The 144,179-nt window shown below is 37.1% G+C and overlaps 1 protein-coding gene across 6 annotated transcripts; it reads left to right on the top strand.

Moving 5' to 3' along the window:
• Positions 1–63,738: 63,738 nt before the first annotated feature.
• SCAF11 (SR-related CTD associated factor 11) lies at positions 63,739–137,576 on the top strand. Of its 6 annotated transcripts, none has more exons than XM_044228370.1 (17): positions 63,739–63,954; positions 65,728–65,853; positions 83,426–83,479; positions 90,818–90,899; positions 94,027–94,097; positions 103,258–103,335; positions 107,655–107,752; positions 110,313–110,374; positions 124,278–124,336; positions 124,494–124,600; positions 125,774–125,875; positions 128,230–128,336; positions 128,990–131,695; positions 132,449–132,792; positions 133,807–134,025; positions 134,387–134,506; positions 134,765–137,576. In XM_044228370.1, the coding sequence occupies exons 4-17, from the start codon at positions 90,839–90,841 to the stop codon at positions 134,909–134,911; spliced, it is 4,281 nt and encodes a 1,426-aa protein (XP_044084305.1). In that variant the 5' UTR covers positions 63,739–63,954; positions 65,728–65,853; positions 83,426–83,479; positions 90,818–90,838; the 3' UTR covers positions 134,912–137,576. The 6 variants fall into 6 exon arrangements, with proteins under 6 accessions (XP_044084305.1, XP_044084304.1, XP_044084300.1 ...); XM_044228369.1 differs by having other exon boundaries at positions 93,940–94,097; positions 133,807–133,977; XM_044228365.1 differs by having other exon boundaries at positions 93,940–94,097.
• Positions 137,577–144,179: the final 6,603 nt, after the last annotated feature.

The following is a 144,179-nucleotide window of genomic DNA, read 5'->3' as shown; positions in this document are numbered from 1 at the left end:
GGACCTGCCAGTGAACCAACTTGTTACAGGCTTCCCCTGCTTTCTGAAAGTAGAGCATTTCCCATACTTTTTGTAAGCTGAAATGTCATACAGTGAACAATTACCATGAATTTATATGAAAAATCTTTGAGCATTCTCAGACTCACAAAATAACCTCTCTCAGGCTGATACCTTAGGACACATCTTGCTAACCGATGCACGAAATAAATGGAGATAAAGCATACATGTCCAGACATGAAAGCTAGGGCAGCTTGATGCTGAGCTGTTGAGTGTAGTTCCTGGGGAAGGCGCTTGGGGGCGCCACTCCCACTGCTGTGGAGAGTGCCGCTGCTGTAAGGGCTTGCGTAACAAATGCTTTTCTTCGTAAAAGCAAAAATCCTCAACAGATTTCTCTGAATTAGCAAAGACAGTACTTATATAAGTCATAAGAGCAAAGTGATGTAATGTGAATGTTCAAAACACAGTTTGAAAACTATTAAATAAAGACAGATTCAAACACTTGTCCTGCCTTTTTTATAGAAACTGTACTCCCAACTTACTAAGAAGAGGAAGGGAGAAACCTATTTATAAAAGTATTCTGCAATGAATTAGAATTAGAAAAGCAGCATTTGAACCCATAATGAGTAATAGACTTGGTAGTGACCATCACCAGCTGACAATATCACCAAAGTAGAGATCCCCAAATATTATGTACTCCTAATGAAATAACACAGCACCGTATGAAGCAGTCTGTTAAAAAGCTGAACCTGATTCTGATTAAAACTCTAGATCCAACAACCAATTTACAGGACAAATAAACATGTACAACACTATTTGAAGGACAAATAAATATGTATAACACTATAGGAATACAACAGCAAAATCCACACTGCAGGGAATTACCTGAGAAACAAATTGGTGTCTTCAACAAATTGCAAAGCAGAAAAGAAAGAAAATGGAGGTAGAATCTATATATCTTAAGATAGATCTCTTAAGACTTATCTACCAATTATAATCGGGGAATCCTAATTCAAACAAACATTAAAAAAGAGATAACTAAAAATTTGATCACTGATGGGCAATTTAATATTCAAGAATTACTATTAATGTTATATAGTATGTTATGTTTATGGTTTATGGTTATGTTGATTATGTCTAAATAAGAAGAGTCCTCTTCTTTGAGGGCTGAAATATTTATAAATGAAGTAATATCATGTCTGGAACTTGTTTCAAATGAATATGGGATGGAAAAGTGAAAAGGGTAATGGTCTGCTGGTAAATGTTTGCTTGGGGGTGGGTATCAAGGAGGCCTTATTTGTAGCATTTGTATCATCTCTGATTGTCCTGGTGTAAAATACTCACACCATGACAGATCTGTGAGGCAGAACTTGGTGTTGCAAAAAGTTGTTTACAATCCACTATTGAAGAGGTATGAACTGATCCCAGCACACCACTGGAGAAGGTATATAGGTTAAAGAAGGCTGGCCAAGGGCTGGTAAGTTGCTCACCTTAGGGGTGGGTACAAGCAACTTGGTTACCTTATCCTGCATGTTTGAAATTCTTCATAACATAACACTTTATTTATTTATTTATTTTAAGATTTTATTTATTTATTTGACAGAAAGAGCGAGATCACAAGTAGACAGAGAGGCAGGTAGAGAGAGAGGGGGAAGCAGGCTCCCCAATGAGCAGAGAGCCCGATGCGGGCCTCAATCCCAGGACCCTGAGCTGAAGGCAGAGGCTTAACCCACTGAGCCACCCAGGCGCCCAACAAAACACTTTAAAATGAAATGATTCACTTTCCTTCTCTCAGAAAATGTGCAAAACAGACCACATTAGATACCAAAGGAAATAAGAAAACTCCATAAGAGTTTTTTCGTTGTTGTTGCGAAGTGCTGTTTTGGACTTAAATTGGCTCTTGGCCAATTTATTGATTATCATCTGAATTAAGTAAAAGATTCTTGATTTTTCTTAAATCACAGGGATGAAAGTGAAATAATATGTTGAAATATATATGTATCTATATGTACTAACATGTGTGTGTTTGTGTATGTGTATCTTTAATCCTCCATGAAGCTTCGAAGTCCTTCCCTTAGAACATATACCTGATTGAGGCAATGATGGTTATAGACTGCTTTCACAGGCATTTCAATGTGAACTATGAAGAAAATAAATACAAAGTTTCCCAGCTAAAAATAACTTGGAATATCTTTATGATACTTTCCCAAGGAAAATAATGCAGTAAAACTTATAAAAGTATAATTTCATAATACTAAAGTGTATTTGGGACATACTAAATGACACTTCATTGGAAAGTAAATTGCTCCTTTGTTCACAAATTTTCCAAGAACACTTCCCAAAAAACTCTATGATGTTTTATATTAAACTTAGCAGCATCTAGACTTTTAACCACAAACATAATAATAATGGCATTTATTTGACATTTACCATGTCATGTGCCAGAAAACTATGCTAGGCATTTGACACAAGCTAACTAATTGAATCTTTTCAATAACACCATGAGATGGGTATTATTATGATGCCCATTTTACAGATTAGGAAACAGAGAGAATAAGATCACACTATTAGTAAATGGTAGAGCCAGGATTTGAACCTAAGTAGCAAAAGAGCTGGGCTCCCGGAGTTGAGCTGGAGACCCAATCCTCATCAAGGAGAGAGGTAAGTCATAGCCAGTTACATCATCATTTACTCAGAGGCCAGTTGTGGCAGAGTGGAAAGCATTGGAGCAGAGGGGGTACTCCACCTTAAAATGGCTACGTCACTCTGAGCAAGTTACTAAATCTCTTTGCCTTTCAATTTCTCACTTACAAACTGAAGATCTTTAAGGGTTTTTTTATAGGTCAAAAATTATAATGTAATGAAATCATGATTCTGTTGGGTGATATTGATTATTAGTACACATTTAGTCTATTTTCAATATTCAAGCATATTTCCCCAACTTTGTCTATAAGGAAGTATGTCCAAATTTATAAAACCAGATATCTCACAGAGCTCTTCTGCAATATAGATCCTGCATTTATTAGACTTTATTTTGTCACTATTTTCCCCTAAAATGTTCCAATGCTCAATTCTAATCCAGTATCTCTGATACTTAACTTTTTAAAATTGTTACCCAGACAAATAAACAAGAAAACACTGTGGTAAACTGAGGCGGAATAACAAAAGGAATTCTAGACTGATAATGAGAAGTGGCCAGGAGAAAATGTGGGTGTGTTGGTTACCCTGCCTGAAGGACACAAATGAACTTTGCCATCTGGTATTCATGCCCTGGAAAGTCTCTTCCAACACTGGGTCAGATATGACCCAGGTGATCAATGAAGTGATGCAGAAATTATAGGAAGAAAGAAAGGATGGGAGATAGGAAGGGAGAAAATAAGGAAGAAAGGGAAAAAGCAGAAAGAAAGAAAGCACTGTTTCTTTGGAAAGTTAAACCCAGGTTTATCAATTAACTGACATAGAGCCTTTATTTTATAATGCTATTGCCAGTCAGTTAGTATTTTAATGTCTAGTTCCTAATTTCTCCCATTTTACAAAGTACATGGACATCTGCATTTGGTTGAGAGGGTTAGGGTGCAGAGAAATTGTCATCACGAATTTATTTCAAATTTCCTGCCTGCCATTATCCAATTGCTACTTAGGCAGATATTCTTAATAAACCCTGTGTATCAGAATACTTTCTACCACATTATTTACATTAAACTTTACAACCGAAAGTTGTAAAGTTTCACTTTCTGCTACAATTTTTAATTTTAATTTCTGTGGGTCTCTCTTTCCATTGTTCTTTTTTCTTTATATTCAATCTCCTGAAAAGAACCTAATTCAACATTTTATATTGCTATGCCATCACCCACTCTATTAATCAAGATATTAAACATGCAATGAGCAATCCCACTCAAACCCCACTTGGAGCTTCACATATTATTACCATGACCTCGTTATCTACAGACCCTCAGCCAGTTTTCATTGACTCATTCCATTTGTGATTGCTCATGTTTAAGTCTAATCTGAGTTATTTAAAATTGCATGAGGAATTGGCAAATGATTTGATAATGTTCAAATATAACTGCTGTCCCATAAGGGAATGATTTCATAATTCTATCAAAACTGCAATTGGTTTTGTCAGAAGCAATTTGTTTTATAGAACCCATTGCTTACTCCAAATTACAATTCCCTCAGCTTTTAGATATTTGCATTTTCTTTTAATGTTTCTGACATTATGTGATGGTGCTGGGCTTAGATTAAAAAGATTTATTGCTGTCCTTCATATTTAAATATGATGGGACACAATGTATAAAAAGAGCTAAAAAAAAAACCACAAAAAAACCACAAGGTGATCTGCAAGGCCTAACTGAGTGTTACACACAGAGGATATTTATCAAATATTTTCTTTGTATATTTGGTTTTGCTCTGAAAGCTGCATGGGATTTTTGCTGGACTTGAGCCACCCTAATCTCCAATTATAGTATCTCAACCTAATCTGCCTGCTATTGTCAATTCCTTATAATAATCTACCGGGCTCCATTACCCACAGTGGGCTTTTTCCTGGGCCACCTGCCTTTAGGTGTAACATTTCAGCAGTATCTTGTGAATCACTGCTGCTGTTCTTACCATTTCATTGTCATTACAATCATAGTCATCAGGTAACATATCTTGAACTTCTATATATGCTAGATTGGCACATATCACAGAGAAGTCTTATTCTCTGCTCTTGAAAGAAGATGAAATGGCAATATAGATTTTTCTTATCACTAACCTTGTTTTACTGATAACTGCCATTTATTATTACGTGCCAGGTACCATGTTAAGCCAATCTATAAGCATTATTTTATTTAAACCTTGAGATAGGAACTTCTAGCTGCATTTTGCAGATGATAAATTGAAATTTAGTGAGGGTAGGTAATTTGTTCAAAATCACACATGCATGGATGGAGCCAGCCGTCAATTCTTGGGAGATCTATAGAGATGGAGGGACTTCTGATCACAAGAGGACAGAAGAAGGGAGCTGAAACCTATGTCACATTTATAGATTGTTAAGCATGAGGCAGGTTGGAGGCTCAGGGAAGGGAGGGAAAGCAGAGTCTCCTAAGTGGGTGGGTGGAAAAAGAACAGGAGGGATACAGAAAAGAGTAACCTTGTTACAGAGCTCTCCATTTCATTAATATGAAATACCCTCCTTGGTTTTATTTAATACTTTTCACCTTGAATTCGAATTCATCTTATTTTAATGCAATAGCTGAATGAGCTGAGCTTAATAGGATAGTTATAAAACAAATTTATTCTTTCCCACCACTCCTTTTCACTACACTTGCTCTATCAAACAATCTATTCCTTGTCCTTGGATGAATTCTTGGACAGGTCCCATAGCTCTTTGGATCACTCTTAGATAATATATGAATTATCTTTTTGTTGTGACATGGAGAGGACCAACCCAGTGTGATAATGAGAACTTCAAACTCCATTTTATGCAGTCTCTCCCTTACACAGGTTTGAATTCGCTCCAGTGTGGAAGTCTGCACCAGGGAAGAGGGATGTGGTCAACTTCTGTCTCCCTTGCTTCCTCTTTCCTCCAGGGCTGGGCCCGGAGGAAAGGGACAAGGTATTATCTGTCACTCTTGTGATCTAGATGTTCCAAGCTGACTCTTGGAAACAGTTTTGTGGGTTTCTTAGAGATTGCCCCAGTGAAACATGCCATTGTTGATCCCTTGACACCAGCGGGTTTTTTTCCCCACTTCTTTCTCAGCCCCAGGATTCCAATGGATTACCCTTCAACTAGGGGCCATCATACCTCTCACCAGCCCATTTGGGGAAAAAGTCCTCTTCTAGACTACAGGTCAGCTCCCTCACCCTCTCCCCAATCCATGGATTTGTTTTTCCCAGGAAATACGCACCCTGCACCAGCCATCATATTGCCATTAACAACTGTGGCTTGCTCCCTAAGCAGCCTTGCTTTCTCTCCTTCGCTGCTTCAGGCCACTCTAGCCACAGCTTTTTATACAGTCCCTATGCCCTCCTAACTCCAGGGACTCCAATAAAACTCTCCAAAGGAAGCCCTCTTCTCTTGGCATGGGGTGAAGGGGAATCATACCCCCACTTTGCCCATGACAGTGGAAGAAGCACAGAATTTCCAACAACTCTCTCCAATATACACCTTTTACCCCTGTATTCTTTTGGAGGCTGAAAAAGAAGTCTTACCATTTCTTTCTTTTTTTAAAATTTTATTTATTTATTTGAGAGGGTGTGGGGAGAGAGAGAGAGAGAGAACAAAAGAGCAGGGAGGAGGGGCAGAGAAAGAAGCAGACTCCCCACTGAGCAGGAAGCCCAGCTCAGGTTTGATCCCAGGACCTCAGGATCATGACCTGAGCCAAAGGCAGACACTTAACCAACTGAGACACCCAGGTGTCCCAGTTTTACTATCTCTTAGCATGTCCTATTTGGAGAGTTTTGACACCTCACTTTAGACTGTGGGGTCCCTGGTACCCACTGCATTGTTTTTAGCATCTGGGCCCACAGCCAAAACGGGGACACAGAAGTCATTTCAACATTCTCTTACATTGGTACTGCTATTCATGTCTTCTTTTTGCTAGTATTTGCTCATATACCTTCTCCTATCCTTTATTTTCAACTTCCCCATCTCATTTTGTTTTAGACACTTCTTATAAAGAGTTGATTTTTTTTTTAAGATTTTATTCACCTTTTGACAGAAAGGGCAGGGGAGCCCAAACTGGGGGATTGGCAGGCAGAGGGAGAGGGAGAAGCAAACTCCTCACCAAGGAGAGAGCCTGACATTTGGCTGAATCCCAGGACCCTGGGATCATGACCAGAGCCAAAGGCAGATGTTTAACTGACTGAGCCACCCAGGCACCCCTAAACAGCTGATTTTTTGAACCCAGTATATAAGTCTCTGAATTTTAATTAGGTACATTCAGTTCATTCATAGTGTATTGAATTTATTTCTGCCATCTTATCTTTTTTGTTTCCCATGCTTTCTGGTTGTTTCTTCTCCCTATCTCCTTTTCTTGGCTTTGGATGAACTGATTGAATTTTCTTTGGTTATCTTTTTTTTTTCCCCCCTCAAATCATTTGAAAGTTGTACAGTTTATTTCTCTTTTAATGGTTTCCTTTATTTAAATATTGAAACTTTTTTTCTAATAATATCTGGCATTAATCAGAATCTATATTCCTTAAACAATATAAGAATCATATTGAGATTTTATTGCCCTCTATAGCTGACCAACCCTCCCTCCCATCACCCATGTTGATTTAAATCTTCTTGGATTTTGATTACAGATTGTTATTTTAACAACCTATGCCAGTTTATAGCTATCAGGCCATTTTATGATATCTTTCTCCTAAACAGGCTCTTGAGCAAATTATCATCATCTTTGTCTGGACTCTGCACACTTTCTCTTTGCTTTGAAGAATTTCTAAAGCAAACTGGGGCTGTTCTCATTGGGAGAGGCAGAGAGCAGCGTGGGAAAGCCTCTGTGGTAAGCCTTAGCTCCTGCTTTGCTCTCCATTGCTTACTTGGATGGAGCATTTTTAACCTTCCCTTGTTTCCTTACCTGCTGTCATCTTAACATGATCCTGACCACTCTCTATCCAAGCCCCTAGACCTCAACCCAATTCTTTATTTTACTTTATTCTTTATTTTACTTCTTAGCACTTGAAAGAAAAATACCAAAAATGTACTCAATGATTTCAACTTAGGATCTGCCAAGGCAAGGAGTAAGCTGGTTTCATTGTAGCCATGAACAATTCTCACCCCAGCTCAATTTTATGAGATGCTAGCTTTGGTCATCATCTCCAGACAAAGTTGGAAGTCACTTGGTCTGTTGTCCTTTAAGACTGGATTCTTGGAGATCCTGCTTGTGTTGCTCCCCATGGTCAGGCAGAGCGGCAGCCTGACGGTCAGTTGTCATTGCTTCTTGGCTGACTTAATAATTCTGCAGGGTATGATGAAAGAACTCTTCCGGCTCCCCAGCCTCAGGCTATGGCGCCCTCTAGTGGCCATTGGCAGGCTACACCGTCCCCACTGAGTTCTACCACTCTGACCACTGCCCAGTGCTCTGGCCACATGCAGTGGCATTCCACCTTCTCCTGACATTGTGGTTATTCAAGGGCCTTCTCCTCAGTACGAAGAGACTCAGAGAGATTGGGCAGGTCTGCACCTTATATGACAGGAGACTACACCACTACAGATGAACACTAACCCTGGGTAACAGAGGATGCCATTGTGGGGAGAGGAAGTGCTGCTTTTGCTATCTTAAAACGTTGGCCTTGCTTGACTACAAGTCTGTGATCACTGAGCTTCTAGGAAAGGGTTTGGGAAAGTATGGCTCATGGGTCAAATCCCGCCTACCTGTTTTTGTGCACCCACAGGCAAAGAATGCTTTATATATATATTTTTTTAAAGTTTTTTTTTTTGACAGAGAGAGAGAGGTCACACGTAGTAAGAGATACAGGCAGAGGAAGCAGGCTCCCTGCTGAGCAGAGAGCCTGATACAGGGCTCGATCCCAGGACCCTGAAATCATGACCTGAGCTGAAGGCAGAGGCTTTAACCCACTGAGCCACCCAGGTACCCCTGCTTTTTGTATTTGTAAATGGTTGAGAAAACAAAAATCAAAAGAATAACATTTCATATGAAAATTATATGAAATTAAAATTTTCAGGGGTACCCAGTTAAGCATCTGACTCGATTTTGGCTCAGGTCATGATCTTGGGGTCATGAGATGGGAGCCCTGTGTTCAGTTCTGTGCTCAACTGGGAGTCTGCTTGAGATTCTCTCCCTCTGCCCCTCCCCCAGCTCATGTGCCCTCTCTCTCTCTCTCTCAAATGAATAAATAAATCTTTAAAAACATCTTCCATTCCATAAATAAGGTTTTATCAGAATATGGACATATTCATTAATACATTGCCTACAGCTGCTTCCATGTCACATCAGCAGAGTTGAATAGCTGTGACAGAGACTCTATGGCCCACGAAACAAAAAATATTTACTACCAGCCCTTTACAGAAAACGTTTGCTGACTTCTCTTGTAGAAGATCCGTATGTTCTAGTTCATCACAGACCGCAGGGACCTAACTGAATAGGGTAAGAATGTCTGTGGGACCTTGCAGGGAATGAAGGTGAAGGTCCTAACTGAAGATTTTAGATTTAATCCACTAGGCTATGAGGAGACTTTAAAGTTGGTGCCAGGAGTACCTGGTGGCTCAGTCGGTTAAGCGTCTGCCTTCGGCTCAGGTCATGATCTCAGGGTCCTGGGATCAAGTCCATACTGGGCTCCCACTAGGTGGAAAGTTTTCTTCTCCTTCTCCCTCTTCCCCAACTGTTTTTTTTTTTTTTTTCCTCTCTCTCTCTCTCAAGTAAATAAATAAATAAAATCTTTTTAAAAAAATTTAAAGTTGGTGCCAGGATCAAAGCAAGTACATCCTGAAGGCTCAACAGGGTATGAGTGGTAAGGACTGAATGAGAGGAGATTCTGAGGTAGGGAGGCCAGTGATGAGGAATAAGAGTTGAGGGCCTACAGTAAGGAGTGTTCAGGTGGAGGAAGAAGTGGTTACTGGTGGTGCCTTGGGTACCATTTCAGAGGGCAGCAGACAGGATATCATCAAAGAGGTTGAGACAAAGAGGCCAAGGCCATCAGTAGGATAGAGTCAGGAAACACCAACAACATACATCCACAGGACACAGGAACATTTTTGAGGATGACCTAGTTTTGCCAACGGGTATCATTCTTACCCAAATGACAATGCAGGTAGATTTACTTTTGCTTTCCACTAGCATTTTTTTTTAAGGTTTTATTTATTTGCCAGAGAGAGAGAGTACACACAAGCAGGCAGAGAGGCAGGCAGAGGTAGCGAGAGAAGCAGGCTCCCCCCGAGCAAGGATCATGACCTGAGCTGAAGGCAGTGGTTTAACCAACAGAGCCACCCAGGTGTCCCTCCACTAGCATTTTAAAATACAACTTGGCACATAACAGATTATGGACATGGAAGAAAGAGATGGACACATAAAGTAAGTAGTTTGAGACTGATGGGTATCATTGTATAAATTCATGGGTAGAAATAGCTGGGGAATTCTCCAAGCTAATGTCTTTTCCTAATTCCCGTGAAGTAATAACATTTCTGCCCAGAAACCTCTGGGCTCCTTGCCGTGTGTTTCCATTAGATTGAAATTAATTGGTATGATCAGAGTTATTAAGAAGAAATCAGCATAGCTTGCAAAGCAAAGAAGGCTATGTAATTATTCCTATAAAGTTATATCAGAAAATAAACTATTATTTCAGCCTTGAAAAGCTCTGTAAGCAAATCTGTTTACTGTAAAAAAGGGGAAAGCCATGAAGCTAGTATTTTTTAAAAGGAAGTGTATTGCAAAATGAAGAGAACTTTTTCACATTACATGAACTTGGCATATAGTACTATCCACACCACTCAAAACTGATCTTCAGTTTGTGAATGTATTAGCAATTATAAGGTCAAAATTAAAATTTGAGTTTAAGACTTTGGTGAAGTGAAATGTAGTGGAAAGAACAGTTAATTTTTATCTTTTACATTTCCATTTCAGGGAGGAGAAATTTTTCTACAAGAACAGTTTAATGGCAGCAGAGGTCTTTCAAATAGATATAGGATAGGATTTTTTTAGATGGAAATTCACTGTTGTAAAATAGTTACATAGGACAAATTTGAGAGTAAGCCCCTGAAATTTTGTATGTTTCATTTTTCTCTTATCATCCTCAAATTTCTATGTTACTCTTAGTTCATTGCTTCCTATTACACAACTTAACTCTTTCAAAATAATTTTTAAAACAATGTTATGTTTAAGAGTCTGTAAGATGGGAAGGCTGTCTGAGATTTTTTAAAAAAAGATTTTATTTATTTAATAGGCAGAGATCTCACGTAGACAGAGAGAGAGAGGAGGAAGCAGGCTCCCCGCCGAGCAGAGAGCCCGATATGGGGCTCAATCCCAGGACCCTGAGATCATGACCTGAGCTGAAGGCAGAGGCTTTAACCCACTGAGCCACTCACAGGTGCCCTGGCTGTCTGAGATTTTTAGCCACAAAAAAGTCAGTAATGTTACACTAGAAACCATGATTAGGATCAAATTAAGAATTATAGACCTTATCTACACAAATGTGAAAGAGTCCAAATGACTTAAAAATCATTATTACAGAAGCAATTCTTAACAAAACATATGTACTAAAGAAATGATACATTAAAAGAGGGAAAGAAAGAGCAATTTCAAAAGAATAAAAAAAAAACAAAAATAAAGCAGTGACCTATTCTTGGTGTTCTTTCTGCCCTGCCTCTCCCAGCACTGACTGATTCACATCCATTCTCCTTCCTCACAAAAGGCTGTCAAAACTTCTGGTTTCTGACTCCTGCTGCTTATTGGTCCAGTTTGGTTATTGCTTAAAACACAATATTTTCTTTGGAGAAAAGCAAATAAGTAAATAATAAGTGCCAAGATAATTTATGGGAATTTGAGAGTACTCAGAAGAGAATTTTATTCAGACTACTATTTTAGAACAATATAATACACCTAAATAGAATTAAGTGTTCATACTTTGGGGTCAGAGGTTTTATTCTGAATTCTGTCACTTCCTAGTTCATCTGAGTGAATTAATTTCTCTAAGCCCAAGACTCATAATCTATATAGGAAAATACTATGATGTATTATATATTTGCTTGGCACACATAAATATATAACATATGTTAATGCTTGCTTTTATAGGGTTATTTAGAAGAAGAACTGAAGTAAAGCAATAATGCTTACCATGGTGTTTGCATATAATAAATACAGAATAAATGTAATTTATTATTAGCTTCACTTTTCTGACAACCTCATTTAAAGGGTAATGGTGAGGCAACTTGTTACTTTTGGATAAAAGGGTTTTGTCTCAAATTTTAATAATAGGCACTGCAAGGCCACCTCGGTGTCTCAGATGGTTAAGCATCTGCCTTCAGCTCAGGTCATGATCTCCGGGTCCTGGGATGAAGCCCCATATTGGGCTCTCAGCTAGGCGGGAATTCTGCCCCTCCCCTTGCTGGTGCTCTCTCTGTCTCTTTCTCTCTCATATGAATAAATAAAATCTTTTTTAAAAAAATGGGCTCAGTGGGTTAAGCCGCTGCCTTCGGCTCAGGTCATGATCTCAGGGTCCTGGGATCGAGTCCCACATCAGGCTCTCTCCTCAGCGGGGAGCCTGCTTCTCTCTCTCTCTCTCTGCCTACTTGTGATCTTTCTCTGTCAAATAAATAAATAAAATCTTTAAAAAAAATAGGCACTATAATTTACTAAGTGTCTCCTATATGTCAGGTGCCTTATATACAATGTCTCACTTAATTGTCAAAGGATCTTGCTGAATATGTATTATCATTCTCACTTTATAAGTTCAGAGCATGAACTGGACATGTTAAGTAACTTTCCCAGAGTTTCACAGATATTATTACTGTTAAACCTAAATAAATCCATATATATCTGGTTTCATAGCCCACATTCTCAAGCACAGATGGCAAGTAAATTTTGATTCAAATTTTAAGTTAAGAATACAAAAAAAGGGGGTGCCTGGGTGGCTCAGTGGTTTAAGGCCTCTGCCTTCGGCTCAGGTCATGATCCCGGGGTCCTGGGATCGAGCCCCGCATCGGGCTCTCTGCTTGGCGGGGAGCCTGCTTCCTCCTCTCTCTCTGCTTGCCTTTCTGCCTACTTGTGATCTCTGTCTGTCAAATAAATAAATAAAATCTTTTAAAAAAATATTAAGAATACAAAAAAAGCTATCCAAGACTACTGGGTCATATCAAAAGAACTTGAGATCTCTCTTGGGAGCCCTCTTACTGGCCGGATAGAAGATGACTTTAGCATCAGAAACAATAATGACTGCCTTAAGTTGAAACACACAAGATGTATTAAAAATTATGAGTTTGCTTTAATTCTTTAATTAAAAAAAAAGTTCATTTGACATTTTTGGAGGGTGCTAGAGTACCAGCTCGTTATTCTGGAAATAAAAATGAATAAAAGGAAAGTATCAAGCATTTATCTTGCTTTCCCACCGTAAACCCTCTGGGTAAGATATGTGAATATCTGATGAGTCCCAGGTGAGTGTAAAGGTCCTGAAAAGGCACACACCTGCCATATTCAAGAAACAACGGAGAGGCTGTGTGGATGAATCCTAGTACGAGAGGCCAAGGGTACTGTAAGATGAGATCAGAAGGAAAACTGGGGTTGGAGCTGGTGTGTAAAGTTCTCTAGGTCTTTGTAAAGGTTTTAGTATTTACTTTGAGAAAAACCACAAGATTATGAACAAAGAAGTGACATAATCTGACTTTTGGTTTAAGAGTCACTATGTTGTGTTGAGACTACCTTGAAGGGGGAGCAAGAGTAAAATCAGGGAGACCAGGTATGAAGTTATTATAATCATCTGATGTGAGGGGCTTCTGAGTGGCTCAGTTGGTTAGGCGTCTGTGTCCTGATCCCAGGGTCCTGGGATGAGCTTCATGTCGGGCTCCCTGCTCAGCGGGAAGCCTACTTCTCCCTCCCCCTCTGCTGTTCCCCCTGCTTGTGCTCTCTCTCCATCAATTAAATAAATAAAATCTTTTTAAAAAATAATTCAATGTGAGACGATGGTGGCTTGAACCAAGATGGTAGCAGGGAAGAAAGTGAGGATAGTTGAATTCTAGATCTAACTTGGAGGTAGACCTGGAAGTTGATGATGGATTGAATGTGGAAAATATGAGAAAGAGGAAAGACAAGGATGACTCCGGAGCTTTAGTTCTGAGTAAATGAAGGTATGGATGTGCCTTTGATGGGATGGAGGAAACCACAGGAGGAGTGAGTTTGGGAAGGAGCTGGAGTGGGGAATAACAGGAGCTCAATTTGGATATCTGAAGTTTATGAAGCTTATTATACATCCGAATGAAATGAAAAATAGATATCTGGATTTATGTTCAGGAGAGATGTTCAGGCTAGAGACACAGTCAAGAAATTGTTTTAAAAAGAGAGCATGTCGGGGCACCTGGGTGGCTTGGTAGGTTAAAGCCTCTGCCTTCGGCTCAGGTCATAATCCCAAGGTCCTGGGATCGAGCCTCACATCAGGCTCTCTGCTCAGCAGTGAGCCTGCTCCCCCACCCACCCTGCCCGCCTGCCTCTCTGCCTATTTGTGATCTCTGTTAAATAAATAAATATCTTAAAAAAATTTTAAAATAAAATAAAAAGTGAGCATGTCATTTGTGTCAAATCCTGCAGAAAGGTAAGAAAGATGAGGACTAAAAGCTGACCACTGGATTAAGCAACATGAAGGCCACTGATGACCCTAGTAAGGGTAGCTTCATGGGCACAGCAAGGCAAAAGTCTGATTGGAAAAAGGTCAAGATGAAATGAGAGAATCTGACAAGAGTTAAGGAATTCCTTTTGCAGAGTCTGCTTAAAAAAAGAGGGACAGAAATGGGACACTAACTGAAAGGGGAGATGGGATCCAGAGGGAGTGTGTTTGTTTTAGTTTGTCTTGGGTTTTTTTTTTAATTGGAGAAATAATAGCATGTATTATTATATCCTAATGAAAAAGATATAGTAGAGAGGGGGAAAATTATCAGCATAGGAGAGGAAAATTGCTAAAGTGATGTCATGGAGCAGATGCTCATGGATGGGAAGGGCTGCTTAGCCAGACAGAAGCAGATGGTTTGACCATGATACCAGAAAGAAGGTAAGAAAGTAAGAGACCAGACATGATGATACCAATTTTAAGGGGCCTGGATGCATAAAAGGATGAGATTAAAGCTTCCTTCAAGATGCCTTCCAGAACCTCAAGCAACTACAAATTTCCCAAAAGCAGTATTGCTATTCTAAAAGGCAGCACTGTCCTAGAACCAGAACCCTGCTGTCAGTTTTAGGCTGCTTCTGGACCTGGAACTTACAGGTCAAGGATACATGGATCCCTGGAATCTGTGTCCACTCACCCTCCCACCCAAGAACACCCTCCAGGTGCATGAGACTCTAGAATTCTCCTCACCTAAACAAACATCTTCCAGAATCTGTATATGCCTCTTCCTTTTGTCTGTCCTGCTGAGAACAGAAGTGACTTCTTGGACCTATCCCCTCTTGGGAATGACTTGGGTGACTTCTGGGAAGTGGGGAGGAAAAGAGCTTAGACAAGTGAGCTAGAGGGTCCATACACACACTTTAATTACAGAACAGGGCCACAGGCTCCCTTCAATTGGCACCTTTTGCACAGGGAGTAGGGCCACAGAACTTCCATTGGTATCCTTTGCACAGGGATGGGCCTGTTGAAAGGAATAGCTGGTTATTCTTGATCAGGAAGACAATAAAATCTAGTGGTCTCAGTCATCTCTGAGAACAGAGGGTGCTATCCTATAGAGACCCAATTTTACAATTGACAGTGAATTTTACAAATGACAGTGAAGCAGAAGAGACCATGTTATTTCTAATACCTAAGTCCAAGCCATCTGACTTAAATTCCTCACTAAAATGAGATAGGATAAAGGAAGAAGACCCTAGGAGCCTTTGCTATAAGGCCCATCAATCTCTGGAAAGCCAGAAATAGGTTAAATGGGCCCCTGGGAATAGGTTTGCCAGATAAATTATAGTATGAAATATTCATTATGTTCTTATACTAAGAAATTATTCATTGTTTATCTGGACATCCTGTATTTTAATTTTCTACAACTAGCAATCCTATCTAGGACAGGCAGCAGGTCTGCTCTTGCTCATGCCTCAGCATTTTACCTACTCTGCTCCCATCATCTCTCCTATATTATTCACAAACATAAATAACAGCTCCAAAGGCAGACAGAAGGAAGTGAATAAGGGGGAGACAGAGAGAAAAGAGATGAAGAGAAGGAGGAAAGAAAGGAAGGAAAGCCAAGAAAAGAAAAAAAAGAGACAGAAGAAAAAATTCAGGGAGTACCTGTGTGGCTCAGCTGGTTAAGCCTCCGACTCTTGATTTCAGCTCAGGTCATGTTATCAGAGTCATGGGATCAAGCCCCATCTAGGGGTCCATGCTCTGCAGGGATTCAGCTTGGGATTTTCTCCTTCTCCCTCTGTTCCTCCTACAACTTGCATGCACATGCTCTCTTTCTTCTCTGCCCCAACCAAAATAAATAAATAAATAAATATTAAAAAAGAAAGAAGGAAAAAGGAGAAATACAAGGAAAGACAGAAGGCATGTATCTAAGAAACGAAAACAAAAGCAATTACAGAAAAACAGATTTTTTTTTTTTAAGATTTTATTTATTTTATAAATAGTAGGCAGAGAGGTAGGCAGAGAGAGAGGGAGGAGGAAGCAGGCTCCCCGCCGAGCAGAGAGCCGGATGCGGGGCTCAATCCAAGGACCCTGAGATCATGACCTGAGCTGAAGGCAGGGGCTTTAACCCACTGAGCCACTCAAGTGCCCCAGGAAACAGATTTTTTTTTAAGTTAAAGAAATAGCTTCAAAGAAACTACAAACACAACTTCACATTAAGAAGAGCTGAGGGGCGCCTGGGTGGCTCAGTGGGTTAAAGCCTCTATCTTCGGCTCAGGTCATGATCCCAGGATCCTGGGATCGAGACCCGCATCTGTCTCTTTGCTCAGCAGGGAGTCTGCTTCCCCCTTTTCTCTCTCTGCCTGCCTCTCTGCCTACTTGTGATCTCTGTCAAATAAATAAATAAAATCTTTAAAAAAAAAAAAAGAGCTGAAAAAAAGAGGTAAAATAATTCAAAGAAGAGCTTCTATGACAATAGAAGGAGATAAAAAGTTAGCCAGCAAAGCTTAGGAAAGAAATGAGAGGAAAAATTAAAATGTCACAGAGATAAAAAGTCACATTAGAAATAGAATAAACAAAATTTAAACACTGTTCTGGGGAATGAAACAAATTAAACAGAACAAACTACAGGGATAGTTCTTGTGAACATGTTATGAATGGAAGATACAGCAGATACAAAAGAGCTATCATTTGTATTTCTGAAGCTGAAAGATAAAACAGAAAAAATTTAAAAACCTAATAACATTAATGATAATAATGATTATTATAATAGCTACTAATTATTTGAGCCTTTATGTGCCAGACACTGTTCCAAAACTTCTGACAATTATCTCATTTAATCTTCATAACGATCATACTAGCTACTATTATTCACCCCATTTAATAGATGAAGTAACTGAAATGGAGAGAAGTTAAGTAACTTGCTTAAAGTCACGCAGTTAGTGGTAGAGCCAGGATTTAAAACTGCCATATTTAACAATCTGTACCCTTAAACACTCAAAGTATTTCTAGAATAAGGAAGTCTTAAAACAGCAGATCTATAAAACAAGAAAAATTTGATTGTTGGTATAGTGATTGTTGGTATAGTGACAGGATAAAGATTGATGGGAGCATCCAAGCAGAAAAAGCAGATCCTAGAAAAGGGAAAAAATTGTATTGGCCTCAGACTTCACCATAATAAAAGTCTATGCTGCATGATAGTGTTGTAATGCCTATAATGATTTGAATGACAGGAAGGGGAAGATGAAAGACACAGGAAGCTGGGCTGTCTTGTAAGTATAAAAGTAATAAGAAATATTTTCAACATGTAAAATTTTAGGAAATTCAGTACCAGTTTGCTTATATCATCTTCAGCCTCAGACTATTCAAGACTGTGGGTTGAAGCCCAAACTCTATGCTTAGCCTTTATAAATTCCTTTATAATCTCTCTTCTACCTGCTTTTTCAATCTCCTTTACAGCCACTCATTCCAGAGTTCTTATTCTACTGAACATCATGTTCAGTACTAAATCTTTCTTCATTGTTTTCAGTTCAAGAAATACTTACCAAACACCTCTGATGTTGCAGGCCCTGTGGTAGGTAGGCACTGGGATACATCAGTGCTGTCCTTAGGCTGCTTGCTATCTAGTAGGGAAGTCTGATTCAGCAAGCAATTACAGGAAAGTGCACTTCAACATGGTGGCACAGGGAAACCCTGAACTCACCTCTGCCCAAGGACACAACAAATCCACAGCTACACATAGGACAAGGTTTTTTTTGTTTGTTTGTTTGTTTGTTTTGTTTTGTTTTTAAAGACCTGAAAACTAGCTTAACAGCTACTCCTTAACAAAGGATAAAAAGGCCACAATGAGATAGACAAGAAGAGGCAGGGATGTGGTGGGCCAAAACCCCAACCTCAGCACGATGACCCACAAGTAAAAGAAACCTCACAAACACAGAGTGTATTCCTGAAAAAAGAAGTTTTTGAGAACCACATTAGGTACCCCCAATCCTTGGGACCTGCACCAGAGAAATGAGCCCCCAGACCATCTGGCTTTGAAAATCACCATGGCTTATATCCAGGAGATCCAAAGGGATGGAGCAAACTAAGAGTCCACTCCTAAAGAGCTTGTGCACAGACTCACTCCCCCGGGAACCCAGTGCAAAAGCAACAATTTGAAAAACACTTACACTGGGATGTCTGGGTGGCTCAGTCATTAAGCAGCTGCCTATGGCTCAGGTAATGATCCCAGGGCCCTGGGCTCGAGCCCTGCATTGGGCTCCCTGCTTAGCAGGAAGCCTACTTCTCCCTTTACCACTCTCCCTGCTTGTATTCCCCCTCTCTTGCTATCTCTCTCTGTCAATTAAATAAATAAAAATCTTAAAAAAAAAAAAAAGAGAGAGAGAAACACTTAGACCATATGTAAAGAAGATTCCATGGCTAGTTGTAAAGTATCTGCTGGAGGGCAGAGGTCCATTGAAACTGTCCAGGGACAGAGGCCCTGATAAATGCCATTGTTGTACTCTATCTCTACCTTGCTAGTGCTGCTTGTTCTGACCCAACACCACCACCCCTGCTAGCCGTACTCCACTAAACCTGGCAGATGGGCCTGCCCTAGGCAAGTGCCTCAAGCAACCCCAACCTGCACATATAACGTGGTCTGGTACCCATGCGCCCAACTGTGGTTCTGCCCCACCAAAGCCAGCAGGTGGGTTTTCTCCAACTTAGGATTCCTTCGTAGCCCCACCAAAGCCATCAGGGGCATGTAGCCCAAACAGGGGTCACCGCTTGAATGCTGGTTCTGGTGCCAGGGGCTTTGCATTTCTGGGTCCCACATGACTGAAACAGAGTTATTGGCAGGCTATAGTTCCCAGGGTACTGCAGAGACAACAAACAGAAATGCTTCCCCAGTCTTCCTGTGACCATTCTTTAAATACTGAAAGAGAGAGCTGTTTTACCCAATACATAGAAACAAACACAGAGAATCAAGCAAAATGGGGGAATGGAGGAATAAGTTCCAAATGAAAAAAGATTAAAACCCCAGGAAAAAAATGAGATAATTTACTTGATCAAAAATTCAAACTAATGGTCATAAAGATGCTCATCAATCTCAGGAGAAGAATGGATAAATACTTGTATAAGATAAGAAAGTACCAAACAGAAGTCACAGAGCTGAGGGACACAATAACCAAATTAAAAAATACTCTAATGGGGTTTAACAATAGGCTGGACAAAGCAAATGAAAGGATCAGTGACATGGAAGACAGGGTAATGGAACCCACCCAAGCAGAACAGCAGAAAGAAAAATTAATTTTAAAAGTAAAGATATCCTAAGAGAGCTATGGGAAAACATCCATAGGAAAAATATTCATATTATAGAAGACCCAGAAACACTTATTTGGAGAAATAATGGCTGAAAACTTCCCCACCCTGAGGAAAGAAACAGACATCTAGATCCAGGAAGCCCAGAAATTTCCAAATAAGATGAACCCAAAGAGATCCACATCAGGATACATAATAATTACAATGTTAAAAGTTAAAAATAAAGAGAATCTGAAAAGCAGCAAGAGAAAAATAACATTTTACATACAAGGGAAAACCCCATAAGACTACCAAGTAGATTTTCAGGAGAAACTTTGTTGGCCAAAAGTGGCACAATATATTCTGAGTGCTGAAGGCAAAACCCCCTAACCAGAATACTCTTCCCCTCAAGGTTACCTTACGGAATAGAAGGAACAATGAAGAGTTTTCTGGACAAGGAAAAACTAAAGGAGTTCACTGCCACTAATCTGGCCCTCAAGAAATGTTAAAGGGAAAAAAAAAAAAAGAAAGAAATGTTAAAGGAATACTTTAAGAGACACTAATTAGTAACAAGAAAATACATGAAAGGAAAAATCTCACTGGTAAAGGTAAATATATAATAATGATAGTGGATTAATCACTTATAAAGCTAGCATGAAGGTTAAAAGACAAAAATAGTAAAAATAACTATAATGACAACAATCAGTTAAAGGGTACACAAAATAAAAAGATGTAAAATTTGACATCAAAAATATAAAATGTGGTGGGGGCAAGAGTAAAAATACAGTTTTGGAATGCATTCACATTTAACTTGCTATTGACTTAAAATTGTAAGATTTATATATAGCTGATATATGTAAGCCATATAGTAACCACAAAGCAAAATCCTATAGTTGATACAAAATTTAATGAAAATGGAATCTGAATACAATGGTAAAAAATGACATCAAACCAGAAGGGAAGAGAACAAGAGATAAAAAAAGATATAGAGAGTTACAGCACAACAGCTAGAAAACAAGTAACAAAATGGCAATAAGCACATAACAAAATGGCTATCTATAATTACTTTATATGTAAATGGATAAACATTCCAATCAAAAGAAAGAGTAGCTGAGTAGATAAAAAAGACAAAATCCATCCATATATTGCCTACAAGAGACCTCAGAGGGAAAGTTAAAAGATATTTCATGCAAATGGAAACCAAAAGAAAGCTGGAGTACCTATACAGACAAAACAGACTATAAAATAAAGCCTGTAATAAAAGACAAAGATAGTCATTATGTAATGATAAAGAGTCTATCCAGCAAGAAGATACCATATTTATAAATATTTATGCACCTGACATAGAAGCAGCAAAATATAAAAAGAGTTTTGTGAGGTGGAAAAATGGGAAAAGGGGGTCAAAAGTTACAAACTTTCACTTATTAAAAAAAAGTAATGAGGATATAATGTATATAGCACGGTGACTAGAGTCCTTAAGATTGTGTCGCATATTATGTAAATTTAATGGTAAGGGGGGGATTTAGACATATAGTGATAGTCATTTCATAACATATACAAATATTGAATCATTATTCTCAACAAAGGAATATAAAGGAAATATATAAAGGAAAGGTATAAAGGAAATATACCTCAATAAAATAATGGCCATATATGGCAAGTCCACAACTAACATTATATTCAATGGTGACATACTGAAAGCTTATCCTCTAAGATCAGGAACAAGAGAAGGATGATCATTCTCACAACTTTTATTCAACATAGAATTGGAAGTCCTAGCCAAAGCAATTAGGCAAGAAGAAATAAAATTTACTGACATTGGAAAGAAAAGTAAAATTGTCACTATTTGTGGACAACACATTTTTGTATATCTAGAAAACCCTAAAGACTCCACCAAAAAACTCTTAGAATGAATAAATGAATTCAACAAAGTTGCAGAAGATGAAATCAATACACAAAAATCTGTTGTATTTGTATACACTAACAATGAATTATCAGAAAAGGAAATTAAGAAAAAAATCCTACTCGCAATTACATCAGGAACAAAAAAAAAGCCTGTGAATGAATTTAAACAATAAAGTGAAGAGTTGTGCACTGTAAACAACAGGACATTTATGAAAGAAACTAAAAAAGACATGAATAAATGGGAAGATATTCCATGCTCATGAACTAAAAGAATTCATCTTGTTAAAAACTGTGTATTTCCAAATGCTATATATAGATTTAGTACAATCCCTATAAAATCCCAATGGCGTTTTTCACAGAAATGCAACAAACAATCCTAAGATTTGTATGAAAGCATAGAAGATCCTCAATAGCCAAAGCAATAATGAGAAATAAAAACAAAGCTGGAAGCATCATGTTCCCTGATTTCAAACTATATTACCAAGCTAAAATAATCAAAACAGTATGGAACTTGCATTAAAAATAGACACATACATGAATGGAACAGAACAGAAAGCCCAGGAAAAAACCCACACATACATGGTCAATTAATTTATGACAAAGGAGCCAAGAACATACAATAAATTGTGTTGGAAAAACTTGACAGTCACATGCAAAACAATAAAACTGAGCCATTTTTTTTTTCTTTTTGTTGTCCGATTGCCAAGGCTAGGACTTCTAGCGCTATGTTGAATAACAGTGGTGATAGTGGACATCCCTGCCATGTTCCTAATCTTAGGGGAAAAGCTCTCAGTTTTTCCCCCTGAGAATGATATAAGGTGTGGGCTTTTCATATATGACTTTTATGATATTGAAGTATATCCCTCTATCCTTTCACTGTGAATAGTTTTAATCAAGAAAGGATGCTGTACTTTCTGTCAAAAGCTCTTTCTGCATCTATTGAGAGGACCATAGGGTTTTTGTCCTTTCTTTTATTTATGTAATGTATTACATTGATTAATTTGCAGATACTGAACCACCCTTGCAGCCCAGGAATAAATACCACTTGCACGTGGTGGATAATCCTTTTAATGTACTATTGGATCCTGTTGGCTAGTATTTGAGTGAGAATTTTGGCATCCTTATATTGGTCCATAATTCATAATCCAAATGGATTCCATAATCCAAAATGGACTCCTCTTTTAAGTGGGGTCTTTGGTTTTGGGATCAAGGTAATGCTGGCCTCATAAAATGAGTTTGGGAATTTTCCCTCCATTTCTATTTTTTTGAAACAGCTTCTGAAGAATAGATATTAATTCTTCTTTATATGTTTTATAGAATTTCCCCTAGGAAGCCATCTGGCCCTGGATTTTTGTTCATTGGAGATTTTTTATTTCTGATTCAATTTCCCTGCTGGTTATAGGTCTATTCATGTTTTCTATTTCTTCTTGTTTCAGTTTTGATAGTTTATATATTTCTAGGAATGCATCCTTTTCGTCCAGATTGCATAATTGGCATAGAGTTGCTCATAATATGTTCTTATAATTGTACTTCTTCAATGTTGGTTGTAATCTCTTCTCATTCATTCATGCTTTTATTTGGGTCCTTTCTCTCTTCTTTTTGATAAGTCTGGCCAGGGGTTAATCAATCTTACTAGTTCTTTCAAAGAACCAGCTCTTAGTTTTGTTGATCTAGTCGACTGTTCTTTTGGTTTCTATGTCATTGATTTCCATTCTAATCTTTATAACTTCTCTTCTCCTGTTGGGTTTAGGCTTTCTCTGCTGTTCTTTCTCCAGCTTGTAAGTTGGGTTGCGTTTCTGGGATCCTTCTTATTTCTTGAGAAAGTCTCCTATTGCTATACACTTCCCTCTTGGGAAAAACTTTGCTGCATCCCAAAGGTTTTTAAAAGTTGTGTTTTCATTTTCATTTGGTTCCATGAATTTTTAAAATTCTTCTTTAATTTCCTAGTTGACTGATTCATTCTTTAGTAGGATACTCTTTGGCCTCCATGTATTTGAATTCTTTCCAAATTTCCTCTTGTGATTGAGTTCCAGTTTTAAAGCATTATGGCTCAAAAATATGCAAGGAATGATCCCAATCTTTTGATACCAGTTGAGACCTAGTTTGTGACCCAGTATCTGATCTATTCTGAAGAAGGTTCCATGTGCACTTGAGAAGAATGTGTATTCTGTTGCTTTAGGATGCAATGTTCTGAATAGAACTGTGAAGTCCATCTGATCCAGTGTGTCATTCAAAGCCCCTCTTTCCTTATTGATCTGCTTAGATGATCTGTCCATTGCTGTGAATGTAGTGTTGAAGTCCCCTACTATTATTGTATTATTATTGATGTGTTTCTTTCATTTAATTATTAATTGGCTTATACAAATCACTGTTCCCATGTTAGGGGCATAAATATTTACAATTCTTAGATCTTCTTCTTTTTGGATCGATTCTTTAATTATGATATAGTGTCCTTCCTCTTCTGTTATTACAGTCTTTTGTTTAAAATCTTATTTGTCTGATATAAGGATGGGAGACAATATTTGCAAATGACAGATAAAGGGCTAGTATCCAAAATCTCTGAAGAACTTATTAAACTCAACACCCAAAAACCAAATAATACAGTCAAGAAATGGGCAGAAGACATGAACAGACATTTCACCAAAGAAGACATCCAAATGGCCAAAAGAACATGTAAAAATGCTCAACATCACTCGGCATCAGAGAAATACAAATCAAAACCACAATGAGATACCGCTTCATACCAGTCAGAATGGCGAAAATTAGTAAGTCAGGAAATGACAGATGTTGGCAAGGATGCAGAGAAAGGGGAACCTTCTTACACTGTTGGTGGGAATGCAATCTGGTACAGCCACTCTGGAAAACAGTATGGAGGTTCCTCAAAAAGTTGAAAATGGGGCTATCATATGACTCAGCAACGGCACTATTGGGAATTTACCTTAAAGATACAAATGTAGTGATCCGAAGGGGCACCTGCACCCCAATTTTTATAGAAGCAATGTCCACAATAGCCAAACTATGGAAAGAGCTCAGATGTCCATTGACAGATGCATGGATAAAGAAGATGTGGTATACATATACAATAGAATAATACACAGCCGTCAAAAATGAAATCTTGCCATTTGCATCAACGTGGATGGAACTAGAGAGTATTATGCTAAGCAAAATAAGTCAATAAGAGAAAGACAATTATTATATAATCTCACTGATGTGTTCAATTTAAACAAAACAGAGAATCATAGGGGAAGAGAGGAATAAATGAAACAAGATGAAACTAGAGAGAGAGAGAAACCATAAGAGGCTCTTAATAACAGGAAACAAACTGACAGTTGCTGGAAGGGAGGAAGGTAGGAGGTTGGTGTAACTGGGTGATGGACATTAAGGAGGGTATGTGTTATAATGAGCACTGGGTATTATTTAAGACTGATGAATCACTGACCTTTACCTCAGAAACCAATAATATGTTATATGTTAGTTAATTGAAGGTAAATTTTAAAAATAATATGTATTTCATATTCTGTAAATTTATATGGCAACAGAGGGAACTAGATCTATTGTAGTGATCACTTCTCAGTGTATACAAGTACTGAATCATTATGCTGTACACCTGAAACTATGTTATATATCAATTATACTTCAATTAAAAAAGAAATAAGCCATTACAAATAGGATGCATGCCACAAATGGAGAAGTATAGTGTATTGTCTAGGATGCCAGGAAGAACTTCTTAAAAATATGGCATTTCATTTTTTTATTAAATTTATTTTTTAAAAAAATATGGCATTTCAAATGAAGGATGAGTTGGAATTAACTGGGCAAACAGGGTAAAGGTGGGTTTGGGATTTGGAAAGAACTGCAAGTAGAAGGAAAAGACACAGAGGGGAGGGTGGGTAATAATATCTATGAGAAACTGAAAGAAATCCAGTGTAGCTAGAGTGTAGCAATCAAGAAAAGACTGGTATGAGATGTGGCTGTAGAGGAAGCAAAGGAAAGATGACCAGCTATATCTACAAGTCATGTGAACATCTTTGTGCGTGTCTATGGTCACAGCTTTTCCTGATTGCGTTCAGTAAGTGTTATTAATGATGAAGTCTACTAGTACTATTGAGGGCAAGGTTCTAAGCCCAGAGCCCTCTATCACTGCAGAATCTCTTCTGACTCAGTAAGCACAGTCTCACTAGTGCTACTGATACCTAGGTCTACAAAGGGACAGCTGAAGACCTCAACTTCTTTTATCACCCATAAATGCATTCTTATGTAAATTCTATATATTCTTAAAAAATAGTTTTCATTTTAGAAGAGTTTTATATTACAAAATAGTAGCAAAAATAGAACATGATTTTCCATATGCTTCCTATATCCTTTCCCCTTTTGTTATCATATTAGTATGGTACACTTAATACAACTAATAAACCACTATTGACATATCATTATTAACTGAAGTCCATATCTTATCCTGATTTTCTTCATTTTTATCTAATGTTCTTTCCATGATCCTATCCAGGATATCATACTACATTTATTCATCATCCTTCCTCAGGCTCCTCTACAGAGTGATGGTTTCTCAGACTTTCCTCATTTTTAATGATCTTCAGTTTTGAAAAGTACTAGTCATTATTTTGTAGAGCATCTCTCAATATTGGGGTTTGTCTTTTTTTTTTCTTCTCATGATTGGACTGGTGTTTAATGACTTTTGGAAAGATCACAGATGTAAATAAAGTACTATTCTCATCACATCATATCATGGGTACCTTCTATCAACATGACTTCTTACTGTTGCTATTGACCTTGATTATCTGGCTAAGGTAATATTCACTAGGTGTCTCTACTGTGAAGTTACTCTTTTTCTCCTCCTTTTCATACTGTATTCTTTGGAAAGAAGTTACTAGATATACCCACCTCCATAACAACAAAATATCTATATAAATAATTTGGAATGTTTCTGTATAGAAAATGTATATATTTTCTCATATTTACTTATTTATTCAAACATTCCCTAATATGGACTCATGGATATTTATTTTATACTTTGGTTTGTAATCCAATTCTACATTATTAATTTTGTTGCTAAAATTGTTCCAGCTTTGGCCATTGGTAACTCTTTCAATTGGCTTTTGTGTCCCTTTGACACACATTGTTGTAGTATTTATTTCTTTGAGAATTCCCTTACCTTTTGGAACTACAAAACACTACAGGAGCATCTTGTTTATATGCATTGCCCCAGTTCTACTATCAGCCATTTCTCCAAGAAACCCTGGTTCCTATTGTTGAAGAACAGTATTAGAAACCAAGATCTGGGTGTTGGGTGTGTTTATTGTTACTAAGGTGTCATTGCTTCTTAGCCTTCTTATAGGACAGAGAAAGGACAAAATGTGTGTAGTGGCCCACATTACATACGTACTTAAAAATATTTCTTTATATACCCATATGTATTTATATGAAGTTAAACATGAGGTCATAATGATGTCATATGTTCATGAGATACATCTTTACCAACTAGAGTACAGTGCTTATGTACATTTTTTTTTTTTGCCTTTAGTCTTAGTTCCCACCCTTTACAAGGGGCACCACCCCCTACCCCACTTTTCTTTTCTGAGAGTATGCATTCCATTCTGAGACTGCCCAACCTCCTAAATGCTATTTTAAAATTTACTACATTGAGTTTTACTCTGTGCTGTAGTTCTATGGGGTTTAACGAATACATAATGTCACCATTACAGTTGCATACATACATTTTCCACCATAAAAAAATCCCTTGGGGGCACCTGGGTGGCTCAGTGGGTTAAAGCCTCTGCCTTTGGCTCAGGTCATGATCCCAGGGTTCTGGGATCGAGCCCCGCATCGGGCTCTCTGCTCAGCGGGGAGCCTGCTTCCTCCTCTCTCTCTCTGCCTGCCTCTCTGCCTACTTGTGATTTCTGTCTGTCAAATAAATGAATAAAATCTTTAAACAAAAAATCCCTTTTACTTCACCTGTTCAACCCTCCCTCCTCCAAAAACCTTTGGCAACAACTGATCTGTTTACCATCTCTATAGGTTTGCCTTTTCCAAAATGTCAAATATATGGAATTATACAACATATAACCTTTTCAGACATTTCTTTTTCTTAACAATAAACTTATAATTCACTCACATTTTGCATGGTTGAGAGCATACTCCTTTTTATGTCTGAATATACCATAGTTTCTTTATGTATTCACTTATTGAAGAATATATTGAATGCTCCCAGTTTTTAGCAATTATGAATAAACTTGCTTTAAACACTTGCATGCAAGCTTTTGTGCAGACATAATTTTTCAAATCACTTTGGTAAATACTTAGGGAGCATTATTTCTGGATCATAAGATAAAACTATGTTTAGCTTTATATACTCTAGCCTTTATTATTTTCTTCTGCTTGCTCTGGGTTTAATTTATTCTTCTTATTCTAGTTCATTAAGGTTGAAGTCTAGGTTGTTGATTTGAGATCTTCCTTCTTTTTTTAATATATTCTTTAGAATTACTGAAATATACATCTGAAACTAATGATGTTCTATATGTTGGCTAATTGAATTTAAATTAAAAAATAATTATATAACTGTTTAAAACTAGAAATTTCCCTCTTAGCACTGTTTCTACTCTATTCCACAAATTTGGTTATGTTAATTTTTCTCCCCATCCCCAGTTTTATTGAGATATAATTGATGTATAATGTGGTATAAGTTTAAAGTGCACAATGTATTGATTTGATACATTATATACTGCAGATTATATAATCTGGCATCTCTATCAGATTACCCCTCATATGACCTTAATTATCCTCTCACTAAAAGTGAGCTTTTCTATTTTATTAAAGGTTGCTCTATTTGTTGCAAGCTTTTGTTTAGATTCCAGAATCCTCCAAAAAGGTTTATGGTTACAGGGTTTTTTTTTTCCTACTTAATCACTGCTTTTGCAAAGAGATGTACTTTTTGAGTTCCCTACTATGCCATGTTGCCGATCTCTCTCTCTTTTGCCTATTTTTAAATTGTTTTGTTTCCTTATTACTGCCTTTTAAGAGTTCTTTATATATTATGGGTATCATCCTTTATCTGCTATGTGATTTGCAAATCTTTTACCAGACAGTGATTTGTGTTTTCATCCTTCTAATAGGATCTTCTGCATCGCAAAAAAATTTTTTTAAAGATTTTTTTATTTATTTGACACAGAGAAAGAGATCACAAGTAGGCAGAGAGGCAGGCAGAGAAAGAGGGGGAAGCAGGCTCCCTGCTGAGAGAGCCCAATGCAGGGCTCGATCCCAGGACCCTTAGACCATGACCTGAACTGAAGGCAGAGGCTTTAAACCATTGAGTCACCCAGGCACCCCTCCATAGCAAAATTTTTGAACTTTAATAGAGTCCAATATCCACGTGTTCTTTCATGGATCATGCTCTTGGTGTTGTACATAAAACCACATCACTGAGACAGCTGGGTGGCTCAGTCAGTCCAACTATTTTAGCTCAGGTCATGATCCCAGCGTCGTGAGAGCAAGCCCCAAGTCCGACTCTGTGCTGGGCAAGGCATCTGCTTGAGATTCTCTCTCTTTCTCTTTGCCCTTCCCCCACCACTCACATTCTCTCTCTCTTAAAAAAATAATAAATAAATAAAATCTCATCACCAAACTCTGTCATGATTTTTCTCATGTTTTCTTCTATAAGCTTTACAGTTTTGTATTTCATATTTAGATCTATAATCTGCTTTGAATTAATTATTGTGAAGTGTATAAAGTTGGTATCTATGTTAATTTTTTGCATCTGGATGTCCAATTTTATAAGCAATATTTATTGAAGAGACTATTATTTCTCCATTGAATTGCTTTTGTACCTTTGTCAATAATCAGCTGACTATATTTGTGATATTCTATTTCTGGGTTCTCTATTCTGTTTCACTGAGTTATGTGTCTATTTTTGCCAATGCCATCCTGCTTGATTACTGTGGCTTTTTAGTAAGTATTAAAATATGGCAGCATGAGTTCTCCAATTTTATTCTTCTTTTTGAGTTTTGTGTTGATTATTATATTTCAGATCTGTATCTTTGACCTTAATTATCTTTTTAAAACACACCATAATAGAATAGCTGCCAGGCATGGTGACCTTTAAAGTATGTAATATTAAGTAAATGTGTTTGAGAGAAAAGAATAGACATGTTCCAAGGATTCCTTGCTATACAATCATGAAAAAAAAAGAACAGTGTGTTGAAAAGACATAAGAAAAGGCAGAAAATTTATGAGGATTACTACTCCACACCACTGGAAAATGTAGTTATTAACACTACGATCCTAGATCCCCAAGTTGTACACAATTATCAGTTAAAATATTTATTAGTTCATTGTCTGAATCTGTGAATCTACTCACTATCACCAAAACCATTTGTAACACTTCGGTCATGACACCTTGATCTAATTTTACTAGAATTAACATAAAAAATCTTCCAACTAATCCTATCCTTTAAAAAGAGAATAACTAAGAGTGTTCAGATTTTTATTTAAAAGTAATGTCTGTGACAAAAAGCACATAAGAGATGGACTGTCATATTCCATACTAATTTTTCCAGTGAAGAAATTTTAAAGTGAATTTGTTGCTAAGATGAACGAATGCCCTACACATATTCCTGATGTCTCTGGAAAACTTGAGTAAATCTGAGAAAAAGAGTCAACATGACAGAAGATTCTTTTAAAGGACTATAAAAAGTTCTTAAGTTTAAGCGGCAATTCAGGGTTGCCACAGAATTAATGTTCCTGATTCCAAATTAGACCAAGTACTCAGAATGATGGATTTTCAAACAAGCAAGAAAGCTCAGGAAATTTTATTTTTATAACCATTTAAAAAGAAACATAATGCTCATTTCTTCCCTTGAGTAATATAAATTTTAGTGTCTTCTCTTTAGTACTAAGTGTTTCAGAATCTTCAGGAAATGTTAAATGTTAGAACTAAAACAATATGATATTAAAATAATCAGTGGGGATTCTACTTGAAATAGCTTGGTCTCTACTTAAGGAAAACCATCTATCCAATATCATCCTCAGGAGACAATATGGCAAAATAGCATTATATGCTCAATTATCGAACATCTCATTTCGTTGTTCCTCCAAAACCCTGGAACTCTTTGTTATAGGTTCTGTAATGAGATAACTTTTTTCTGTTGGATGCTATTAAAATTTCCTTTGTGTTTTTTAACTTGAAGGGACCAGTGTCAATGTTGGTGGTCTCTAAATTAAGACTGCATTTATTTTTAAATGTATTTGCAAATGGAATGGGTCATTCTTCAATTTTGTTTAACAAAGTTAGAATATATCATTTCTTTAATAGGTATTAATATAAAACTCATTTTGAAAATGGCATATTGTGACTTATGGATAATAAATATTGGCTTGTCTTACCCCTTTGACACTATGTGTAAGCCAACATGAGTTTTACTTTATCCTCTTAGCAGTTGAGTGATGACGTTTGAGCAGAGGTTCTTTTATTTATTCGCTTTATACATTCACTGATAACTTTAAGGCTACAAAAAAAAAAAAAAACAAAACAAAACCCTGCTGCTTCTCACTAATGGTAACAAGGGTAAAAAGAGCCTATGTGTTAAGATATTGAATGGATATTAATATAATACAGCCAAACTTCACTGGGCACCACAAATTATGTCACAGTTTTTTTTTTTTAAAGATTTTATTTATTTATTTGACAGAGAGAGATCACAAGCAGGCAGAGAGGCAGGCAGAGAGAGAGAGGAGGAAGCAGGCTCCCTGCCGAGCAGAGAGCCCGATGTGGGACTCGATCCCAGGACCCCGAGATCACGACCCGAGCCGAAGGCAGCGGCCCAACCCACTGAGCCACCCAAGCCCAAAGTTTAGTTCCTAGTTGCTTCCTACTGGTGATACAGCATCTCAGATTCCTTACAAAGTATCTCCTCAGTATTCCTATGGTGTCTTGCTTGCCCTAAACTTTCACCATATTTGTTCTACTGGGCTACAAAAAAACCCTCTCTTACAGTTCCATCTAGCAAAGCAATTCTTTGCTGATGACTACTGTTGCTCTGTTGAGAACTGGTGGGAACTTAACACCATCACATGTTGTTCCTTTGCATGTCACAGTCCCTCCTGCTGCCTTGCCAGGCACAGCAGTTCTCCAAAGACAACTACACTTAGCTCTCAAGGTACCCAAACTACACTGTTGTCCTTAGCAGGGGAGGGCAGATGGCTCCCTCAGATTTCTAACTTCAAGTGCAGTACCAAAGATATTTGGGACACAGTGGGTAAAGATTTTAATGAAACAATCCTTTTGGATTCTACTTAAAGCTGTTTAGTTTTTTTCCCCTGGGACTCAGAAACATGTTCAGGGGGCTAGACCCAAAACAGATTGAGTAATAATCACTGAACTGTACTCAGAATCCTTATTCTACCAGCAGAAAATATGGCCAAATCTAAAGCTGAGAATCTACCAAGTTTAATTAGAAAGAAGCATTAACAAATTATTTTTTCTTACTAAATATACAGGGTATAATATTTGAAGTGAATATTGATGATATTTGAATTCAAATGTACAGAGAGATAATATTTGAATTTTAAATTACTTTATTTTTCACTCAACAATTCTTTGTTATTCCTTCAGTTTTTTTCATCATTAAAATGACATCATAGTACTTCTAGTTTTCAGTTCAACATATGAACAGCGTAGAAGTCACCACTCAATGCTGATGAGTAAAAGCTGAACAAATTGAAAAAACAAAAACTCCTCTTATGACTGTCAGAGAAGTGAGGTCAAGAGGCAAATCACTGTTCCCCCAAATTGGAGAGACACACAAATGAATATAAAGAATTATAACTTACCAGAGCAGAAACCTCAAGGGGAGCCAGGGCCAAGGTAGGAAAGCCTAAACTTCATTGGTGAATTTCTGGAAGCTCAGTGTGGACAATTCTGATAGCTAAAAACTCCAGGAAGACCCACTCAAAAGAGTTCCCATACTTTTGGTGTTTCAGCTCCTAGAGCTGTAGTAGTTCTCACACTGAATGTCAGAGAAAAATACATTCATGCTTCCATCAGGGAGAGTGGAAAAAAACCCATTTTTTAATATGTCAGAGCATTCTGTTCTTAGTAAGGCCTATCCTCAAGCGAAACTACTTTAGCAGAGCATGAACTACTGGAATTTCATCACAGACTAACTGACCAGGAGGAAAGGAAATACCCAACTCCAGCTCACTCATCCCACCTAAAGAGGAAATGGGAGAACTGAGAAGCACGTGTGAAGCCCACAGTCCAGAGGTATAATCTTTGCTGAAAGATTAGATATAATTGGGGTGCCTGGCTGGCTCAGTCAGTACAGCATGTGGCTCTTGTGCTTAGAGTTGCAATTCCAGTCCCATGTTGGGTGTAGAGATTACTTAAAAGTAAAATCTCAAAAAAAAAAAAAAAAAAAAGAGGGATTGAGACCTAATCATAGGACTATAGAACATTTCCTACCCACCCCTCCCCCATAACTTACTATCATATTCCTAAAGACCTACTTTAAACCAGTTACTTTCACCTAGTATGTCTCAGTCCATTGAGGCTACTATATATACCTATCTATATGTAGATATATATATAGACAGATAGGTAGATATGTGTATATGTACATATATATATTATTGTAGTAGTAGTTTATAAACTGGGTAGGTTATAAACCACTCACAAAAAGTATTTTTCACAGTTCTGGAGGCTGGATAGTTCAAGATCAAGATCTTGTAGGTGCCTACTTCCTGGTTCATAGATAGCCATCTTCTAGGTATGTTTTCAAATGGCAGAAAAGGCAAGGGAGTTCTCTGGGGTCTCTTTTATAAGCTTTCTAGTCCCATTTTTAAGGGTTCCCCCCTCATGAACTAATCACCTTCCAAAAGCCCTCCTGAGAAATATCATCCCATTGGGAATTAGGTTTGAACATTTTGGGGGGAATTTTGAATTTGGGGAGGATACAAAATTCCATCTATAGCAGAGCACATCATGAATGGCTAACAAGAAAAAAACCACAAGGCATATTAAAAGCCAAAAAGCACAGTTTGAAAAGACAAAGAAAACATCAGAATCAGACTCCAATGTGGCAAGGATAATGGAATAATTTGACAAGGAATTTAAAACAATTAATATGCTACAGGCTCTACATAAAGTAGACACATGCAAGAACAAATGGGCGATGTTAGCAAAGAGATGAAAGTTCTAAGAAAGAATCAAAAGAAATGCTAGAGGTCAAAATCACTGTAACAGAAATGAAGACACAGCTGAGCAACAGATAGCCAAGCTTGAAGAGATCACAATAGAAATTTCCAAAAATGAAAGGAAAACAGAAAAACAATACTGAAAAAACCAGAAGAGTCAATCCAAGACCTGTGGGACAATTATTGAGACATAATAGAAAATATACGTATGTTGGTCTCTGCCCTTACTTCCTGGTACAGAGATTTAAAAAACAACAAAAAAAAAGAATATTAGGAGCTTATTTTTTTCTAATACTTGTTCTTTGACCCTAGTCAATAACAGAAAGCTCCTAAATTCCCTAGAATTCCTGGGTGACAGGAATGTCTTTTGTTCTAATGAGGTGACTCTTGGTGGGCTCCTGGATGGCTTTAGGATGAGAGTTGTTCAGCAGAAATAAATAAGGAAATTCCATCCTGCCTCCCATCCTCCAGGAAGAAGTGAGGTACTAGAGACCGAGTTACTGACCAATCATATTATATAATGAAGCCTCCATAAAACCCCCCAAAGTACAGGGGTAAGAGAGCTTCCAGATTGGTGAATACATCCATGTGCCAGGAAGGTAGTACATCCAACTTCATGGGGACAAAAGTTCCTGCACTCAGGACTCTTCAGGACCTCACCCAATGTATGTCTTCATGTGGCTATTCATCTGTACTTTTTTATATCCTTTATTACATAACAGATATATAGGTAACATATAAGTGAAAGTGAGTTCAGTGAGCTGTTCGACCAAAGATTGAACCCAAAGGGTGGGGCATAGAAACCTCCAATTTATAGTTGGTTGGTGAGAGGAAAAAATGACAAGCTGGGACTTGCAAATGACACCGAGGTAGGAAGGGCAGTCTTCTGAGACCAAGCCCTTAACCTGTGGGGTCTACACCAACACCAGATACTGTCAAAATTGAATTGAACTGGGGTGCCTGGGTGGCTCAGTGGGTTAAAGCCTCTGCCTTCAGCTCCGGTCATGATCCCAGGGGTCCTGGGATCGGGCCCTGTATTGGGCTCTCTGCTCAGCAGGGAGGCTGCTTCCTCCTCTCTCTCTCTCTGCCTGCTTCTCTGCCTACTTGTGATCTTTTTTGTGATTTTTCAGATAAATAAATAAATATAATCTTTTTTAAAAAATTGAATTGAACTGTAGGACACCAGCTGGTGTTGCTGAAAATTGCTCAGTTGTGTAGGGGGGAGGGGGAGGGTAGTCCACATATCTGTTGTCAGAAGTGAAGTGCGGTAGTGTGAGAGTAAAGAAAAACCAAGGATTGTTTTGTCCTAGACAACTACCGAAGGTGTAACATACATGTAATGGGAATATTGGAAGGAAGGAAGGGAAGGAGGGAGAAAGGGAGAGTGGGAGAAGAAAAAAAAAAGGGAAAAGGAAGGAAAAGAAAAAAATACGTGAAGTAATAATGACAGAATTTTCCTCACATTAATACTAGACACCAAACTCTTCATCCAGGAAGCTCAGAGAACACTAGGCAGGAAATGTGAGAAAAAAAAAAACAACAACCTACAAAAACAAACTATAATGAGGCATAGAAAAAAACTGTAGAAAATAAAAGATAAAGACAAGATCTTAAAAGAAGCCAGCGTTTAAAAACAACAACAATAACAAAAAACCTTATCTATAAAGGAGCAAAGATAAGAATCACACCCAAATTCTTAGAAACCATGCAAGCAAGAACGCAGTGTGGAATGACATTAGCAAAATGGCCAAATAAGATGTGGCTCTCCTGTAAGCCCCCAGCAACAATTTGGTATCCATTAATAGGAAAAAAAGTTCCATTGTCAGAGCTGTGGGATACATCACCATACACCAAAGGACCTGCAAGGAGCATTACCTACCCCATTTCTTCAGAAGCAGACATACTGACCTAAGTCTTGACTGTGGCCCTTCTGCTGGTCCATAAAGCAGTTCCAGTCCCTCTTGACTGTGGTCTGGAAGCCGGTCAAGAACACTGTCTTAGACAATCCCTGCAGAGCCTTTGTGAAAGTCCAGGAGTCTAGCAGAGAAGTTCTAGCACATTGCTGGAACAACAACAACAAAAAAATACAAGTTTGGATACCCTGGAGAGAGTAAGAAAAAGTGACTTTACTCGTACCACCCTTCATCTGAGGTGGCACAGCCCAGGGTCAAGAGAGAAGTAATCAGCTTGTGATTTCTCCTGCAGGGGAAAGTAAGTGTGTGTGACGGTGTGGGAGCCCCCAGAGAGGTTCATATCTCTCTCACCCCACCCAAAGCAGTATTGAGTCTTGAGCTGCACAGCTGGAAGGGGGAAGGATCCTAGAAGGGCAACAGATAGAACTCTCTAATGGCATTAAAGGGACATGGATCCCACTAACAGCGTCATGAACTCCATCAAGAAGCCTGCCCACAAGCTCTTGGGGACACTGCCTAGAAATCACTCCAATGGCACACAGGTATCCCTAGCACTCAATCTGTCTCACCCACGTACCCCACTCTGTGGCTGGTTCCCTACATGCGCTCTCAGAGTCAGTGAATATATACAGTGAATATATACAGAATATATACAGAAAGCCAGACTGAATCCATGAGTCAAAGAGAGACCACAAATTTGAGCTTTAGCACTGTCCTTAGAAAGCAAAGGTAGGCTATTGGCATAAAGGTATGTTGCAGGACTGAGAGAAAGCAAAGAAGCTTAAGAATTCTGCCACAAGATGAAGTAAGAAATGTTCAGCAGACATATCTGTAAAAGATCTGAGAAAGCCTCAGAATCTGTAGCAACGCTGATGGAAGATATTTCTCTCCCAAAGTCACCCAGCAAAGACAAGAGAACAATGCAAGACATCAAAGAACATGAAAAATCAAGAAAACATGACACAATCAAAGGATCATAAAAATCATTGTCACCAACACCAAAGACATGGAGATCTACCCAATAAAGATTTACCCAATAAAGAATTCAAAATGGCTGTTTTAAGAAATCTCAATTAGCTACAAGAAAACAAAGAAAGAGAATTCAATGAAATTGGGAAAAGAATACATGAATAAAATGAAAAATTTAGCAAAGATATAAATAAAATGAGCAAAACAGAAATTCTGGATCTGATTAATATAATGAATGAAATGAAAAAATGCAATAGATTATATCAACATCAGAATGAATGAAATAGAAGAAAAAAATCTGATTCAGAAGACGGGACCTTTATATTATCCAGAGGAGAATAAAGAAAAAAAAAATGAAGAAAGAAAGAAAGAAATCATATGCGATTGATGGGATAACATCAAAAGTCCTAATCTGTGAATTACTAAGGTCCGAGAAAGAGATGTGGGCAGAAAACATATTTAAAGGCATAATGGCTGAGAACTTTCCAAATCAGGGGAGAGATTTGGGCATCCAAGTTTGTGAAGCTCATAAACATGAAGAAGTTTATAACCACTAGAACTGCCTTACAAGAAATGCTGAAAGGAGTTTTTCAAGGTGAAATGAAAGGACATTAATTAGTACCATAAAAACACGTGAAAATATACAACACATGGGTAAAGATAAAGATTTAATCAAATTCAGAATACTTTATTACAGTGGTGTGTTAACCATTTAACTCTAATAAAACGGATTGAGCCCCACATTGGGCTCCCTGCTCAGTGGGGAATCTGCTTCTTCCTCTGTTTCTGCTGTTCCCTCTGTTTGTGCTCTCTCTCTGTCAAATAAATAAATAAACAAAATCTTTTTAAAAAAGAGGTAAAAGCGAAGAACATTAAACTAATAAAAAATTAAAATACATATAACTACAATACATTCTTAATAAATACACAATACAAAAGAGATATATTGTGACATCAGAAACATAAAAAGAGAAGGAATGAAAGTGTTGAGTTTTTGATGCAATCACAATTGCGTTTCAGCCACTGTGGAGAACAGTATTGAAATTCCTCAAAAAATTAAAAATAGAACTATCTTATGATTCATCAATTTTTCTACTGGTTATATATCTGAAGGAAATGAATTTACCATTTTGGAGAGATATCTGCACCTCTACATTCATTGCAGCATTATTTACAATAGTCAAAACACATATTTGTATTTGGAATATAATACCCAGAATGAATGCTCTGGCATTGTGTTTAAACAAACTGATACACAGAGATCTTTCAGGAAAAAAATTTCATATCTCTGGAAAAGAGCTAAAACTTTATATGATCAAAAGAAAAAATAAGCTAAATGTATTATAGAGATCTCAAATGATGTTAGATTTAGTAAAATTTATTCCTTGAGTTCTTCATGTGATGCCATGATTAGATAGGCATCAGATAAGATAAACTTATAATTGTCAGCTAAGGAGTCCATAAATGGCTATAAAATCACCTGACTTAAAAAAAATCCAGTCCTATTATTCTTATTTTCCTTTTTTTACCATGGAACTACTCTTCGTTGACTCTAATGACCCCACCATCCAAGGAAAAGAGATCAGTTACATAAAGCTTTAGAGTGTTATCATAGAAAGTGCTTCGTCCATTGTTTCAATAATGTAAAATTCTCTTCTGGTTTTGCTCTGATTATTTATATAATAGTCTCAGTAAATTCTCTTTGCATGAGGAAGACACTATACAATTTCCATCTGTAGTGATTCTAATCCTCTAAGGAAACCCCAGTCGTCTTCTTAAACTCAAGTTATTTACTTACTTACTTATTTATTTATTTACTTATTTATTTATTTGCCAGAGAGAGAAAGAGAGAGAGTACGCATGAGGGGAGGAGGGGCAGGGGGAGAAGCATGTTCCATGATGAGCAAAGACCCCTATGTGGGACTCAATCCCAGGACCCTAGGATCATGACCTGAGCTGAAGGCAGACACTTAACCGACTGAGCCACCCAGGTGTCCCAAACCTCAGTCTTCTTTAACCTAGAAGGATTCTAGAATCAGTATTGAGATTGTTGTTTCTTCTTCTCTACTAATCCAGACAAGGGCTGGGATCTGAGCTCACAAGAACTGATGAGAAATGTTACTTTTACCTTCAAGACATTATTTGCTAATATTCTGTATGGATAGTCACAAATCTACACTTTTGAAGTTTTTGAAAATGTGTTAGATGTGTATATGTTAACCCAAAAATCTGTTCAAGACACACTAAGAGGGGCACCTGTGTGGCTCAGTGGGTTAAGCCTCTGCCTTCGGCTCGGGTCATGGCCTAAGGGTCCTGGGATCAAGCCCTGCATCAGGCTCTCTGCTCAGCAGGGAGCCTGCTTCTCTCTCTCTCTCTCTCTCTGCCTGCCTCTCTACCTACTTGTGATCTCTCTCTGTCAAATAAAAAAATAAATAATCTTAAAAAAAAAAGACACACTAAGAAATTTACATAGTAATAAGTACAGTTTGATTCCTTTTTTAAAAGGAAAAATCCTGGGACGCCTGGGTGGCTCAGTGGGTTAAGACCCTGCCTTTGGCTCAGGTCATGATCTCGGGGTCGTGGGATCGAGTCCTGCATTGGGCCCTCTGCTCGGCAGGGAGCCTGCTTCCTCCTCTCTCTCTCTCTGCCTACTTGTGATTTCTCCCTGTCAAATAAATAAATAAATTTAAAAAAAGGAAAAATCCTTTATATTTTAATATAACTGTGTGTGTGAGTTTAGAGATTGGTAAGAAGGGAGATAGACTATCTTTTTTTTTTTTTTAAAAAAGATTTTATTTCTTTATTTGACAGAGAGAAATCACAAGTAGGCAGAGAGGCAGGCAGAGAGAGAGAGAGGGAAGCAGGCTCCCTGCTGAGCAGAGAGCCCGATGCGGGACTCGATCCCAGGACTCTGAGATCATGACCTGAGCCGAAGGCAGCGGCTTAACCCACTGAGCCACCCAGGTGCCCCGACTATCTTTTTAATAATAGATATTTCAAGTGGGTGGGAGTTGACTAGTAAAGAAAAAGGGGAGTAACTTTTCTTTTGCAGTTTGCCGAGGTCACTTAAGAGAATTTTTAAAACATCTTTTCAAAAGAAAAAAAATTAAATGGAGAATTAGATGACTGAGTTAGCTCCTAAAACACTAATTCTTCTACAGATAACAGATAAACTTTGGAAAATATACAAAAATTACTTGAAGATTCTGGAGAGAAAGTAAAAAACAACAGGTAGTTTTGGGAGGAAAATTGAAAAACTGGGAGACGAGAGTGACACAAGGCATTTCACATTTTTGTGTGGAAGACAGTTTATCCTGAGGTCAGGCCAAAGTTGTGGCACTATGCAGAGCTCCAATAATCTGTAGTCTTTCTGGCCTGAAGACCAAAAATACAGAGTTCAGGGCAACCTGCATCATTATAAGGTGAGAGTGGAACCTTAGAAAAGAAAGAACCAAAGAGAGATCCCTAAATTCTGTTTCCAAAATATAACCAAGTTTCCAGCTGACCCTTGAACTACAAAAACACAGCAAATAGCTCAGGTATAAAAGAACTACACTGGGGGCGCCTGGGTGGCTCAGTGGGTTAAGCCGCTGCTTTCGGCTCAGGTCATGATCTCAGGGTCCTGGGATCGAGTCCCGCATCGGGCTCTCTGCTCGGCAGGGAGCCTGCTTCCCTCTCTCTCTCTCTCTGCCTGCCTCTCCATCTACTTGTGATTTCTCTCTGTCAAATAAATAAATAAAATCTTTAAAAAAAAAAAAAAAAAAAAAAAGAACTACACTGAAATTTGAGCTGTCACCAAAAAGATTTTGCTGTAAACTGCATGCTCAAACAAAAGATGAGCATTCTTTGTAGGACTAAAATGGAAAACAAAATCTCCACATTAAATTCAAAATATTCAAGATACGATCCAAAATTATATGACATATAAAGGATCAGGAAACTGTGATTATCTTTCAAAGAAAAGATAATGAATGGAGGCTAATCTAAAGATGACTCAGATGTTAGTATTAGCAGACTGAAGCCAGCAGACAAGCACTTAATCAAGCTATTATAACTATGCTTAATGAGGTAAAGAAAAATACACTGTAATAAATTAAAAATAGAAAGGCTCAGAAGAGAAAAATTATGAAAAGAACCAAACAAAAACTACCCCCCCACACAAAAAAAACAATAACTAAACCAAAAAATTTACTGGATGATCTTAACAGCAGAATGGTGATAACAAGAGAAAGAATCAGTTAACTTGAAAATAAGCCAATAGAACTGCCCCAATCTGAAAAATAGAGAAAGAATGACAGAAAGAAAATAAACAGATATTCATGAACCTGTGTAACAATACCAAAGGTCCAAAATTTAAGAAACTAAAGTTACAGAAGGAAAATTAGGAGAGGATGAAGCAGAAAAAAAATTTGAAAAAATGTCTGAAAATGTACTTGATTTGTCAGTATAATAAAAAATACAGATACAAGAAATTTGGCAAATCCCTAGGATAATAAATATGAGGAAAATAATAACTAGGCATATCCTAGTCAAACTGATGAAAACAAAAGATAAAGAGAAATCTTGAAAGCAATAAGAGAAAAATGATAAGTAACATACAGAAGATATGGTTAATGGCTAACATTTTAGAATTTATTTATTTTAGAGACAGAGAGAGTGAGGGAATGGGCAGAAGGAAAAGAAGAGAGAGAATCATAAGCAGACCTCCCGCCAAGCATGGAGCCTGATGCAGGGCTCAATCTCATGACCTTGAGCTGATGACCTGAGCCAAAATCAAGAGACAGATGCTTAATTGACTCAACTACCCAGGTACCCCAAATGGCTGACTTCTCATCAGAAACAATGGAAGCCAAAGGTACTGGAACAACACAGTCAAAGTGCTAACAATAAAAAACTCAACAAACCTGAAATCTTTATCCAGTGAAAATACCCTTCAAGAATGAATGCAAAATAAGAACACAGATAAAAGATAGCTTGGAAAATTTATCTCCATCAGATTTTCAATATAAGAAACTCTGAAGGAAGTTTTTTACACTGAAGAAAAATGGCATGAGATAATCTTAGATCTTCAGGAAAGAATAAAGATCATTAGAAATGTTAAATATCTGGATAAATAGAAAGGGCTATTTTCCTCTTAATTTCTTTAAAACACATAGGACAAATAAAAGCCAAAACTATAACATTTTCTTATGAAATTTTTAATAGAAGTAAATATAACACATGACAATTATAGCCAAAAGGACAGTAGGGGCAGGAAAATGGACCAATACAATTGAAAAGTTTTTACATTTTATGTGGAGTGATATACTATTAATTCAAGGTGAACTGTGAAAAACTAAAGGTATATATTGTAATCCCTAAAGCAACTACTAAAAAATGCAAAAAGGTAACTAAAAAAACTAGACAAAGTCTAGTCTAGATAAAATTTTTTTAAAACACTAGATAAAATAAAGTGAAGTTTAAAAAAAATAACTAAATAATCCAAAATAAATCAAGAAAAGAGAAAGAGGAACCAAAAATGAGGAGGATAAACAGTAAAGAAAATAATAAAATAGTAGACCTAAATCCAATCACATCAGTAATTGTATTATATGTTAATTGATTAAACAATCCAATTCAAGACAAAGATTATCAGATAAAATTTTATATAAAGGAAGACCCAATCATACAGTCTGTATAAGACGCTTTATTTTCTTTTCCAATTTATTTATTTTCAGAAAAACAGTATTCATTATTTTTTCACCACACCCAGTGCTCCATGCAAGCCATGCCCTCTATAATACCCACCACCTGGTACCCCAACCTCCCACCCCCCCCCCCGCCACTTCAAACCCCTCAGACTGTTTTTCAGAGTCCATAGTCTCTCATGGTTCACCTCCCCTTCCAATTTACCCAAATTCCCTACTCCTCTCTAACGCCCCTTGTCCTCCATGCTATTGGTTATGCTCCACAAATAAGTGAAACCATATGATAATTGACTCTCTCTGCTTGACTTATTTCACTCAGCATAATCTCTTCCAGTCCCGGCCATGTTGCTACAAAAGTTGGATATTCATCCTTTCTGATGGAGGCATAATACTCCATAGTGTATATGGACCACATCTTCCTTATCCATTCATCCGTTGAAGGGCATCTTGGTTCTTTCCATAGTTTGGCGACTGTGGCCATTGCTGCTATAAACATTGGGGTACAGATGGCCCTTCTTTTCACGACATCTGTATCTTTGGGGTAAATACCCAGGAGTGCAATTGCAGGGTCGTAGGGAAGCTCTATTTTTAATTTCTTGAGGAATCTCCACACTGTTCTCCAAAGAGGCTGCACCAACTTGCATTCCCACCAACAGTGGAAGAGGGTTCCCCTTTCTCCACATCCTCTCCAACACATGTTGTTTCCTGTTTTGTTAATTTTGGCCATTCTAACTGGTGTAAGGTGATATCTCAATGTGGTTTTAATTTGAATCTCCCTGAGGGCTAATGATGATGAGCATTTTTTCATGTGTCTGATAGCCATTTGTATGTCTTGATTGGAGAAGTGTCTGTTCATATCTTCTGCCCATTTTTTGATGTGTTTGTCTGTTTCGTGTGGGTTGAGTTTGAGGAGTTCATTATAGATCCTGGATATCAACCTTTTGTCTGTACTGTCATTTGCAAATATCTTCTCCCATTCCGTGGGTTGCCTCTTTGTTTTTTTGACTGTTTCCTTTGCTGTGCAGAAGCTTTTGATTTTGATGAAGTCCCAGAAGTTTATTTTAGCTTTTGTTTCCTTTGCCTTTAGAAAGGGAAATTAGAGAATCGATTCCATTTACTATAGCACCAAGAACCATAAGATACCTGGGAATAAACCTAACTAAAGAGGTAAAGGATCTATACTTGAGGAACTATAGAACACTCATGAAAGAAATTGAAGAAGACACAAAAAGATGGAAGACCATTCCATGCTCTTGGATCGGAAGAATAAACATTGTTAAAATGTCTATACTGCCTAGAGCAATCTATACTTTTAATGCCATTCTGATCAAAATTCCACCGGCATTCTTCAAAGAGCTGGAGCAAATAATCCTAAAATTTGTATGGAATCAGAAGAGACCCCGAATCGCTAAGGAAATGTTGAAAAACAAAAATAAAGCTGGCGGCATCACCTTACCTGATTTCAAGCTTTATTACAAAGCTGTGATCACCAAGACAGCATGGTACTGGCATAAAAACAGACACATAGACCAGTGGAACAGAGTAGAGAGCCCTGATATGGACCCTCAACTCTATGGTCAATTAATCTTCGACAAAACAGGAAAAAATATACAGTGGAAAAAAGACAGTCTCTTCAATAAATGGTGCTGGGAAAACTGGACAGCTATATGTAGAAGAATGAATCTCGACCATTCTCTTACACCGTACACAAAGATCAACTCAAAATGGATAAAAGACCTCAACGTGAGACAGGAATCTATCAGAATCTTAGAGGAGAACATAGGCGTAATCTCTTTGATATCAGCCACAGCAACTTCTTTCAAGATACGTCTCTAAGACGCTTTAAATATAAATATACAGATGAGTTGAAAGTAAATGGGAAAAAAAGTGCATGAAAATTTTAAGTCTAAGAAAGATGAAATTAGTGTGTTGAATAGCTTCAAACAGTATTTCCAGAAACAAAGGGGACATTTCATACTCATGGAAAAGGGCCAATTCACAGGAAGACATAATAATCTTAATTGCATACCCATTCAGTAATCAAGCTTCAAATTCATGAAGCAAAAATGACAAAATTAAAGAAAGAGAAACACATTACCATAAATACATTTGGAGGTATTAATATCTCTCTCTTACCAATTTATGAATAAACAGGTAAAATATCAGTAATAACATGGATGACCTGAACAACATGATCAATTATCTGACCTAATACAGAACATTACACCCAGCAACTGCAGAACAGATGTTCTTTTCAAGTGCACCTGGTACTTTTTATCAAGACAGACAAATATACTTGGCTATAAAAAATGTCTCAATAAATGTTGTATGATTGACATCACATGAGTTATACTCTTGGAAAATAGTGAAATTAAACTGGGAATCAATAATAGTAAGATATGTATTTTTTTTTAAAGATTTTATTTATTTATTTGACAGACAGAGATCACAAGTAGGCAGAGAGGCAGGCAGAGAGAGGGGGAAGTATGCTCCCTACAGGGAACCTGATACAGGGCTCGATCCCAAAACCTTGAGATCATGACCTACACTGAAGGCAGAGGCTTAACCTTAACACTGAGCCACCCAGGTGCCCCAAGATATGTATGTTTTTAAAGAAAATTTTCAAATATTTTGAAATAAAATAACACTCTTATAATTACATGGGTCAAAGGGAAATGACAAAAGAAATCAGAAAATATTTAGAACTGAATAAAAATCAAAACACAATATATCAAAATTTGTGGTGTGCAGCTAAAGCTGTGCTCAGGATGAAGTTTATAGCTTTAAAATGTTTATATTAGAAGAGAAGTTCAGGGGTGCCTAAATGGCTCAGTCGGTTGAGCACCCAACTCTTGATTTCAGCTCAGGTCATGATCTCAGCGCTGTGAGATAGAGCCCTGCATCAGGCTCCACACTTAGGAGGGAATCTGCTTGAAAGTCTCTCCCTCCCTCTTTCTTGGTCCCTCCCCCTGCTCATGCACTTGCGCTCTCTCTCTCAATAAGTAAATAAAATCTTTGAAAAGAGAGAGAGAAATTAAAATCAATGACCTGAGGATCTCTCTTTAAAAGTTTTTTTTTTCATTGAAGATTTTATTTAATTGTCAGAGAGAAAGAGCACAAGCAGCAGGAGCAGCAGGGCAGAGGGAGAAGCAGACTTCCTGCTGAGCAAGGAACCCAACGTGGGATCCCAGGACCCCAGGAACATGACCTCAGCTGAAGGCAGATGCTTAGCCAAATGAGCCATGCAGGCATCCTTAAAAGTGTTTTTGTTTGTTTTTTTGTTTTGTTTTTTAAGAGCAAATGAAACCTAAAGTAGAAATAAGGAAAAAAACAATAAGCAAAAATCAATAAAATAGAAAAGAGAGAAAATTCATAGAGGCAAATGCTGTTCTTTGAAAAGATCAACTAAATCACTAAAGTCCTAGCTATCCTGATCAAGATAGAAAGGCGACACAAACTATTAATATCAGGCATGAAAGAGGGGGGTCTTTGTTACAAATTCTACAGATAACAGAAGGAAAGTAAGAGAATACTTTGAGTAATAATATGCCAACAATTTCAACAACTTAGTCAAAACGGACAGATTCCTTAAGAAATCCAACTTACCAAATTTGACACCAAAGAAAAAGAAATATCTATTATTTATAATCTTCATTCAAAGAAATGCTAGGCTAATATGGATTCACTGGCGAATTTTATGAAATGCTTAAGGAAGAAACAATACTAATATTATACAAAACTTTCAAAAATTAATTAGAGAATAAGGGAACGCTTCTCAATTCATTTTACAAGGATAGGATTACCAAAATGAAAAAATATGATTGAGACAGTACTAAACAAAATGAAGAAGTTCATCTTTTAAAGCAGCTGGAAGTGAATATTTCTGTAAAAAAATTCACTCCCAAATGTTTGTATATTCACACTTATGTACCTGTAGGCTCATACTCTTCTACCTAGGTTGACTTATTTTATTTGTCATAGAGAGAGAAGCGAGAGCAAGCACAGACAGACAGAGTGGCAGGCAGAGGCAGAGGGAGAAGCAGGCTCCCCGCCAAGCAAGGAGCCCAATATGGGACTCGATCCCAGGACGCCAGGATCATGACCTGAGCCGAAGGCAGCTGCTTAACCAACTGAGCCACCCAGGCGTCCGGTTGACTTATTTTAACAGCTGTTTGAAAGTATACTCTGGAATGAAACTTAGAGCTACTTCATTAAATAATATAGATTTTTAGCATATTTATTTATTAAACACTTGATTAATCTTTCTCTTTTCTTAAGATTTTATTTATTTATGTTAAAGAGAGAAAGCGCATGCAAGTTGGGGGAGGGGCAAAGGGAGAAGGAGAGAGACTCTCAAGAAGACTCCATGCTGAGCGCAGAGCCCAATGTGGGGCTTGATATCACAACCCCAAGACCAGAGCAGAAATCAAGAGTGAGAAGCCCAACCCAACTCAGCCACCCAGATACCCCTACAAAGATTTCCTTATTTCTGTTTCAATTATCTATGTTTTGCTTCTATACAGCCTCAAATCCTTTTTAAAGTACATGTAATATAAACAACAGAGACATAATTGAAATATTCTAGTAGCTGGAAAGAAAAACAATAATTAAATTGGGAAACATCCTCATAGGAATATTGTGGTAATTTAATTCCTGTCAATCAAATGGTAATAATACAAGTTTTATGACACAATGGTAACAAGAAAATAAAACTATGAACACTTGATTTGTAAGTATGTGCTATGTGTACCATGAAGATATATTGAAAGAAAACATGCATAAACGAAAAAAATATTCTGTTAGTTAGATGGTGATTGTTGCCCATTCCTGCTCTGTATTCCAGATTGCTTCACTGTTGTTGACTGTTCGTCATAATTGTTAGAAGGAACATTCCAGTGAGGCAGGTTTTGAAGAAGTTTCTTGGATCTTAAAGCTTAATCAAAGTGAAGACTGTCTTTAAAACTTTTTATTGTTGGGCACCTGAATGGCTCAGTTCGTTAAGTGTCTGTCTCTGGCCCAGGTCATGATGGCAGGGTCTTGAAATTGAGCCATGCATAGGGCTCCCCACTCAGTGGGGAGTCTGCCCCTCCCCCAGCTTGTGCGCTCGCTCGCTCTCTCTCTCAAATAAATAAATAAAATAAAATAAAAAGTTTTGGGGTGCCTGGGTGGCTCAGTGGGTTAAGCCTCTGACTTCGGCTCAGGTCATGGTCTCAGGGTCCTGGGATCGAGCCCTGCATCAGGCTCTCTGCTCAGCGGGGAGCCTGCTTCCCCTCTCTCTCTGCCTGCCTCTCTGCCTATGTGTGATCTCTGTCTGTCAAATAAATAAATAAAATCTTTTTTAAAAAATAAAAGTTTTTATTGGTATAGAAAGCATAAAGACTAAATTACTTTGAAACTAAATTCACCTAAGAAAAGGTTTATTTTGGAAAATAGCCAATTATTGTTTATCTACATATTATTAGATCCTTCTGAGAATGGCTTTATCTCATGGATTTGTTCTATTATTTTAAAGATAAATCTAGAAGAGAAAGTAAAAATCAGTGGAACTCATATAGCAAATTCAGAAGACATGTATCTATTGCATGTTAACATTCTGTTGGCTTGAGAGCTGTGCAAATACCCTTATTAAAAATAAGAATATAAGATATAAGATTCTGATAAATAGTAAAATAGTAATTTATGAAGCTGACAAAAGTACTGCTGAAAATTAGTGTGTAAATTATTTTTATATGTCAAACATCATTTTAAGAAAGAATATAGTCATTTTTTGTTTCGTTTTTTTAATAGTCTATATTCTGTTGGCTCTAACTATTATAGGATAGCTTTAGGAAAATAAGACTTAAGTGGCTGGTTTATTAAACCAATGCAAATTTTCCTATATGTTATTTCCCCATATGTTTTAATAAAGGAATTTCTCAAGGGTGAGTATATATTTGTCTATTAAATCCCACTGTGTCTTTTGGATTATCAGTGTTTAAAAGAGTATTTTCTTTTTATTTCCTAAAAGAGCTTCTGGAAAATTGCCAGAATTTTTAAAGGGTGAAAATCTCAACATTAAAAAAAGTTTTTAAATTAAACAAAGTACTACTCTTTAGGACTGTTTGAGAAGTACTGCCATCTTTTCTGCAGACTATTCCTAACTTTAATTAGTTGTATGACCATGGGCAAGTCATTTTATAAATCTGACCATTGATTTCTTAATTTTTAATGAATTATGGATGGAGGTAAAAAGGTAAATGTTTCTATGATGTCGGAGCCAGAGGCAGTGATTAGGAGAAGCTTTTCTAAGCATGACAAAATTTAGAAGCCACAAAAGAAAAGCCTGAAAGATTTTAATTCCTAAAAAGTAAAACCAAAATTTCTACTTGGTGAAACAAACAGGGTTTCATCGTGAACAATGATGATGACAAATAACAACAATGGGAAAGTATTTGCAACAAATATGATCATATACTAATATTCCCTGTATATAAAGAGCTTAAAAGAATTTACAAAACAAGAAAAAGACAAATATTTCAATAGGGAAAAAAGAGTAAAATTACAGGCAATTCCAAAAGAAATCCTGGTCTCCAATTATTATTATTATTTTTAAGATTTTATTCATTTATTTGACAGACAGAGATCACAAGTAGGCAGAGAGGCAGGCAGAGGGGTGGGGGGAGGAGGCTGCCTGCTGAGCAGAGAGCCCGATGCGAGGCTCCATCCCAGGACCCTGGGACCATGACCTGAGCCGAAGGCAGAGTCTTAATCCACTGAGCCACCCAGGTACCCCTCCAATTATTTTTTTAAAAAACAGAATAATCCAGGGGCACCTGGATGGCTCAGTTGGTTAAACTTCAGGCTCTTGATTTCAGCCTAGGTCATGATTTCAGGGGTTGAGATCGAGCCCCATGCCAGGTTCCCCACTGAGTGTGGAGCCTGCTTAAGATTCTCTCTCTCCCTCTCCTTCTACTCCTCCACCACCACTGGACCACTGGCGCACACCCACAAGCTCTCATTCCTTAAAAAAAAAAAAAAAAAAAGGAATAATCTGATGAATGCAAGTTTTTACAAGTGTGATATCCTTTGTTAGTTGTCGGATTGGTTATGACAAAACAACACGGAATATCAAATGTGGTGGAATGGAAAAAATTATGTGACTAGTTTGCTTTAGGGAAAGAGCTATCTTTACCTACAAAAAGATCTTGATAACTTATTTGGGATTGGCAAGAGAAAGCAGAATTGGGTAAGTCTCTTTACTTAAAAAATGAACAGGAATTTTGGATGGGGTGGAGAGAAGAAAAAAGAAAGAGTATGAAATAAAGCACCTGTGGAAAGCTAGAGCTTGTGTTAGGAGAAATGGCCAAGGCTCCTTTTTATTTATTTTTATTATTTTTAAAAAGATTTATTTAGTTTTTTTAGAGAGGGAGCATGCATGAGCGGGGGAGGGAGAGAGGGGGAGGGAAAGAATCTCAAGCAGACTCCCTGCTGAGATGGAATCCATGTGGGGTTCTATCTCACAACCCTGAGATCATGATCTGAGCCAAAACCAAGAGTTGGACACTCAAGTGACTAAGCCATCCAGCCACCTCAGTCAAGGTTCTTTTTTAAAAAGGAGAAGTCAGAGGCACCTGGGGGGCTCAGTAGGTTAAGCATCTACCTTTGGCTTAGGTCATGATCCTGGGGTCGTGAGATCACATATCAGGCTTCCTGCTCAGCAGGGAGTCTCCCCTCTGCCCTTCCCCCTGCTTGTGCTTACTCTCTCTCTTGCTCACTCAGATAAATAAATATTTTAAAAAAATAAAAAAGAGAAGCCAAATATTTGATTTTGAATTATTTCCTGTATGGTTCTTTGATGCAATATCTAACATTATCTCCTAAATTAGTAGTTCAAGTCAAGTATCAGTAAAGCCTTGCCTATATCTGGAAAGGATACTAGTTGCTGTTTATAAAAGTAAACTCTGGTTGAATTAATCATAAAGGGATTCAATAGAAGATGCTGGGCAGCTCACCCAAGGACTCGGAGAGCTAGGGAACTAGGCTTGGGACTAAGCAACTGGTAAAAACAACGAAATCATGTCCAAACCTGGTTCTGGCACGGAAACATTTAACAGTGTGCAGAAAAAGAGAGGAAGAGTGAGAGAATTTAACCATACTATTAGTGTCATTAGATCCTAAATTAAATATAAAGTGTTTCTGACTGATCATATGCCTCTGCATAGTACCAAGAGAGGCTGAAAAAGTGACTTGTGTAATTCCTATAGTGAGAAATGGACTTTGACTCTTACCAAGACTCATAGAGTTCAGATTCTAGGTACCAGAAAAAATGAGATATGATCACTACAATGGTTTTGGGGAAAAAAAATCAAGGAGAAGCAGCCATGCCCCATATTTGGGTTAATACCCGGACATTAATAAAGAATAAACTGCAAAATATAGATATGAATTAGTAAACTGAATAAAGCAACATATAAAAAGGATTGTACACCATGACCACATGGAATTTATTCAGAAATGTAAGGTGTAACCAAAAAATCAATTCATATACCTTATCACTAGAATAAAGGGGAAATCTCAAACAGATTCAGAAAAAGTATTTGACAAAGTCCAATGTACGATAAAATCACTCAACAAACTTACTTCATAGATAGAAAGGAACTTCATTAATGTAAAGGACTTCTATGAAAACTCATAGTTAACATCGTACTTAATGATGAAAGACTGAATGGTTTCCCCCCTAAGATCCAGGACAAGACAAGGATGTCAGCTCTTACCACTTTTTTTTTTTTTTTTTTTTTTTTTTGACAGAAAGAGATCACAAGTAGGCAGAGAGGCAGGCAAAGAGAGAGAGAGGAGGAAGCAGGCTCCCCGCTGAGCAGAGAGCCCGATGCGAAATTTGGGGCTCCATCCCAGGATCCTGGGATCATGACCCGAGCTGAAGGCAGAGGCTTTAACCCACTCAGCCACCCAGTGCCCCAGCTCTTACCACTTTTATTCAACACTGTCCTTGAGATTCTATTCTAGCAAGGACAATGAGGCAAGAAAAGGAAATCCAAGCCCATATTTGAAAGGAAGAAGTAAAACTACTTCTATTCACAGATGACATGATATTGTATGCAGAAAATCCTAAGGAATCCACCAAAAAACTATTAGAACTAAAATTTTAGCAAAATGTCAGGAAACATGATCAATACACAAAAATCAATTTTATTTCTACACACCTGTAGTGAACAAACTGAAAAATGAAAGAAAACAATTTCATTTGCAAAAGCATCAAAAAGAATAAAACAGGTAAATTTAACCAAAAGGAGAAAAAAAAAAAAAGGAAGGAAAACCTATACTCTGGAAACTACAAAAACACTGTTGAAAAAATTAAAGAAGTAAATAAATGGAAAGACATGTCATGCACTGGACTGGAAAACTTAATATTGTTAAGAGGGCAATAATCCCCAAACTGATCTACAGATTCAGTCTGATCACTATCAAAATCCCAGTAGCATTTTTTTTTTGTAGAAATTGACAAGTTGATCCTAAAATTCACAAGAAAATCCAAGGGACTCAGAATAACCAAAACAATGTTGAAAAAGAACAAAGACCCATATTTTCCAATTTCAAAACTTACCACTAAGCTACTTGTAATCAAGACTAAAGATCAACTGGGATAGGACAGACATAAAGATCAACGTAATACAATTGAGGAGTCTAGAAATAAACCTTCATATTTGTGGTCAATAGGTTTTCAACAAGGATGCCATGACATTTTAATGAAGAAAGGAAGTCTTTTCAGCAAATGATGTTGGGACAACTGGATATCCATATGCAAAAGACTGAAGTTGTATATACACAAAATTTATGCATATACAGATAAAAAATTAATGGATCAAAGGCCTAAATGTATGAGCTAAAACTACTAAACTCTTACAGGAAAATATAGGCATATATCTTGGTGTTGTTGGAATGGGCAACTAGTTTATTAGATATGTAACCAAATCACAAGTAACAACAATAAAAATAGATAAATTGAACATCATCAAAATTTAAAAATTCATTCTTCAAAGAATACCAAAGTGAAGATAATTCATAGAGTGGGAAAAATATTTACAAAGCAAATATATGATAAAGGACTTGTATCTAGAGTATATAAAGAATTTACGGCTCAATAATAAAAAGAAAAATAGCCCAATTAAAAATGAGCAAATGAGGAGTACCTGAGTGGCTCAGTCAGTTAAGTGTCTAACTCCTGATCTCAGCTCAGGTCTTGATCTCAGGGTCCTGAGTTCAAGCCCTGCACTGGGTTCCATGCTGGGTGTGGAGCCTACTTAAAAAAAAATGGGTGAATGATTTGAATGGACACTTCTCCAAAGATATATAGACAAATTAACACATGAAAAGATGTCCAACCTCATTAGCTACCAGGGAAAGACAAATTAAAATCACAATGAGATACAAATTCATATTCAATAGGATGGCTATAATAAAAAACACAGAGTTCCACGTGTTATTGAGTGTGCAGAGAAATTGGAATCCTCATACATTACTGATGGGAATATAAAATGGTGCAGCTTCTTTGGAAAAGAGTTTGGCAGTTCTTCAAATGGTTAAACAGAGTTACCATATGGACCTAGCAATTCCACTTATAAGTATATACTTAAGAGAAATAAAAACATATGTTCACATAAAAATTTGTACATGAATATTTATAACACCATCATTCATAATAGCCAAAAAGTGGATACAACCAAAATGCCCATCAATTGATGAATAGATAAATAAAATGTGGTATATCCATATGACAGACTATTACTCAACAAAATAAGTTAAAGAAGAATAAAAAAGAAGTACTGTTACATGCTAGAACATGAAGGAACCTTGAAAACATTATGCTAAGTGAAAGCCAGTCAGAAAAGCCTGCATATATATTATTCCATTTATATAAACTATCCAGAATTGGCAAGTCCATAGAGACATAAAGTAGATTAGTAGTTGCCTAGGGCTGGGGGAAAAGGAGTGACTGCTCATGGGTATAGGATTTGGGGAGCGGGTGATGAGAATAATGCTCTTAAAACACTGATTCTGAAAGAAGGACCTAGGTGGCTCAGTCAGTTGAGTGATCAGCTCTTGATTTTGGCTTGGGTCATGATCTCAGGGTCCTGGGATTGAGCCTCATGTGAGGCTCCATGCTCAGCTTGGAGTCTGCTTGGGTTTCTCTCTCCATCTCCCCCTCCCAACCCTTCCATCTCCTTCCACCTCCCTCCCTGGCGCATGTGCTTTCTCTCTAAAATCTTCAAAAGCAAAAAAAAATTTATGGCAAGGATTCTTGCATAACTCTGAATATATCAAAAACCATTGTACTGTGCACTTTAAATGGGCAAATTGTATGGTGTGATTAGTGTATCTCAAAATAGTTGTTAACTAAAAAAAAAAAAAACATAGAAGAGAAAGAGAAATTAGTTAAGTCAGAAATTAGAACCAGATGTAACTGGGAATAGAGTAAATTCCTGGAACTTTCAGAATCATGAAGAAGACTCTAGACTTATCCTAGAGCATAACATGAGTTTCAAGAAAATTTTATCTAGCCTTTATGTGAAGAGCAATGGGATAGACATCCGGATTACATTCCTGTTGGTAAGTAGTGTATGAGGGAACTGGCACTCTCATGCCCTGTTGGTGTATGTGTAAATTGGTGCAATATGTCAAATTTTAAAAAAATTTTAAACATGCGTACCTTTAATGTGGCAAACCTACTCCAAAGGATGAATGCTTTGTAATATTGAAAATTGGAAAAAAAGAAAATACTGTGTGTCTATCTATAAGCAATTCTTCTCAATCCTAGCCAACTCAGTTCCCTTCTTATAATAAATATATTAACACTTCCTCTACAGTTCTAAAATGGAAGTCATAGATAAACAAAATATACCTAATTGTAATACCAAAGAGAAATAAAAGGAAAGCAATTTGTAACAAAAATAGTATGTATTTCAAAACGTGAATACTTTAGACACAAAGTATACTCTAGACACAAAACATACTCTAGAGGGCGGTACCATCCAGTTAAGAACTCATTGTTTACAGCAAGCTGGTTAAATTACGATGTATCCAAATGATGTCTGTATATCTAAATATGCATGAAATGATGTATATCTAGGATGATGTATATCTAGATTCACTGATGTATTACTGAATCAAAGAGCAGGTTGTAAAACAGCAATCACATGGATAGTTTTATTTATGTAAATATATGGGAAGTGGTACAAAGAGATACTCACTAGGATGCTGATGACAAGATTGTCTCTAATGATGAGATTCATGACGATTATTGATTTCTCCTTGTATATTTGAACTTTCTTATCTCTATATAAATTTAAAAGTTTATGGCAAGTCCCAGTGGGACAATCACAACACAAATCCCTTAGGTTCTGGAATGAGGTCATGTCATCTGCAATGGAGTCTTAAATATCTTTTATTGAATAGTTACTGGTCTTTTCCAGGCAGATACCAAAGATGGTGTTGGGGCTCGTCACAGTACATGGATAGCCAAGGCCATCTCCTGTGTTGTCAGGTGAGCATCATGGCTAAGTACTATTGCCAGGCAGAAGTTGTGAGGGCATTCACATTTCTGGCAATTTCTACTGAAACAAGTTGCTGTACCTGGTCTTCTTCCACAAATGCATGAACTCATCCTGTGAGCTCTACCACTTCTAGTCCCCTGTTATTTCTGGGTCCCTACCTATATCTTTTTGCAGAATGGTACAAGGCATTTTGCTGCTCAAGACCAAGTAAGACCCAGCCGCCTTGGACAGCCTCATGGTATCTGATGGGATCTCACTCCTGCTCCTGTCCCCCACCCTCATAAGAAGAAAAAGTGAATGGTGGTTTTTACTGCCCCCCAAGGTAGTGCATCTGAAGCCCACTTGGGAGTTTGCATACCTGGGCACCTGGCTTGCAATGTTTCCTGGAAGTACAGGCCATGATGGCCACCCTACAGGAAAAGAGAAAGGAGAAGGCCAAGTTCCATTATGGGAAGAAGTAGTAGCTCATGAGATAACAGAAACAGGCCAAGAAGAAAAGACAACTGATAAATACAATGAGTTCCTCAAGACCCAAGGACTCCTTGTTTGGGTCCAATAAAGATTTTATTTCTCATACTTCGCCTGGCCTTCCCATCTTCCATTGGTACCCTAGGATGTGGGGTACCTAAAAGTGGCAGTCCCAATGTCCAAGTGCCACAGGCAGCTACTTAAGAGTGGCCCTGAAAGAGGGGAATACCTCTAAGTGAGCAGAGATTTGACTTGCAGAGATCTCCCCATCCAGAACCAAAGTCATTCCACAGCTGCTAGAAGTGTTGGAGGCTGATAGCTTTCAAATGACTCCTACTCCAGAACTTACTTTTGGCTTAAGAAGGCTTCCTTACGTTTCTGGGTTCTGCCAAAATTACTGGTAACTGAGGTAGCATAAAGTCTTCAGAGCTCTCTGCAGGAAAGGTTGATACCTTTGCTGGACTGCATCATAGTTTAACTTCTTCCTCTGTCCAATCTTACTTCCTTTACTCATTCCAGAGTTGGATCCCAAGAGCAATCCCCAAGGAAATTTTTGCACCTGAATCTCCGTGTCAAAGTATAGTTGTGGGGAATTCAATCTCTGACAGATTCCCTTCCCTGTGTACCTTATAACTGTTAAGACCTTTTGTATTGTGAGTTTTTTAAAAACTAAAAGTTACTTAAATAAGAAAGGGGCAGGCTCACATAACTGGGCAGGTATCAGGATTTGATTAGTGGCTTAATGATGTCAAGGACCCAGTTTTGCTCCTTCTCTGCTCTGCCTTAGAGAGAATCAGCATTAATCTAAAGCCAGCTTTGTTCACAATGACAGTAACTGCAGTAATTCCAGGGTTTATATTCACAACCCTCACCATCCAAATGGAAAGAGCAGGCTTTTAGCAGCTTTATTTAAAGAATAAGGAAAAATCTTTCTCAGAGTCACTAGCAATTCAAGGTTCACAGATACAAATTGGTCAAAGTCTGGGTTTCCTAAACCACTTGCTGTGACAAGAGATATGGGATTACCTTGAGTGCTTTAAAATAATCAGAGCTCATTCCTGGAATTGTTGGTATGTTTTAATCTTTGCCCTCTATAACTACATGGATGCTATACAAGGGGGAGGTATGGAAGGGATATTATAGAGACAACCCATATTCATTTGCTAGGACTGCCATAACACAGTACCACAGACTGTGTGCTTAAACAAGAGAAATCTAGGGCTCCTGGGTGGCTCAGTGGGTTAAAGCCTCTGCCTTTGGCTCAGGTCATGTCATGAACCCAGGGTCCTGGGATCGAGGCCCGCATTGGGCTCTCTGCTCGGCTGGGAGCCTGCTTCCTCCTCTCTCTCTGCCTGCTTCTCTGCCTACTTGTGATCTCTGTCTATCAAATAAATAAATTAAATTAAAAAAAAAAAAACAAGAGAAATCTATTTCCTCACAGTTCTGGAGGCTAGAATTCTGAGATTAAGAGGTTGGCAGTATTGTTTCTTCTGAGGCCTTTTTCCTAGACTTGTAGATGGCCATATTCTCCTGTGTTTGCCTGGTTTACCCTCTGTGTACACACATGTCTATGTGCTAATCTCCCCTTGTTAGAAGGATACCAGTCATATTGGATTAGGGCCTACCCTAAAGAACTTATTTTAAATTAATTCCCTCTTTCAAGACCTTGTTTAAAATACAATTACACTCTGAGGTGTTGGGGATTAGGACTTAAAACACAGGAATTCTGGGGGGGGGGAACGACACAATTCAGCCTAAAACACAAACTCAACATCAGCATCAATTACGTACTGAAATATGTTCATTTGGTTGACTGTTGCAATAAATAAATAAAACTCTTTAAGGGCAAGAACAATATCTTATTTATACCACCAGTACCCAGCACAAAGTCTGGTACACAGTAGGCAGTCAATAGAAGACAACAACTGCTTGCTGAGGACTATAAAGAGTTCATCACACTTGGTCAGTATGAGGTCACTGGTGATTTTTTCCAGGAGGAGTTTCAGAGGCGTGGTGATGAAATAAGCCTAATTGTTGTGGGTTTAAGAGTGAATGGATAGGTTCGGCAATATAAAAATTAAAACCTTCTTATGACAAAAGCCACTATGAGCAAAGTCAAAAGATGATTATGAAAAAAATAGTATCTACATATATGGGACACCAAGAGTTAAGAGCTCTAACATAAAAAAGATCCTATAAAAAGTTCAGAAAAAGATGAAGACAAACAATAAAACAACATAATAAGGCTATGCACAGCCTCAGAATATATGAAAACAAGTTCAGCCCTATTAGTAGTCAGGGAAACACTAATTAAAATACTAGTGAGATAGCATTTAATGCACATTACACCAACAAAGATGTAAGATTCATGCTTCAGTCCTGGTAAGAGACAGAGAAATAGACATTCTACCTTTTGATTGGAATGTGAACTGCAATAATTCTGGAGGTAATCCGGCAGTGTCTTACTCAAGACATCTTTGATCACAAGTAATAGAAAACCCAACTCACCTCCCCAATGTCCCCAAAAGTTATTTATAGAGTCACATAACTGAAAATCTAGACATAGCTAGATGGAATCTACTAAAATGTTACCATTAGAATCTAATTTCTTCCCATGTTTTACTTCTGTTTTCCTCTGAGTGGAAGTCATTTTCTGTAACAGACTCTCTTCATGAAGAGAGCTTACATCCTTACAGCAACAAGTTTAGCATAGAAGAAAAGTCCTTGATCTAATTCTTATTGCCCTGAATTGAGTCATGTGCCCATTCCTGAACTATAGAATATTATACCTCTGTGATATTTTACTCTCATTGACCAAATGTAGAAGCCAATGGAGGAGTCAATACCATTTGTAACCCCATAGTTTAATAGAGGACTAATTCATCTAAAGAAAATGAGGTGCTGTTACCAGAAAAAGAGGAGATGGATGCTGGGTATCAAAACAAACAAGACAAAAAAAAAAAAAAAATCCATATATATCCTCTCCAGGCAGTATCTATCAAAATGTGCACATATCTTTTGTCTCAATAATCTCATGTTAAGGACTTGAGTCTATAGAAAGAAACTGCACAAAGGACACTCATTCTAGCAATGTCTATAATGGCATAAAATCTGGACAAATTTATATTATCTACCAATAAAGGAATGGCTTAAAAATTATGATACATTAACAGTATATTGTGCAGCTAGTTAAAAGAAGGAGCAAGAAAAGAGTATCCATTATAAACTTTAATAAGAAAAAGTTGCAGAAAAATATATATGGTGTAATTTACTATTTGTAAAAAATCAAAATTTCTATTAATATGTATTTCTGTAACCATTGGAAAAAATATGGAGAGAAACATTAACCTTTTAACTTTGATTTTATCTAGGATTGGGATGGGGAGAGGAAAACTATCTTTTTCTTTATTTTCTTCTGAAATATACTGTTATACTTCTGTGTTGTCTGAATTGTTAAAATGAATGTTTATTACCTTTTAAACAAGTGAGTAGAAAGTGAAATGAGGAAGTAGTCTTAGATATAAACTATTTTTAGATTTGGAGAGAAGAAAGATAAATTAATCTCCAGTAAAGCAGAGATTGAAAAGATTGAAGACAGAGTAATCCATCAGGTGGGCCCTGAGGGGATGGAGAGGATCCATTTCAGAGCAGTGTCCCCAAAGTGCCAGGGCTGTGATGGCTTCACTGTTTACAGGAAATACAAATAAACAGTGTAGATCCTAAAAATTTAGTTCTTTAGTGTTGAAAGTGCATTTTCTTTAGAGGAATTGAGGGTGATAAGAGATGGGAGGACTTTAAAAATTTATATCATTATTTGTCAAGATTAAAAGTTAATAGCCCTATCTATGCCAGTTCCTGAACTGGTAGAAATACTAATGGTCTGTAAATCCCAAAGTCTGGAAAACAGGTCTACAGCACAAGTAGAAAGCTAAGTAAGCATTAAGCAAGACAAGAGCTAGTGCTTCCTTTGTGGTAGAGGAAAAGAAGTGTGTATGGATATAGATAGTTATAGACAGAATTGGCAGGTATAGGGAAAGAAGGTAAGAAAGTTAAAAGACTATGGTGAGATCTTTTTTCTGGGTTAGGGTTGAGGGGCTCTGCAGGAGTAATTGTAAAGTTGAGACTTGATGGGAGTGGTAAGAAATGGTAAGAGGTGCTGTGGGGGTTGGGAAACCAACCTGAGAGAAACTGGAGCTTTTAATATGGAATAATACCTGACTCTATTTTGTTCAGATTTATTCCTTTATGAACTTGTCCTTGGTCCTTTTTGTATTCTCTCTCATTTGACACCCCCTTTCCCAACCAGCACTTTTGTTTTTATTCCTTTTATGACACTTATATTCTTCCTTTGTTTTTGTAATTATCAGTACCCATTAAACTGTCTCTGAGACACTATTCATTTATCTATAACAACCTCATAGCACGTCCCAGAGAGTAGACACCCAACTGATTGGTGCTGAAGTAAATTTAATTCTACATAGAAAATGGCTGTGTAATAATCCACATCATCTTGATTAAAATTTTTCACAGTTGTGAAAACAGAGATAAAACATTGGCTTTTTTTTTTTTTAATTCCTATAAACTAACTTTTCCCTATGCCATGTATTTTTCATTCCTTAAAAAGATAAATTATTTGGTCATAATTTGCTTGTAAGAGTCTTAAACTGTAAGCCCTTGGAATTCATACACTTCTGTTATAAAACTGCTACAGAAATCATTAAAATAAAATTTCCACTGTAATAGATATGAAAACTGAGGACCTGAAAAGTCGGGCAATTTGTTAAAAACTGCAAGGGTATCATGTGAGAATCCATATGAGAGTCTTATTTCCAACTTAATTCAGTTACACAGTAATTCCACCTCTTAATTTCAATATTATTTTGTATTCAACTTATAGCAGTTAAATTAATAATAGTTATCTCTGGTAAAGCTCTCAAAATCAATACACTGATTACCCTTCATTTTTTTTTTTTTTTAAGATGCCAGTATGGGTTGTTGTTGCTATGTGACATGTTTGATTTTTTTTTTATAAAGATTTTATTTATTTATTTGACAGACACAGATCACAAGTAGGCGAGGCAGGCAGAGAGAGAGAAAGGAGGAAGCAGGCTCCCTGCTGAGCAGAGAGCCCAATGTGGGGCTGGATCCCAGGACCCTGGGATCATGACCCAAGCCGAAAGCAGAGGCTTTAACCCACTGAGCCACCCAGGCACCCCAACATGTTTGATATTTTAAGTACCATATTATTTGGATATTTTAATTCAATAAGCCAAAATGGGCATTCAGTTGAAGGTTGTTTTACGAAGGGTATTATTTGTGTTATTTATGGTTATAATCAAATCTTAAATATTGACAGTGATGGTTGGTATATCAATCTTTACTCCTGCATTTTATAGTTCATCATTTATTTAAAACTCTGTATCTCTTTATTATATTATAAATAAAGAATTGAAACAACAGAGACAGTAACAAATCCTCACATGCAAATGTAACTAGGAGGATGCTGCACATATAGAAATACAGTCTTTTCCCTGGAAAGATAAGAGATGGCCTATTAAAAGCCACCACCCTCTTTTCTACTAGCACATGAAAGTAGAAACTGCTAGTACATTAGCATTAAAAACATTTTTCTCTTAAAATATTTTCACATAATACCTACAGAGTCCAACTGTAAAAAAGTGGAAAATGACTTATCTGCCAGAGAATAAATATATCCAAAAATTCCTATTGTTCAGTACAGAGTTTCCTCAAAAAATTAAAAATAGTATTATCTTATGATCCAGTAATCACACTACTGGGTATTCACCCAAAAAATATAAAAACACTAATTCAAAGGGATACATGAACCTCTATGTTTATTGCAGGATCTTACTTACATTAGCCAAACTATGGAAAAAACCCAAGTGTTCATCAACACATGAGTAGATAAAGAAAATGTGGTCTATATATACGATGGAATATTATTTAGCCATAAAAAAGAATTTTGTCATTTGCTACATGAATAGATCTAGAGAGTATAAAACTAAGTGAAATAAGAAAGATAAATAACATATGATCTCACTTATACGTATCATTTAAGAAAACAAAAGAGCAAAGAGAAAATAAGACACAAGAAACAGACTCTTAACTATAGAAAACCGATTGTTACCAAAGGGGAGGTGGGTAGGGATCAAAGAGTATATTTATCATGATGAAAACAAAATAAAATAAAATGATAAAACAAGGGCGAAATGGCCTCAGTGGGGGAAAATGATTTATATTGTTCAGTTTTGCTGAAATGGTATATACTGTTATTGCTTTTTAAATTTTTTATTACTTTTTAAAATATTTTATTTATTTACTTGACAGAGACATTGAGAGAGGGAACACGAGCAGGCGAGCAGGTAGAGAAGAAAGAGAGGGAGAAGCAAGCTCCTGGCTGAGCAGGGAACCCCATACCGGCTGGATCCCAGGATCCTGGGATCATGATGTGCGCTGAAAGCAGACGCTTAATTACTGAGCCACCCAGGCGTCCATGCCCTTTTTTAAATTATAGTTTTCTTTTTTTTTTTCAAAAAAAAATTATAGTTTTCTATTGGCAGATATTATCATTTGACCTCTCATTAAATTTTAAGAAGGAATCCTTTTTAAACAAATAAATAGATTTTCATGTAAAATGCCCACAGAAGAATATTGGCCCATTAGTCTCCATCTGAAGTTATGCTCCCGGAAGTCGCACTCTCTAGGGCTAAGACGTGCCTGTATATACATGACAAAGCTAAACCCTGCTTCGGTTGGATGGCTCATCATCGTGCTTGTTGAGCTGGTTATTTTATGGAATTCTGTTTGCTCTGAGAGTGACAGGAAAAGGCCGTTCATAAACATTTTGTTCTTCCATCAGGGAAAAAAAAAAAAAAAACAAAAACCCAACATTTTAACTCCTTTAGATCATCATTCCCTCAAACTTTCCGAACACAGCAAAGCCCACCTAAATCCCCAGACCTCGAATCAAAAACTATACATCGTTAAAACTCCAAAGACTTTGAAGTCGGGCCAAGGCTGCCATTCGTATACTCCCCCCGCAATTACTGACCAAGTTCTCATTGAACGACAGCTCACTGTGCCAGGTGCTGTTGTCAGGAACGCGGGGAGACCCTGCCCCAGAGCTCGCACTGCCAGGCGCACTCGGAGCAGACCGAGCAGGATGCGCGCACAGTACCGGGAGCAGGGGACATGGCAACCAGCCTAGTCTGGGCGACAGCGGGAGAGGTGGCCTGCCGGCGGGGTGTCGACCACGTGGGGAGGAAAGTCATCCTGGGCAAGGCTTAGCGTGGTTAAGGGGGGGCCCCGCGTGCACAGCAAGGGGATGGGGCGGACCGCAGGGAAAGGGGCGTGCGGCGCGGCTGGCGGAGACGGAGACCCGGGGGAAGCCGCGTCGGCCGGTGGTCCGGGGCCAGAGCGTCCTCCCGCGGGAGCCATTAGCAGGACCCCGGGGTGCGCGGGGGACAGGAAGGACCGGCTGGAAGAAGAGGGGATGGCCGCCGGCGCGGGAGGAGCAGTCAGGAGCGTGCGGAAATTGTCCGGAAGAGAAACTAGGAGGTGGAGGAGTCAGTGACTTTGAAAAAACAGCCTGTGAAGGTCTTTCCGAAGGAAAACGAAAGCTCTGACGACCGGACGGGGAATGAACCAGGCGCACGGGTTCCACATCGGAGGTCCGGACCAAGTATCGCAGCATCACGCCGCTGCCTGACCACCGAGTGGAAGTCCTCTCAGACCATCCTAACCAAGTTTGATTTTTCTGCTGTGGTAATTAAGACACGGGGAAAAGCGTAGGCTCGACGTACCGCATGGAAAACCTCTCCCTTAGGCGTTTTTTTCTTTTAAAAGCCGCCAGGCGGGAAGAAAGAGGTGGGCTTCCAAGTTAAGGACACTTCAACCTCCCCATAAGGTGTGCTTCAGGTGGACAACGGTGCTGGGTGAAAACTCAATCCACCGCCACACAGCTAAGAACACTCTACAGTGTCGGATTACCATAAAGATAGGGTTGCAAATGCCACGCAAACCACCTCACGTCCAGGTCCACGAGGGACTCCTTCATTGTCCACCGCAGCTAAGCCCGCTCAGCAGCCAGAGGAGCGCCAACTCCAGCGCCTCACACACGGCGCCTGCGCACAATCTGCAGGGTGGGAGGATGACAGCGCGCGGAAGACGTTTCCCAGAAGCCCGCGCCACTCGCCGCGGTTCTCCCTCCCACTCCCAGGCCGCGTGACGTCACTCCGCCCGCCACGTTCTTAGGTCGCTACGTGTGGTTTGCCAGCGCCCCCCAGTGGTCTGGTTGAACGTTGCAGCAGTGCGCGCGGGGGGCACATCAAGCAAGTAGGGAGAGCCGCCGCCGCCGCCGCCGCCGCAGTCGTCACCGTAGCGCGCCGACATGTGGCGGCGCGGCTGAGCCGAGCGGAGGGGAAGAAAGGGGAGGGCACGCGCGGGGAGGGCAGGGGAGGGAGGAGGCCAGACAAGGCGGGGGGAGGGGGAGCAGCGGTGGCGCAAGTCGCGCGTAGCAGCGCAGCCCGGGTCCGCTCTCTGCTCCGTCGGCACCTCCCGACCCGGCGGGTAGAGCCGGCGCCCCAGCGACCCCCGGAACAACTCCAAGCGGACTAAGGAGTCCATGTTGGGGAACTTGGCGTCGTGACGGGGACCTAGGGACCTGCAGTGGAGCCGCCGCCGCTGGAGCAAGCGCCTCGACCTCGGCCTGAGGTAAACACGGGCCGACCCCGGGGGCGGATGGGCTCCGGCAGCTGTCGGGGCGAAGTGGGGGCTGTTACAGGCTGGCGCGGAGCGGAGGAGCGGGTCCGGGGCGACGGGAGAGCGGACAAAGTTTCGGAATCGCGCGCGGCCCAGGCGGCGTCCTGCGCTTGGAGGAAAGTTGGAGCTGCCTCCTGAGGCGGGGGAAGCTGCGGCGGGGAGGGCCCCTCTTCCTTCTCACTCCCCGGCAAGGGAGGCCCCGCTCCGGCCGCCGCCGCCTCACTGGCGACACCCCGTCCCATTTCCTCCTTGTGGCCTACCCGGCTCCCGCCGCTTCTGCCGGCGGAGCCTGTCCCCGTCTGGGTGCGGGGTCCAGTTGTGGGGGGTGGGGTGAGGCAAGGGGCTCCACGACCGAGTGGGCACACACACACCCGCTCCCTGCAGTGGAAACGTGTCTTGCTGGGTTTCCGGGTGCTCCCCGACCCCCGAGTTCGCTTACTTAGAAGACTTTGCTTTTGTCACTGGTGTCCAAGCCCGCTTGTGAAACCAAACTTTACTGCGCCGTGACCTCTCAGTGTGCGAATAGGGAAGAGCCGGCGCTGCTAGGCATCAGCGTTTACCCCGGTCCTGAATTTCAAACGGCTCTCCCACCCCCAGTTTTAAACCGGTTTCCTGGGTTGACAACAAAAGGGCCGATCTAAACTTAGCCTAATGAGTCGCCCCTCCTCACACCTAGGAATTTTGAACCATTAAAGATGTTTTTTAGAGATTGCTGGCCGTGTTGCTACCCACATCTTTTGAAAAATTGTTTTGAAAGTAAATGCCTGATTTAAGCAGTTGGTTAAAATACAGATTCAAATGTTGAATTGTAAAATACCCCTAGCATATTTCTCTAGAGGATTTCTTCCAGTGTCTGCCCAGTTGAGCGATTATTAGTTATTTTGGATTGCTTCTAACATCTTTATTCATACCACCAGTGAAGTAAGATATTTAAGCAAAACTAATCAAAAAGTTTTTAGTGTTTGGCTAGTGGGCGCTGATCTTAAATTTTCCCAGTTTCGGAATTTTCACTGAATTTCGGAAAAAGCATATTAATAGATGCATGTTTCATTTTAAAAGTTAATTCGAGCATGTGACTGCTTACCTCAGGAGAATATTGAAGGCAAAACATTCTTAAATAACTGGCAGTTTTTTTATTTTATTGGTAATTGTATTAAAATTTTGATAAGAATCAAATCTCTAGGCCATTGCTTTCTCTGGTTTCTTTTGCATTTGGCTTAATCATCTCACTTTTTTGCTGTTGGTTAAGAGCTGCAGTAAAGAAGTTTGTGAGATTTTAATTTTTGTTGCTTTAAATTATTGGGCAGATGAAATTTTGAAATTGTCTTTGGATTTCTTTCGTTTTATACTCAAAGATAATCTGAATTTATAATTTTTTAAAAATTAGTTATTCTTTCTGTGGCTGCAGTTTTGCATTATAATATTTTTCAGTGCCTGCAAGTATATTAATAAAAATTCAGTTTTACGTTCAGATGGTGACCTTTTTGCCTGAGAATTTGAGTACATCAAAATAAAAAAGATTTTGAGTACATTTTAAGATTTTGGTAGAATAAGATTTGGATGTTTGCTTACGCCTAGTATACTCACACTCTAAATTTAAACATTCTTCAGTATGTCAAGGGGGAATACAACTGTAGAGGAAAATAGAAAATTGTTCATAAATATACTGCCTGCCTCAAATGTGTAATGAAAAAATTTTAAGTGATTTTTTTGGTATGTCTTCAGGTGGTGGTAGTGGGGTCCATGAGTGAAGATTGAAACTCTTCAGGAGTCACCCAGCTTCCCCATTATTTTTTGGGCCCTAGCCTGTGCTTAGGCAATTTTCCTGAAAAGCTGTGCTGTTGTTTAGAGGTAAGAGGAAACACTTCAGTTGCTTGGTGTTGATTCACCATCAGTAGCATGTTTTAATGGTAGAAGTATTTACTACTCATCGACTTAATACTGAACTTTTTAGGTACACCTGTGAAAGACAGTTGTGAAACCTAATCAGAGAGTGGCAGATGTAGACGTAATAAAGAGTCAGCCTTAGAATAATTTTCATTGTAGTTTCCCTTTAACAAGGTCTGCCATCATCTACCCTTGCCTTTTAGTGATGAGCACTGGATCCTGACTTACTTTGCCCAGTGAAATAAAGAAGGTTAAAACCTAAATTCTTAGTTATACCCTTTGTCCAAAGAATAAATTAGTAGCTTTGCACCTTATCTTGTATTTGAATTTTACTAACTGGTAATAGTACTGAGTAGAGCTCAGAGTTAAAATACCTGGTATTCTCTTAATATTCCCAAGACTCATCTTTGCATTTTCATTATTGTCTTTTTTTTTAAAATCTGTGGCTTTGTTAATTCTGGTGCTTAGGCATATACAGTTTTACTATAAAATGTAAAAACAATACCATCGTCTCTTACTTACAAAATAGTTTCCTAAAAAGTCTCACAATGACCTTTGCTTAGTACATGGTCTTTAACACTCAGCTGGCAGTGTGATCTTGATGAAGTTTGTCAAACCATGTCACTTGTCTTCTCAAATGGCTTCCTTTCTCAGTCATAGTAAAATCCAAGTCTGTGGTTTACCAGGCTCTGTGTGTTTTGAGTCTCTTCTTCCTCTCTGACTTGATTACCTCACTCTGTTCCACCAACTTCTACTCTGCAACTAAAGTTTTCTCTGACTACTCTGTATAAAATAGCAGACCTTGCTCCCATATTTCCTATCACTTTGTAAGCCAGATTTTTCCCATAGCGTTAATCACTTTCTAACATAGTGTATAAATTTCTATATTAAGTTTATTGTTTTTCTCTTTCACTTTAGTGCATTTCTGTGAGAACAGGGTTTGTCAGTTTGGGTCATTGTTTTGTCCCCAAATACCTGAACAATACCTGATATGTAGTCGATGCTTATGTTTAATATTTAATAGGTCAACCTGCTTTCAGCTGGAAATATTAAAAATAGTAATTGTGGTTCAAAACTTTAAACTATGGAAGTCTGTCTTTTGCATGAACTCTGAATTACTTGTATCCATGGTTTATATTCAGTTCAGGGGAAATTTTCAAAGGAGAGTATGATCGAATGTGATCTTAAAACTGATCTGTCAGGATATAAATGGAACTAAGGATACGAAGCTAAGGGTAAAGTGGTATGACTGTCTTACTGTCTAAAATGTTGTTGTTTAGAAGCCAAATTGGACTTATTTTTGGTAGTTCCAGGAAGTAGAATTATGATTGTGGTAGTGGGTATCAAAAGGGAGGAGAAGCAGCAAGAGTGGGTATAGGGAGATTAGGACTCCTTCAGTAGTAGTACAGAAGAGATGGAGGATAGCTTGAATTAGGATGAGAATTGTGGAGGTGGGCAAAAGTGAATTTAAGTGGATTTAAGATCATCAGGCCTCTGTTGATGGACGGAAAGTACGGAACATAGAAATTTCAACCATCGACTCAGGGAAACAGCTTGGTTGATGGTGATACAACATAAGGTCCAAGGTGCTTTTGATTCTGGCATATTGCCTTTAAGGTATCTCTGGAACTTTCAGATGGAAATTACATAATATGGTTCTAAATTTCAGAGAAGAGGTGTGAGCTGAAAATAGAATACTGGAGTCACTGATAAAGATAGTTGAAACTACAGGTGGAATTGCCTAAGGGAGGGAATATAACTTGAATGGAATCACAGTGGCCTTTAACATTAAAAAAAAAAAAAAAAAAAAGTACGCTGGAGGAATGTAGGCTCCCAAAGAATACTGTGAAGGTCAGAGAAGTATGCGTTGAGTGTGGTATTAACAGAAACCAAAGGAATAGAGTATTTTAGGGGAATAGTAATCAGTAGGGTCAGGTGTTGATGAGAGTTGAGTAATATAAAAGTTTAAGATTTTTTTCTTAAGTTTTATTTATTTATTTGAGGGAGAGAGAGAGAGCGAGCGGCAGCACAAGTGGGGAGGAGAGGGAGAAGCAGGCTCCCCGCTGAGCTGGGAGCCCAGCTCAGGACTCCATCCTAAGACCCTCGGATCATGACCTGAGCCAAAGGCAGATGCTTGACCGACTGAGCCACCCAGGCCTCCCAAGATTTTTCTTTTTTAGAGACACAGAAAGAGGGGGAGAGGAAGAGAGAGTCTTAAGCAGGCTCCATGCCCAGCACAGAGCCCAACAAGGGGCTCGATCTCCGCCCTGAGATCACCACCTGAGCCAAAATCAAGAGTCAGGATGCTTAACTGACTGAGCCACCTAGATGCCCCAAGAGCTGAAAGATTTTTTAGTTGAATTTAACAGCAAGGAGTTCATTGGCATTTTGAATAAGCAAGATAGTAAGCTGCTGATTTTCAAGTTGATGTTCCTGTAATTACTTAACTAGTAAAAAAACCGAGATCAAAGATTAAGAAATTATCTGTTCACATTACAGAAAAGATGTAATGTTTGTCAGACATTTGTTATTTGCCAACCACTCTTGTTTTAGACATTTTACATAAATTTTCATTTGACCTTTTCAGCAGCCTTGCAATGTTGGGCATATTAATCCATTTTACAGAAAGGAGTCTGAGGCTCTAGAGAAGTTAAATGACTTGCTAAGTGTCAGGGAACTTGTTAAGAAATACATACTCAAGTCCATCTGACTCTTGGGCCTTTAGTTATTCGTTGTTTCAGTTGGTCTCTCAAACTCTGCGTCAGTCCTATCTAGTAGTAGACTTTTCTGTGTTGATTGAAATGTGTATCTTTGCTGCCAGTACAGTAGCTAATGTGGCTGTTGAGCTTTTGAAATATGGCCAATGCATCTGAGGGAAGGAATAGCCTTCAGTGCAGATATAGATCAAAAGTCATTAAGAATCCCATAAATAATAAAGTAGAGTCTTTTCTTATAAGAAGAGGTGGAAACACATATTCTTCATTTGGAAGGAGTAATATTCTGCTTATATGTTCATTTTAGGTGCTATAAATGAATCTTGTAGACAGTCTTTTTTTTTTTTTAAACAATTTTAAGCTTTCAGAAAATTCTAAGTACAATACAAAGGACTTTTTTCTCTGAACTACTTGAGCGTGAGTTGCCGACACAATCCTGCTTAAATCCCAGATACAAGTACAGAGAAGTTTTTTCAAACCCTGAGCCATTTGGGAGTAAGTTGCAGATGCCTTCTCATCACCCCAAACAAGGATAAGGACTTTCTTTTATATATATATATATATATATATATATATAAATCAGGAAATTAACATTGGTGTGTTACTACACTTTAACTCTCAGACCTCATTCAGGTTTTCCAGTTTCCACAGTAATTTCATTTGTTAACAAGAGGATCCAGTTCGGATTTGTGTTGCATTTAACTGTAATGTCTTTTTACACTTCTACCTAGAACAATCTCTCAGTCTTTTCTTGATTGTATAACCTAGGCACTTTAAAAGATTGCAGGTTAGTTTTGTTAAATGTCTCTCAATTTAGATTTGCCTGGTATTTCCTCATGGTTGGGTTCAAATTGTGCATTTTTTTTCCCTTAGGAGTGTCTCAGTTAATGCTGTTGTGTTCTCATTGCATCCTATTGGATGGCATACCATTTCTGTCTGTGCTGTTATTGATGATGTATGCTTTGATCACTTGATTAAGGTGAAGTCTCTCAAGCTTCTTCACTAAAGTTTTTTTTTCTTTTTAGTAACTAACAAGCATTTTGTGGGGAAGTATTTTGATACTTTATAAATAGCCCATTCTTTATCAGATTTGCTATTTATTCTCAAATTGTCCCAGCTTTGACCAATGAAAGCCCCTTCAAGCTGGTTTTTGTATCTTTTGACTTGCTTTGAGTGCTTCCTCACTGTTTGACATGAGAAGATGTTCTGGGGTCACCTTGCACATACTTTCCCTGCTGTGACCCTGGAATCAGCCATTTCTCAAGGAGGGATTTCTTTTAGTGGAGAAAGGTATTTCGAGAACCAAGATTTGGGTGCTATTTTTATTTCTGTATATATAAAAAACCATGAGCTGGTACTAATTTTTCCAGTTTCAGTGTTTGTTTTCCAATGTTGTTTTCATTTTCTCCCTTTCCAAATTTATAACTCCCTTCTCTCAGAAGGAGAAACCTGACCCCAAATCCTTAGTGTGTTCACTTATGATCAATCACCAGGATGTAGCCAAATTCCTCCCTCATGTTGCATAAGATTTTCACTCTTCCTAAGGCTCTGTTGATTTGTGCCAGGAGGCATTCCTCATCCTAGGTCCCTCGGATACCTCACATTGAGGATCTCAATGTTCTGCTTGAGTTCCAGTACCTCACTCTGGGCTACCTCATATCCTTCATATGGACACCTGGCGTTAACTTGGGTTCCAACACCTCCAGGCTGAATACCAACAAACAGACATGTTTTCTTAAAGATTGTATTCATTTGTTTTTATAAAAGATTATCACACCAAAACTTGTAGTGAAAATTACGATCAAATAGGTTCTCAACTTTTTTTTTTTTTTTTTTAAGATTTTATTTATTTATTTGAGAGACTGACAGTGAGAGAGAGCATGAATGAGGAGAAGGTCAGAGAGAGAAGCAGGCTCCCCGTGGAGCTGGGAGCCCGATGCGGGACTCGATCCTGGGACTCCAGGATCATGACCTGAGCCGAAGGCAGTCGTCCAACCAACTGAGCCACCCAGGCGTCCCGGTTCTCAACTTTTAAAATTTAAATCTTCTTGAGACCCTGACTCCTCTGTTATTGATAATACTAATCTTCCTCCTTATTTTCTCATTTACCCAAAAGTTCTCAGATGTACTTTCAGTTGAGTCTTTTTAATAAAATTTTGACAGTAAAGTAAAAATTGGTTCTTTGGAGTCAGTCAGACCTAGCCTTGCGTTCTAGTTGTCCCAGATAGTGATTGTCACCTTTTATTGGTGACTTAATCAGTGTCCTCACCTATTTTAATTTTTAAGGAACACTTAACCTGAGTCCAGTGGTAATAGCAGCTAACGCCAATCCCTTTTGTTTCATACCTTTAAGTTAACTCTGTTTAGAAATTTTGAAACCTTTTTAATGCAGTATTACTAGTATACAATATTAGTGGTGTTTTAATTTTTAAAATGTTCTGTAGTATGAGATCTTGAGGATTAAATGTGCAAAGGCATGTCAGTTTATGGCCTTATATAAAGGAGGCATTTCCCTTACATAATCTTCTGCTATAAGTTCGTTAATATCTGTGTCTAGTAGATCTGGGATGAAATATGGCCTTTGCCCTTAAGGGGCTTAGACCTAATCAGGCCTTCTTAATTTGCTCCCCAGTGTTCCTCCATTTTTTCCTAATTAGTTTCCCATACTTTCCTCTCTTTCTCCACTTTCTGCTGCTACATTATTTCAAAACACCCAGTTTAAACATGTCAAATTAGTTAAATGGGATCAAGGTGTTCTTTTCCTTAGTGATTTCCTACTTTTTACAAAACACAATTTAAGGTCCTACCTTGGACTTAAACTTTAAGTCCCTTTACATTCTGGCCCATAATTACATCTTTACCCTTATCTCCTATTGCTGTACTAAATGAATTCTTTCTGACTAAATTAGTTCTGAAAAATGCTTGTAGTTCACATTTGGCACTTAGCATATGCTATCTTGTTCATCTTTTGTATGCTACTTCTCTAGCTCTTGTTTTTGCAGCAGGGAGGGTTATAGTATCCTAATCTGTCTTTATATTCCAAGCCAGGCTCAATACCCTGGCCATTTTAGTAGTTCAGCTGCTTAAAGTAAACGAAAACAGAAACAAATATTCAAGAGAGCAGCCACAGCATCACTGCTTTGAAAATACTCTGGGATCAGTGAAATAGCTTACAAATGATAAATGATCTGTTAACATAAATGTACTTGTAAAACTATTTTGTATGCCTAGATGGCCTGTCAAGAAAATTGTTTCTTTAAATTATTGTTCTAATAGGGAATAAATATTAATAACTTAAAAAATTTGTAAGCTAATCCTTCACCTGAAAACCTTATCATAGAAGAGCCTTCAGATAGGACAGCTTTAATGCACTAAAGCCATATTTCTTTAGGAACTGTTGTACGTGTTCAGTTTCTTAGACATCAGTATGAGTAATAGGAGGGAGATGTGTGAAATGGAAAGTAGCTTTATTGTTTCAAAACTGCTACAGGAGTAGTTAAAACTAAATGAAGGAGACACTAATCCAATCAAGCTTCTAAAAGAAGTTAAAAATATATTTTATATTACTATAGCCACTCCAGCTTCTTTGATTACTGTTTGCATGGTGTATCTTTTTCTGTACTTTCATTTTAACCTGTGTCTTTATATTTAAAGTGAATTTCTTAAAAAACAAAACCAGATCTATAAATACAGAGGACAAACTGATAGTTGCCAGAGGGAAGGGGAGGGTGGGAGGCTGGGCAAAATGGATAAAGGGGAGCAGGAAATACAGGCTTCTAGTTATGTAATGAATAAATCACAGGAAAAAAAGCACAGCATCTAGACTATAGTCTTAATATTGTAATAGCATTGTATGGGGACAGATGGTAGCTACACTTGTGGGGAGCATAGCACAACATATAGAGAAGTTGAATCATTTTGTTGTATACCTGAAACTAATGTGACATTGTGTGTCAACTATACTCAAATAAAAAAAATTTTTTTAATTGAGTTTCTTATAGACAGTATGTAATTTGTTTATGTAAAATCTAATCTGACAGTATCTCCGTATGTTTGTTATTTATATGTAATTATTGATATGATATACTAATTTCCCATTTCCTGCTCTTTTTTCAATTAAGTGAATATATTGGATATTCTACTTTAAATTTATCTGTTGACTTTTTGACTATATCTCTTTGATTTATGTCTTTGTGGTTGCCTTAGGTTTACTCTTGACAACTAGAAATGTGTCTAGCTTGATTTGAGATATGCTGTAAATGGAAAATACACACAGATCTCAAAGACTAGTTTACTACCACAAAAAGAATATAAAATGTTTCATTTAGTAAGTTTTTTACTGGTTAATATTTGGACATTTTGGGTTAAGAAAATATTCTAGATTGGATTTTATCTTAAATATGATTACTAAAAATATAAAATTGTATGTGGCTCATATTATATTTTTATTGGATAGTGCTGCTCTGGGAATTATATATATATACTGAAATATTAACAATCTATTTAGAGTTAATATTTACAGTTGGAGAAGCCAAACAACTCCTTCAGTGACCTTTATGTTAAAGTTGTTGCATGTATTACATGTATATGGAATGAAAACCCCACTAGGCAATAATGTAACTTTTGCTTGCAGTAATCATGCTTTTTAAAGAATTTGAGGAGAAAAATAGTCTCTTATCTGTATGTGGCTATTGACTATTTTTCTTCTTTGTTAATGGAATTTCAAGTTTCTTGTTACCATTTCTCCTCAGCTTGGAGAACTTCCTTTAGCATATCTTTTAAGGTAGCTGATGAATTCTCTTAGTTTTTCTTTTTTTACTATTATTAATTTTATTAACATATAATGTATTATTAGCCCCAAGGGTACAGGTCTATGAATCATCAGGCTTACACATTTCACAGCACTCACCGTAGCCCATATCTCTTTGTTTTTCTTAATTGAAAATGCCTTTTCCACTTTCATTTCTTTCTTTCTTTTTTTTTTTTTTTTTTAAAGATTTTATTTATTTATTTGACAGACAGAGATCACAAGTAGGCAGAGAGGCAGGCAGAGAGGAGGAAGCAGGTTACCTGTCAAGCAGAGAGCCCAATGCAGGGCTCGATCCCAGGACCCCGGGATCATGACCTGAGCCGAAGGCAGAGGCTTCAACCCACTGAGCCACCCAGGTGCCCCATCCACTTTCATTTCTGATGGATTTCTTTACCAGACACAAAATTCTGGGTTAAGAGTTATTTTCTTTAGCACTGAAGGTGTCCTGCCTTCGTAGATGCCATTGTTTCTGATGAGAAGTTTGCAGTAATTTGAATCATTAATTTCATCTGTATGTTGTGTTTCTCTATTTTAAAGATTTTTTTCCTTCCCTTTACTTTTTCGTGGTTGATTATGATTTTTCTAGGCATGTTTATCCTTTGAGTTAGTCCTATTTGTTATCTCCCAAAATTTGTGAATTTTTAAATTTGGGAAGGTTTTGGGAATTATTTCTTCAACATTTCTTTTTGTTTGCTTTTTTTTTTTTTAAATGTACTAATCTCTTTCTCTTATTTTTCTGAAACTCAGATGACATAAATAGAACTTTGGATATTGTCCATAGACCCAGAGACTCTTCATTTTCTTTCAGTCTTTCACTTCTTTGTTCTACAAATTAGATCAATTCTATTGATACAGCCTCATATTTACTGACTCATTCCTTTGTGTTTTCAATCTGATGAGATCTTACTTCAGATTTCAGTTCTAAAATTTCCATTTGTTTCTCAATTTTTTTATAGCCATTATTTCTCTCTTGAGAATCTCTGGCTTTCCATTAATTTCCTTTAATATATAGTTACCCAGATTAATACCTGTTTTCTTTTAAGCCCTTTTAACAAAGGGCTAGTTGAATTCCAATCCTGATACTTAGAACTGGCTTTGTGACCTTAGACAATTTACTTAATTTCATTGTACATAGGATGGAGAAGTTTTCACAAAATACTATAAAAGTTAAATGAGATCATTTAGGAAATGTCAGAAAAAGTAATATCTAGAAATAGTGTGGAATGCATACCTGAAAGTCCAGCTCTTGGGGCATTTGGAACATTTATAATAAGATTACAGTTAGGAAAGAATCCCAGTTATCTGCCCATGCCCGATGTTAATTTAGAAGAATGTTCTTTCTTTTTCATTTTTTTAAGTGAGTTTTCATAGTAAGTGATAACATATTTCCAGATTAGAATAGTAATGTTTTTTAGAAGTAAGATGAAATGTCTCTTTAAGTTATGTATGAGATATTCATTTGAGAATACATTGATTATACTGTACTTATCTGAGACAACTGCCTAGGTGAGTGTAAGAAATTCAGATTATAGGCAGAACTGGAGTGGAGAGTGTGTGAATGTCCTGCTCGCTATGCAAAACAATTGCTTTTTTTCTTTTCAGTACTAGTTTCACTATAGCAATTTGTACCAATTTACAAAGGATTAGAGAATGACATTTCTTGAGGAACCAAAGAATGACCTTTCACATCTTTGCAGAAAAGAGACTAATTTCTGAAGTTGAAACTCTATAATTAAGGTTTTTAAAATCTTGTTTAAATAAAGTATTTCAGAAAGTGTTTTGAACATTGTCCTTTTTTACTCTGTTACATGTGAAATCCATTTCCATTCCACTGTAACAAGCATTTGTATGTGGTCATTTATTGTCATTAACTCCTCTTTGATTCTTAGGATTTGTTTATTTATTTGCAAGTGTTTTCTGTGCTCTTTATGTTTTGGGGAGGTGGGTAGGCAAGGATTGCCATTTCAGGTTGGGCATCTTTCTAAGGTAGAACAAAGGTTAAGTTAAAGATATAATTGATTAAAAAAAAAAAGATATAATTGATAGTTTTTCTGTTTTGGATTAGAAAAAGATGAAAAGATAACAGTTCCTTTACTTCCCATACTTCCATCCAGGACGACTTTCTTCTTCTTGCCAGATAAGAGGGTATGGTGCTGTTGATCCCAAGGGCTCCCCTATAGCTAGTCCTCCTGGGAAGTTTGGTTGTGAGATGAGTCTCTACCACCGCACTGTTCTTTTGTTCTTTGTTCGTAGTAGGCATAACATTTAATCTTCTCAATGTAAATTTTGCTTTTCCACATTTATAACTCTCCCCTTCAAGAGACCTATAATAGGCATTGAGGAATTGCTGATGGAAAGAAACCAAAAAAGTCAGAGTGTTAGGTTTGCCTTTAACCATTTGATTACTTATGTCATCTTGTTTTAGTAAATAGAGGTGAGAAAATGGAGATGAGAATCTTGAAGACAGGTGAAGATTGCACAATCAGTTCCTCCTTTCTCTTCCGTCCGCCATACCTTAAGCAGGGGTGGTGGGGTTATTAGAGAAAAATTGCATAAATATGTATTGAAATTATTGGAGGACATATAACATGATACTGCTTTATAATATTTTTCATTTGGAGAAATAGTGGAAGCTTTTCCTATGATTTTCTTATCAACTACTTTTCATGATGAAAAGTAGCCAGGCACATAGAAGACACTCATTTTTCTTTTTTAAAAGAAAGTATTGCTTCATAGATACATTCTTTTCATAGAGTGAACACCTGTCACATTAGAGTGTAACCCATGGGCGCCTCCGTGGCTCAGTCAGTTGAGTGTCTGACTCTTAGTATCAGCTTAGGTCATGATCTCTCAGAGTTGTGGAATTGAGCCCTGGGTTAGGCTCTGTGCTCTATGCGGAGTCTGCTTGAGATCTTCCCGCCTTCCTCTCCCTCCCTCTCTGCTCCTCCCCCTGTTTGCTCGAGTGCACACACTCGAAATTAATAAATAAAGTCTTTAAAAAAAAAAAAAAAAGTGGATCACCCAGTTAGAAGTCATCTGTAAGGCTGGTTTTCCCCCAAGTAGTGAAAAACTTGTCAGCTCCATACCATTGGTAGGGTCTTGGAACTGATTTGTAACACTGCCTTAGAATTTGAAGGAATTGTGAGGTTGTGCCTGTTGCTTTTAATCTCTCTTTCTCCACAGCCTGTAGAATACATGACCTTTGACAGAAATACAGGAACCAGAAATAGAAAAATTAGATACCTCTTCTCAAGCTCATCAGTGACAATGATAGTCTTTACTTATAAAACATTTTCAATTTAACTCATATTAGTAAAATTGACCTTATTTGGTTTTGTTGTTCTTTGAATTTTAATACACATGTAGGTTTTTATTACCATCACCAATCAGGACAGAATGGTTCCATTACCTCCTAAAAGTTCCTTCACACTATCTTTGTAGTTAAACCCTACTCAAACCCAAGTGACAACTAATCAAAGAATTCTTTGTCATTACAGTTTTGACCTTTTTGAGAATGTCCTATAAATGCAGTTGTGTAGTATGTAGTATGTAGTAGTTGTGTAGTTATGTAGTATGCAAAAGGTAGTATGTACCTTTTGACAGTGGCTTCTTTGAGTATATTGCCTTTAGAGTCATTCAAGTTGGTGAGTGAAGTGCTAGTCCATTCCTTTTGTTTTAGACTGAGTGGTATTTCATTGCATGGCTGAGGGTACCATAGTTTTTTTTTGTTAAATCTAGTATGTCAGTTTGTTTAGAGAATGACAGTTTGTTTAGAGAATTAGTAAATTTCTTTTACCATCTTTGTCTGGTTTTACTATCAGGATAATGCTGGACTCATAAAATGAATTGGGAAGTACTTACCTTCCATTTTCTGGAGGAGATTGTGTTGAACTGTTGTTATTTCTTAAAATTCACCAGGGAAATTATCTGGGCCTGGAGATTTCTTTTTCTTTTTCTTTTTCTTTTTTTTTTTTTTGGAAGACTGCAGATTTATTTCTTTAAACAGTACAGGTCTATTTAATGCTGTTTGCTAGAGGATTTTTATTGATTTTTCTTTTCAAAGAATAGGCTTTTGGTTTTATTGATTTTTTTTTTTTCTGTTTTTCTGTTTTCGATTTCATTGATTTCTGCTCTCTAATTCTTTCCTTCTGCCTGCTTTGTATATCTTTTTCTTTTTTAAGTTTTTTAACATAGAAGTTTATTTGAGACCTTTTCTGATGTAAATACTTTGCAGTTATGCTTACCCCGCATCTCACATTTATAACTATGGATATATTTGGATTTAGTTCTACTATTTTATTTTTTTATTTTTTATAGTGAGAGCACTTGCATGTGCAAGGGGGTAGGGAGCAGAGGGAGAAGGAGAGAATCTTAAGCAGCCTCCATGCTCTTGGTGAGGGGCTTGATCTTACCACCCTGAGATCATGACTGTGCTGAAATCAAGAGTCAGATGCCCAACTGACTGAGCCACCCAAGCGCTCTCATTTTATTTTTTTGGTTCCCTCTTTGTTCTTATGTAATCTCTTTCTTTGGGATATATGAATGTTTTTTAGTATTCCATTTTAGTCTATTGTGTTTTCACCTATATATTATTTTTTTAGTGATTGCTCTTAAGGATTATAATACATACATTTATATTTTCACAGTTTCCTTAGAATCAGTATTTTATCACTTCAAATGAAATACAGAAACTTTATTATGTCATTCCCTTTCCCCTTTATGTTGCAGTTGTAGTTGTGTACATCTACATCAACAGGAAATCTTACTAGAAAGTGTTATAAAAATAAAAATAAAAAAAAGAAAGTGTTGTAATATTTGCTTTTCATTGTCAGATATGTTTTAAAGAATTCAAGAGGAGGGTAGTTAATTATATTTATCCAGGTATTTATTATTTCTGTTGCTCTTCCATCTTCCTAAACCCAACTATGGTGTGTCTAGGCATGGATTTCATTATCCTGTTTGGGGTTTGTGAGCCTCTTGAATTTGGAGGTTTATATCTTCCATCAAATTTGGGAGTTTCTGGCCATTATTTCTCTTCATCTTCCTTTTTTTCTGCATTGAACTAATTTTTTTCTCCTTGGGCTCTTGACATGAATGTTAGGGTTTTGGTGTTGTCCCAGGTCCCTGAGGCACTAATATTTTTTTCAATGTTTTTTCTGTTGCTCAGATTGGGTAATTTCTGTTGATCTGTCTTTAAGTTCACTGGCTTTCCATTCTGCTGTTAAGTCTGTCCTGTGTATTTTTCTATTTCAGTTATTGCATTTTTCGTTCTAAAATTTTCATTTGATGGTTCTTTATATTTTGTGGGTTTTTTTTTGTTTTTGCTGTGACTTTCTAGTTTTCCATTTGTTTCAAGAGTATTTGATCTTGTGGAGCATTTTTTTTTAACCTGCTTTAAAGTCTTTGTCAGATAATTCACCCAGTGCTCTAAGATCTGTGTTATCTCAGTGTTGTTCTCTGTAGGTTCTCTTTTTCCCACAGGAGTTTGAGATTTTTTTGTTCTCTCTGCCAAGTAATTTCGGGTTGTGTTTTGGAGATTTTGAACATTGTGCTATGAATCTTAGTGTGTTGCTTGAATGCTGCAGAGACTTGATGTTTTTGTTTGGGTAGGCAATTGATTCAGTTAGGTTTTAGGCCACAATTCTAACCAGCTTTCTTTAGGTTGTAGTTTTATTTTCTATTTTTATTTTTTTAAAGAGTTTGTCAGAGAGAGAGAGCCACAAGCAGGCAGAGTGGCACGCAGAGGCAGAGAGAGAAGCAGGCTCCCTACTGAGCAAGGAGCCTGATGTGGGACTTGATCCCAGGACCCCAGGATCATGACTTGAGCCAAAGGCAGAGGCTTAACCTACTGAGCCACCAGGGCGTCCCCAGATTGTAGTTTTAATCTCAGTTCTGTTTTCAAAACCTTCGTAGTATGTTTGGGTTTTTCCCATAATGTGTATTACCCACTAGCCAATCTGTGATTTGGTTGGGGGTTTATCCTATATTTTATTTTAATCTTCATAGTCTATGATATGCTGCTTAAGGTTAAATCTGTAGATGAATAGCTCAGGGGTGAGCTAGTATTTCACAAACAACTTATAAGTTACTTAAACTCTTTCCCATCTTTTATGCTCATGGTGTTTTCTGGATCCCTTGGAGACCACCCCCCCCCCCATCCTCTGGCTGGAAATCCCAGTCTCATTTCATTAATTGCACTGTGGTATTTATTTTCTACAATTGCATCTGGAGGCAAGTGACAGGAAGACAGGAGGAAAATTGAGATTAGTCCAGTTTCTTCAGTCAGTGAGGATGGTACCTTTCCCTCAGAGTTTTCTGCTGGCTCCAATGCCTGCCGCTGTTGCAGCTGTCACCACAGGATTGCTTGGGAATTGGGTCATGGGGAATGAGAAACAGAAAAAAAGAGATTTCCCTTACTCTTTCTAAGCAGTTAGGAGACCCCTTTTCCACTCTTTGGTTGGAGACAGAGGGCCTTTCCTGGAGCTTTCTCTTTTGCTACTCTTTCTCTCTTCTCCTGTTCAGAACAGCTTTTTGGGTTTTAGGTTGCATTAAGCCCAGGCTGGGGGCAAAACTAGATGGGAAAGTCATGAGCTTACTACCAGCCTGAATATCAGATTCTGGCCTCTTTCTCAATCCACCTGCTGTTACTTACTTTCAAAATTTCAATTAGCTGCTCCATTTATTCTGTCTGGGTTTTATAGTTTCAGTCAGTGAGATTAACAAGGTGGAATGTGCTTACTCCCATTTTACCCAGAACCAGAACTCCAGTTTACTTACTGCCACTTACAGAATGCAGTGGCAACTTTGAATCTCCTTATTTCATTTATATATGGTTTATCAGTAACATTTTTTTAACATGTAAGAATGCGAGCCCTATTTTTTTTTTTTTTAATAAGATTTTATTTATTTATTTGACAGACAGAGATCACAAGTAGGCAGAGAGGCAGGCAGAGGCGGGGGTGGGGAGTGAGGCTCCCGGCTGAGCCGAGAGCCTGATGTGGAGCTCGATCCCAGGACCCTGAGACCGTGACCCGAGCCGAAGGCAGAGGCTTGAACCTACTGAGCCACCCAGGCGCCCCCAGTGCAAGCCCTGTTGAGATGATACGGCATTAAATGTAAAGGGAAATAGGAAAATTAATTTCTCTTTTAGAGCATAGTCTTCATGAAATCTAATCTTCCATAATTATATTACATTTGAAAAAACTGTTTTCCTATTTTCAGTTTAGTCTGTGTTTTTCTGCCTGAGGATTTGCAGTTCCTTTCACTTTGGAAACTTTTTTCTTTAGTCATTCTAACCTTTTAAAAATGATTTGCTTAGGGGTGCCTGGGTGCTCAGTTGGTTAAGTGTCTGCCTTTGGCTCAAATCACAATCTTAGGGTCCTGGGATTGAGCCCTGCGTTGGGCTCCCTACTCAGTGGGGAGTCTGCTTCTCTCTCTTCCTCTGCCCCTCCCCCTCTCATGTTTGCATGCATCCTCTTTCTCAAATGGAATTAAAAAAATAATTTTCTTCTAAATAATTAGGTTATTAGGCATTGTAGAACTTAGTATGAGGTGATATACTTCATATTAGTGGGCTCTTGGCTTTCACATGATGTTGCAGACACTCCACAGGAATTTTAGAGATATTCTGAAGCATATCTTCACTTCCTAGATTGATATGGGAAGCTGATTTTATTTTAAGACTGATAAGTGTAGATGACTTCATCTTTTCTATTTTCAGTTTCTTTGGTAAACAACAAGATATAAGATTATTTGGTCATCAGTGAATGGTGCTTGGAAAACAAGCTTTTTTTCTGGGTGTAGGCCCAGAATGAAGGGCCTGATTCAATCAATAGAATATGAAAGATTTCCAGAAATTCCTGTTGTTGATCAGCTGCTGACAAGCAACCAAATCACTGAAAATCTTATCAAAAACTAAATTAGAAAGTAGTTCCAGGGACTGATTGTGCAGTAGTAACGGAAAGAAGAGCACGTGTCTTATCTGTTCAGGCTGCTGTAACAAAACACGTGGCTTATAAGCAGTGAAATTTATTTCTCAGAGTTCTGGTGGCACAATGGTTGGGTGAGGGCTCTTTTCCAGGTCACAGACTTTCCTTTGCATCCTCATGTGGTAGAAGGGGCTGGGGATCTCTCTCTAACCTCTTTTATAAGGTACTAATCCCATTCATGAGGGTTCCACTTTTATGATTTAAGCACTTCCCAAAGGCCCCACTTAACACCATCGCATATTCAGCATTTTAACATGTGAATTTGGGCGGATGCAAACATTCAGACCATAACAGCATGTAAATGAGTTCACTAAAACTAAAATTGGTTGAAAGTCTTAGGTTTCATATCCATTTCAGTTTTATTCTTGGTAGTTATAAAGGTAGGGTAGAATTGAAACTATTGGCAGAAATGAAAATTTTGTTGCTGTTTTTATAAATACATACCATAATTTGCTCGTTCTTCATTGTACTTTTTAAAAAAGATTTTATTTATGTATTTGATAGAGCGCAGGTGGGCAAGGTGGCAGGTAGAGGGTCAGGCGGAGGGTCAGGCGAAGGAAGAAGAGAAGCAGGCTCACCAGTGAACAGAGAGCCTGATGTGGGGCTCAATCTCAGGACCCTGGGATCATGACTTGAGCCGAAGGCAGACATGCTTAACCAACTGAGACACCCAGGTGCCCTGCCCCGATTATTGTTTTAAATGTATGGTGTTCATTTAGACAATTAATATACTCAGATAATTGTGTGAAATATACTATTTCATAAAATTTGTAGAAAGGGAAAAGATCCTTCTCTTTTACCAGTGTGTATGTGTAGCCATTGTCTGAAAACCTTTTTTGGAGATTAAGCCTTTACGGTGTGGGGTTGGGCCCAGTGTTATCTTTTATGTTTGCCCAATGGTCATTTCCATATAGGAAGTCTAACATAGCAAGCACATCAGCTTATCTATGTGCTGTGATTCACATGTGTCCTTTCTTTTGAAAATTAAAATTGGGGCACCTGGGTGGCTCAGATGGTTAAGTGTCTGTCTTTGGCTCAGGTCATGATCGTTGGGATCTTGGAATCAAGCTCCCAACTTAGTTGGGGGTCTGCTTCTCCCTCTCCTTATGCTCTATCTCACTCTGTCTCAAATGAATTAAAAAAAAATTAAAATTCTCACTATCATTTTTAAATTGACAATTCCAGTTCCAAGTCCTTTAAAGATGGAAATGCTCCAGTGGTACAGAATGGTCAGGGGGTTAGAAAAATATGTTTTTAATCTATTTGCTCTCAATTGGGAAGCCTTTTTTACAAATGTAGATATGTTACAAGGATTTGGTGGTGATTATGTGCTCCTGTTATGTCTTGCACTTACCCCAATTACAGCACCTGCTTACTGTATTGTATTATAATTGTTGATTTTTGTTCTTGTTTTTGTTTGGTATGTCCGTGCTTAAGGCCTAATGGTACCTAGAAAACAGGGGCACTGGCTAAGTATTTATTGAATGAGTAAATACAGACTGTAGCAAGGAGCGGAGTCTGCTATAGCGCCTAACTGAAAGAAAGAGAGGGGGAACAAAAGAGGAAAGTGACTATTGGTTAAGTATACTTAAGGTCTGGAGTTCAGGAAGTAATTTAAATTCTAGTAGTTGTTGAATTTCTGTATCTTTTCCTAAATTGTCTTTTTAGGTGATGTGGCCAGTCTATTTGTTGGGGTAGATCTTTTCTAATTCTCCGTTACTTTGTTTTCAGTTGTTTTTTTCCTATATGCTGAAATGTAACTTGTGCTTCTCTCACTAAACAAAATGTTTTTTTTCATTGTTTGCCTCCATTACCTATGAGTATCTTCATATTTGAAGGCATATACTTAACTGTGTCAGATTGTCTTCCATTCTAAATAAAATGTATTCACTACTCAAGGCCTTCTGGAATAAATAATTTTTTATATTTAATTGTTCTCTTTTATCCTGAACCCAAGATAAATAGGGTCACAGCTGGGTGAAAGTGAAGTAAAATAGGACTAATTTTCATAATTCCCTCCCCAGAATAATTTGATAGAAAACTGATTACATGACTGTTCCACCTGAAGAATCTTAAAGGTAAGAGGGCTTGTGAATATTTACATACTTACGAAAAACTTAAAATGGCACTCGTAGGTACTACCTTGGGAATTGTGGTTATAGCTTCACTTAACTATGTATAACTTCTTTTTTCCTGGAGTTGCCATGTTAAAGCATAGTGTTTTATCTCCTATACATATATAAAGTAGGAAATAGGATGTTATAATAATCCTAGAACTATTTTCTTTTGAGTCCTAGATTTTGTCTTGCTGTGACATTTTTGTTTCCAGATAAATAGAATAAAGAACATATTTACCATATATAAGATTGTTCAAAAAGCTATTTGGCGATTTAAATTTTGTGAACTCTCTGTATGTGGATATTCTTTGAAATACAGAAATTTTTAAAATATGAAAATCTAATCCTAGTGGGAGTCATACAGATTAACTATCTTATATCCTGTGATACATCTAAGATCCTTTTGGGGTGGGGCCGTGTTTGTGCCTGTGTGTTAGTTGTTGAGTACTTCTTTTGTCCTAGTCTTGGTGCTAAGCACTTTAAAAGGATTATGTGATTATGTAATTTAGGCTTCGTAATGACCGAAGTGGTTACTACATTTATCTCCATTTAATAGATGGGGAAGCAGGCTTAAAGACATTATTAAGTAAGTGGCAGACTAGTTGTGGTTTGAACCTAGACAGTTTTTTCCTAAAACCTGTGCTTAAAGGGACAGTCTGTCTCTTTACGGAAGAGTAGTGGTATTAAAGCTCCAGCAACAAACATGTAGGGGAGGGCTATTTTAAAACAAAAACATGTTAGAATAGCCCACTTGAAGCAAAGAAAACTACTTACAAACTCAAATAAAATTGCGGTACAGGTAGAAAAAAATTGGAGCATTTTGTAAGGGATTTAAAAATCAAAAATTGTAGAGCAGGACTGAGTTGATTAGCAGAGAGGCTGTAAAGGAAATAATTATTAAGCTGAAGGAGTTAATTACTTTAACCTTACTCTGAAGTGAATTAATTGAAGGCGCTAGAGCAAATATCTGTGATAGTTTAAGCCACACTGAGAAAATAAATGTAGATAAATCAACAAAATCACATAGCCTTCAGGGGTGTTTTAAAAGGAACTCAAGGACAACACTGTAGAACCGTTGACTCAAATGTGTAATAAGTAACTGTTGTGCCAGAGTACAGGTTGAATATAGATGTGGAGATGCCTATACTTCAGAAAGCTTGAAGAGCCCTCTGCAGTGAGAGACTGAGCCATATTTGTAAACTTTTTCTGGAAAGGGCCAAGTCGTAGGTACTTTAGGCTTTGCAGAGTGTATAGTTTCTGTTACAGTTATTTATATTTGCCATTGTAGTGCAAAAGTCATAGGCAGTATCTAAAGGGATAAGCATGGCTATTCAACAAAACTTTATTTACAGAAAAACTCGGCTGGTTTTTTGAACATTGGCCTATAATAATGGATACTATCCCTCCCTGGACATCACTAAAAAATAGCCTTGGAGGGTCAAATTTTTAATAGCATTGGGAAGCAGTTAATGGCTTTATTTAAGACTGGCATTGAGATGAAATATCCTGCACTGAATAGTAGTGTAACATTTGCTTGTTTATTACTGCTAGACAACGTCATAAGCACAGGTTGGCTTGACACCAAGTGCCCAAGTCATTAATCACGGAAATATACCACTTAGAGTACCTCATTGAATGCCCCCTCATTTTTAACTGAATTTTTGGCACAGGGGGTTGAATTTGGGGACCAGTTTATCTTGGATTAGGGGATTGGAAATAAAGGAGGAAGAAGGATAAATTATCTTAAGAGTAGTTCTGGGAGTCACTGATTCTCTGAAGACCTTAGCTGTGTGAATCAGTATACTATTTAGCATCTTCATGAAATATGCTTGTCCTTGGCATAAGTATGCCCAGCACAGGGACAGCTCTTACTTTTTCCCAAAATCCCTTTCATTCAGTCTTGGTTCCCATTTATCATATCTGTGCCCTTTATGATAGAGTCTATAATGGCAGAATTGGGTGTGAGAGTGGGGTGGGAAACAGAGTTAAACTTCTCATGGCTTTTCATATGTCTTCTTTTTTTGTACCCAAAAAATCTGACTACTCTTGACAGAATATTAGTAGACTTTATCAATTTAGTTGTTACTCAGAAGTGTTGATTCGTGTTTTTTCAGTCCTCTGTTTGCCTTTGTTTTTCACTTCTGTCTAGGGAAAACACAGAAATTGGGCAGTTAACACTTTTATTACCCTTCCCTATTTTTTTGTTCTTACTAGCACCAATAATAAAAATAGGGGCACCTTGTTGACTCCGTTGTTTGAGCTGCTAGCCCTTAATTTCAGCTCAGGTCATGATCTCAGGGTTCTGGGATCAAGCCCCATGTCAGGTTTTGTGCTCAGCAGGGAGTCTGCTTGAGGATTCTCTCTCCTGCTGCACAACACCCCCCCTGCCCCCACCCCATGCATGCTTAAACACTAGCTCTAAAAATAAATCTTTAGGAAAAAAATAGTAATGATAATAACAGCCACTTAATACATGGCAGTGGAGCTACGATTTGAATGTATGTCTAAGTCTTAACTAGGATGTTCATGTGTTTAGATACCATGTACTTGCTTGAAGGACAGTAGGAGGAAGCAAGGAGGGGGAGGTTTGAAGTGAACTGGATGTAGATGGAAGGAAACAGACTTTGAAAGAGAAAAGGAAGGGGAGAAGGGAAGGATAGAAATTTTAAATGGAGCTGGCCAAGGCTAAAATGTTTAGTTTCTGTTAGCGGGAACCCCTTGTCCCTTCTCCGATTCCTTGAAGCTTGTTGTGCTTCAGCAACTACAAAAGAAAATACATTGCTAGCGTCTTAGGTGTAACTTGAAATAATTTCCTTTTATAGAGAATGGTAGTTATATCCTAGAACTGTGCTGTCTAGCATGGTAACCAGTACCACACTGGATTACTTAAATTTAAATTAATTAAAACCTAAATAATATGAAAAATTTTATTCCTTGGTTATAGTAGCCACATTTCAGGTGCTTGATATAGAACAGTTCTTGTTGGGCAGTCTTGTTCTAGAGAACTAAACTATCCTGTTCTAGAGAACTGAGCTATCTTCTACACTACTATTACTTGAATGCACTATAATTGCTGGCCTGGGATTCTTGCTTCCATGTATTCCAGGGCATGTGTGGGAAAATGAGTTCTGAATTCTGAAAACTGATTGATAATAGTGCTCCTTTTTTAAAATTCCACATCTAAAAGTTGATGCTTTTATGATAAATAAAATTTGTAAATTAGGTCATTCTTCCCAAACTGATTTTATGAACATATTTGGAATAGGATTTCTAATACATAACAGAAACAATATATACTGAAATAAAAAGGGCAACTTGTAAGATATAAGTGCTTTAAGATCATTATGTTAGGAATAAAAGACTTAAAAGATACTTTAGCTTGGAAAGGTGGAGCCTGAGAAGAGATATTAAAGATTGAAATTTGTGAATTAGTCATCTGAAAAGTAAACAGAATTAAAATCAAGAATGAACAATCATTCTTTGAGATTCATTTGTGGTAAACCAAATTTAAAAGAAAATTCTGTTTGGTTTATAGATAATTTACAGAACTCGGTTGAACTATTAAGGAGTCTAGGTGTCTAGGTAGAATATGATATGATTAAGAGTCATTAATAGTTAATATCATGAAATCAAGTTATATCTCTTTGGGTAACCACAAGGAGGGTAGTTCTGCCCACCCATAGCTTATCTCTTAAAGACCACAAATTATTGGCTTAGGACCATGGTGTCTGTATTGTATTCCTGTGCTCCTGTTACTGGAAATTTAAAGCAAAACTGGTATTAAAAACCATGAATCCTTAGATTAAAAATGAATCTAGGCAAATAGAACAAATAAGCATGAATAAGTTATAACTTTATATGCTATTGAACTAAAAGTTGTGACTTTTATCTACTGAAATGCTAAAACCCTATCATTTTGAATGAATAAACTAGTAATGTAGCATAATTGGTGTTAGATACGGCAGCAGTTAATACATGATGTATTCAAGAAGAAGCGCACAACTTCTAAGAATTTGGAGCACTTGGTGTTTTAAGCAGATTTCTAACAAGGAAGGGCAGTCTGTAACTTGATTGAGGGTTTCTCAGTGATAAACTATTACTTATGTACTCCATTGCATGCGTTAAAATAGAGAGGGAGTATTTGCTATAAAATGTTAATTATAGATTACAATTTATATGTTAATACAAGAATATAAGCTTAATATTCTTAAGGAAGGAAATGTGAAAACAGCATAGACTATCCAATAGGGCATAAATTATTTAGCTAAGTAAAGGTATAGTATATTGCATGTTTTGAGAACTTACTAGATTTTTAAAATATGGTATTAATTTTAAAATTGACTTTTTATCATATTTAATTGACTCTCAAATATTTTTTATTCTTAGGATACCGGGGGAGTTGGTATGGTATGAATTTCCCCACATAAAGATTACAGTCAATTATCAATCATACCAGGAGTACAGAATGCCTTCAAAATCAAGTTGGGAAGTTACCTAGAGCAGTGTTTCTCAGGCTTTTACATAATCATATCCAGATCTTGATAAAATGCAGGTTCTAGGTTTAGAGCAGTACCTGAGGTATCCTGCATTTTAACAAGTTCCCAAGTGATACTGTAGAGTAATCTGACTGTCTGAATATTTTAAAGTAATCTTCTGTTTCCGTAATTCCATTATTGTAGTTGCTCAAATCAGAATGCTTTGAAATTATCCTAGAGTCTTGCTCTTTAACACATACCTCACATTCAATCTTTTTGCAAATCCTGATGGATGTATTTTGAAAATAGCTGGAATTTGATCCCTTCTCATCACCATTGCTGCTACTCTGGTATAAGCCGTTGTCCTCTCCTTCCCTAGATGATCAGTCATACTTGCTTTTTCCTTTGCCCCCTCCCCTGCTTAAAATCTTCCACTGGCCCATGTCACTCAGAAAAGCAGCCAGTGTGTCTGTTTACCTTAGCCCTTAAGATGTTGCATGGTCTTACTACCTGTCTGTCCTCTTAATGCTTTTCCTGTCTTTCATTCTGTTCTAGCCACACTTGCCTCCTTGTTTTTCCTTGGACATATCAGACATACTGCTCTTCACTGCCTTTGGACTTTATATTTACTGTTCTTTTCTGCCTAGAATGCAGGTCCTTTAGGTAATCCATAATTCTCTGCCTTGATTGTTTCAGATTGCCATTTCAAATTTCACTTTATCAGAAAGGCTTTCCCTAAATACTTGTATGAAATAACAGCTTCTCCATAATTGTATGTTTATTTTATAATTGTATTTTACTTTTCTCAGCGTCTCAACGTACTAGATATTTTTGTGTGTTTATTTTATTTTCCCTACTAGAATGTAAAGTCAGGAATTTTTGTCTGTCTTGTTCAATGCTATACTTAGATCATTGTGTAATAGTATACTTCCGGCACTCAATAAATCTTTGAATTAAAAAAGAAAATAGCCCATGAGGAAGTCACTGGGCCTCTGGTTAAATGCCTTCATTGATAGTTACTCTACCTCCCTTCAGAAAAGCCATTCCATTTGAAAGTAACTGCTAAACTTCTCCTTAAGCTTTCTGTTATTTCCAGGCTAAACATTCTTGCTACTTTTCCTTTTTGCATGTGATACGGTTTCCAAGGCTGTCACCAGTAGTCCTCTTCCATGGACATTAATCATTTTCTCGTTTGTCCCTAAATAAAATAGCATCAGAACTAAAACAGATGTTGCAAATATAGGCTGAGGGAGAAGTTTTCCTCTTGTTTTTGACAATCTGCTTTTATTAAGACAGACTGGTTAAATTAACTTTTTAAGATTTTATTTATTTGACAGAGAGAGAGAACACAAGTAGGCAGAACAGCAGGCAGAGAGAAATGGGGGGGGGGGGCGGGGTGTGGCGGGGAGGAAGCAGGCTTCCCGCTGAGCAAAGAGTCCAATGCGGGTCTCAATCCCAGGACCCTGAGATCATGACTTGAGCCGAAGGCAGAGGCTTAACCTACTGAGCCACCTAGATGCCCCTAAATTAACTTTTTAAAGTAACTCTAATTCTTAGTGATTTTGCTTTTTAATCTTCTGCTTTACGGTTGGTTTTTTGAACCAAAGTGTGGGTCTTTGCATTTCTCCTTATTTAGCCTAAAAGAATTTTCCTGGGCAGTACATACCTTTAATGTAGAAACTAGTATGTTAAATTATTGAAGAAACTAATAGAAAAATTACTTCATATCAATACGGGAGAATTATAATTGATGAAATTGGGGATTTCTTGCGCTGAGATATTCTAAAATGTTTTAGAACAGATCATTATAACTATGTATCTTGAATCAGTTCAAGAAAGAGTTCATAGTAAACTTAAAAAATAATTTTACCTCATACACTTATTTTCCTTGACTGACAAATTCATTTCCTTTCCTACATTTCTCATTTTGCCTCTCATAATCATTTTCTTAGTCCTCAAGGCCAGAGTAATCTTTGACTCCTTCCCTGTATTTATTTAGTCACCATATCTCAGAAATTCTTATTTGTTAATTCTTTCTTTTTTATTCACTTCATAGCCAGTTACCCTAGCTATGTGGATCTCTCTGCTTCTGTTCTCTCCCTGCTATAATCCATTTCTGTGTTTACTGGCAGATCGTTCTTTTAAAAGAGTCGTAATACTTTTATCATTTCAGTCTTCAGAGGAATCTGTAAGATTGGATCTAAACTTCTCAATCATTAGAGATCCATTTGTAATCTGTCCCTACTTGATTTGCATTGTTTTGCTTACTGCTTTCCTTACTCATTACCGTAGTCTTCCAGATGAATTTTTTGGCATATATCCCTCCTTAGTACACACAGACACACACACACAGACTCTCCTTCTTTCTCTCTCTCTCTTTCCCCCTCTTCTCTCCCTTTCTCTCCTTCTCTTACACTTTTCTTGTTGTTGTCAGATTGGCCTTGTTAAATGCTATTTTACTACTTTATACTGTTGCCTCTTAAATGCAGTAAGCTCAACACATATAACCTATCACATTCAGTGAAAACTCAGTTCAAATTGATCTCTTTTCCCTAAGCTCTAATTATATTTATGCCTGTACCACGAAATCTATCATTTATTCTTTGCTGCTTAATACTTACAGAAAGCTTTTCCTTTCAGTAAGACTGCTTGATGGCAAGGAGTATAAAAGAGCACTGGATTATCCATAAAATTTATTGGCTTGGCTTGTACTGTGTTCTTTTGTGTGTAAAATAATTTCTTACAGTTCTGGATTTTTCATTGTTTTTCATTGATACTGGAAGAATGCAAACATAAAAACTCTCTGTTATAATTCATCCTATAGGAAGCCCATTTTTAAGGAGAAATGAAGAGGAAAATTATATATACCCTAAATGTGGGCGATCAAGAGTATGAAGATACGGAAGGTAAATTTTTATCTTTTATAAAGCTTGTGTGTTGAAAGCAAAAGACTTATAGTGTTTCTAAACTGTTCATTTGTGTACATTTCAAAATTTACAAAGAGTTTTTTTGTTTTCATTTATTTTCATTGGTCTTAAATTCTGAAATAAGCTTCTGAATAAGAAGTGTATACATTTTTTCCCCTCCTCCCATGTCTTATTTTTGATTGATCAAGGTTTTTTGTTTGTTTGAACTCTTTCTTCTTAAATTTTTTTCCCTACTGGTTTATGAATATATTAATCTGTGTTTGTTGTTATAATCTTCTGCTTTGGGTTTTTTAAATAGGTGGCATTGATCTTTTCCTCTACTTCTAAATTTAATAATTTAATATTTACTGTTAACAGTAAAAGAACCTTAGAACACTTTAACTGATCATCCTACTCTTACTTAGAGATTATAATCATCCTTTTTTTTTTTTTTAACACCACAGATTAGTTGATATTTTTAAATGGATAGTATTTGAGGGGATTTCTTCTCCATTTCTTTTTCTTTCTTTCTTTCTTTTTTTTTTTAAGATTTTATTTATTATTTGAGAGAGAGAATGAGCATGGAGGTGAGGGTCAGAGGGAGAAGCAGACTCCCTGCTGAGCAAGGAACCTAGGATGCCGAACTGGATCCTGGGTCTCTGGGATCATGACCTGAGCTGAAGGCAGTCACTTAACCAACTGAGTCACCCAGGCATCCTCCATTTCTTTCTTTTTTCCTGAAAAAACTTTAAGTTCTTTTAGTGAAAGTCTATTAGTGGTGGCGCCTGGGTGGCTCAGTGGGTTAAGCCGCTGCCTATGGCTCAGGTCATGATCCCAGGGTCCTGGGATTAAGCTCCACATTGGGCTTTCTGCTCAGTGGGGAGCCTGCTTGCCCTCCTCTCTCTGCCTGCCTCTCTGCCTACTTGTGATCTCTGTCAAATAAATAAATAAAATCTTAAAAAAAAAAAAAAAAAGAAAGTCTATTAGTGGTAAATTCTTAAGTTTTTGTATTTATTTTAACCTCTTCAGAACTATTCAAAGAGCTACAATCTGTATTGATAGTTTTTGTTGTTGTTTTCCTCTTAGCACTTTGGGGACATTATTTAACCATTTTATGGTTTTGTTTTTACTGTCAGGAAATCTCTTCTCAGCCTAATTGTCAATCCCTTAGAGATGATCTGTCTTTTCCTTCATTTTTCTTTTTAGATCTTATTTTTATCTTTAATGTCTTTGATGTTGTACAGATCTGCTGCATTGTTTCTGGCATGGATTATTTTCATTTCTCTTGGTTACCATACTTTCTATGTCCTTTATCTTTTGGATCATTTTTGTTTGTTTTCTCGTTTCTCAGCCATTACTGCTTTAACTGTTGGATATTCTTTATTCTCTTCTTCTGGGCTTCAATTAGTATGTTAGACTTTGTTTTGACCTCATTTCCCACTCTCCCAGGTTACATCTCCTTGTATGTCTGTTACAGTTTAGGTAGTTTTCTCAGATCTCTCTTACAGTTCACAAATATTCTTTTCTTCTGGGTCTAATATACTGTTTAATCATTCTGTGTTGTATTTGCAAATTCTGATATTTGAAGCCAGTGGACATCTAAATAAATTTATCATTAGTGAGTATAATGTGTAAAATACAAATAATTGTTTCTGTTGATTCTTACTCAAAGTAGCTTATTTCATAGGTTTGGTAATATTTGATTATGAACTCATATTTGAAAATTTAATCTGTAGAATTCTGAGGGCCTACCTAAGGGATGTTTTCCTTCAGAGGATTTGTATTTGTTTTTTCCTGAACCCATGCTCTACTTTAGCATGGTGTCTTGACTTGATACAGAAGTTTCTTAGGATCAGTTCCCCTGCCTGGGTTGGTTGTAAGTTTTTAGATGTGAACCCTAATATGAACATTTGCTTTCAGGACAATCTCCACTTTTCCACTTGCTTGGTGTATATTGTTCACATTTCAGCTGACAATTTCTTTATTGTTGTTTCATTTTATGTAGAATTTTTGAGTTTCTTTTACTTTTGAGCCAACAGTACGCATTCTTTTATGTTGGTTATATTGCTGGTGGGCATTTAAATTAGTACAAACCGTAAGAGATAAAATTTCATAGTATCCAAACTACAACTGTAGTCCATCAGTAAGTTAAAACAAAAAAAAAATGCAGACTAGTGTATATAGTGTTTTAGTATTTGTGTGAAGAAGGAGCCTTAAAAAGATGTTTTAAGAGTTGCTTTCTTCTGGGGCGCCTGGGTGGCTCAGTGGGTTAAAGCCTCTGCCTTCAGCTCAGGTCATGATCCCGGGGTCCTGGGATCGAGCCCTGCATCGGGCTCTCTGCTCAGTGGGAAGCCTGCTTCCTCCTCTCTCTCTGCCTGCCTCTCTGCCTACTTGTGATCTCTCTCTCTCTCTCTCTCTCTCTGTCAAATAAAGAAATTAAAAAAAAAAAAAGAGTTGCTTGCTTCTGCATTAAAAAAATATCTTTGGAAGAACACAGAAGAAATGTAATAGTTGTTACTTATTCCATTTGGTGGGGCTGGATGGATGGCAGGAGATTTGAGTGGGAGATTTGTCATTATAACCTTTTTTTTACTTTAAAATATTCGAACCATCTGATTATTACTTATTTTAAAAATTCATAAAGGGGCGCCTGGGTGGCTCAGTGGGTTAAAGCCTTTGCCTTCAGCTCAGGTCATGATCCTGGTGTCCTGGGATCGAGCCCCGCATCGGGCTTTCTGCAAACCAGGGAGCCTGCTTCCCTTCCTCTCTCTCTGCCTGCTTCTCTGCCTGCTTGTGATCTCTGTCTGTCAAAATAAATTAAAAAAAAAAAAAATTCATAAAAAAATTCTTTTTATTTCTCCATTAAAAATATAAATTAGTAAATGTTGGGGGTATTGTGCTCAAGGAGATGTTTATTACACTAAGATTTAATTACTTTGTCTTTGGGGGGCCCTTTAGAATATCTAGTTCTTGATACTGCCTTGACCATGTCATTTGGTCTGGAAAACTTGAAAGTGTGTATGGCTGCTTTACTTTATAGGTGAAGAAAACAAAGATAATACTGCTACCACTGGTCTGTTGTACAGTGAAGCTGACAGATGTCCAATATGTCTTAATTGCCTGTTAGAGAAAGAAGTTGGTTTTCCAGAAAGCTGTAATCATGTCTTCTGCATGACCTGTATTCTTAAATGGGCAGAGGTGAGTCTGAGAATGAACTAATATTATTGTATTTTAATTTCCTAGCATGGTATCATGCCACCGAAATAGCTGATAATGCTATTTTATAAGTAACACTTTTTCCCCTTACTGTGGACAAATTTCCCTGTATTAATCCAATTCTGTCAGTATATTTTCTTCTAGTTTTTTTTTACACATCTTTTTTGTTATTTTATAATTAAAAAATTTTAAGTGCACATCTTTAAAAAAAACAACCTTATAGGAATAACCGATATATTTTTTTGGGCAAGGGGGTAGAAATGCAGTAATTCGTCTTCAGTGTACTTTATCCTCTTGAGATAATATCTGCTTACTACTAATAACACGTTCTGTCCATTTTGTGTTTTATATTTTTCAGGGAATTTTTGTGTAGCTTATTTGATTTCTTGTATCAGCCTTGTGGAATAACAAGAGCAGATATACTAGGGTTTTTCAGTTTTACGATTTCATAGCTTAGAGAGGCAGGAGTGAATTTAGAACTGCCATTCTCTAATTCCTGTCTTTAATGTAGTGTAAAATAATTTCAGAGCCCAAGTTAATGATATTGCTTGAGATTCTTCTTAGGTAGTAAGTGATTAAGAAAAGGATATTTTGGACTTCTAATGTATTATGTCGACTTAGTTCAGGCCACGTAGATCATGGTACTAGTACATTGAATCACTGAATATGCATTATAAGCCCTGTTGTTACGAATTGTGAAATAAAAATTCATTGTCATATGAATCGTGCTGTATTTTTCTGAATTAGTAGTCCTTCAGGGTGTAAAAATGAGTAAAAAAGATAAATCACGAAAATATTTTTTCAACAGTAGCTGCATTCAAGTTGATGTCCTTAAGCACATTGGATAATTGCTTCTTAATAATTGGGGCTTTCAAAGTTCTGTGTTTCACTTATATTTTCATTAATAGTGTAGAAAGGAGAATATAACTGTATACTGATGCTGTGGCCGAGTTCTGGAAGGAGGAAAAAAGATTTGTTATACCAACTGAATTCATTTATACCAATTGAATTCCGGTATACCTGGAAACAGTTCTCATTAGATTAAAGCCTCAACTGGTCTTGGCAAGAAGGGACTAAGGAGAGGTAAAAATGTATTTTGGGAAAAAATATGTTGAGTTTAATTTAATTATTAATATAATTATGAATCTCCATGTGTTTATAGGAGCATTGACTAATGAATGCATATTTTTCTCTGCCACCCAATTAAAGATTTCATCTGTGTTGAATTTAGTGCACCTTGGTTTGCTTTGTGATTATATATTTTAAAAGTAGAGATTTTGCTTCCAGTAGAGAAGTAACATTATTAGATGGGTAGAAGGTTTCAATTTAGTGCTTTTATAGGATTTTATTTAGCTGAGCTGTCTGAGGTTTGTACTCCAGGTTCATTGAAATAGGAACAGAATGGATATCAAGAACCAAAAAGAAGTACTTATTTACATTTACCGTACTATTTTAGGCATTAAAGAAATTCTCCTCTGTAAGAAACAAGTAAACTTAAGGTATATGTTAGTGTAGTGTATTTGTTTCAGACACCCTCCTGAAATTTGTCATGCTCCTAAAGTTTCTATATCCAAAGTCAGAATTAGTTTTTAATCTTTTCAAGCTCTAAAATTTTGGTTCTGTGTTTATTTAAAACAAAAGCCATGTAAGGCCTTTCAAGTGATCAAGTAACTAAGCTTTAGTCTGTAGGTATTTTATACGGTATGCCTTCCCCAGGGAGGAATGATTCAGGGTAATAGAACCTATAGTGGCCTTCCTGGCCTGTAACCTAAGTTCCTGCGTTTTGGGACATTAGAACAAATTAAGCATGTCCACTATGACTATGTTTAATTTTAAGGAACTCTTGCATGATAGGCCTGTTGGTTTGTGAAATAATGGTGATGATGATGATGTAGAAATAGAATATTAAACAGTAATTAGCACTTAAGGAAAGTTGAAATTTTTATTTAAAGCATTAATATTAGGGCTGAGACTCTAAAACTAAACAAAGTATGACCTTTGAACTGATTTATTACACACAGAGCAATACACTAAACTAAAGTTTATTAGCCACTTAAAAAGTTATTTTACCAGATTTACCTACCTATATTTTACCTACATTACCTATATATTTTACCTTATTATACCTAAATGGTCTAAACATATTGATAGTTTTTACTTTGTCTGTAAGTTTAACCTTGATCCTCTGAGTTTGCACGTTTTAGTTTATTTTATTCATTTCATTTATTCATTTGAGACGGAGAGAGATTATGAGCAGGGAGGAGGGGCAGAGGGAAAGGAAGAAGCAGGCTCCATACCAAGCAGGGAGTCTGACGACTTGGGGCCAGATCCCAGGACCCTGAGATCATGACCTGAGCTGAAGGCAGGTGCTAAGCCAGTTGAGCCACCCAGGCATGCCCTAAGTTTGTATATTTTAAAGTAGATAATTAGAAAGGTGAAAGCTAAGAGAAGTCTGACACACAGGTGTAGTAGTGATAGCTGATCCTTAATTGTGATTCCTATAGACAATAAGATATCACTTCTACACATACACACACAGGTTGAGAAAATAGGATTTATGATTTGGCAGATTGCCAAGAAGTGGTTAAAATTTTGGCCCTAAAAAGGTTAAGTTTAAAGCCTTGGAAGCATTTTATGTTTGAAGTATTTAAGAGATATGTGAAGGGACACACATAGGCGATGAGGAGGTTCTGATATCCACTAGGGTTTTCTATCTTTAATATAAAATATTTCCCTGTCTTTTAAGTATTTTTTAAAATGTGATTATCTTTCCTTCTCTAAGCAAATTATCTTCCAACTTATTTATCTCAGTTTTCCATTTCATACCAAATGCTGATAGCTTCAGTTTGAGAAAGTAAGGTTAAGGAAATCAAATTTGGACAGCTGGCAAAGGTATGTTTTCTCTTCTGAGAGTAGAAATGAAGAGGGTCTTACTATGATGAGTACAGTTCTTGAAGAAGTTAAACGACAGTGTTCAATGCAGCCAGGTGAGGAATTTATTTTTCAATTAATAATACATACCAAAAAATCAGAACCTGACTAGTTGACTTATATTTTGATTACTGATGGGTTTTATATATAGATATTCTTTATGCAGTGAGTAGAAATTTACACACTCTCGTGATTAGAATACTTTCCAAAGCTATATTGCCTGGATTTCTTCATTTTTTTCCTGGAATTTTAGTTTTTATTTATTCCTGAATGAGACTAAACCTCTCTGTTGTGTAGTTCTCTGTGAACAAAAATGTAAACATCTGTGGAGCAGTACTGCTAGTCCTTATCTTTAAAACTTTGTAAAGCATTGTCAAATACATTATTTCATTTACTTATTACAACTTGTGTAGAGGTGATTCAGGACTATCATCATCCTAAAAGTAAGAGAGGTTGCTCATTCTGGGTCCTCCAGAGCTTGAATTTGTGACTCATTATTCCAGATCCCCTGTTGTTTCTCCTCATAGATGAATCCTTTGGTAAAGCAAAGAATATTTTTACATTGTGAACCACTCATTATCTAAAGTGAACACTTGTAATCTAAAGCATAAATGTAATAGATTTTTATTTAATACTGTTTTTACCAGTTTGGTAAATTAGGGTGTATTTCTATATAGCCTACTTTTAAATGTCAGAATTTTAAAATGATTTGTGTAGGTAGTTTATGGAATTTAGTGTTTTTATTTTTCCAGAGAAAGAAAGTATTAACTACTAAATGTAAAAAGAAATTATAATTAAAAGTAATTCTTACCCAACTGTTGAGTTTTCAAGAACCAGAAAGGGTTCCCTTTGAGTAGTTAAATGCTTTCTTGGTATTAATTTTTTCACTGACAGTCATTTGTCCTTTAGGAATAGATTCCTAAACACCTGAAAGCTGTTACAAAGAACCACAGTTTCACTAATGTGGACTGACAAGGACTGTCTTGAAGAAACTGGTTAAGTGTGATAGGGATCATGTAGTCTGTCTGACTACAGGTGAGCACTTTCTTTGGAGGTGTTCAGGCTAGGTATCTTAGAACCATTAACAAGAAAAATAGGTTCTTGTGAATAGGTTTTCAAAATAAGCCTCTAATGGTATGCATTCCTAAATCCTTTTTATTTGCTCTTGAACTGTAGTTTTATGTATTGTGCTCTATTTGTTAGTAGGAAGAATAGATGTTCTAGAGATTCCCATGAACAGACAAACCTACTTATAAGCATAGGTACTGAGATTTAGTCTTAAGCGCTTACCTTTAACACTTGCTTCTCTCTCTCTAGGAGGGGCTATCTGTAGGCAGCCTTTGTGATTGAGGATAGAGCAGCAACAGGAAGCAAGAAATATTAGGAATCAAGAATCCTGAATTCCAAATAAGGAAGGTTTCCTGTTCTTACATTTAAATATGGGTTTGTCTGAGCTGAGAATTTACAACGCTTCAGAATACTAGGGTATGTTTTACTAAAATCATTAGGAAGATTTTTTTTTTCCTATCAAAATTGCCTCCACTGAGAAAACCTTAGTACAGAGCTTCATACATAAAATTATGCTCTGTTTTTCAATACACATTACATTGTAAAGCAGTGATCAAATTCTATTAATTTTGTAGCTCTATCAAGTTGAATGGTGATATTGAACTATGTTGATTATAAAACAAAGTAAGATACTTTACAGATTATTGAAATGAAAGTCATATTGGCTTAAATAGGTGATTGAGTATTTTTGATGTATATAAGAAATCGAAATGGTGAATAATCAAGGGGTATTTATTTTGTATATATAAGGAAAACGAAATTTGGGATAATTTTCTTCAAAACTGAAGTCACATTTTTAAGCACAATAAGCATATTCAGAATTTTCTACGTTAGTTTTACTTGTGCATTTTTTAAAACCATACAACTTAAAAACTAAATCATCTATATTAGTAACAAACTATGAAGACTAAGATTAAAATATCTGACATTTTCTGAATGGCTGTCTGTTGGGTATAAGGGTGAAGTACCCTTGGGAATGCCTTAAAATTAGGCCAGTGCAAACCATTTTTTAAACTCTGTTTGCAAAACTTTCCTAGTAAAGGTATTTGATCATCATGTTATCTGTAATTTTATGCATTAGTACCTGCTAATGATGGTGTTTTTGAACTTTGTCCTGTGTACTTTTCTTACAGTATACATTAACAAAAAAATTAATGATCCACTTGATTTTTTAAAAATCTGTTTTGATTTCTTTTTTATTCTTTAGTCAATCTCTTTTTTTTTTTTAAGATTTTATTTATTGGGGCGCCTGGGTGGCTCAGTGGGTTAAGCCTTTGCTTGCCTCTCTGCCTACTTGTGATCTCTCTCTGTCAAATAAATAAATAAAATCTTAAAAAAAATTATTTTTATATATTTGACAGACAGTGATCACAAGTAGGCAGAGAGGCAGAGAGAGAGAGAGGAGGAAGCAGGCTTCCTGCTGAGCAGGGATCCTGATTCGGGGCTCGATCCCAAGACCCTGGGATCGTGACCTGAGCTGAAGGCAGAGACTTTAACCCACTGAGCCACCCAGGTACCCAGGCGCCCCTTCTTTAGTCAGTCTTAATTTCTTGAATTATGCTATGACAATTTAACTCAGGATAACCAAATTTCTCTTCTGTTTACCCTTTGAAATGTTTCCTTAAACTGTTCTAAGGTCAGAACTGAATATCATCGTTTCTAAGTAGCCATGGCAAAGATACTATAGGTAGCTTGTTTTCTGACCTTTGCTTCCTTAACTGGGGAGGATAACTTGGTTTTCAGCATTTTTTCTGATGGCCGAGCCTGAGCTAAAGAAAACCTATTAATTTATTTTCTAGTACTAACTAGATTTAGAAAATGTAAGCATATACAAATTTTGATAATATATAATAATGGTTTTCTGACTTTTTGCTGTTTTCTTTTTGTTTTTGTAATAGCAGTGAAACCTTTTCTTCAAATGAAACCTTAAACAATCTGTGGCAATTAAGCTTAAGGAGAACAGAACAAAACCAAAATCTTACTCAGAACCCTGTTATTTGAAACATCAAAATGGAATGTCTCAGTTAAAACTGTCAGTTTTAAAGGCAGGAGTGCCATATAGCTGGTGTCAAATGAGGAAATTTGATAAGGAAGAAAATACAGTTATGTAATTTCAAAGTTTTTGAAAGATTCGATGCACCTAATTTAGAGTAAGTTTCTTGAACACAGTGGCTTTCTTTATTTGTTAGATCTTAGTGTTTTGAAATAGTTAGAATAAAATGAAATATTTTAATTTCCATAAAAATCATTGAGAATGGTCTCTCACATGCATGTATAAATCATATTGTGGGTTATCTTTTTGTTAATGAACTAAGCTTTTTTTGTTTGTGCAGTGAAGTTAGTTGATGTTTAGAAGACTTTACACAATGCTTAGTATATGCCATACACTCTTCTAAGATTAATTCCCGTAAGAACCTTAGAAGTTCTATTATCCACATAGTTACAAATGAGGTACCTGAGATGCACGAAGTCTGTTACTTGCTCAAGGTTACTTTCAGAGCAAGATATGAAAGTACATAGTAAATTCACAGCTTCCATACATCTTTGTTAATGGCTTTTTAAAGAACATGGATGGAAACAGTTTTCATCTATCATTGTTTGATCTTTTTTTAAAAAAATATTTATCTAAATTTACCTTTAAAATAGAAGTAAGAATATTCTGAAACTTTAGTTATTTATAAGAACTTGAAAGTTTTTATTTATTATTAATTTTTTCTTTTTTTTAAACCAGAGAGAGAGACAGACAGAGAGAGGGAGGGGCAGAAGAGGGAAAGAGAAAATTTTAAGTAGGCTTTACACCCAGTGTGGAGCCTGACAAAGGGCTTTACCCTACTACAACCCTGAGATCGTGACCTGATTTGGGCGCTTATCCGACTGAGCCATCCAGGCACCTTGAAAATTTTTACTTTTAAATACTATTTTGAGTTATAAATATATTGATACAACCTTAGTTGTATTAAATTGAATTGTTTTAAATTTAGTTGTCTTAATCTCCTTAAATTCTAGTTTAAGAAATTTCATATAGTAAATGTTAATATGGTAAGCAACAATCACATATGATATTTGCAGTGCATCATTTAAAAAGATATGGACAGCTTTGTCACTACTTGTTGCAAAGCTTCTTAAGGGGTCAAGGTTTCTGTAAGGGAAGTAATAGCATCCTAAATCCCTATTACTTGGAAGTAAGCTGAGCTGGCTTCTACCAGTCTGAACTGATTTAATGCAGTAAGGTCACATTTCCTAATTCAGATGTGGTAAAGCATTTTATCAAGGCCTACATAAGAGGAAGAGAAAAACTACTTTTTAGAGTAAGTAGAAAGTAGCTCAATTTGTATTTTGGCTGCTCTCAAAGTGATTCACAGGCTTTGTGAAAATGTATTCTATGATCAAAGGCTACACATAGTCTATCGACCTGTGCTTATATAAGTGTATCTTGGTATGTTCTGTAGTCCAGAAAGGCAAAAATGACAACATATTTTTTTAAAGATTTTATTTATTGTTTATTTGACAGACAGAGATCACAAGTAGACAGAGAGGCAGGCAGAGAGAGAGGGGAAGGGAAGCAGTCTCGCTGCCGAGCAGAGAGCCTGATGCAGGGCTCCATCCCAGGACCTTGGGACCACGACCTGAGCTGAAGGCAGAGGCTTTAACCCACTGAGCCACGCAGGCGCCCCAACAACATTTTTCACTAGAGAATATAAGATAATTTATCAAAATTCCACTACTATGTTGTGGTCTTTTAGGCTTTTGCTGTTACATTGTTAAAATCCTGTTTTACTTTTATAACCATGAGCACTAGTAATACCACCTTTTGGTATTTTTATATGGTATAGAATCTTCCCTTCATCATGCTACCAATGGGCAACATACTGTACCTTTAATAATTTTAATAATATAAACCTATTCTATGCAAATATTTAAATACTGTAATCACAGAAACTCCTATAGTTGATGCACATTTATTTTGAAAGTATAGGAAATAATTTTATCAAAGTTCATTTAGGATCACAGTGATCAAAAGACTATTTTCCTTAATCTATAAGGAGTGCCTACAATTCAATTTTAAAAAGATTAGAAACTTAGTTAGGCAAAGGGCAATGAATAAATAAAGAAAAGGAACTTTGTGAAGCACTTAAAAATACGAAAATGTACCCAATCTTACTATAAAAGGAAATGTAAACTAAAACTTTTTTTTTTTTCTTAAAAAAAAGATTTTATTTATTTATTTGACAGACAGAGATCACAAGTAGGCAGAGAGGCAGGCGGGGTGGTGAGGGGTGAAGAAGCAGGCTCCCCGCTGAGCAGAGAGCCCGATGTGGGACTTGATCCCAGGACCCTGGGATCATGACCTGAGCTGAAGGCAGCGGCTTAACCCACTGAGCCACCCAGGCACCCCGTAAATTAAAACTCTTAAGCATACCATGTTATTAATAGAGAATGGGACCACTCAGAAATAGTAATATAAACCAGTTTAAGATACATAATTAAGAGGAAAAATTTGGTTCAGCATATGTTTAGTTATACTGTATATTAAAAAGATACACCATATATACATGTATGTGTGGGATATACCCTAAAGGATGTATAGGAAACTACTTCTGGAGACATTATTGCTGGTGTAACTGTTCATTCAAAACAATCGATTTGGGGAGAAATGTTAAGTCATAGAATATTAAGATCTGTACAGGACCTGTCCAAGTCATTCCTTTCTACAGCTGATTTAGAGTTGCCCAAGTGCTTTAGGTCAAAGAGCTGTTGATTTCCATTTAGTTCTCCTTTCAGTATACCAGTAGTTCTCAGCTGGGCAAGCAGGTCTTAATGGAATTATCTTGATATTTTGATAATGGAGATTTTACCTCTTGTGGATTGGTGTAGTACACTTATCTAGCCAGCATGTAGTAGGTGCTCAGTAAATGTTTGAATGAATTGAACAAATTTAGGATATTTATTACTCTTTTTTATTTATTAGACTTTGACATGGTATAGGTGGAAAGTACTTTATCTTTATCTTTGAAAGAAGAGAAATTATTTTTCTGTTTCCTTTTCTAGTGGAAAACTTATTATAAATGCATTTGTTATGGTTTAATTTTGATCTGTTCTAAAGAAACATTTGTAAAGTTACAATTTGCTAATCATTTTTCAGATACTGGCTTCATGTCCTGTAGACCGAAAACCATTTCAGGCAGTGTTTAAATTGAGTGCATTGGAGGGTTGTGTTAAGGTAAGGTTTATGTTTTACTTTGTAGTATGAAATGTATAAACCTAGTAGAGATGATTTTCCTTTAATAGATTTCCAGTTTGAGTATATTTATGAATTGTTCAACTTTAGGTTTAATATGTGATTATTATTTCTACTCAGCATGGCAAGCCTAGACTTTTCTACAAGGCTACAAAACTTATGAACCCTTTTTATTCTTTGCCCTCTTAAAGAAGACATATCTATGGTAGTCACCTTACGATTTTCCACAAAATAACGACTTCTGATGCTCTAAATAGTCTTAAATTGTAGGAGGTTTAAATTTTTAGAATGTTTTTAGTGTGAGGATGTTTATATATCAGAAACATTTACTAATTAATTAGATAGTGCTTTGAATATATTTTTCCATTGAAAAGGGGTTTGAAATGGAATATGAGATTCAAAGACTGACCCCACAAAAACTTAACTTTGAAAGACCTGAAAATTGTTTTTTTTTAATTTTTTTTTATTTTTTTATTTATTTTTTTTCCCCCAATTTATTTATTTTCAGAAAAACAGTATTCATTATTTTTTCACCACACCCAGTGCTCCATGCAAGCTGTGCCCTCTATAATACCCACCACCTGGTACCCCAGCCTCCCACCCCCCTGCCACTTCAAACCCCTCAGATTGTTTTTCAGAGTCCATAGTCTCTCATGGTTTATCTCCCCTTCCAATTTACCCAAAAGCACATACCCTCCCCAATGTCCATAACCCTACCCCCCTTCTCCCTGAAAATTGTTTTTCATGAAAAGCATTATTATGTTTGGAAGATTAAGCCAATAAAACTAAATATAAAATGGTATCTTTGTTTTTAAATGCTGGTGCTTGAAGGAAAGTGAGCAATTAGAGAATACGGGGTTTTGTAGAGATCTTGAGAGAGACTGCTCACAGTTTCAGGGTTAGTATAGGCAGATGACTTTTATTCTTTAAGTACAATTTTATTGTAATACTTAATCCTAATCACTTTCATGAGATGCATATTTAAATACATATCCTCATTGATGTTATTTATGGTTATGAACCATGATTATGGTTTGTATTTAGATTAATATTTGGCTTACAAATAAAAGAAGAAAAAAGAAATAGGAACATATTCTTGAGTTAATGAATAAAAGGTGAAATGACAAAAGGAGAGTAAGTAGTTATATAAGATACATGAGAAGATTTCTTGAGATAACATTTGCAAGTCATGAATGATGTATTGGGGTACTTGGCTGGCTCATTTGGTAGAACGTGCAGCTCTTGATCTCAGGGTAATGAGTTCAAGCCCCTGTTTGCAGGTAGAGTTTACAAAAAAAAAAAAGGAATTTGCAGTATATACATACCTGATGCCACTGATGAGGGGTAGAGAGGAAGACTGTTCCCAAATAGCATGATAAGCCCATAACAACTCAGTTGTTGTCTTTATGAATAGAAAGGGGTATGGAAGTGACATACAACTATTTAAGCACAAGGTATTCTCAGTGAAGGTATTTATAATTTGTTTTGATATATTTTTACCAGATGAGTCTCAGTGACATAAGGAACAAATGAGACTATAATTCAAATAACATGACATACGTAAAAAATTATTTTGCTTGTTGTAATTGTGTTAATTGTGCATCTATATAAATTAGTATGTCTTGGAGAAAGATACTATATAAATGTTATGATCAAAATTAAAGCATGGGGGGCGCCTGGGTGGCTCAGTGAGTTAAGCCGCTGCCTTCGGCTCGGGTCATGATCTCAGGGTCCTGGGATCGAGTCCTGCATCGGGCTCTCTGCTCAGCAGGGGGCCTGCTTCCTCCTCTCTCTCTCTGCCTGCCTCTCTGCCTACTTGTGATCTCTCTCTGTCAAATAAATAAAATCTTTAAAAAAAAAAAATTAAAGCATGGCTTCTCTGAAAGATAGATTCTCTGTTTTTCCCAACTATATATATATAATGTTGCTGAAGATGTATTGGCATGAACTAGCTTCCGAAGATATTTTCCTCTAAAACTTTATTTTGTAACTTTATGTGAAATACTGTTTTTGTTGCTTAGATTAACAATTTATGTTTTCTTTAATATTTTACTTAATAAGTTTGTATTTTACTTAAATTAAAATTCTGCAGGGGTGCCTGGTTGGTGCAGTTGGTTGAGTGCCCCACGCTCAGTTTCCGCTTGGTTGTGATCTTGGGGTTGTGAGTTTGGGCCCCAGATTAATTACCACACTGAGCACAATCTGTTTGGGACTTTCTCTCTCTCCCCCTCTGTCCCTTCCTCTCTCAAATAAATTTTTTTTAAAAAGTTTGGAGGAGTGTTAACCTAATTTAGTCAGACTTAACAAGTATTTCTTATTATGTGATATTAACTGTATGTTGTTAATATTTTCCTTTGACCTTTACTTCTGAATCTTCACTTTATTTATCCCTTTCCAACTAAATGAATGAGACATCTGTACTTGCTTACTCCCTTTTTATACTTGCTTTTCAATTCATATTGAACATTTACCTCTGTAAAAGTGTCCTCACTAAGGTTTGGGATAATTTTTTGTTTTCTGCATGTGGTACTTTTGACTGTCCTTTATTTTCTTTGGCTTATAGGGTATCTTTTTATGAATTTTGTATGTTTGTTTTACTTTTCTGACCTTTCACAATCTTTTCATCTCTCTGCCTTCCTTACCTTTTTAAAAATCATTTCTTAAATTTTAAATTCCTTTCAGTGTCCTGGGGATACTTTCTCTCTAAATCTTCTCAAGTACTCCAGTAGTTATAAGCTCTTACAGGTATTTGTATGGCTTCTAAAACTATCACTAGCCCGGATCTCTTTCCTCAGAACTAGATTTATGTTTTCATCTGCTTGTTGGATATCTCCGTGTAGAATACTGAGGAATGTAAACATTAACAGATCCAGAACTCATCTGGGAGTTTTCCTTTTTTTCTTTCTCTGTCATCTTTGCCTAGTCCTTCTGAGCCATGTCTTTTTTTTTTTTTTTTTTTTAGTATTTATTTATTTGACAGACAGAGATCACAAGTAGGTGCAGAGGCAGGCAGAGAGAGAGGAGGAAGCAGGCTCCCCGCTGAGCAGAGAGCCCAATGCGGGGCTCGATCCCAGGACCCTGGGATCATGACCTGAGCCGAAGGCAGAGGCCTTAACCCACTGAGCCACCCAGGCGCCCTGAGTGATGTCTTAAATTTGTTTTCTCTTCATTCTTTTTTTGTCACTTCTTAGTAGACCTTCATGCTGTCATTTAGACTGGTTCTGCCAATAGAAATATAGTACAAGCCACTATAATTTAAAATTTTTACTTTCAGTAGTCACATTGAAAGAGTAAAAAGAAACCGTTAAAATAAATTTTTATAGTATATTTAATCCAACATAACTAATGTATTATGTCAACATACGGTAATTTTAAAGAATTATTGAGAGGTTTTATCTTGTTGTTCTATATCTTTGAAATACAGTGTATATTTTTACACTTAGAGTACATCTCAATTCAGACAAGCCACATTTCAGTGCTCAATAACCACATATAGCTAGTGTCTTATCTCTCTCAGTGTGTAGATCTGCTATACAACTCTAAAAGCTTTCTTCTGGTTTCCCAGACTTCATAGTCTCTCCTTAACTGGTTTGTTCTCTACATTGCTTTAATACCTCCATTTATTCACTGTTTCCCCTGGAATTATTTTCTTTCTTTTTATTTATTTATTTGTCAGAGAGAGAGGGAGAGAGAGTGAGCACAGGCAGGCAGAGAGACAGGCAGAGGGAGAAGCAGGCTCCCTGCCGAGCAAGGAGCCCAATGTGGGACTCGATCCCAGGACACTGGGATCATGACCTGAGCCGAAGGCAGCTGCTTAACCAACTGAGCCACCCAGGCGTCCCTGGAATTATTTTCTTATTTGAATCCCTTTACAATCTGTTCCTAATATGTTACATCAGCTTCATATCCTGCTAATATTTTCTTACCGATCTGCATTGGCTTCTCATTGTTCCTTGTAACTATGTTCATTCTTCTATTCAGAATACTTTTTTCTTAGACAAATTCCTACTCTTTAAGACTGACTCATTAAAGTCTTCTCTTTTATCCTCAAATAGTAAATTTCTCAGTCCTACATGTATACAGAGATCTGTGTTCAAGAGCACTTTCTGTTTACATGCCTCTCACTATTTTGTTTCCCTGGTGCTTAGCACACTTACCAGTCTTGAATAAGCATGTGTTTGGGCTACCCTTTCATTCAGAAAATTTTGCTTCTTTAATTTTTTTACGCTTTCAGAGGAGAATTGATAGGCTATCATTTGTGGTGCTGGATTATCACTTTAAGGATTTTGCTTTTCTTCTAGGTTCAAGTAAAAAGACAGTTGAGAGAAACAAAAGACAAAACTGAAAGCTCTTTTAAGAAGCAGCTCTCCTGTTGTGAAAATTCTAAAAGCTGTATGAGGTTAGTGATGAACTTCATAAGTGGAGTCCAAACGTTTAAAACCAGAAGGTAGCTAATAATAAAAAATAAAGAGTTGTCTTTTTTTTTTCTAACAATGTGGCGTTTAAATGTATTTAATTATTTCTTTTAAAGCACACACTTGATATTAAGAAATGACCCGCTGAAATCTGAGAATTGAATTTGAACTATCTTATTCATGAATTTTTTTGTTTTTTTTTTCTGTAATCTGTTTAGATGAATATTTTTATAAAATAAAAGTGTTATAGCAGTGTAAATTAAAGCTTATTCATTTCTGTTTATGACAAACCAATAATGAGTAAGTATTGGTATACTGACCACATTTTGGTTAGCACCACTCTAGTATTTATGGAGAAAAAGTAGAAAATAACTAATGATGTAGCACAACATTCTTTATGAGACAGTTATAATTGAAACTGCTTATTATTATCTTTATAGTTTTCTTTTTTTGTATAGTAATAGGCACTTGGTACCTACCATAACAACCATTTATGTTTTAACATGTTTCGATTTCTTTCTTTAATTACTGTTGTTAAAATGTAATTGCCTAGAAATACAGTGCTTAGTACTTGAGTTTATTAGGTATTTAACATATTTTTTGAACTAAATTGAGTAGATAGTGTACTGGAAATTAATTCATTATTAATACTTAAATTGTTCCAATACATTTAGAAGTTAAGCCCATTTTGATCTGACATATTCAGAGCTTTCCAAAAATTGTATTCTTAAGACAATATATATTGTCAAATTCATAATTAAACCTATGATTCATTAGTATATTTAATCACAATACTAATTTCTTTTTTTTTTTTCTTTCAAAGATTCATTCACTTATTTTAGTAGAGGGTGTGTGGTAGAGGGAGAGAGAGAGTCTAAGCAGATTCTGTGCTGAGCATGCAGCCTCGCTTAGCTCGATATCCCAACCCTGAGATCATGACCCAAGCTGAAACCAAGAGTTTGGACACATAAAGACTGTACCACCCAGGCATCCCCTGAATACTGATTTCTTAACAGAGTAGATTTATTTAGTTACTAAAACAGTTGACCGGGACGCCTGGGTGGCTCAGTGGGCTAAAGCCTCTGCCTTCGGCTCAGATCATGATCTCAGGGTCCTGGGATCAAGCCCCGCATCAGGCTCTCTGCTCAGTGGGGAGCCTGCTTCCCTTCCTGTCTCTCTGCCTGCCTCTCTGCCTGCTTGTGATCTCTGTCTGTCAGATAAATAAATAAAATCTTTTAAAAATAAATAAATAAATAAAACAGTTGACAATAGTTGTTAAGATTTATGCAGTCATGCCACAGTTTATAACACTGCGGATCTTTAGATCTTTTTGGAAGTTATGGACTTATTTTAGAATCTGAAGAAGACTATAGACAGCTTCTACCAGAAAAACAGGTCATAAAACATACTTACACACGAAACTTTGTATGTGATTTTAAAGGGATTCGTGGGACAGCCATAAACCCAAGTTAGTAAATGCGTTAGAGCAAATTTTATTAACATTTTCTTTTTTTTTTTTTTTTTTCCAGATTTTATTTATTTATTTGACAGAGAGATCACAAGTAGGCAGAGAGGCAGGCAGAGAGAGAGAGGAAGGGAAGCAGGCTCCCCGCCGAGCAGAGAGCCCGATGTGGGGCTTGATCCCAGGACCCTGAGATCATGACCTGAGCCGAAGGTAGCGGCTTAACCCACTGAGCCACCCAGGCGCCCCTAACATTTTCTTTTAACTCGGAGTCAGTTTTGATTCTTGCATTTATGTTTACAGAGAAGATGGTAGCACACTTTTCCTAGGACTCTGAGGAACTTCTGCTAGCTTCATTCTTGATACATCTCCTGTTACTTGCTATGACTGTGTCAAGAATATGCATTTTTATGCTTCCTCTGAATTACCACAGTTCTTTGGCCCTTACTGAGAGTGCAGTGGTCATCACTGTATGTCCTATATAACAGGGTCATACACTGGGTCTAACACAGCTGAGGTAGTTCATATGCTTATCTGCTTTTTCTCAGGGATTTGTGGTAGCGGGATGGTATTATTGCAAAATAATAATTTGCTTTTGCCTACCAAATCAGCCATAATTTCTCCCAAGGCAGAAAACCTGTCAGCTATTGAATATTTATAGTATATTCTTTTTTGGAGTCTTTGGTGTTTTAGCATTCCTTCATTCAATCTTATATTCACTGTAGTCTCTGTAGCACCTCGATATCCATTCAGTGCTGCCTCTCCCTTCTAAAGCAGTACAAAACCCCAGATGCCCCTTCCTTTCTGTTACTTTCTACCAGTTCCAGGGAAGGGGATTGTGGTTTTTTTATTTGGTTTGGTTTTTTTTTTTTTTTTTCTTTTTTTCTTGGTAGTGAACCTCCCTTGTAAGTCATTGGAGTGGAGAGTGGCATCTGAATGGGGAGTAGCAACTGGTCATTCTTTCTTTGCTAGAATTTAAAACTCAGTGCATAATCCATTTCATTTTGCTTGGCAGTGAACTGAAAAATGAGCAGAACAACAAAGTTCTCTTAGTTATTTCACCTCTCTATTAATGTTTACAGAAAAAAAGTCATAAAAGAAGATCTGTTAAATGCAAAACTTAAGGATTTGAAGACGACACATAGTAAGTGACTTGTTTAACATGTGTTTTCTACCTTTTTTTGTTTCTTCAGTGCTTGCGTTAAAGTTCTTATTAGATACATTTTGGTTCAGAAAATAGTCATACAGAGAGCTCTACTGAGCTGTGTACATTGTGTTCAGTCCTATATCAACTGTTGCCATGTAATCATTTATGCTTTCCCTTCCCCCCTTTTATGCTCAGCTTGGAAGGAGGGAAGAGATTGAGTGCGAGTGTGTGTGTGTGTACACGTGTGTGTGTGTGTGTGTGTGTGTGTGTGTGTAAAGGAAAAGGAGAAAAGAGTGTTTTCTAATTACTTGGTGGGTAGCAGCCTGCATGTGGTCTTACATTAGTGCAGAAGTGCTTAGGGGAGATAAGATAAAATACCTTGTGGGCCAGAAACTGTAAGCAGTAGCCTTATAGTTACTGAGAGAGGTCTATGGCAGTAGGAAGTTAATTCACAGCTCCCAGAAGAAGTTGTGGTTTGGCCTCTAATCACACTTCTAACTTGAAACTGTTTGGAAGTGGAGCACCTCTTACATATTTATCTGATGAGCAGTCAAATATTCCTGTCTTTTGTTCTTTTCTAGTGCATGGTTCTCTAAGTTAGGAAAGCTTTGCAGCAGGGTGTGAGAAAAATGGCACCACAGTTCTTTGTGACTCCTCCTCAGGGCTCAGGCTGTTGATTCTGTTCCAAAGAAGAACTTACTATAGTTGTTTATAAGCAGGGGGGTGAACATTTATTTTTCAGATTAGGTTCCTATGAAGTTCTGTTTATAGATATAAAGAATTAATGAATTCACTGTTCTTAAAAGTAAATGATAATCAGCTTCATTTTTTTGTAGATTATGAGGTTTGGATGTTGTTACTTTTGCTGATTAGAATTAACATGATCTCTCAGGTTCATGGATGCCCAGATTTACTGCCTTTGAATTCACTGTTTACATGAAATTGCAATATAAGGACTTCTGTGGTCATATAGCATTTTTCTTTTGTTAAAAACTTTAAATATCAAAACTTCTTCTGTCATTGCTATAGATTAGCATCGCTTTTTATGGATAGCCTTTGCTTGGTATAATTCTAGGATCTGACATAAAATTTATGACTGAGGAAGATTAAATGATGTTTTAGATTTTCTTTAAATAATTTGGCATGCTTTCACTGTATTAATCTTAATTTTAAGACTACTGTAATTTCCATTAGTGTTTATCTTCTGCCTGGCTTTATTTTTAGAGAGAGAAAACTATTCCTGCCAGAAGGTTAACACTGTCCAAGCCCTGTTAATGTAGTGCTATGTCTACTTGTTAAGATGCCTGAATTATTTGTTTGGTTTAGGATAGTAAAAAATACTCATTATGCTTTATGAGTGGATACTACAGAAGTACTAACTAATACCTAGATAATTGTGAGCAAATGTGTTTACAAGTCTGGATTCATTTGAGGGTACTTGGTGGTTTTCCTTTTAGTTTTTTTCTGTGATGTTGCTTTTTACTTGGGGAATTTAATATATCCAACATGGCCAGTTTTACTTCCTGCATTGAAATAGATTATGTACCTGATAACATAGTTAGTTTGTATTTAAGTATTGTATTTAATGAAAATTACTCAGGTTTAAGTTCTAAATCCATACATAGTATGTACTCAGTGTGAGATGTTTGTACTAGTAGAGCCAGAGAATTGAGATCAACTCATCCCATTCAACAAACCATGCTAAGCACAGTTGTAGACTCTTAGGAGTATAGCAGTATACGAAAGAGACAAAGTGCTTGCTAACGGAGTATCTTCTGTGAACAATGAAAAGATAAATGTGTGTAATATGACAGGCAGTGATTAAATGCTTTAAAGAAGAATAGAACAGGGTAAAGTGATAAAGGATGATGATACTGTAGATGTGATATCTCATGTAAGTGGTCAGGGAAAGCCTCTTGGTGAGTTTATATTTGAATAGCAACCTAGAAGAATTAAGGGATGAAGTCATAAAGAATATCTCAGGGAAGAGCGTTCTAAGTGAGATAACAGCAAGTGCAAAAGCCCTGTGACAAGAGCAACCTTGATATGTTCAAGGAATATTACAGAGGTCAATATGACTAGAGTGATTGAGTTAGATAGGTAGAGGAGGAAGAATAAGACATTGGTGGGCAGGGCCGTTAGGGCCTGTGTGAGATGGGAAGTACTTTCTGGGGTAACATCGGAGATATTATTAAAGGACAACTCTGCCTATTAAGGAGGAACAGATCATAGGAGGACTGAGAGACTAATAAGGTGGTCATTTTCTAGGCCAAAGATCATGGTAGATTGGGCGGAGAAGGTATTAGTGGAAGTAGTGAGAAGTGGTTCAATTCTGAATATATTGTATTTCAAAGGGGAAATTAACAGGATTTGCTGATGGATTGGATGTTGGGTATAAGGTTGATTTTAAGGTCTTGGCTTGATTGTTAAAATGGAGTTGCTGATTAAAATGGTGAAGACTGGTACAGTCTTTAGGAGGGTATAATCAGGAATTCTCTGTTGAACATGTAAGATGCCTACTCTACAACTAAGTAGAGGTTCTCTGAAGAAATACGGATGTTTGCATGTCATATGCAAATAAACCATTTATCTTTGGGCCATCTTACAGATGGTCCCCAATTTATGATGGTTAGACTTATGATTTCTGACTTTTAGTGGTGTGAAAGTGACACACTTTCAGTAGAAAGTGTACTTTGAATTTTGATCTTTTCCAAGTCTAGCAATACATAGCATAGTACTCTCTTGTGATATTAGGCAGCTCCTGGTCAGCCATGCAATCACAAGGGTAACCAAAATAATATACTTAAAACTACTCTCTACCCGTACGGCCATTCTGTTTTTCACTTTCAGTACAGTATTCAATCAATTACATGAGATATCCAACACTTTATTATAAAATAGGTTTGGTGTTAGGTGATCTTACCCAATTATAGGCTAAGGGAAATGTTCTGAGTGTGTTAAAGGAAGGCCTAAGCTAAGCTGTAAGGTTCAGTAGGTTAGGTGTATTAAATGCATTTTAAGGTATTTTCAACTTACAGTGTGTTTATTGGGATATAACCCCATTGTAAGTTAAGGAAGGTGTGTAATTAGAAAAAGCTTGATTCTACATGTAAGGAGGTTATACAAATACCTCAGCTATTTATTATACCTGTATATTTTTTGTTTATGATTTTATTTTTTAAAAAATTGCCTAGATCTGTATTCATTTCCTAGGGCTGCTGTAACAAACTAACCACAAACTTGGTGGTTTAACCAACAGGAATTTGTTTTTTCACCATTCTGGTGGTTAGAATTCTGAAGTCAAAGTATTGGCAGACCCATAATCCTTTTCAGGGTTCTAGGGAAGAATCCTTCTTTGTCTCTTCCTAACTTCTGATGGCTCTTGGCAATCCTTGGCATTCTTGGGCTTGTAGCTGCATTACTGGATTCTCTGTCTCTGTCTTCACATGTCCTTCCTCTTTGTCTCCCTGTATATCATTTTCTGTCTCTGATAAGGACACTGTCTTTGAATTTAGTTAATGTCCACCCTAATCCAGTATTATATCAATCTTACTTGAATTGCATCTGCCAAGATCCTCTTTCTTTCTCTCTCTCTTTTTTTTTTTTTTTTTTAAGATTTTATTTATTTATCTCAGAGTGAGAGAGAGTGCAAGTGTGGAGGAGGGTCAGAGGGAGAGGGAGAAGCAGACTCCCTGCTGAGCAAGGAGCCCGCTATACTATCGAACAGAGCTCGAACCCAGGATCCTGAGATCATGACCTAAGCTGAAGGCAGAGGCTTTAACTGATCCACCCAGGTGCCCCAAGATCATATTTCTGAATGTCATAATATTCTGAAGTTCCAGGTGGACATGAATTTTGGTGGAATTCTTTACAAAGTCACTGAAGTGTAAAACACGGAATAGTTGTTACAGTATTTATAAAATAAAATTTCTAAGTGATAGGAAAACAGTGTACCCCAACCCTGGTGCCTAGGTTGTGTTCTCCTAGTACCATTTCCCAATGAAAGTACCAGGGCATCTTGAAATAAACGACTGACTGATTCCAGGTTTGAGGTAGTAAATAAGATGTGTCTAGAACATTTTTCTAAAAGCAAGAAGTTTTTAAACACTACTTGCATCATAACAAGTTTTTAGGAATCAATTTGCTTGGGCTCCCTCTTGCCAAAAATGGGATAATTTGAGCATCAAGAAGAGTAATAAAACTACAGTTATTGAGACCTGTCAGGTAAGTTGAAATCCAAGAGTTCATCATGCTACCTTATAAGTAAACACTAATTGATCTGTTTAGGAGGATGCTAGGAGGTTAACTTATATTTTGAAAACCGGTACATGAAGAAAAATATCAAAGCATCTCTCATGCCTTTCCTCGCGGTAAATGGATAGATGAGGATAATTGAACAGTAATAAAGGAAAGTTAATTTTTTAAAGAAATATTTCAGCACATAATTTTAGATGGAATTGCAGATTGTGAATATCAGCATTTTGTAAACTGTAGTGAATTAATGGCTCCTAGGCAGTGATCAGCAGTGGTTGTTAGCATCACAAAAGGAAGGAGCAGCAAACATTAAACACCTCCTTATAGAAGTAAATAACAAATATACAGTAGTAAAAACAAAATGAAAAACCCTGCATCTGATTAAAAATCTGACTACTGATTTATAGGGTATATAGAAACATAGAAACATACTAAGCAACTACAAGGGGATGCAGTCAGCAAAATTTAGACACGGATGAATGACTTGGGTTTCTTCAGTCCGAAAATTCCAAGGAGTTTAAGAGGGATGGAGGGGACTGTGGATTAAAGAGACAAGCATTAAAGCAACCACAATTTATGGACCTTATTTGGATCCTTATTCTAACATGTCATAAAAAGAAAGTAAGCAAATACAACTTGGGATGCCTGGGTGGCACAGTCAGTTAAGTGTCCACCTTCAGCTTAGGTCATCATCCCAGGGTCCTGGGATGGAGCCCCACAGTGGGCTCTCTGCTCAGTGGGGAGCCTGTTTCTCCATCTCCCTCTGCCTGCTGTTCTGCCTGCTTATATGTGCATTCAATCTCTCTGTCAAATAAATAAAATCTTTTTTAAAAAAATACAACTGTGGACAGTTGGGGAAAATCGAGCATTGGGTATTTGATATTAAGGAATTACTGGGTTTTTGTTTGTTTGTGAGAATTGGTATTAAGGATTTTCCCCCCCTTGTCTTTTTGGAGTTACATACTGAAATATTTATGTATTAAATGATACAATGTCCAGAATTCTTTCTAAATGATCCTGAAAGGGTTGTAGATAAATTAACAGTGGGAATGAATTAATAATTTTGGAGACTGGGATTTGGGTATATGGGGATTTCGTTATGCTAGTCTGTCTACTTTTCGATTGTTTGAAATTTTCTGTAATTAAAAGAAAGAGTACTGTGAGAATTTAATTGTCCGTTTCTACCTTCCCCCATAGTGGTACATAAAGTAATTCAAGGCCTTATAGTTAACTTTTAACTTACAGTTAAAATACAGTACATTGTCTTGGGTATCTGGGTTTTTTTCTACATGATTCTATTTCTTGTGGTTATTTTCTTTAAATGGCTTTTTCCAGGGTATCATGCAAAGTGGTAGTGACCATTAAGTGTTTAACAGTTTGATTGTCCTTGGCTGCAACTACCTGATGACAGAAGATAATTGATCTATAGATGTAACAAATAGAAAACTGAGATTCAGGAAGTTTAACTAATAAAAACATGCATGAGAACATTACCTCCAATTTCAGGGAAGTAGTTTCCTTTAATAAAGGAAGGAGATAGATTAATGTTAAATAAAAATGGCTAAATTTAACATTAGTCAAGTCTGCTCTGTAGGTGTCATTTTTTGTACTTTATGTAATGTTCAAAATCATTAATAATTGTAAACTTTAAGACAGTTTTAAAAGGCTCAGTATCTTAGCCAGGATCACACAGCTCACAGTTGAAGCAGCCAGAATTTGATTAGTCTTCTGACTCCGTATCTGGTATCTCTTCCCACCACACAGAAATATTAAAGCATGCTATTAGTAATGTTACCCATCTTAAGCCTTTCACTTTATGGTTGTCTGTAGTTTTTATAACTCCGATTATTATTTTATTTTGATGGGTCTTATTTGGATGTACTTTTGAGCTAAAAAAAATAATAAAAAATTAACTGTCATTGTGATAGCATCATATCTGTTTCCTACTTGATAGATCAATTAACCTTGATTATTTTGCCTTACCTTTCAGAAATGTGTTATCAGTCTTTTTTTTTTTTTTTTTCCCAGACTAGTTTATAAACCATACCTATGGGAATAGGACATTAAAGAGTTTTTAACCTTTAATTTTCACTTTCCTCCCTCTTATACTGTTTGTGGGAATGCAAGCCGGTACAGCCTCTGTGGAAAAACAGTATGGAGCTTCCTCAAAAAGTTAAAAATAGAGCTATGACCCAGCAATTGCACTACTTATCCCAAAGATACAAATGTAGTGATCTGAAGGGGTACCTGCACCCAATGCTTATAGCTGCAATGTCCACAATAGCCAAACTGTGGAAAGAGCCCAGATGTCCATCAGTGGATAAATGGATGAAGAAGATATGGTGTATATATACAATGGAAAATACTCAGCCATCAAAAAAATGAAATCTTGGGACGCCTGGGTGGCTCAGTTGGTTGGACGACTGCCTTCGGCTCAGGGCGTGATCCTGGAGTCCCGGGATCGAGTCCCACATCGGGCTCCCAGCTCCATGGGGAGTCTGCTTCGCTCTCTGACCTTCTCCTCGCTCATGCTCTCTCTCTCAAATAAATAAATAAAATCTTTTTAAAAAAAAAAAAAAATGAAATCTTGCCATTTGCAGTAATGTGGACGGGTATTTGCTTAATGAAATAAGTCAATCCGAGAAAGGCAATTATATGATTTCACTCAATATGTGGAATTTAAGAAACAAAACAGAGGAGCATAAGGGAAGGGGGGAAAAATAAAACAAGATGAAATCAGAGAGAGACAAACCATAAGACACTCTTAATCATAGGAAACAAACTGAGGGTTACTGGGAGGGAGAGGGATGGGGAATGGGACATCTGGGTGATGGGCATTAAGGAGGGTACCTGATTTAAGGAGCACTGGGTGTTATATACAACTGATGTATCACTGACCTCTACAGTAATACACTAATACTAAAAGTACTATCACTGAACTGTACAGTAATACAGTAATACACTGTTAATTAATTGAATTTTAATTTAAAAAAAACAAAGGAAAGTGACTCAGCAGCCCTCCATTCATTCAGTATGAAGCAGTAACAGAGAGAGCCCCTAGCATCTAATAGTGCTCCGGTGTGATCACTGCTCTATGCTGGTAACATTCCTTCTGATGTGTGTTTTCATTGGTTCTACTACATTAAAAGGTTAAATGTTAAAATGTTTCTCCTTTCGAAAAAAAATTTTTTTTTTCATATTCTGCATGAGATTTTTTAGGTTTTTTTTTTTAATTAACAGACTGCCTCCTTAGAAGACACTGAGAGAATCTGTAAATTGTTACTTGTAATTGTCCCAAAGTTTTGGGTAGAAATGAACCTTTATACAGGATAAAAGCAACCTTGGACCCTTAAATTTAACCACTTGATGACTGAGCAAAGAATGAAGAGATTAAATTAAGATGAAAGTAGAGTTAGTGGCAAGTTATGCATATTAAATATATCTTTATTTACTTAACCTGTTACATTGAACAGGAGCCATTGTGTCCTAAGGATGATTTAAATTTCTTTTTATAAAAACCTTTTTGAGAAAACCTTTTTTCTTTACCTAGGACTGCTTAAGTAGATTTTAGAAGCAGCTTAGTGTATATTTCTTTCATTTCTTAAAGTTTTTTGAAGCAGGAAGGGACTGTTCTTTGAACATTTATTTATGGCTTTATGCCTGAAGTTATTTATGTTATACACTACTCAAACTAATGAACAGAGCATATGAAACTGAAATTCTTTTATCTGAATTAGAAATTATACATTAGTTAAAATTGTAGAAGGCCTAATAGATTTTATTGGGAGTTGGGCCACTTAGGTTTTGTACTGGTTTTTCCATTAAATCATCTGTGACTGTCGTAAAATTATGTAAATTGTTTAATTTAGTTTCTTCATATGATGAAGATACTGGTTCCTCACTTGAAGATACTGGGAAAGGTTAGATAGCATACCTTTGGCAAATTTGTTGAGGAAATAATACTTTCTTTACTCACACTAGGTAACTGAGTTGTCATACTTTTTTTCTTTTTTAAAGTCCTTTATGTACTTACTTCTTAGAATAAACATTAATCTTTTGTTTGGACTAATAGTTTATAATTGGTGCAGTTTATAAAAACTGTCCCTTTTTTAGGCATTTCTTAATGGAGTGCTTCTTGAAGTACATGCTAGATCATTTAATTATGGCTTTATTAACTTTGGAATCAATTAATCAAGCTGTAATTGGGTACCTGCCAAATAATGGGCTCTAAGTTAAAAGCCTTTTTCATACTTGTTTGTATTGTAGAAAAGATGTTTTCATGAAACATCTTTTGGAATTAGTATTTCATGATACATGTTTAGGATGTGCTGAATTCGAACAAGGCAACTTTCTAGCTAAGCATAGCAGATTGACAAACATGGCACCTGTTTAATTCCCTAATCCTTCCCAGAACCCTACTAAAATGATAACAAAAGAATGAAAAGAAAAGAAAAATTTTAAGCCACAAGCCCAGAGAACAAGGGAGAAGAGACAGCAGATAAGAGATGTCCACAAAACTTGAAAGTGATTGTGTGAGGTGAATGGTAAAAATTGTCTTAACAGATGGGATGCCTGGCTGGCTCAGGGAGTAGAGCATGTGACTCTTAGGGTCATGAGTTCAAGCCCTGTGTTGCCAATAGAGTTTATTTAAAGAAAAAAAAAATTGCCTAAGCAGATAGCTGAACCTTTCATGGGGACCATGGAGTTAATTAAAAATCAGTTTACATACCATAGAACCTTAGGCAGTCTTGGGTCTGAGGACCTCCATTATCTAGAAGGCAGGGATATGGGTGATGCCAAAAACCAGAACTGGTTAAAGTGTTTTTTTGTTTATTTGTTTTTTTTAAAGATTTTGTTTATTTGACAGAGAGAGACACAGCGAAAGGGGAAACACAAGCAGGGGGAGTGGGAGAGGGACCCTGGGACCACGACTAGAGCTGAAGGCAGACATCAAATAACTGAACCACCCAGGCACCCTTTGGTTAAAGTGTTTTAAAGACTTATTTATTTATTTGACAGAGATCACAAGTGGGGGGGGAAGCAGGCACCCCGCTAAGCAGGGAGAGCCCTATGTGGGGCTTGATCCCAGGACCCTGAGAATATGACCCGAGCGGAAGGCAGAGGCTTAACTCACTGAACCACCCAGGCTGAGGTTGAAGTGTTTTAAAGAACTTTATCCTGCAGAGTTTTAGCGCAACAGGGTAGGGGTGGAGTTCCCCCAGGCAAAGACTGGATGTTTCCTCCATAGAGTGAGTGGTTAAATCAGTTTAAATTCTGGCACAAATGAGGGTAGAGGAAATAACAGTAAAGAGGGAAATTAAATCAAATATTAAAGCCTCTAATTCTCTATCCATGGCACTTGGACTCTTGCTTATTCCTAAATTAGAAATAGGAGGCATCTTCTGAGATGCTAGCTTATCTAAGACAAAAGACTTGAGATTCTAATATTTGGGAGTCTCTGAATGACATAGCCAGATCCCTGCTTAATCAGCTTACAGTGAAACCCATTAGTTGAAACGCTCTGACCACCCATCCTCAAGATTTTCAGTCAGTATTTTAGTGTCTCAAAAATCATGGGTCACTGGGTATTTGTGGGGGAACCTCCAATATAAGAGAGGTCAAAACAGAGACAAAAGGAACTGGATAGAATAAACCAAGTGCTGGGAAAGGAAACTTTAAAAATTAATATTCACAGAGATAAGGGATAGTTCATCATTGACAAAAGAAAGACTGAAAAAAGGCAACTTGAAAACCAAAAATGTTATAGTAGAAATTTAAAAAATTCAACAGAGATAGAGAATAAATTGAGAAAACTGAGAAGGTGAGATGAAAAGTTGACAAGATGGTAGGGTATTAGTCTGTAAGGTTCAGTACAGACTAATAATATTTCAGAAAGAAAACAAGCCAAAAGGCATAAAGTTACCAAGGTACTACAAAGGAAAATTTCCCCAGAGTTGCTGGGTATGAGTATCTAAGTAAAGAAATAACCCAACACCTGGTAAATAAGGAAAAAACTAAAGTGCTTCATAAAATTGTAGAACTGTGCAGATAACAAGATCCTAAGAGGTTCTAGAGAGAGAAAACAAGACTATGTATAAAAGAATGCTATCAACAATGGAGGGAGCACTGGAGCAATGTCTTGAAAATTCTGGGGAAAATAATTGCTAAACCAGGACATTGTAAACCCTGTTAAACTGTCAATCAAGTGTTAGGGTAGAATAGAGATTGTCAAACACGTAAGAGCCCTTGCTTCACTAAATAAGAAAGTAATGAACATTGTTCCAAAAAATGAGTTCTGACCTAGGGATTTAAAAAATGATTTCTGGCCTAGGGAAAAGGTAAATGGGATTATCAGGATGTTGATAGAGGATAGTTCTGAATGACTGTTAAACAACTTTTAGAGGGATACCAGTTCAGACTAGAGTGGGATAGAGGAATACCATTTCCATGAGAGTGGGAAGCTCTCATTTTGGATTTGTGGATTTGTGGAGTTTGTGGATTAGTTGATATGTTTGAGCATAGTAAGAGAAGATTTATACTTTTGTTGAAGAGTTAGCTATAAATTAATCATAGGTAATAAAGAGAAAAAAGGAAAAGAGAAAACAAAGTAGTTAATTAACCTTAGGAAAAGCAAGCAGTTGTGTAAGAAAAATAATCATAATGTAGTATATGGTTCAGCTGTGAATAATGTTTATATAGTTACAGTAATGTAATATTGCTTATATCAAATGTTGATATATCAAGAAGAACATTTGGTGGAAGCAGCAGCTAAGGAGGTAGATAGGGTAGTGGTGTAAGAGAAAAGTCTTCATCTATAGTAAAAAAAAATTAGAAAATATCTGAAACCAGAAAAAGTCAAGGTAGAGTGGTATAAGCTTGTTATTTAGAAATAAAGAAGCAAATATTAGAAGAAACAGTTAAGGGATTTGATGAGTGCTTTCAGGGAACAGGAATTTCTGTAGTTTGCTGTTGTGCTGTTTGACTTCTTGAAGTTTGTACATGCATTACTTTGATAAAAAATGAAATATAAAGGCCTATCATTGCTGTCCAAAGGCAGTTAGATTAGTAGGGTGGATTTGTGAAATGGTCTTTGATCACAATTTAGGCATATCCACCAGTATTGAGTATTTTTGAGATTGTTATTGGAGCTGCTCTATAATTACCTGAGAATTACCCAAAGATAGGTGGAATACCTTTTGAACCAAATTTTCATTTAGCGTCTGGCTAGAAAACAAGCAGTTTTTCGCATAGAGAGCATTCTATCTAATGGTGGCTTCCTGAGATAGGTTTTCAAGTGAGGGAGTGCTGTGTAAACTTTACAATCTTAGAAGTGTTAAGTGAATGAAACTTGAGTGAAAATAACTCAGTACCCTTAGGTACTGGTTGTACTGGTTGTATACTGTCCAACTATTAATACCAGTTCTGTGTCTAGCTGAAAGAAATAGTTAAACTTCTAAGAATGTGACTGGATATCACACATTTTATTCCTGGCTTGATGCACAGTTTAAAAAATCAGTATTAGGGCACCTGGGTGGCTCAGTGGGTTAAAGCCTCTGCCTTCTGCTCAGGTCATGGTCTCAGGGTCCTGGGATCGAGCCCCGCATTGGGCTCTCTGCTCAGTGGGGAGCCTGCTTTCCCCTCTCTCTCTGTCTCTCTGCCTACTTGTGATCTCTCTTTCTGTGTCAAATAAACAGATAAAATCTTAAAAAAAAAAAAATCAGTACTGGGGTGCCTCGGTGGCTCAGTTGGTTAAGTGTCCGACTTTGGCTTAGGTCATGATCTCGGGGGTCCTTGGATTGAGCCCCGCATCAGCCTCCTCACTCAGTGGAGTCTACTTTCCCTCTCCCTCTGCTCATCTCTTTTTCCAATAAATAAATAAAATTTTACTTATCAATAAAATTAATATTCTCTTTTAAATATACGTTGAAGAGTAAGAAAATAAGTTTCTGGAACTCAGCCAGTACCTCTTTCCCCATTGTTGAAATTACATTTGTTAGAACACTTCTGGGTGGGACATGTGTGAAGGATGGATAATAGCAGGAAACAAAACAGCTGTTGTATGGTAGCTTAAAAGGAAATTAGTATGCTCTTAAGCAGAATGTAACCTATTACCAACTGGACTGACTGAAGAAACCCCAAATACATATGGTCTTACAAGTAGCAGGAAACAGGCCTCCTCGTTAGAGTGATTTATTTTAACAAGGTCACTAGGTCCTTTATGAGGCAAGCAAGGCAGAAGATTGAAAGATCTGTTGTCATTTGCACTGTGCACTTTATAGAGTTCTTGAGAGAGCAGTGACAACAGTAGCAGCAGTGGATTATTGCAGGCAACAAATGTACTGATAGGCAAAGAAGACTAATCACACAGGGTCCATGGTAAAGAAGAACTAACAGCAATAATCTGTAAAGATGCTAACACAATTTTTGTGATTAGCAGAAACTGTCCTTTATCTTCCTTAACCTGGAAGTATATATCCATAGAAATAAATGTCCTGATACAACAGGTAAGACCAAAACAAAACAAAACACCCACCATGAGCAGTGCAGCCAGAAACTTTGCTCTAACGGAAAGCTATGTGCTCTTCCTACTTTTAAAGTTTGAGGAGAAAGGAGGGTACTTGACATTGGTACCAGTTGCTAAATGATAATTTATGGGGCTCATGGCCCCAGTTCCTCTGGTCAGTTCTGCTTGAGGTGAGTTAACAGTTGCTGGTTTTTAAGTTACAGCAGGGAAGGTTATATTCAGTGCATTACTGGTATTATATAATTTAACATCTTGTATATATTTTTTGTAACAAAGTAGTGTAAGTTTACATAGGCTGCCAGAAAATGTTGACTAGAATTTTAATACTCATGCTCTGAGCATAGTACTTGCACATGTTTCATACCAATTTTCTGTGTTGTGGCTTTTTAAATTTTCTTTGTATCTTCAGCTTAACAAGATAAAATCAGCATTTGAAAAAATTATAAAATGCAAGTGCTATTATTTTAAATGCAATTTTTCTGCATATTTTAACTTTATCAGTATGCCAGTATATGCCAGTGTTAGTACTGCTTTACAACCTTTTTAAAAATTTTTTTTTTACTATTTATTTATTTAATTAGAGAGAATGGGGTTCAGGGAGGGGCAAAGGGAGAGAGAATCTGAAACAGGCACCACATCCAGCACAGAACCCAACACGGGGTTCAGTCTCACCACTCTTAGTTCATGACCTGAGCAGGAATCAAGAGTCGGATGTTTAACTGACTGAGCCACCCAGGCACTCCTTTGGTTGGTTGGTTGGTTGGTTTTGGTTTTGGGTTTGGTTGGGTTTGGTTTTTATTGGTTTTGTTTGTTTTTCAAGAGAGAGGGAGCAGGGCAGGACGAGTAGTAGGGTACAGCCTTCTGAAATAAAAAGTGAGGGGCACCTGGGTGGCTCAGTAGGTAAGCATCCAACTCTTGGTTTCAGCTCAGGTCATGATCTCAGGGTCGTGAGATTGAGCCCTGTGTAGGGTTCTGCGTTGGGCCTGGAGTCTGCTTGAGATTCTCTCCCTCTTCCTCTGCCCCTACCCCTGCTGTGTGCATGTTGTCTCTAAAATAAATAAATAACATCTTAAAAAAATAAAAATTAAGGCAAGGTAACAGTCATTTTGTGTCTTTGTACAGGAAATTCTACACACAGTGAAATGGAAGGAAAGAAAAATGCAACAATAAAAACAAATAAGGTTTGTTCAAATAAAGAATAACTTTTAGATAATAACATTCTGTGGTGGTTTAGTACCTAACTATAGCTTGGCTATATCAAAACATTTAAATATAACTATTAGTTATCATGGAGGTTTTATTGTTTGCTGTTTCACTAACTTCTTTTTACTTTTCTAGCCTCGAAGATCAAATCAGTGTACCAATCAGTGCTTCAGAAATTTTTTCTCCAATATGTTTTCTTCTAGTAGTCACACTGGAGAATCTTTTACCTGTAGAACTTACTGGTTAGTATTTTCTATTTTAATTTATGTGTTTGTACTTGATGTTTCATTATTATAATTAACTTTTGGTAAAAAAAAAAAGTTCTGGCTCAAATATGAAAGCCCATCTTGTTTCTTGGTTTTGTTTCTTTTGGAAAATAAACTAGTTCTGGTGAAGAGGAAACCTGCTGTTTTATGACCCTCTGTAGCATGCAGTGACTGCCCATGATCTAGTGGGTTTTTTCTTCATTAATAATAAATTGTTCTACACTGGCTTTTTATGTGATGGAGAAGTTAAGCTACTTGTTAAATTGTAATCAAGCAGAACCCTTTTAGAGTAGAACCAGTCATCCTCGAATCTGTAGTGACTGGCATGTAGATACTAAGTAAAATATTTGTGGAATTTGAAGGTTAAGTTGGGGTTTTATTTTTATTAATTTTTTTTTTAAAGATTTTATTTATTTGCTTGACAGAGATCATTAGTAGGCAGAGAGGCAGGCAGAGGGAGAGAGGAGGAAGCAGGCTCCCCGAGAAGCAGAGAGCCCGATGCGGGGCTTGATCCCAGGACCCTGGGATCATGACCTGAGCCAAAGGCAGAGGCTTTAACCCACTGAACCACCCAGGCGCCCCTAAGTTGGGGTTTTAAAATCACCTGCTTTAGTTGAATGAACAAGACAGGTCAGGTTTGCATGATTTAATTTTAGAGCTTGGCAAAGGTTACCAAAGATAACAATTACATCTGAGTAGCTTTTGGATAGCTGAACTCTACCCATTTTTGGTTATAGGAACTGTATCTTTCTTTATTTTTTCCTTTGTCTTACACTTCATTTCAGATGGAAAACTACTGCAAATACAATTTCTGCTGGGACTGCTGGCTGCAGCTTTGGTTCATGGGCTAGAAGACAGTGTTGCTTTTTTCTCTCAGTAATAAGGATTTATTCTGAATTGACTTGTTAAAAATTCTGTCACTTCAAGATACAAATTCAAGCATTATTTTTATGAATCAGATAAACAGAATTTTGATTTGTAGTAAATTTTACAATTAGTAATGAGTTCATATTGAAAGTGTTTAGAAGTCTCTTTTAAATGTGGTTTATAATGCTAGGTACAAAAATTTTTGCTATCATGATTTAACACAAGTATTACGCTGAACTTAATATTTGGAATTCTGATGAGGGTCTAAAATTTATCTTTTAGTACAGAATTTATAGAAATCAATGAAATGAGTGCATTGATTAGACAGAAGAGACAGGAATTGGACTTGTCATGGTTTCCTCATACGTCACCTGGAAGTGGAAGGTAAAAAAATTTTTTTTTTTTTTACCGAAGTGTTTACATGCTAACGTAAGCACTTGTCATTAATACTAAGTAACAGAGGTATCTTAATCAATAGTTGTGTTTCTAAGAAAGTTTTATGCAAATTAAATTTGGTGTCTCAACTGCCTAACGAGGATTGGTATTTAAAGAATCCCTTGAAAAATACCTTTTTAAATCTGTTTAATAAATGTAGATACTTGGGTCATTTAAAAGGGAGACTCTTGAATCCTAGAAACAGAGTTGTGGAAAGGGAGGTGGGTGGGGGAATGGGGTAACTGGGTGATGGGTGTTAAGGAGGGTACGTGATGTGATGAGCACTGGGTATTAACACGCAAATAATGAGTCACTGAACATTATGTCAAAAGCTAATGATGTGGGGGTGCCTGGGTGGCTCAGTTGTTGGGCGTCTGCCTTTGGCTCAGGTCATGATCCCAGGGTCCTGGGATCCAGCCGCGCATCTGGCTCTCTCTGCTCAACGGGCAGCCTGCTTCTCCCTCTCCCACTCCCCCTGCTTGTATTCCTTTTCTCACTGTCTCTGGCTGTCAAATAAATAAAATCCTTATTTTTTATTTTTTTAAAAAAATTTTAAAAGATTTTACTTATTTATTTGATGAATAGAGATCATAAGCAGGCGGAGAGGCAGGCAGAGACAGAGAAGAGGAGAAAGCTGGCTCCTTGGCTGAGCAAGGAGTACGATGTGGGGCTCAATCCCAGGACCCTGGGATCATGATCCAAGCCAAAGTCAGAGGCTTTATACCCCACTGAGCCACCCAGGTGCCCCAAATAACATCTTTTTAAAAAGAAGTAATGATATGTGCTATATGTTGGATAATTAAATTTAAATTTAAAAAATTAAAATTAAAAAATAAATAAGTAAAAGGGAGAGCACCAAGATGATAAGATTCATTGTTAGTAATGGCATTTGGATCTGTCATCTTTCTGTTGTTTCACTCATTTGAATCTTAACCTGTGTGCCGTTAGCTGACACACTACTTCTTTGGTTACGACATTTCCCCTCTCCAAAAGATTTCTCTAAAATTTATTTGACTAAGTCTTTATACTCTGACCTTGCATTCATGATTTTCTATAATGTAGTCCTTTCTTTCTTAGTTTAAGTCCTATAGCTACTGTCATGTTGCTAGGTGTTTTATAAATATATATACTTAAATTAACTTCCTACAAAAAGATTGATTGAGGTCCTTGCCACTGTCATTCCTGTAACATTATAACTTTATCTTATGTAACACTGTCATATAGTTCTGCATATATAACACTGTAATATAGAGGCCTTCCCTCTAGGAATGACCATGGAACAGATATATGAGATCTCAAATTTTTTGTGTATGTGTAGTTGCACATTGTTTTTGAAGCTTTTCTGCTTCTACTACAGATTTCATTGGGATAAAGTAGGTTTTCTTCTTTTTATTAGGCGATCTGAACTGAACAAATATGAATCAGAAAAAAGCAGAGAGTGAATTGGGTTTGGTTGTAGAAACTTAATAGGGACATTGGGAGCTTTGAAGAGCCATTATTCTTAGATTGAGGAATGTCATAATATAATAGAACAACAGAAATCAGTCCTTTTTTTTTCTTTTTAAAAAATGTATTTATTTTGATGTTTTTGCTTTTGATACGTGTTATAAAACAAATGTAGTGAAAACATAGCCCATGTATGTATGACATGCTTCAAATTCAAGTGATACAATTCTGTTTCCAAGTTATGTTAAATTATTTATTCATGGACTGATTACTCTTTAACCTTGCTGATTTCTTAAGACCTTGATTTGATTAACTTGGCTAAATTTTTCTTTGGTTGCCCAGAAAGGGGCGTGCCTAGCGCAAAGGGCATGAAATCACCTTTTGGTTGGGGCTTATGGTGGTTACACAGATATATACATCAGTCAGGTGTCATCAAGCTGTGCACTTAAAATCTGTGCATTTTATTTATCTATACATTTTATTTTCTAAATTGAACTTTTTTTAGAATGAAGAAAAAAAGCAGAAGCTAAAAAAAATTCTTGGCAAAATATTACATTAAATTATTTAGAAGAGAAACACGTATTATATATGAAGTTGCCCTTGGTCTCCTTTTGCCATTAATTTATCAGAAAAATATGCTTTGAAGGGTTTTTTTATATAGCCAGTTGGTAGCCATCTTTGAACATGAGTAACCTGGAGTTTACATTTTCAGTTATTTTGGCAAAAACTAATTTAAGTATACAGTATTTTAAAGTTGCTAACCTGATTTGGGAAAGTAGTAATTTTAAATTGTTGGTGTAACTTTTTTTAAACCATTTAAACAAAATGTCTTTTTTTGTTTTGTTTTAAATTTTCAGAATTGGTTTTATACCCTGGAATATTGAAACACAAGTACTTCCTCTCATCTCTTCTGTGTTGCCAAGAACTATTTTTCCAACAAGTACCATATCTTTAGAAAATTTTGGTAAAGTTTGTGTAATGTTTTTCTAGTCTTTAGAAAATTATTATTAGTTTCTTTCAGTATCCAGTGAGTGTTCATGACTTAGAAAACTATAAAATAAGGTCAAGATAGTAAGTCCTAGATACTTCTGTAAATATTTGGGTAGCGACTTGACTTTTAAATTGTTCTAAGTAGAAAATCTTTTTTACTTAAGAAATTACATCATCAAATCTTTGAGAAACTGGCTAGAAGTCTCCCTTCTGTTTAGGGCTTTAGCATTCAAAATGTAGATCTTTAGAGGTTACATCTACTAATTATGAACAAATAGTGTCAGTCTTTATATTTGTGGATAACTTGTTTTCTCTTGTTTTTTTTGCCTAGGTTTTACCTATTCATAACGCAATGGTATTTATCAAACCAAACATATTTTCTTCTGGTTTTCCTATAGATTGCCCACAAGAATTCAAATCTTGTGATAATTCATTTCAGTAGCATTAAAATAACCTGATAAATACCTGCTGTTACTTAGATGTAGTAGCTATGCATTTATTCATAACTTGATTCATAAGTATATTTTGTTTCACTTTGTTACATTTATGCTAACACAACCTGAAGCCAAAGGCTTCTCATTTATTGAAACATACACTTTTTACTTTTTAAAATGTATATATTATTAGGTACCTCCTGCAAGGGATATGCATTAGCACATACTCAAGAAGGAGAAGAGAAGAAGCAGACTTCTGGTACATCAAACACCAGAGGAACAAGACGAAAACCTGCAGCAACAACTCCTACAAGGAGATCAACACGTAATGCGAGAGCTGAAACAGTCAGTCAGGCTCAGAGATCGCCAGTATCAAATAATTCTGGATGTGATGCCCCAGATAACAACAATCCATCTGTAAGTGTTTCCTCTTCAGGTGCATCAGAAAAGCAAACAAGACAGGCTCCAAAACGGAAGTCTGTAAGAAGAGGAAGAAAACCACCTTTGTTGAAAAAGAAACTTCGGAGCTCTGTATCTGCCCCTGAAAAATCATCTTCCAGTGATTCAGTAGATGAAGAAACAGCAGAATCTGACACACCACCTGTGTTAGAGAAAGAGCACCAATCAGATGCAGAAAGTAGTAACAGTTGTACTGTGCAGGCAGGTGTAGAAAATGAGTCTGTTAATGACTTGAGAAGTTGCAATGAGCACGTAGAAGAAAGTGAGGAACATACTGAGAACCATGATATAGAGGAAGCAGTGGAATCTTCATATTTGGAGTCTCATATCCAAGATCCTCCTGTACTAGTTGGAGAGGAAGAGGACATTCAAAAAGTTGAGAATACAAGTATAGAAGCTAATATTTTATGGTTAGAAAGTGAGACCCCTAAAAATATTTCTGGAAAAGAAGGTGATCAACTAGGAAATCAAGACCAAACATCTGGACTTTCAGAATCAGAGGTAAAGGTGGATAAATGTACAGATCATTGTTCAGATGATCTTCTTACTTGTTCAGGATCTGAAGTTGAAGTAGATGAATCTGTACCAAGCTTAGGTGAGTTACCAGAGAATGCAGAGTCGGTGGTTAATGAAGAAAAAATTATGGAGAGTCCTGTGGCAGAAATTACTGATCATAAAGATTCAACAGTAAAAACAGAACAGCTTGTAGACAGCCCCAAATTAGAATCTTCTGAGGGTAAAATTATGCAAACAGTGGACAGAATATCCATAGAGAGCTCAGAGGGTCAGTTGCTTGGGCATGTTGAAACTGAAGATGTAGAAATAATTGCAGCATGTGATACTTCAGAGAATGAAAATTCCAGTAGTATTCAAGACTCTGAAAATAATTTATTAAAAAATAATCTTAACACCGAATTAGACAAATTAGAAAAGACTGAATCTCCTATTGAACATTCCGGATCTGCAGAATTGCCTAATACACACATTGAACAAATTCAGAAGCCTTTTAGTGAGGACAATAATGAAATGATACCTATGGAATGTGATTCACTTTGCAGTGACCAGAATGAATCTGAAGTTGAACCTTCTGTAAATGCTGATACTAAACAATTGAATGCAGATTCTGTGGAGCACAGTTCTCAGAATAATATGCCATCTTCTGATCCTGCAAATGGAAATGCTGAAACTGTATCTCAACCATCTGAAAGCCCCGTAGATGTGGTAGAGAAAGCCAAAAAGCCTCGTACCCGAAGATCTAGATTTCATTCCCCATCTACAACTTGGTCTCCCAACAAAGATACTGCACGAGAAAAGAAGCGGTCTCAGTCTCCATCTCCCAAAAGAGAAACTGGAAAAGAAAGCAGGAAGTCTCTATCACTGTCTCCCAAGAAAGAATCTGCAAGAGGACGTAGAAAATCTCGTTCTCAGTCCCCAAAACAGGATATCGCAAGAGAAAGGAGACAATCTCAATCTCGATCTCCAAAAAGAGAAAGTACAAGGGAAGGCAAAAGATCTGTATCACTCTCCCCCAAAAGAGACACTTCTAGAGAAAACAGAAGATCTCAGTCAAGAGTGAAAGATTCTTCCCCAAGGGAAAAATCCAGGTCCCGGAGCAGAGAAAGAGAAAGTGATAGAGATGGGCCAAGGAGAGATCGAGATCGAGAAAGGAGAACCAGAAGATGGTCTAGATCCAGATCTCGTTCTAGGTCACCATCAAGATCTAGAACAAAAATTAAGAGTTCATCATTTGGCAGAACTGACAGAGACACTTACTCTCCCCGCTGGAAGGAAAGATGGGCAAATGATGGTTGGAGATGTCCACGAGGAAATGATCGGTACAGAAAGAATGACATAGAGAAACAGAATGAAAATACAAGAAAAGAAAAAAATGACAGTCCAGGTGCTGATGATCCAAATTCTGCTGACAAACATAGAAATGACTGTCCCAGTTGGGTAACAGAAAAAATTAACTCTGGGCCTGATCCAAGGACCAGGAATCCAGACAAGTTAAAAGATTCTCACTGGGAAGAAAACAGAAATGAAAATTCAGGGAATTCTTGGAATAAAAACTTTGGTTCAGGTTGGATGTCTAACCGTGGTAGAGGTAACCGTGGCAGAGGCACTTACAGAGGTGGTTTTGCCTATACAGATCAAAATGAAAATAGGTGGCAAAACCGAAAACCCCTCTCAGGGAATTCAAATAGTTCAGGGAATGAGTCTTTCAAGTTTGTGGAACAGCAACCCTATAAGCGGAAAAATGAGCAACAGGAGTTTTCATTTGATACACCGGCAGATAGATCTGGGTGGACATCTGCATCTAGTTGGGCTGTGAGAAAGACTCTACCAGCAGATGTACAAAACTATTATTCACGACGAGGGAGAAATTCTTCAGGCCCACAGTCTGGATGGATGAGACAAGAGGAGGAAACAACTGAACAAGGTAACATGTTCTGCTTATTTAGTAATACTGTTTTATTTAAAGAAGGAGATTATAAATTTAACATTTATATGAATTGCAATGATCCATGTTTATAGTTTTTAATGTTAAATTGAATCCCCATTTAACAAGTCACTTTGCATTATATATATATACACATCAGCATTTACTGCATTTTTCACCTGTGCGTCACACCCCCCCCCCTTGCCAAAGACTTATGTTCTGTAAGTACAGATTGTTAAAATAGAAGAATTTGAGATGTTCTTGTGCAGGATTTAACTTCTATTTCATTTATCTCAGATGTGAGCATTTGGATTTTTTTGATGATTAGTCATAAATAAGTTACTCTTCTAATAACGATTTACTTTTCCTTGGCTTTTCTTGTGAAGAACATTCTAAGAAAAAAGCTGTTGAAGATTTAAAAAAAAGTGATTAACCTTCTAATTTAGTATTCTAATTAAATTTTATAGGATTATTTCTTCAGCAGATTTCTTGAGGTACTGATTCTTTGCTAATGTTGACAGATGTTGTTATGTGAACTTATTCTTAAAAATAATTCTAAATTGTTTTTAGTTAGAAGATCAGCCCACATAATTTAGAAATGATAGGATTAGACTAAATGATCTGAGATTCGTTTAGGTGTTCTGAGTCTGTTCATTGCTATTTAACCTTACTATAACCAGTGGTTCTTTGCTTCTCTGGCTAAAGAAGTTTGCAACATGATTTTATTTCACAAGTCTTTTTTTCTTTTGATAGATTCTAACCTAAAAGACCAAACAAACCAACATGGAGATGGTTCTCAGCTACCGATAAATATGATGCAACCACAAATGAATGTAATGCAGCCACAGATGAATGCACAACAGCCTGTGAACATCTTCCCGTACCCAGTGGGTGTTCATGCTCCTTTGATGAACATCCAGCGCAATCCATTTAACATTCATCCTCCGCTACCCTTGCATCTGCACACAGGCGTGCCTCTCGTGCAGGTGGCTGCTCCTACCAGTGTATCTCAGGGACTCCCACCGCCACCACCCCCTCCCCCACCATCCCAACAAGTCAGCTACATTGCTTCACAGCCAGATGGAAAGCAACTGCAGGTATGTTTTTAGCATCTAAAGTTTAATCAACATAACCATAATAAGCATTTAGCTGTTAGGGACAGATGGGCAAGAAAGGGCTTTCTGGCATCCAGAACATTTGTTTGATTAGGTTTATGGTAAACCTTCATAGCCTCCTTCACTGTCCTTCCTCAAACCTCCCACCCCTCAAATAAGAAAATGAATTGAATGCATATTGTCAGATCTAAGCTACATATATACTGTGGTTGATGTCCAAACAGATTTGCTTTTTCAAGTTACGACCAAATTACGAGCCAAATTAGAGTCAGCTTGTGGGTGCTTTAAAATAATTTTCCAATTTATTGGACTTTTAAGGGGGTGGGAACTGGTGATGAAACTTAATACTGTCTTTTTGGGACAAATGCCAGATAAAGCTGTTTATTATCTGTTACCATCTGTGTTTCGTTTTCACTGAGTTTACCCTGCTAACGAGAATTGACTCGGAGGCATATAGAAAATTTGGACAATAGTTTGTAAACATAGTGTTTGTTATAGTTCTGTGCCTGCATTTCACAAATTCTAGAATCCTAATAGCAGTGTATAGTTGGAAGGTAAGGGGAATAGGATTCCAGAATTTGGGACTTGTCTTTTTTTTTTTTCCTATCAGCTCTCTGCAAGCCATTTGACTTCACTGTCTCCTTTCCCTCCATCTTTAAAGTGGAGGCAGTACTTTAGTTAATTTTCATAAAGAGCCTCTCAGGAGAGATACTCTTCTTTAAATGCTGTTCGTTTCCTTCTTGTTTTAGTGTTGTCAGAACATGACAATTTGCAGGTGTAATTTAAAAGTCACTTAATGTATTTACATAGATCTCTATTTAAGAATGTTACTCATTTTTCTTCGGAGTCCTTTGGATATACATGGCCTGAAATAAGAATTTTCCCTAAGTACTGAGGTTGACTCACTTTGAATTTTTTTGTTATTTCTAATAAATGACTAAAAGACTTCTATTGAAAACAAATAACTCATTAACTGATGATAACTCTTTAAAACAGGGTATTCCTAGTGCTTCTCATGTAAGTAACAACATGAGTACACCGGTCTTGCCTGCTCCAGCAGCAGCCCCAGGAAATTTGGGAACAGTTCAGGGACCAAGTTCTGGTAATACTTCGTCATCAAGTCACAGCAAATCCTCTAATGCTGCTGTAAAATTGACAGAAAGCAAAGTAAGTGTTACAGTGGAAGCCAGCGCAGATAGCTCGAAGACAGACAAGGCAAGTTCAAGGTTGAGAGCAACCTACATATTCTGTATATGATAAAGATGAAAAAATAACAGTTTTGTTTTGTATAATTGGTAAAGGGAATTTATGTTGATAGTCTTAAATTCCAGTGTTATTTGAAGGGTTCTGTCTAGATAATGTTGGTGTCCAATGAGTTACTGGTAGTTTTTCATGATTAGTTTTAGAAATGTTTGGTATATGTGTTAATAAATAACTTTTATATTTATGGCACCAATATTTGAAGAATTCTTGCAACAATGTAGAAGTGTAGTGTTTTCAGTATTATATTTTTAAAGAAATTTTTTTGAAAGTACGTGATTGGGCAAAGAATAATTATACTTCTTCCTCTTACCAGAAATTACAGATCCAAGAAAAAGCAGCACAGGAGGTAAAATTGGCCATTAAGCCATTTTACCAAAATAAAGATATCACCAAGGAAGAATATAAAGAGATTGTACGGAAAGCAGTAGATAAAGTAAGTTCCAGCATTAGCAGAGTTATGTATGTATTGTTTGAATCACCTCTATTTTAATAAAGGAATGCTTAAGGCTAATCAAAATAATAAGCACTAACTTCTAATTCTTGTCTACTTTTTTACCTTTTGAATAAGTTCACATGAGATATGAAACATAAAAAAAAATATGATTATCTTTTGGGGGGTTTTCAAAAAGCTTTCCATTTTGCTGTAATCCTTTTAAGTATGAGAAAAATATTCCCCCTCCTTTTTTCATAGGTTTGTCATAGTAAGAGTGGAGAAGTAAATTCTACTAAAGTGGCAAATCTGGTTAAAGCCTATGTAGACAAATACAAATATTCACGGAAGGGAAGCCAAAAGAAAACTCTGGAAGAACCTGTGTCTACTGAAAAAAACATAGGTTGAAATGGGGAGCACTATAAAGGACACTATCAAGATATCTGCAAAGTGCAATTTCAACATGTACCTTTAACTGAAAATCATAACTGTGATTGAAATTTGGTTTTGATAAAATTATTTTTTTTAATGTAGAATATAAAGTTTTGTTCTAAATAAATATAGTTCTGCACTGCAACTTCTTTCTCCTTTCCTCCTCCCAAAAATAAAAGCAAATTCAAGGGAAAGTAAAGGGGTTAAAGGAGTGTGCATTTTTACTAAGACTGTGTTATAGTGTGGATACTGGAAGATGTACAGCTTTTTGATTTGAACAGTGGAGTGCATAAATTAGAGTCTTCTAAGTGCACTGGTTTTGGAAAAGATATATATAATACATTTATTCTGTCAGGCTAAAAATAAAGTATGATCTCTATGATTTTTCCCTCTAATTATAGAAAGTTAAATAATGTATTACCATGAAAAATATTTCTAATAACAGAATATACCAATTGCAGGGTTCCTAATGTGTATTTTTAAAGCACACATCTGAATCAATTGCCTAGATAGAAAACAAATTATCACATGAGTAAAATTCAGTGTTCAGAACTTTGGAACACTGCTATTGTATCACCAAATAAAGGTTATGCTGCTTGTTTTTCTTTTGTGCCTTTTTTTCCCCCAACTGAGATGAAGCAGTTTGATTTGCTAGATTTACAACTTTGGAAGTCTAAAACTGTTGAATTTAGAAGACTAGTTTGGAAAAAGTGTTGACTTTGTAAAAATTATGTTATTTCATGATATCTTCTACCTGTCAGAGAAATGATAACTTATTTGTGCCAACTGGGGAGTTGCTGTGGAGTAGTGACCCTCCCTTCCTTGGGAGGAAGGTAGAATTATGAAACTCAAGTCAGTGGCTTTCAGTTGCTCATCTATCTAATCACTAATGAAATTCTTTTCACACTTGAGAAGTCTCCAAATACTTTACAGTGAATAAAGTGTTAATTAGGTGACCATATGGTAGCTATTAACCATGTTGCAAAATTGTAGACATTAAAACCTGTGTTTTGGAAAGAGAGAGGAATTAAATAATGGGGTCTTGGTTAGGTTTTCAGGGACTAGGGATTTGACTATCTTTTTTAAAATATTAGAATATACTAATTTTTACAAAAGGTAAGTTCAAAGCATTAGAGAGCCACTATTTTAATTAGAGAGCCACTATTTTAATTGGCATCTTAGAAGAAAACATGAGTTATATCCATGATAAACTATCTTTCATTCCAGTAACAGTTTTCAGTAGATACCAAATAATGGGAAAGCTATTCAGATAAGATGTTAATGGCTCAGATAGATGTATGCCTCAGAGAGACAGATTGACCCTTAACTAGCTAACCTAGAGAGCAATACTCCGTAGGACTGTGCTTTTCTGAAGTAAAGATGATCTGTTTCTTAAGTTTATGTGCATAATACTTTCTTGGTGCTAGCTTTGATAAGGCAAATATTTTGAATTGTTGGCCCCAATAATGATTGTGCTAGTTCATAATCTTCATTAGATTATGAGTGTAATCCCAAAAAGTGTTAGAAATATTTCCAAGCAGTTCTTGATCTTTATTCTGCATTTCTGGGCATTTGTAATATGATATTCTACTGATTTATATATATATTTTTAATTAAAGTTTGTGTTTAGATACAAAGGGGAACGAAGTTTGGAAGTATATTTCTTCTAATAAAATATTAAGACTGTTTTAAATATCAACACACACCTCCTCATTTGTTTGTTTTGAACTCTAGAAACAGTGGTGTGAACTTTCAATGTATTTTCAGTTAAAGCAGGTTCACACTTTGAAAATTTTGTAGCAGATTGCCTAAGATGATTAATCATACAGGGCATACTTCTACATTTTCTTTCAGTGATGTTTGGGAGTAGGGTTACATTTTCCAGTTTGTTTCTACCATTTAGCTTTACAAACATGTTTAAAAGTTTTGAAGAAAAACTAGGTGGTATGGTCCAGAGTTAAAGTTTCACATCTTTGGTAGCAGTGCCCTGAATTATTTCCACCTTTCTTGAAAATAACAAGGGTGTATTCCATATCTGCTTTGGGGTACTTGGTTACACTGCATTCAAAATCCTAATGAAGAATGTTACTGGATTAGAATTCAGACTTTTAAAATGTATTAGAAAGTGCATGCTTTATGTTCAAAAAACAATGCTTTAACATTCCCCATTCTTGCTTTTTTCAGAAATTTTCATTAGTTTTGCATGTGCACAAACTTAAAAACATTTTGTGGGGTTACAGATTTCTCATTACTTACTAAGATTCAGTATTTACTTAACCTTTGAATCCTTGGTCCCATTAACTTAATAATCACATTGACCAATGATTGAGGCTGTAGTGATGCCTAGAATTTTGAGACTAAAAGTAGTTACTTATTACTTTAACATTCCAAAAGTTTTGTGATTTTTTTTTTTCCTGGTAATTACCACATTTTCTCCATTATCTTCCTTTAAATGGCCACAGTGTGTATTGTTTGAATGTTCCATCCAAAAGATGTAGCATCAGAATCACAGTGGTTGCCCAACCCCCCGTCCACAAGATGTTGTTTGTAGTACGAGGATGGAGTGCTGTCTACTGAAACAATGCTCTTAAACAGATATGTAGTATGTAATATTTTCTAATAAATTCTTTTGATAAACAAAGAAGTGTCTTTAACATTTTATTATTAAGATTCTTGGGAAATGGTGACTTTTACCTCATTATAACTCCTTCCAAACCCATATTGAAGTATTTCTTGGATTTGTACCAAAGTAACTAGCACCATAGTTATATTAATTCCAAGTTGTAAAGCAAGCTTGGAGTCAGCTATAAGCATATATTTTAATAGCATTTTTTTCCTAATTACAAAATTATTGTAGGAAATTAGGAAAACTTTATTTTAGAATAATTTGTAGACGAGGGAAGAAACTGAAAAACAAAAGGAGAAAAACCACCTGTAATCCTACCATTTAAACACAGTGCTGCTCAAATTGCCCATAACTATGTTGTAACTTGTCCTTTTCACTTAAAGGTATATTTAGAAGTTTTCATTTTTCTATAAACATACAATGTATTATTAGCCCCAGGGGTACAGGTCTGTGAATCGCCAGGTTTACACACTTCACAGCATTCATCATAGCACATACCTTCCCCAATGTCCATAACCCAACCACCCTCAGAAGTTTTCATTTTAATAAAAATTCTATAGCATCATTTTTAATGGCTATATAGTATTCTGGTACATACTGTACCATTACTTAAACCAGCCTTCTGCTGTTGGGTATGAAGTTGTTTTTACTAATATAAATAAATTAGTAAAATAAAAATTGTGCTAACATGCATAAGACTGATTTGAATATCTTTGTATATAAAATGATGTATCCTTTCTCAGATTACTCTCTGGGGAGTAATTCCTAGAAGTAGATTATCTGGCCAGTTTTTATTTCCCCATAGAAGAATTTTAAATGTGATTATATATACAATCAATATATAATTTAAAAAATTCAATTATATTTAATGTAAAATTCCATTATTTTCCTAAGCTGATTTCTCTGTCCAGAGAGAACTCTCAAAAAGGTCTGTACATCTTTCCTAAACCTTCAGTGCATTTACAAAAATGCTTACTAAGTTTCTGGGCAAATAGGTTTCACAGATTGTTCCCCACCACATAAAGTATATTCTGTAAACTGTTCTACATCTCCAGTCTACTGAATAAATTGAAGGTATACCTTAATGTCCATTTCTGTTTTATAATGGTTATATCATGTTCCCGTGGTGATGGACATTGAAATTATGTGCAGGTTTTGGCTGTTAGAAACAATTTTATGGAGCACCCTTTGTGACTTAGCTCTCTTTTTTGTGTATGCGATTACACTGAATTTCTGATATGCACGTTTTAAATTTTGGATAATGTTGCCAAATTGCTCTCAGAAAGGGGTATACTACACCACAGTGCTGAATTTTAGTGTAGTTCCACCTTTGATACTGTGACTGAAAATGTAAAATTAAGATTGCTCTTAGTTATAAGGTCTTAATGAACACGGATTTCATCAAACTGCACACCTGTGTGTCAGGGATTCTTGGATTCTTTACATATTATCAGAATTACACCACAATCTTCTAAAAGAACAGTATAGGAATAGCATGTTTATTAAGTCTGTAATTAATAAATTTAAATTAAGCCAGGTACTCTATCAGACATTATATTATATGTGTTACCTCTTTTGCTTTAAAAAAAAACCAATTCTAGGGGCGCCTGGGTGGCTCAGTGGGTTAAGCCTCTGCCTTTGGCTCAGGTCATGATCTCGGGGTCCTAGGATCGAGCCCTGCATCGGGCTCTCTTTTCAGCCCGGGAGCCTGCTTCCCCTTCTCCCTCTGCCTGCCTCTGCCTACTTGTGATCTCTCTGTCAAATAAATAAATAAGATCTTAAAAAAAAAATAAAACCAATTCTAATAATTATCTTTGTTCTGATGAGAAAATTGAGGTACATATTAACTGAGTTACCCAGTTATACAGCTACTTTGTGATTAGAGACAGGATTGAGATAAAGGATTGGTAGACACTGAAGTCAATGCTTGACTTGGGGAGTGGGGTGTTACACTGAGCTCCCAGAAGTAAACTAACAGAACACATGGGTGTTAATGGCTGAACTAAAAAGTGAAGTATACCAGGAGCACAGAAGAGGACACAGCTGACAAGGGAAGAAGTGAGGCAGGGAAATTCATACTGTGTCTATATTTCATTGCCTTTTTAATATTCCGTATTTCCTGTTCTGGAGAGCAGGTGCCTTTGGGAGACTTCAAGAACAATAAAGCTGGCTGGCACCATTGCCCTCCCCCATGCCCTGCCCCCTCCCTCGCCGCCGCCGCCGCCACGCACACCTGTGGGAACCAGTGCAGCAGCAACACTCTACCTAACTTGCCAGCAGTGCACCTGCCCCTGCATTCTCCCGTGGATGCACCCCTCCAGCCAGGCCTGTAGGTCTCCTACCGCAGCAGACCCGTACATAACTTACCGCACTGCACAAACCCCCCCCCCCCCAGCTCTTCTGTGGATCCATCCACCCCATCCAACACCACCAGCCCTGGTCCCTGGCAGCTACAGGCCCTCTCCTGCAGCACACCTGCACGGACCTTGCTAATGCCACATGTCCCACCCCTGTGTTCTGTGGACCTGGCCCCTCCAATATGCCCTTGGCCAGAGCCCACCCAAAGTCGTGCCACGAGCCTGGCAGTGTGCACGCAGCCCCCACAGGACCCACATCACTCCAAAGTGACTCCTGCTCCGGGGGAAAGGGAAGGTAACCACACACCAGACTGACTGCGGCCGCAATAGTGGGCGGGGGGCAGAGCTTCCCAGTGGACAACACAGAAAGCATCCTGCAGTTCGGTGCTACTGCATCTGGCAAAAACCTGGTCTGACTCACTCAAGCCCAAGATGGCCCCAGATCGGCTTACTAAAATACAGGGACCAAACCCTGCACACAACAGGCAAAGAGAGATACTACAGATGGACTGGAGGGAAAAGTGGCTCAGCCACAACAGTAGGGCGGGGGAGCAATACACTAAAGACACTCCTGAAGTGCCAGGTTCTGGGGAACAGGAGGCATTACACTGCAGGGCACTTACTGGACTGCTTCTTCATAAGGCCACTACTTTCGAGAGCAGGATATATAGCTAAATTTCCTAATGCATAGTTAGACAAAATGAGGAGACAGCGGCCATTGTCCCAAATGAAAGATCAGGATAAAACCACAGCAAAAGAGCTAAATGAAATGGAGATAAATCATATGTCTGGGAACTTAAAGTGATGGTCATAAGGAGACTCACTGGACTTCCGAAAAGAGTGGAGGATCTCAGTGAGAAACTTAACAAAGAGATGGAAAACAAAAAAGAACCTATCAGAGATAAAGAACTTAGTTAAAAAAATAAATTAAAACTACACTAGTGGGAATAAATAGACTAGAGGAAGCAGAAGAACAGGCCGGTGACCTGAAGGACATAATGGAAAGCAATCAAGCCAAACAGGGTAGAGAAAAAAAATAATAATAAAAAACGAAAACAGACTTAGGGAACTCAGCAACTTATGTATAATAACATTCCCATTATAGGGATCCCAGAAGGAGAAGAGAGACAAAGGGGTAGAGAATGTAGTTCAAGAAATACTTGAAAGTTTCCCCTAAGCTGGGGAAAGAAACAGAAATCCAGATCCAGGAAGCATAGAGATCCTCCAACAAAATCAACCCAAGGAGGCCCCCACCAAGACACATAGTAATTAAAATGCCAAAAAGTAGTGATAGAGAATTTTAAAAGCAGCAAGAGAAGAAAAACAGTTACATAAAAGGAAAATCCCATAAGGCTGTCAACTGATTTTTTAGCAGAAACTTTGCAGGCCAGCAGAGAGTGGCATGATGTATTCAAAGTGCTGAAAGGAAAAACTACAACCAAGAATACTCTACCTAACAAGGCTATCATTCAGAATAGAAGGAGAGAGAAAGTTTCCAAACAAACAAAAGTTAACCACTATAACTTTTTGGTTTGTCACCACTATACTAACCTACAAGGAATGTTAAAGGGGACTTTTTGAGTAGAAAGGAAAGACCATAAGTGGGAGTAAGAAAAGTAGGAAGCACAAAAGCAGTAAAATTAAGCATATCTATAAAAACCAGTCAAGGGAGTCATTAAATAAAAGGATATAAAGTATGACACCATATACTTCAAACATGGTGGGGGAGAGGTCCCAGAGAGGAGGAATAGGTTCAGTCTTAAGCCCCCACTGATGTAATATAATTTACTATCTGCATAAGATGTTATGGGGATTAAAAGTACACTAATATTAATGAGCACTGAGTCATGAACAGAATTGTTGAAACACTGTATTGTACACCTGAAACAAACAGAATACTGTATGGTAACTATACTGGAATTAATCACTTTAAAAGGCTCACCCGAGACCAATTTAATCAGTCTTTGGGTTTGGGATAGTTGAAAATCTTCTCAGGTGGAGGCTAATATGCAGTCAAGAAGCGAACCACTATGTAACTTTTCCAGATCCCTTGTAGATCACAGCCGTTCTGTTAGAGCAACATAATTAATTAGATCACAGCTTGTCTTTAAACCATTTAGATTCTATCATCCCTCTCAAAGGTAGTAACAGACCTGGCAGTTTATCCTCACTCTTTTTTAAACCTTGTTTTCAAATACCACTTTATCTGGTTTAGATCTCACTCAGCAGAGAAAGATCTCGAATATTTCCTGAGTGGAATAGAATTCTTTCTCTCTCTTTCTTTCTCTCTCTTTCTGACAGAGGGAAAGAGATCACAAGTAGACAGAGCAGCAGGCAGACAGAGAGGTGGAAGCAGCTCCCTCTTGAGCAGAGAGCCCGATGCGGGGCTCGATCCCAGGACCCGGAGACCATGACCTGAGCCGAAGGCAGAGGCTTAACCCACTGAGCCACCCAGGCGCCCCTGGAATAGGATTCTTGTAGGAATCCAGCTGTTGATAAGGTCAAGCTGTGTATGCTCAATTCAACAGGTTTTTATTTTATTTGTTTTTATTTTATGCACACTTGCCTAAAGGAATTCTAGACATTTCTAAAATTATCACTGTATCATGCTTTTTTCTAAATCATTTCTGGAAGTCTTTCTTTTACACTTTAATGGCTGATAGCATGTCCTTAGCTCTAGCAAGTGCAATTACGATTACCAGTCACAGCAGCAGGGACTAACACTAAGTGCTTCTTACTGGCTGCATGCCAATATTTTATTGGCATTATCTCCCTTAATTTTCAGGACAACCTTTAAAGTAGGTCCTATTATTAACCTCATTTGTCAGATGAGGATGAGGCTCAGTTAAGTAGCCAGGGTCACTCAGAACTCACAGAAGCGGTTGAGTGCAAAGTCTATGCCCATAACCCTCTCCCAGTGCCTGCCTCCTGGCTCATCACAAGATCTAACCAACCATACGTGCCCCACACGTACTCCTCCTCACTCAACACACCCAGTTTGGGCACCAGACATGGCTTGTCCGTACTTGTACTTCCATTGTCCCTCTCCAGAGTACATGAAGTTCTCATAATCACTCACCTACCCAACCGTCCAACCAGCTGGTCCCTCTATCTAATCTTCTCTTCCAGTTCATCCTTCAGACTTCTTTTGACCATTTAATTCCATTAATATCAAATACTTGCTCTGAGCAGTATAATTCCCATATGCTGAATTGCCAACAAACTTATTACAGAACACCTTCTAAACAAAATCTGGAACCATTATGAATGGGTCTGCCCAGGCTCAGGTAAAGGCAACAAACCTGCGAAGCCATCCTCTTGCCCATCCCCCAAACGAACTGACTTTGTGGCATCTTTGGATAGTTCCAGGATCTCTCAGCACTGACTATATCTGTGATTTGCAAACTCTTATAGGCTGCTCTGTGGTAGTACCTTAAGAGATGACTAGATACAATCCCACAGCTAAGAAAATGATCAACAGAAATGCATTCCCAAGCATACCAGGAGACAAGGACAAGGGTGCTCATATATCATCTGTAACAGTCCCAAACTGGAAACAACTCAAATACCATCAATGCCGGAATACTATTCAGCAATAAAAATAAAGGAACTATTGTTACTCACAACCATACAAATGAATCGTACTGCCAAGCTAAGTGAAAGACGACGGAAACAAAAAACTAGAATTCAAATCTGCCTTACTATATTAAGTTCAAAAGTAGACAAAACTATATTATACCATTTAGAGATCTCTACCGAGGTGATTAAAAAAAAAAGTTTAAGGGAAGTAACTGTTCTTAAAATCAGGAGAGCAGTCATTGGTGTGGGGGAAGGAGGGGTTGTGATTGGGACAAGGGCCTTCTGGTCAGGAGGGCACTACCAGGGTCATCTGCTTGATCTGGGCAGTGGTTACAGAGGGGTTTGCTTTATAGTAAAAAGCTCTACTACTCATTTTATGCACTTTGTTATATGCCATCTGAGGTGGGGATTTCACAATAAAACTTTGTGTTATAAAAAAAAAAAAAAATCAAAAAAACCAAGGGAGGGGTGCCTGGGTGGCTCAGTGGGTTAAAGCCTCCGCCTTTGACTCAGGTCATGATCTCCGGGGCCTGGGATGGAGCCCTGCATCGGGCTCTCTGCTCGGCGGGGAGCCTGCTTCCTCCTCTCTCTCTGCCTGCCTCTCTGCCCACTTGTGATCTCTCTCTCCCTCTCTAATAAATAAATAAAATCTTAAAACAACAACAACAACAACAACAACAAC

The sequence above is a fragment of the Neovison vison genome, chromosome 12, assembly GCF_020171115.1.
Source record: "Neovison vison isolate M4711 chromosome 12, ASM_NN_V1, whole genome shotgun sequence".
NCBI lineage: Eukaryota > Metazoa > Chordata > Mammalia > Carnivora > Mustelidae > Neogale > Neogale vison.
Note: the sequence above shows the minus strand (reverse complement) of the source record. Positions and strands in the feature narration are given on the sequence as shown.

Excerpts from the sequence above, each read along its gene's own strand:
- SCAF11 (XM_044228368.1), top strand. The coding sequence starts at position 90,839 with ATGAAGAGGAAAATTATATATACCCTAAATGTGGGCGATCAAGAGTAT. Across the intron at positions 107,753-110,312 it reads AATTCTAAAAGCTGTATGAG|AAAAAAAGTCATAAAAGAAG; the intron begins GTTAGTGATGAA and ends TAATGTTTACAG. Across the intron at positions 124,601-125,773 it reads TTTACCTGTAGAACTTACTG|TACAGAATTTATAGAAATCA; the intron begins GTTAGTATTTTC and ends TTTATCTTTTAG.